Source organism: Corvus cornix, chromosome 6 (genome assembly GCF_000738735.6).
Source record: "Corvus cornix cornix isolate S_Up_H32 chromosome 6, ASM73873v5, whole genome shotgun sequence".
Lineage (NCBI taxonomy): Eukaryota > Metazoa > Chordata > Aves > Passeriformes > Corvidae > Corvus > Corvus cornix.
This window is the reverse complement of record NC_046336.1, coordinates 27,009,255-27,118,991: the sequence shown is the minus strand read 5'-3', so window position 1 is coordinate 27,118,991 and position 109,737 is coordinate 27,009,255. Positions and strand designations below refer to the sequence as shown.

At 39.6% G+C, this 109,737-nt stretch overlaps 4 protein-coding genes across 12 annotated transcripts; 2 read left to right on the top strand and 2 right to left on the bottom strand.

The window, feature by feature from the left end:
* Positions 1 to 693: 693 nt before the first annotated feature.
* On the bottom strand, positions 694 to 30,043 carry GLUD1 (glutamate dehydrogenase 1). Its single transcript, XM_039553917.1, is given in 14 exon segments — positions 694 to 2,055; positions 2,681 to 2,743; positions 4,664 to 4,755; positions 5,885 to 6,008; positions 6,780 to 6,860; positions 6,986 to 7,123; positions 8,187 to 8,324; positions 9,804 to 9,983; positions 14,134 to 14,228; positions 15,861 to 15,924; positions 16,776 to 16,831; positions 17,671 to 17,751; positions 29,526 to 29,834; positions 29,837 to 30,043. Coding segments are annotated over 14 exon segments (1,662 nt in total). The 5' UTR covers positions 29,958 to 30,043; the 3' UTR covers positions 694 to 1,935.
* Positions 30,044 to 30,288: 245 nt separating this feature from the next.
* SHLD2 (shieldin complex subunit 2) lies at positions 30,289 to 60,099 on the top strand. 7 transcript variants are annotated; one of them, XM_010400855.4, is made up of 10 exons: positions 30,289 to 30,631; positions 45,307 to 45,372; positions 49,676 to 52,146; positions 52,676 to 52,783; positions 53,553 to 53,747; positions 54,604 to 54,738; positions 56,086 to 56,292; positions 57,145 to 57,379; positions 58,951 to 59,066; positions 59,648 to 60,099. In XM_010400855.4, the coding sequence occupies exons 3-10, from the start codon at positions 50,637 to 50,639 to the stop codon at positions 59,818 to 59,820; spliced, it is 2,679 nt and encodes an 892-aa protein (XP_010399157.2). In that variant the 5' UTR covers positions 30,289 to 30,631; positions 45,307 to 45,372; positions 49,676 to 50,636; the 3' UTR covers positions 59,821 to 60,099. The 7 variants fall into 7 exon arrangements, with proteins under 7 accessions (XP_010399157.2, XP_039410367.1, XP_019142171.2 ...); XM_039554433.1 differs by lacking the exon at positions 45,307 to 45,372 and having other exon boundaries at positions 51,384 to 52,146; XM_019286626.3 differs by lacking the exon at positions 45,307 to 45,372.
* Positions 60,100 to 61,324: 1,225 nt separating this feature from the next.
* On the top strand, positions 61,325 to 104,521 carry GPRIN2 (G protein regulated inducer of neurite outgrowth 2). 3 transcript variants are annotated; one of them, XM_019286628.3, is made up of 3 exons: positions 61,325 to 61,905; positions 67,460 to 67,584; positions 98,278 to 104,521. In XM_019286628.3, exon 3 carries the CDS (start codon positions 98,294 to 98,296, stop codon positions 100,082 to 100,084), a length of 1,791 nt encoding a protein of 596 aa, XP_019142173.3. In that variant the 5' UTR covers positions 61,325 to 61,905; positions 67,460 to 67,584; positions 98,278 to 98,293; the 3' UTR covers positions 100,085 to 104,521. The 3 variants fall into 3 exon arrangements, with proteins under 3 accessions (XP_019142173.3, XP_010399161.3, XP_010399162.3); XM_010400859.4 differs by lacking the exons at positions 61,325 to 61,905; positions 67,460 to 67,584 and adding an exon at positions 83,568 to 83,953; XM_010400860.4 differs by lacking the exons at positions 61,325 to 61,905; positions 67,460 to 67,584 and adding an exon at positions 83,976 to 84,234.
* Positions 62,224 to 71,794, bottom strand: LOC104690194 (synaptotagmin-15). Its single transcript, XM_039554434.1, has 8 exons — positions 71,531 to 71,794; positions 68,184 to 68,382; positions 67,375 to 67,517; positions 66,550 to 66,845; positions 65,563 to 65,733; positions 64,928 to 65,048; positions 63,703 to 63,882; positions 62,224 to 62,609 (listed from the first exon to the last, which is right to left on the bottom strand). The coding sequence occupies exons 1-8, from the start codon at positions 71,763 to 71,765 to the stop codon at positions 62,473 to 62,475; spliced, it is 1,482 nt and encodes a 493-aa protein (XP_039410368.1). The 5' UTR covers positions 71,766 to 71,794; the 3' UTR covers positions 62,224 to 62,472.
* Positions 104,522 to 109,737: the final 5,216 nt, after the last annotated feature.

Sequence of the window (109,737 nt, the reverse complement as noted above, 5' to 3'; positions counted from 1 at the left end):
AATTTTGCTTTAAATGAATTTGCTTCCAGATAATGCAACACTGCTTTTAAGATTATTTCTATTTTTTTATAATCCAACTGTTTATTTGTGAGCTTTTAGCCTACAAGTTTTGGTTAAAATTTGTTAGAGCTGAATTGTTAAAATCATAATTTTGTTTTACTATATAATGGTTTATGTAAAAACTGCACTGAAAAATATGATCCAGGATACAGAACTTGTGTTTAGAGATCCACACCTTGATCACAATAGTTCTCTCAAGCTCAAAGGGTTCACATTTTAAAAAATATGTGTGTATGTGTATATATATATATATATGTTGCACTTAGGTGATCTGTAGTACTTTTACAACCCTAGATGCCAGCATATACGATAGAGTAAGCCACTAATTAAATGTATCACACAGGTTTATTGCTCCATACTAACTACTAAATAGTTCTTCACGAAAATTTTAGAGGACAAGCTAAAAAGACCTGAAATTATTTACTAAATATATGCAACTTCAAAATCTTGCTGATAGGCAAGATTTTTCAAGAGATGAAGATCTGTATGAGTGAGCCCCTGAAGATAATTCAGGGGGAGTTATCTTAGTAGTGGTCACGTAATGAATAGACAAGGGTGCTGTGAAGATTTGCAGATTGACTCTAGCTACAGAAAGCTATCGCATGAAATAGAAAACAGTAATACACCAGCATAGTAGGTTTGGAAAGGTCAACTTTTTTTTAATAACTGCTCTCTCTCTCCAGGTTATGTCATGCAGTTACAAAGTAGTTAGGAAAAAGCATGAGTTTCTGGGAGGGACTAATTGTCTTTTTAAAAAAAACATTCATATTCATTACATAAATAACATCTGGCACTTCAAGGGGACTCCAAGGGACAAAAGCCTTACACTTCAAAAACTGTGCTTGATCCAATATTTTGTTGAGGTCCAATTTGTTGTACTTTATGTTCAAAACTTTCAAGACCTCCTGATGACAAAAAAAAAAAAAGGCTGTGTGTATTAAGACAGTGGATTAAGTTTATAGCAGCATTCTAGCTCCTCTGTGGTCTGGCCAATGATTTCTGGGTTCAGTTTCACTTTAGTTGTTCACTGAGGCAGTATCTAATTCTCAGAAAGCCTCTGAAAGGAAAAGACTGAAAAAGAATTCCAAAAAATCTAAGTATGATTGCTTACCAAATTCAGAATATCCCTTTCTTAAAAAAAAGGAAACAACCTATAGTCAGAATAGTTATGTAGATACTTGATTAAAAACATAACTAGAGTTGCTCAATAGTTTCAGCTTATAAAAATATTAGTCTGTCAGCGCTACAAACATCATGATGATAGTCAAACTAGCTTGAACAAGCAAGAAAAGGCAGTACTGTAACAGTAGCACAGTTAAAGAAAAAATATTGCCTTAAGAGAATCAGGCCTGAAGCTTTACTACAAATAAAAACTAGACTCCTATCAAAATTAATCCCTGCTGGAGGCCCATTCTTCCTTTGACAATGCCACAGCATTGATCATACAAGGCCTTACTGAAAGTGCTGAAGCCAAAATTATGTCATTAAACAAAAGTGCATGAAGTAATAATGAGCTAGGTGCTCATATAGTACAGTATCTGATCTGAAGTCTGAGAAGTGGCTCAGGTGGCAAGACCACTCTTTCATACATAAAATGTACCATTTTGTTTTGTAGGCGAAACACCCAGAATGGCCCCCACAAGTGCAGATGAACTGTTATCTTCAGGTACATACTTGTATACAATTTCCTAATCCACGGATTTTTATTGTAAAAAAGACTAGTTTGGAACTGAAACTAATTGAGAATAGAATCCACTATAATGTCAGAAGAAAAGAAAAGTTTGTGGTTACATGTAAACTTGTGATAAGCTTTCTCAAGAAGAGGGTACATTAACAGCAAGGGGTGGGATACAATAAGGAACCGTAATGGCCTGCTTATGTAAAGGTCAAACCAGCCTCATTGTACACTTTGAAGACTTTCTCAATTGCATTGACATAGGCAGCTGTTCTCAGGTCCAGACCCAGGTTGTATGTCATGGCAGTACGCATGATTTGCTGAAACAGAAAAGGTTACATGTGATTTCTGCAAGTTTCTCCACAGGACCTCAACAATTCTGCTTGGAGGATCCAAGTTAGGAGTAAAAGGAGCTGCTAGATTGGTATCAGAGCGGATCCTTTGTGGATCAATTCTGACATTTCTTGATTCCCCTTACAACTGAGAACTGAAAGGGAAGAACATCTTTCCCAGGTCACTATATTATCCCTTTTCAAGTCTTACAGTGATAGGGAGAGACCAGATGTTTAAAGTAGCCTTTGGCTCGCTAATTAAACATACAGCAGAGAGGAATTCATCTAAAACTGTTAATGGTCAAGTAAAGCACTCTCATGCTTTAAAGCACTTTACATGTCCCAGATTAGCCAGGTACAAGAAGACAATTAAAAAGCTTCTACTTACTACAGCTTCTACTAGAATAATCTCTAATGTTTATTATACCCAGTTAAAAGTTGGCCATGATGGCAGGGAGCAGAGATTCTTCATACTCTAAGTGACTTCCATTAATCATGTACTGTTTACCTACTCCTTTAATTGCAAAGAAATTCTGTACAACATATTCAAAAACTGTCCCAAAGTCACGTGAGTTTCCTTTCATGTAAGTATATACAGCAGTGCAATATTTACCCGGGCAGAACGTTCCATTGTATAAGCCAATCCAGAGTGTACAATGTCTTTCTCAGATGCACCCTGTAACAGGGAATAAAATCAGAGTTTAATCCAAGAAACAAACAGGTTCTCATTGTGTGCTGAGGACAATGACGTGTTCGATTCCCATAATTACTGAAGCTTGTTCACTCATTCTCTTCTAATGATTCGTGAAGAATCTAAATAGCCTTTACTGTGTTACTTGAAGAGCTAGTTACGGTCAATTCAATTCTAAAACCTCAGATATGAGCACTGAAGTCTTTTATAGGCCTAGCTTCCAGATGCATGATGCTACTATTATCTACTGCTATAGTAATGACTGTTTTCAGCCTTCAGACCACACAGTAAATATTAAACAAAAAAGCTCCCAAGAGTCAACAACCTATAGAGGCCTCTTGCAATTGTTTTGAAGACAGACAGGTTTTAGGAAGGTCATAGATCCCAAATTCATATATTCCACATTGTATTAGCCCTTAGCAACTCCATAACTTTATTCCCATTAAAATTTAAATACACAGAACAATAAGCAGTTGAAGAAATTACAGGTTCAATGTTCCATCATCCTGATTGCTGTAATTTATTAATAATTGGACATTGGGCTCCACAAAATACTTGCCTTCCCTGAAATATCAATTTGGGCTGGAAGTAGAAAGTACTAGGCCAGATTCTATGGCTTGTGTTTAAGTGATCCAGCATTTGCTTTAAGCCACAGAATCCATCACACATGCTACTCATATAGCCTAACATGCATGAACATGCACCCCCTCTGGATCAGGCTAAAGTCTATTGATATCATCCAACTTAGTCCAAGTTTATATGCATTTCCCCTGATTTCTTCTTGAGGAAGCATGGTATAATATTTTTCACAACTTGCTGGACATTTTTCCCCTCCTCATTTGTCCCATCTCCTCCTGAATTTGGGTTTAAGAACAATTGATGCTTTTAGTTTCCATGTATCCCTTGGCAGAGTATTGCACATCTGAACTATCTGCTGTGCTAGGAACCATACCCTTATTCTTCTTTCTGCACCTCACTGTGCTGGTTTTGTTTGAACCTATCTCACTCTCTTCTATCATTCCCTGCAGTAAACAATCTATCCTTACCCACCCCTTTTTATATGCCTCATTCTACAGATCACTGTCTCCACCCCAGGCCTTGTTCAGGCTAGTGGGACCTAGGTTAGTTCATTGTTCCATGTCAGAGAAGCTCCTGTACTTTTATCTATCCTTATGATCTTGCTCTGAACTTTTTCCACACCTCCAGTGTTTGAAGATGCAGAGACCTAACCTGCACACAGTATTCAGAAGGCAGCATACTCTGAATTCATATGGTGCCATCATTAGTAAGTCTTATCCCTTCAGAACAATTTCTTATGCTGGATTTGCTTATTGACTCTTACAGATTTCTAGGCTTCCAAAACTTCCTTTTAAATGCAAATGGATCAGCTTGCAACCCATCACTTCGTGTGGGAACTTCCCTACCATGTATTGCTGCATATTAGATAGCAATGAATTTTACCTGGCATTTCTTTGCCCACTGATTCACTCTTTGAGGAACAAGCTAAAATTTTTCATCCAGCTCTTATTCTGGAGTTACAGAAACATCAAACTGTCTGTGGTGTGGGATCTTGCTTAAAGTTTTTTGGAAAACCAGGCAAACTATATCAACAAGAGCTCCAAAATACAAAAAGCAACTCCATTAAAACCATAGCTTTTTTACAATATTGGAGGTATTTTGCATGGGCTGAAGTAAAAGAAAGAAAAAATAGCTTATTTCCAATATTCCGAAGCAGTTCAGATCATTTGCTTGCTTTATTTGTTTGGCCATCAGGCTAATTATGTACTAATGCTTTGCTTGGGGAAAAGTGCTCTGTGACAGCTACAATGGTAAAATTGAGATTGCAGTTATAATATCAGAGTACAGCTCCCCTGACAGTAAAAAAAACCAGCAGCAAGCACTTACCGATATCCTATCTTGAAATTCTGCTGTAGGCACAACTGGAATAGTTCCCCCATGTTTCCCAAATTTTCTTTCCAAGCTTTCCTGGACAGACACTAGAAAGAAAGAAAGAAAGAAGGTAGATGCAAGGTAACTGACAAAGAAAGGAATGCTTCCCTAACAAAGGAGGGGATCCCAGGACTTCCAGCATTCAATGGCATGAAATGGGGCTGTGGGTAAAGGGAGTCATCTTATTTTTGTTTTCTAAGAAAAGGGGAAGATACTGATGTTTCTTTATTTATAGGTGAATGATTCCAGTATCAGTAGTAATACTGCTATAGTACAGTCACAGGACAAGTGTGACTATCCTTATAAAACTGGTAAGAGTAATCTGGATTAATTTTCCTAACTTGATAGATAGTATTAGACAAAATATTTCTGCAAGTTAAAGCCATCAATTATCTCTTATTATACTTGTAATACACAGTAATCGCTAAGAAAAAATGGGAAATTTTAGGATTTTTTTTCCTTAGGACATGAGCAGTGCTTTGGTATTTTCACTGATAATTGCCATAACTCTCAACTACTTTAGAAACACCTTGCAGTGCATGATTTATGAGAAAATGTTATATTAAAAACTATGCAGGTGTATGTTTTGTCAAGTCCAGTGTCTCAGGATTCTCATGTTTTCTACAGAATATTGTTTAAAATGAAACATCCTCCAGTTCTTCTCCACTGAGCTTCTTCTCTTCATGTAATTGTTACTGTTTCCCAGAAAGTAGGCAGCACAGAATGACTGTAAGTGGAGCTGTGAGCCATAAGCAGGTTTTTCTAGTGCCTGTCTCTATTATATTATTGGCCTTTATAGAAATCCTCTATTGTTGTATGGGCAGAACAATGGTACCCACTTGAACTTTGAATGTTTCTTAAATATCAAGTGTACAGCTGAAAGATGTTTATTAAGAAGTAATAAATATTTCACTTAAGTGGCTTGACTTCAGGGTTTTATAAAACTGAGGAAAGAATGAAAAGATAACGGAAAAAGTATGCATTTAACTTAAGTCATTAGAGTTGCAGGTCAGTTAACCTACAAAACCTTTGCTTTAGTATGCAGCAATTACAGACTTCTGGGGAAATTGTGGTGAATTTAGAAGAGTTCTGTATTAATTTCTCCCACCCACACTTGGTGCTTGCTAGTCCAATCTACCAATTAAACAGTGTGCAGAAGCAGAACTGAGCACTTACTGAGCAAGTGGTAGTTTGAATCTCTCTCATATTTGAAAGTCAAACGGCCATAACTGACGTGGTTCAAGTTTTTCAGCCATTCAAAGTAGGATACTGTTACACCACCAGCATTCAGGTAGAGATCCTGCACAGAAATAGTAAATATTTTGAATTGTGACCATGTGACAAAGACAGCTCTATCATATTCTGCAAAAGCAAGCAGAAATATTATGTGCAAGGCACTACTTTAAACTGCAGTATGCAAGACAACCCAGTTCTTATTCTTACAGGACAACACCCTCTTCAGTTCAGGGATTACTTCTACTGATTTAAAATAGGACTTGACTTTAGAACACATGAAGCTTAGATGTGCTTGACTGACTATTTCTATTTTAGCACAAGTGTTTAAGGAAAGTAGGGCATTCTTAGGCCATCTCAGTGAGTAAAGGCTGAAGATAAGCCACTCTATCTGGCAAGATCACTTGATCAGGACACCCTTTCTCTGTGAAAAAATTGTCATTATAGCTGGATAGGTCTTATTCTTTCAAATTATCATTACACATACTCTATATAATCTAAAGCACGCAGTTCAGTCAGAGCATCACCCAAAAACGCTGTATCTACACACTGGCCAGAATATTTATTCTTCCTTCTTCCTTTGTTTAGTGCACTTTTTAATTGAGCAAATGTCAGCTAATAATTGTTATCTTTGGTCACTTACAGTTGTAGTGAGGTTTTTAACAAATATTATCAATCTTCAGCAACACTGGCACCCATTTCCTAGACATCAGTTACTAAAAGGCACTCTTAGAGAATGAATGGCTAGTAATAAAAGCCTTCAATAACTAGAGTCTTGGTTCTCTTCACAAAAATGTTCCTTTTGTAATGAAAATCAAAGGTCATGATAGAACCTTACAGGGATAACCATGATATTCCGCTCCAAGAAGATTTTGTCAGCTTCAGGAGTTGTAGGCCCATTGGCACCTTCAGCAATAATCTGAAAGAAATCACAGCAGAGTAACTCAGAGGTATAGATTTGGGTTTCTCCATGCTGATTATAGAATGTTAGTGCTTAAACAGACCTTCTCTACTTTTCATTTACATTTGAATTCTTTGACTTACTTTTGCTTTAACCTTGTGTGCATTGGACTTGGTCAACTGCTTCTCGCTGGCAGCAGGGATGAGAATGTCACAGTCTGTTTCCAGAATACTGCCCTCAAGTGGCTTTGCTTTCGGGAAGCCCATGATTGTCCCGTGTTGCTGTGTGAAGAAAACAAACCACTGTGGTTTTAGTGTGTTGTGCACTCATTTGAATTTCTTCCCTTTTTCTGACTTTCAAAGAGAAAAAAGGGAGCAGCAACAGTACTAGAGAGACAGCACATAACATAATTCCTATCCTTACTTACATGTAAAAAGCAAGCTACAAAGCTTCAATAACAGTCAAAGTTCCCAAGACTGAAGCATAACTGCTCTCTGCATAGACACTGATAACCATTTGGGCTCTGGAATATGTAAAAAACCCCCTCCCTCTCAGCTCTTAAAATAGTTTTTAAACAACTGAAATGACTCACTAGTCTGCTACACCCAGGATAAATTGCATCACATAAGATTCAAAAGGTTTTTAAGATTCAGTACTACAATGATGGACTTTGTTTAGTGATAGAATCTTCATTCCTTTGAGAAAGAGGGTGATAAAGAAATTCAAGTACTCCCTATATAAAAAAAGACACATCAAATAAGCCCCTAAGAAACTTAAGTAGAAGATTGTATTTTAGTGCCTGTGAACTGTCCCCTCAAGTCTGCTTCACTTGGAAATTGAAATAAAAAGACCACATCCAGTTTTTATTATGAACTACACATTCAAGTCACACTGCCAGGCAGGCTTTCATTCTTTCAAAAACATCCAATAGGTAAGTAACAGCAAAAGTACACTTTGTACATCTTCAATGACCATGTGCTTGTGATTCTCAGTCAGGAATCCTTAAGGAACCTCCTTGCCCTGGTTCCTTAAGACATCCTTCCTAGTTTAGGCATAAGAAAGCCAAAACAAGAAGAATTCCAATTCTGAAAACAAAGTAATTAGCCTGCACACATACAGACATTTTTTTGAGAGTCAGGTCAAAGGGTAAAAATGGTACCACCTGCATTTGCGTTCTTGTTGGGGATAAGGAGAATCAGAATAATCAACATTTCTAAGCCACTTTGTAAGGACTATTTGCAGCATCATTTAAATATCACAACACCAGTTTACAGTCATCAGTCTTTCTATGTATTTGCAAAGCTGACAAAAACGAAACTCTTTCTGCTTAGCTGAGCTTCATACCAATTTGAAATCTTCTAGTTCCTTTGGGTCAATCCCATCAGGATTCCAGATAGAACCATTAAACTCTCCGACAGCAACGCATTTTGCACCAAACCGATGCAAGTATCTCATAGAATGCAAGCCCACGTTACCAAATCCCTGAAAGTGGAAAGAGAAAGGAAAAAGCAGTTAACCCTCCAGCTAAAATGATGATTACTGCTAAGGCTTACACAGTTTTAAATAGTCCTTCATCTATTGGCACATCTTGGCATTAGATGATGTGTATAGGCAAGATGGAAGAAATCTATATGCATTGTATTCTTATCTGAATACCATTGCTGAAATTATGTACAGTTGTGGGAAGACTTTATACTGGAAATATAGAAAGGAAGAGTTAATGCTACTACAAAAGTGTCAAAATTATGATGTTTATCAACATAGGAACATTCTGTGTATCTACTTCATGACTGGCACCGTCTTAGAGATCAGTGAATTTTTGTGTGACAAGGCCATTAAGTTCCTTTACTTCCAGAATGCTGACATTCTGGAAGTGAAAGAACACACATAGCAAACCAAAAAGTCACGCGACTGATGTTGAAAGTTTGTAGTACGATTCTGTGCTGAAAAAAAGGCTGAATAATAAATTCCTGTATAACCTAGCTTCAATTATACTTAGGATTTTTGCTTATGCATTAGAAGCAAACTTTGATAGAAGAGTCTGTCATGCCTCAGGTCTCTTTGAAACGCTCTATGCTCATTTTCCTACAAGAATTTTTCGCTTTTCTTATGGCCGTGTTTTCAGTCTAAGTTTTGCTTAAGTGCCTGTTGGTGAGTCCTCTGCCAGGCATGAAAATGCCAAAGTGCAGGGAGATGAGTGTGCTGCTGGGTCTGTGTAAGGCAGAGATATTTGTTCCAGGCCACAGGTTAACTAGAGGACAATTTGGAGGTTACAGTTACTCTGCTATTTCTAACAAGCACGTTTTGAAAACAACAAAACAAATCAGTTCCTCAAATCCTCCATTTAACACACTGTTTAAAGTTGAACAAGTTTCATTTCTTTGAAATTTCAGGAACAATAATGCATACTACTGACTATCAAACCCTTTCAAAATTCAACTACATAAATCCTTAAGTCTTAGGAACACCAAAAATGTACATTCAACCTTACAAATTTAGGATAAGGTCTTGGTTTCTATTTTTCCAACTGCTCATTTTATAATGGAACAAGATCATAACACTCAATTCCTTCTCTCCTTGAATTTTTTATTATAAAACATTGCAACAAATTTTGTGTAGGGAAAACCAGTGTCACAGCTCACTGAAAAGTGTGCCATGCTGTAGTTTAAAGAACTCCTGTAACAGTGTTTCATTTTGGTGTTTGCAGCTTACAAGATCATAAAGACTGGAGATTTGGCTTTGTGCCTGTAGAGTGCAATTGAAAGTTCGGTTTATAAAAACCAGTCCAGAATAAAGGACACCTGTGTTGCCTGAAAAACATTTCTGAAGTTTAAGAGTAAAGGTTAACTTGGAACTTTTAAAGCCCTCTCAGGTTATAAGGGCTACAGCCTATTTTAAAAACAGCTCAACTGAAAATCTGTGCACTATTTCTTTTCCTACAGTCCAAGGAAAAAAAGTTACCTGAACAGCAAATGTTTTATCTCCAAATCCTGGAGTCATTCCTAATAAGCTCATATATGATGCTTCATTAACAAAATTTTCAATTCCATGGAAGACACCACGACCAGTTGCAGATATACGTCCATGGATCCCACCCTGGCTGATGGGTTTACCAGTTACACATGCATGTGCATTAATGTCCTGTAAAAAAACAAAGGACTCATGAGACATGGAATTAATCAAAAAACAGCTGGAACAGAAGTTTTGTACACTTTAGACATAAGGGAAAACAGAATTTGTAAGAGTCAGAACAAGATATAACTTAAATGCATTTAGTTTGTAAAGATGATTTCCTTCCTCACTTTGTGTGAACACCTTGGAACACTCTGTCAGGAAAGGTGTGTAATGCCATAGTGGATATAGTCTGTGATTTTTTGTTGTCTCCTAAGTGTGTATGTTAACTTCACTTTGTGTATCATGGTGACATCCACAAACAGACAAATCAAGCTTTGAGGAATATTTCTCAGAGCCAGCTCCTATTTACACCCACAATTTCTTTACATCATTACTTCTGACGTCTTAATTTTTTTAAGGGCTCAGACATATCCTTGAACTGGCTTTTAATAATCTTTAAACAGTGTTAAGTGTTCCCTTATAACAAATTCAGTTATTTTGCAATTACAAAACAATGTATTAGGTCTGTAGTCAGAATATGGGGATGCTCTATCTCAGCAGAAAACCTGCACTTTGAAGGCCGTATAGGAAAAGTTGGGTATTTACTACTTTTATGCAGAAAAGCAGCACTTACAATCAAGCCTCTATTCTTAACTTGGTGGCAATAAAATTAAGTTTCCCAGACAGTTAGCCAAGATAAAATAGCTATTTAAAACCATAGCTGATTTTTCCAATTGGAATTTTATAACTTGAAAGAAATTCTTCCACTGGACCTCCCTCTTCTGTCACCAGTGGTTCCCATGCTCCCACACCCTGGGAGCACAGTCACATGGTGGCTTGGCTTCCAACACAAATTGAGAGAGTAGGGATGAAAGAGAATCCACTGAAATGAGTCTGCCAGCAGCCGGATGGGTTTCCATTCCACCAGCCACACATTCACTGGGAGGCTCCCTCTGCTCCATCCCTTGTGCCAAAGGCATTTGCATGCCTGTGGTGTGAGTGCAGGATGCTTGGTGAGAGGAAGGAAAGGAGCAGACAAAAGTAATTGGAGGCAGAATGGCTGTGGAGGAGACTAGAGCCATAATGAAGACTAAAACTATTTACTGTTTGAAAACCATAGTGAGTTAACATACAACCTTCTTAAAGAACGGTAGAAGAGATGCTGGGCTTGCCACAGAATTCCTAATTCAGCGTCCCAAAATACAGCTCGCTGCTCTCCATAAGCTGTATGCTCCCCCTGGTGGCGTATCAACTGTAAGCAAGACTGGCAGGGGTGTTTTCTTGGAATGACTTGGCCTGGTATTTCGATGGACTTTCAGGTTTTTACTCTGTTATATAGTGTTAAACTATGCTTTGTGCTTCGTGCATTCACAAAAGAGGAAACGTGTTTTATAAATACTTGAAGAAATACAGCCTCCCACTGTACCTAAGAATGTATTTATCAAAGTCCCTTCCTGTGTACCTGAAGTCAGTTGATTGTGTCAGGAAGTACAGTAGAGCGGAAAGGATTAATTTAATAAAAAACTTTAGCCATATATAATTCAGTGATCCAGAAACTTCAGATGGATTTTCTGGAACAGTTAACATGGTAGTTATTAACAACTTGCATGGTTTGTCAGGAAAACAGGACATGAGGTGAGGACAGATCCAGGTCTTCTTAAAGTCACATATAAAAACCACAGCTGATGTCAAAGTCCTAAAATATTTGGTTTCAAGTCAATAAACAAAAATTTTTAACACATCATGAGCCAAAGAGCATGGCTTTTAATGAGAACCTTGGAAAATAGCTTAGAGCTAGCATGAAAGATTCCTATACCAGCATTGGTAGCTTATGAACTTAGCGTCTGAACATGACTAAATTTTGCTCCTTTCTTAACCCCTTTTCCTCTGCAATAACATTCTCCCTGTCTCTCCAGCTTCCTGGCTCTGTATGTTAGATTTTGAGCAAACTTCCCTTATCTGTTTATATCTGTTATTTGATTTATCCTTTCCACTTGAAACTCCCTGAACACAGCTGTGTGCAGTGTGCAAGCACAGACCCATCAGGTCTGTAGATTTCTCAGACAGATCCCTCTCACCAGAGTCATCTTTCCACTCCACTGAATGTAGTCCCCTCCATGTTTGCAATCACAGCTTGTTTCACTTTTGTTCCTTGTTCATTTTCTGCTCTTAGTTCCCTTCTTCCCCCATGGTCACTTTAATCTTTTCAGTATTCCTTAACCACCTTTATTTTTGCTCTTGGTGCCCCAATCAGATAGCTATCTGAAACATCTTCCTCTAAAAACTGGTTTTGATGGCTTATTGCCCTTTTTATAGCCTTGTCAGAATTCTCACTTTCCTTCTCCATACCTGGTCATTCTCTACAATAGCTCTGGAGTTCCACTGTGGCTACCACTCTCTCTTGGGCATACAAACACGCAACCCAACAAAATTAAGTAAACTAACTTCCCTTCCCCGCCCCCCTCAATTTCCATTTTTTAATTAACTTTTCAGAAAAATGTTCCTGAATCCTCTCAGGTTTTTTTCTTTTTCAATAAGATACTGCCATACAGAGAGAGTCTAAAAGAAGTTGTTGTAGCATAATTCAAATTTTAATCCTCAGTAGTTATTTTGTTTTCTTTTGTCATGGAATCATGAGAATGTGTAGGACTATACAATAAGGTGAGATGACAAAGTGGAAAGAATTTTAGCCATTTGAAAACTTCTTATCAGTGCTTAGTTTAATTTTTAAAAAACTGGAGCTTTTGTATAAGACTGTATGAGAGCTCCTCAGTACAACAAATCTCAAAGCAGGTCACTTGCTGTGATCCTTATTGTCAGTCTTAATAATACAGTGCTGTTGTATCACAGTGAAATACACATTTTAGTGCAATGAGTTAAAACTTACAATGCTTTGAGGCAGTAGTTTTGTTATAAGCTAAAATTTCAAGTTCTGACTGAGGGAACTAGTTGCCACTCTGCATGTTGAAGTCCTTCTGAAGTCATAATTTTGGCTTTTTATCAGATTTCAAGTTGTTATTAAAATATTTACCTATGTGAATAGCAAAAACCAAGTAATGTTTTACAGTGACACCCCTCAGGGAGAGCTCTGTGTAAATGTGATTTACCTCAACTAATCAGCATGCCACAGCTGATTCCTCAAGCATTCCTTTTTTCCTTCCATAAAATACCTTAGACTGTATTTCAGACTTAGAATAACCTGTGCCATTCCACCTCCTATTGTTCAAAGCCTCAGACAAGTCTTGTGCCAAGAGACTGTGGGAGGACAGCCAGGCAGGTCTTGAGCAGATGTGCCAGAGAGAGGCACGTGGTGGGTGGCACTAATGCCCTTCTACTGGAGGCATACACCCTGCTGTATTTCAGGAGAGCTGCTGGAAGGGACTGCACAAAGTACAAGGAAAGAGTCTTTTTGTTTCCAAAGGAGCTGGGATAGGCTAACATGCAATAGATTAGCACATTAACACACTAATACACAGCTACTAACAAATAAGTTATCTACAATATATTTTTCTTTTAACTGACCTGTCAAAAGTATACAGCAAAAGTGTTTGGTTTACAGTCAGGTACAAATAACCCCACTGACATAAGGACAAAGGCCAAACTAAGGGCTAGCATTAAAAAGTAATTTTTAAAAACTTTGAATTTTTTTTTTAATTGCCTCCTGGGCTAGAAATTATGTCAGTGCTCTTTTGGTTTACATTTTGGAGAATTTGCTGAAGTCCACAATGAATACCTGTTACTTCTAGGAGACTGCAGAGAACCTTACAACTTTTACAAGTTATACCAATAGTGTGAACTTAATTTTCATGGTCTCTTGAATGTACAAAAACATGAGCATTTCTTTAATAAAACTTGTAAATTCAGTTATCAGTTAACAACTTTAAATTATAATTATAGTACCAATGAAAAACAGAGGAAACTGATAGACATAGAAACCAATTTTAGACTATATACCTTTAAAAACAGTGTCAGCTGCAATCAGTATTGTATCAGACAAGATTCTTTTAAGGCTAGTGTAAGAATATTATCCTTAAAGCTATTTTTCCTTTACTGTACCCTAAAATCCTCACACCACTGAAGCTGTCACAGTTTGCAAGAATATTTTTAGATCCAATAAGTAAACAAATTGATATGATTAGGCAGGTTTTCTGCTTGAAAGCCTCTGCTCAAGACTTACATAGTGTCCTATGGTACTGGCATAGGTGTCAGCAATCCAGGACATCTCCCTCTCCCCCGTGCTCATATCAGGAGCAGGCACATCCACACCAGGTCCTGTTGGCAACAGTGAAAACAGCTCTTAAGGATCAAACACAAATTGTTATTTTCAATCATTATTCCCTTGGGAACTGTGCAGGCCTTGGCAGAGAAGAATTGTTTTCCTATTTAATCCTCAGTTTATTATGCAAGCAACCCATTCTTCTGGCTTCAGTGCAGTTTTAGATGCTGTATCATACCTTTCTACACTATTGTCAAAACCCCCAACCTTTACATAAGCCATTTGATAAGAGGTGAAGGCTAATTTGTCAATAAAAAGTCGGAGCAGGACAGTGCACCAAAAGTGGTTTGGGTTTTTTTTGACAATCATTGCTGTAACAGGGAGGGTGCTATCTAGGTATGATTTCTATATACTGTGACATTGATTGGATTCTTCTGCATAAGAATTTCCTTTCTGTTCCTGGGTGAGTTCAAAAATTGCAGGCAGGTTGTTCCTAGTCATTGCACCATAGCACATGCATTTGATTTTACTGCTTCCTTCAAGAAAGGTTTCATTTCTCTTTATTGATGAAATAAAACTTTAAAAGAAGTTTTACACATCTGTTGAAATAAAAAAAAAAAATCTGTTTTTTGTAGATAGCTAAAAATAGTATTTCCCCAGACTATTTAAGATTATAGAGACTTGCTAATCAGGATTTTAAATGCAACTCTGCCCCTAACAATTTTTCCTAAGTAATTTAGAAAGGTTTGTAAAAGTTGTGTAGCACCAACTAGAGAGCCAAAAAGGAAGACAAGTTTACCAAACCATTTTAATTGTCACTGAACTATCACTATAGCTGGCATTGTGTATAGTAAAGCCCTAGTCACACGTAACATCAGTAAGTGTGTTTATAAAGGAGCTTAATTTAGATGATAAATACTCTGGCTGAAGAGCAAGAAAATGCAGATAAAAGGACAGACATTCCCAAGGCAGTTAGATATCAGGAATACATGACAGACCTTTAACCAGTTACACACCTCGTTATTTATTCGCATAAGAACCTTCTCTGGGTAAAGCTGTTCCCTTTAATTAAAAATTGAGCTGGTAATATCCAGCTTTCTGCAGAGGAGATGTCCAGACAGCAAAGCTACCAGAACAACTCAGGGCTGAGTCTGAATGAAGCCCCTGCTAACATTACTGAGCTGAGGTTCTGTTACAACAGGCTCCTGTGCTTCTTGCCTACGCTTCCCTTGCAGCCTCTGGTTGCCATGGGTGAAGCCATCAACTTTTGCTGGGGTGGATCTTCTATTTCCTTCCTCTCTTTCCTCAGATATCTGCCAAAAGCCTCAACTGAGACTACAGGAAACAGTAACAGTGAGGAGTTTGCTATTAGAGATTAAAACTGCAACAAATATGGTCACAATTTTATGATCTAACTCTGAGATAAATATGATTCATTTTGGATACTGTGACCTCAGCTTTTGTGGCTTCTCATAGCAGAACAGCCATCACAAAAAGTTAAGATATTTCCCTAAAAAATGCATGAAGATGCAATGACTCAATTCTTTGTGGCTCTTTGCTGAAAGTTCTCTATTTAAATTGTTTACAGTTCTCAAAAATACTGTTATTTAAGGATATTAACTAATAGGAACTGCCAGTGCACAATAAATCAAGCTTCTAAATTTGAGTAGTAAAGCTGCCCGACATACCAATAAAGCCCTTTTTTGCCAGCTCCATGGTAAACCTTCTCGTGATCTTTTCCAATTCATTGTCCTATAGAGAAAACGCAATAAACATCAGAAGAAATCATTAGTGTTTAGGAGTATTTGCTCAAACTTAGCCCAAGCATAAGGAAACGCCCTATTCTTTTAGAAGAAAGGATGATTCATAATTTATGTAATTTATATGCCACTCCCCAGCAGACCGTTGGTATTCAGGCAGCACAAGAAACACTGGGCTTTCTTTCCATACATTCTGATCCATGCCAGGAAGAACCACCTGTGCCCTTTGCAGAGATTTCCAGCAAACAAATCTGATATCCTGCGTGAGCCAGCAAGAGCTGGCCCTGCCAGGTGTGTAATCAACACAGCCAAACGACTTCGCACAAATCCTTACAGGAGCTTTGAACTTAGAATATCTGTTATGTATTCTAGTATTCCTCTCTGGACAAGTTGTTTTAATTAGGGCAAGAAGGCAAGCCTGCAGTAAACCTTTTATAATCCAAGTTAGTTATTATTCACACTGGAACACTGCACAGAATGGTTTAATGGAGCATAAAACTATTCGTCAAAATAAACAAAAACATTACCTTTTTTTTCTAAGAGTAACTTAATTTAAGATTTTATTAACAGTATCAACTTAAAAAAAATTCAGGTTCCAAATTATTTGTAGTATCCTGATTTTCAGAAAAAAAAAAGTTAAGTAATTGAAGTATTCCACCTCTGAAACACAGACCTTTCAAAAATTCTTTTCCTACCTATTGCATGCACAGGCTACATTCAGCCTTTACATAGGCAGAAGTGGCAGGAGATTTTAAGTGGTCAATAATGCCCTTAGAAGAGCTTTTTTAACTGGCTGGCTTCAGTATTGCAGATAACTGAATTTTTATCTATGATTAGGCTTACTGTGTAGTTCTTGGGATTGATCTTGACACCAGCCTTTGCCCCACCAAATGGCACATCTACAAGAATGCAAAGGAAAATCATTTTACTTTTTCAACAATAAAGGCAGAAGACATGAGAAATAAGTGTAATTATATCTTTGATTTTAGCAGTGATTTTGGTTTTGCTGCGTTTATGGTTTCTCAAGTGTAAGCTATGATCTGATCTAGGTACTCTTATAAAAATGGGAGATCTTTCAAGGCACTTCGAAAATGGTCTTTGAAACTCAAAAGTTCATTATTTAAATTTTCTATGCTTAAATATCTCTTGTCCTTGACACTTTAGAAATATTAAGTTTTATCATTTAAATTTTACTGGTTTAGCTCAAAACTTTTACTTTGCAAGTCTGAAGTGTGTCTATATACATCAGGAAAGTAATTTCTTTTCTTACACATAATGTGCAGATTCTGTCTAAACGCCTCTACAATTTAGTAGCTGTGTACAAATTATACTTCTTCATAACCCATAAAGGAATTTAATCCTTCTCTCTCCGCAGCTCCCCTGCCTGAATCCTTTACAGCCTCCATCTGTTCCCCCTAAAATTAGTCCCCTACTAATCCAAGTTTGTTGTACTTGAATTTGAGTTCAAGGTGCAGTACTTTTTATGGGAGAGGGTAATTAGCAGAATTTGGACTTTTCAAATGAAAATGCAACCGTATTTAAGTATCTTCAGTAACAGCAGAGGGAATATGTATTATTATTTTGGTCACTATAGATTTTTCCCATCTTGCTACAGATTTAAGTTAGAGATTACTGTCTGAAATTCATTTTAATCCTTCATGTGTTCTTTTTTTATGTAATTACATCAGTAGTGATTGAAATTCAAGATTGAAATCTTGCTTGAACAATTAACACTTACCAACCACAGCACATTTGTATGTCATGAGAGAAGCTAAGGCTTTCACTTCATCCACGCTAACATCCATACTATAGCGAATACCTGCAAAAGACACACAAGAAAAAAATAGGAATTCACTAAACTTCATAAGTATTTATAAATTGGGAAAGTTAATTCTACACCAACAACCTTTAACACGTAAGTATCTCATTTATCAACTTACTTTAAGAGGTGAAGAACAAGACCCTGTTCCCCTACTTAAATATCTATCTTTTATGTAGCAGAAATTCAAGACTTCAGTAACTTTCTATGAAGTAGTTTAATGGCAACACTCAGTCTTGGGGGAAAAAGGGGACTATTCCTTGTGAGAAAGATGAATCAAGATGACAGGTAACTAAGAGCAGAGTTTTCAAAAGGCTGATAAAGCCCTTCAGCATTCCACAAGATCTTTAGCTTTGGACTTCATTCACCGTATATACAAGATTAACTTTGTTCCCGAACATAACTTAACGTACAGGTTACAATCAAGGTCTTTTTGACAGAGTAATACAAGTTCCTGTTAAGTTCTAAGTCTTGGCTTCAAGGCCCTGGCTGCTAGGGCACAGCCACAACACAAAAAGCAACAGAGCACTCTGCTAGTTCTAATTTTTTCATAACATTTTGAGCGAATAGCTCTACACCAGCAAGCTTGTGGGACCAGGCCACCTACCCACACCCACATGGAAGCCAATGCATACCTGCATTCCCTGCACCAAGTCATTCAGCAGGGCTGCAAGTGTGTGCTGACAAATGCAAATTCAATTTGTTGAGTGCTGATAGCAGTTCAGATGCAAAATGGGTGAGCCCAGCATTCCAGGCAGTTCAAAACCGAGTAAAAAATGGTTACACAAAGGTAAGGAGATCTTTCACCTGCCTGACTCTTACCAGTCTTCTGAAAAATGGAAAAATCCAATAAATTGATTGAACTCAAGATTCGTGTATTCTGAAGGTAGTTGCAGAGTAGGAAATATTTAACCAAACTGACAGGGCAGATATAGAGAACTAGAGAAGCCTAAACATGATGCTTAAGACCAACATATGCCCACAGTCACATGGCCAAAGCCAAAAAGGTCCTCCAGCTGTATGTTTGTTTCTATCCAATTTTCTCCTACCTAAGCATACAACAGAGCCATGAATAACTTGTTATTCCCATCTCTACTCCCCAAATCTTTGGCTGGAGGTTGTGAAAGTTGCACGGTGGTTTGTAGCAGGCACAGAGTGTCCTTTAGATGCCAGAACATGGCACCACAAATTTCCTATTATGTAAAGAGAAGTTCTCAGGAGTGAAAAAAGGCCAGCATACATTATCCAAACTAAAGCACTGTGCTGCTATGAAAGCGATTCCTGAATGCTCTGGAAACAATCCCAGTTTCAAAGGAACTAAGTGCTGCTCAACTAAAGCTGAGAGCCAAGTGCTGCTTTCTTATGTGAGTTCAATCAGTAAAAGAAAGCACCATGCCTCTGCAGAACAGAATTATTGTGTATATGGGGGAAGGGTGGTCTACAAAAGCAAACCAAGTAGTTTCTGACTTAGGTAGCTGCAAGGAGTTAATGTCTGAGCTTTCAATATCCTTCCCATAGGAATATTCAAAATTTAAGTGGAACCTATCAGAACCCAAAAGACCAGTCAAAGTTAGAACATAAATGTGTTTTGGGTTTTTTTTAATGTCTTACTCTGATCCTTCAGAGGAGCAGTTATCCTTCTGTCAAGCTCTGAGCAAGAGCAAACACTACCTATGGCACTGGCTGTCCTGTCTGGGGAAATCATACCTCTTGGTTGAACAGGTACTCTGGGGAAAGGTCTCATTTGAGTATTGCTCAAGCCAGTCAAGTTTGAAGTCACAGTCTGTGTTGGCCAGAAGTGAACTCTGCCCCTCCACCCCCAGCTGAACTGTATCACTGTGTATTTATTCAACCCATATACTTATTTAAACTTTGAAGTTGTGTATACAAAGCAGTTTTGCTATAAATGTACTCCTGCAGGCACAAAAAATGTTGTTTATTGATATATGAAAAGGAGCAAGGAGACTAAATACTTAGGGATAGTGATCTTGTACAGTTTAAAGAGAGAAGCAAAATACAAAAAGAGAGGGAAGCCTCTCCTGCAAATCATATGGAAGATAGGCTCTGAAGAGGTAAACAAGCAGCACTTCAACTAGAAGTGCTAGTGCATGTACTCCAGTGCATGTAAAACAGTTAGATCTCTGGTTCCTTGTATTACAGTCAAGGATTACTACAAACTTTGATGCAATAAATATTACATTTTCATATCAAGGTAAATAGGGAAAAAGCCCCAAGACTAAAAAAGTACTGACAGGTTTTCAACTGAGCTGCCTATTTGTCAGCCATGTACCTATACCAGAACACAAAAAACCTTTGGACTTGAGGCTAAAACTGTTCTTTTCTGGACAACTTTGTATTTCTGAATAAGGTTTAACTTTTTTCCCAGGCTTTTAAACAGTTGTAATTGAAATGGCTTGACTGCTGGCTTTATCTTCGTAAGTGGAAGATTAGTCAATTCTGAGAGCTGTGCTGACTTTACTAGTCATTCTTCTCTAGTTTATGTGGTAAAATCTCCCATTAGGCGGAGTTCAGGGTGTGATCCCAGGTTCCCTGACAGGTGTGATGAATTTTTCCCTTTCCTGGCAGGAGCACATAACATTTAAGATGCGGTAACATTTCATTCCTTTTCACAGTTCAGCCAGTTACTGTTTTCCAGGAATTGTAATTACTCTACAAGAGGATCACCTCTTGACAGGGAAGTTATTTGTGCTAAGCTGTTAAGACTGATGAGAAGCAGGCATCTGAGAATGCTGTACATTCCATCTGCAAGCGGATGCACAAAGATAAAAGACATACTTAATTTCTATTCTATTTGGACATCATTGAAATTTAGTTTGACAGCTTCCTAATTTGGCAGGAGTATTGCCACGCATTTGGTATGACTGCTTTGGCAGTGTTACGATGCATTCAATAGCCTGAGTCTAAAAATGGACCATATGCACAGATAAAATACTGGGTTTGGTTTTTTGGCTTTTTTTTTTTTTTTTAAGGTTCCCACTACATAAAAGCAAACAGAAGTTACTGTTAGGTAGCAAGATTGTAATTTTTTTAAGCCCTGGCAAGTCCCACGCAGAAAGTCTCTGGAAACTTGTGCCTTTTACAGCAAACTAGCTACAAAAAATAGCCTGAAGAAAGCCTCAAGTTACAGTATGACTCACTGCCATGGAAAATACTTTTCATTGGAAAACATATGAATTCTTGTTCTAGTTGAGAATTCTCTTTCCTTACCACGCCCCAAGAAGTTAAACAGTATGCTAAGAGAGACTTTGTTTTTCTATGCACAACAGCTTCAGGATGAGGAAACGTTTTAATTTAAATTTTTTTTAGTATTGGTCAGTATAAAGAGAAGGCTTTATCATCACATGGCTGTGTTTATGGTTTTAAAACTTCTTTTTTATGACCTGTATTATACTTCACTCTAGTTACCGCTTGCACTAAGCCCAGTAATTGTTTGCTCATGATTTAAGCTTAGCTTCTTAAATAGATGCTATGGACTAATTTTCACTTTTCCAAATGAAGGTAGAAAGCGCTATAAACACAGTGTTTTTTGAATACACATCAAAGTAGTCATCATCAGCAAGGCTACTTTGGATTGTATAGTAACAGCAGTCAGTTATCATTTTAATCATTTTATCACTTTGTAGCAAGGAGTGTACTAACATGCACATAACAAAGACCTTGATTTCCAAGAAAACTGGTTATACATCCTACTAGATTTTACGTTGTAGAGATTTCAGTATGTTCTGTGATGTTCAGTGTGTTTATGATGCTTCCTTAGAAAACGTGGTGTACAGAACCACCAGCTTTTCTAGGATGACTACTGCCTTTCTCATACGCCTACAAAGCTATTTAGGGAAGGTAGTGTCACTATTTTCCGAGCTTCCAGTGCAGTGATCCTAAATGGTAGTACCTACGTATGCCCCCACCACTAACGAGCACGAGGTATTCAAACTCTCAAAAACTAAACAGTTGCCATAGCAACAGTTCAGTGCAAAACACTTGGTAAACTACTCCTCCCGCACTAAATATCTTTCAAATCTTAGTAAGTCTCTCAAGTTCCCCAGAACCTGGAACACATTTGCATCTCAGTCTAAATTATTAATATCTAACTGAGAGTTTTATCCTGCTTTGACTTTGGTGTTTTCTTCTGGTTGTGATGATCTTGTGGACTTTGGAACTAATTTGGGTCCTTTACAGATGACAATTCCTGTTAATATGGTGCATTTGTTCTGCTCACCTCTATTTGCAAAGTGCTTGCTCATCAAAGGAAGCCTTCCAGAGCAGCAGCTATCCTACACTACCCACACAGCACTCAGCAACACAGATGTCATGATCTCCTTTGGAAGTTTCTAGGACTGACCACAAGCATGTTAACCTTCCAATTAGCAACACTGGATTCTGCAGTAGCTCTGTGGGTTAGCAGCTTGCCTGACCCTGTGCAAAAGCTTGAGTGTAAGTCCACGGTCTGAAGGAGCTTCAGTATAGATGTTCACCTATGGATTCCGCAAAATCCATAAACCAGCACTTACTGCAGTGCCTTAGTTCCTCAATGTTTTAACTGTGGATTATGTATAATATTTTCATGTTTGGTAAGTAAGCAAGTGCAATTATGACTGTACTACTATCAAAGTAATCACTGACACCTAACTCAGTAGGGACAGATCATCCAAGCAATTCTTAGATTCTTTCAGAACACATACATTTTTCCAGATTCAGAAAAACAATCCAGCCTTCCCTAGAAGGAGAATGCTGAGCCTTATTTAACCATTGGGAAAGTGTGGTAAACAGCACAGTGACCAATTTGTAACTACTGAAGACAAGGAAATTCCAGATAAACCTAATAAAGCAAGATGAGTAATTCAGTACTGGAAAACAAGAACACCATACACCAATCAGCAACAAGAACTACTAATTCCTAAATTCAATTCACTAACTGCCAAGGGAGGAGATAAAAATATTTATCTCTTCCTATACAGCACTAGCCAGCTATAAAGCTGGGGCAGGACAGACATTCCCCTATAGAGACATCCTACCATGCTGCTTTAAGTACCAGTATGTATAAAATGACCACAAGGTACTCAGCCAGACAGAGTACTTCAGGATACCACTTATTGTATGTTTTTAATAAGCTGCACTTGAAACATGCAGAAACATATATGTTTATTTCAATCCATGCTGAGAAAAGCCAAGAATATTCTCTATTCAAAAATTATCTCTGGTGCATTCATAAGACTTAGTGTTTTAAGTATGAATACAGCAAATTTAGTACACTACCAGGCAAGCAAATCGTACATGAATTTACGCAGTTAGAACATGGCTATGAAATAAAGTCTCTCACCTATAGAACTACCTCAGCCCCACCTAAAGGATTAGGTCGCTCATTAAAGTGCACTCAAGACTGTAGCAACAAGGACAGAAACAGGGACATACAGTAAACTGCTTCCACACAGATATTATTACTATGTGCAGAGGGGGGTGTGTGCAGAGGGTGGAAATAACACACAAGTTGGCCCTGGCTGGTCCAAATGCCATAGGAGCTACAAAACAATAAGCCACCACAGTGCTGACATGAGGCAGGCAAATTCCATGCTCTTCTTAAGAGTCTAATTCCTGACAAGATGGAGCTGTTGCAATTCATGCAACAAAAAAGTGCTTGCTAGGATCACCCAGAGAACAGGAGGGAGACTATCACAGAGGAGATTCCTCTCCTCACCGCCCCCCAACACGTGTTTATGCAGAAAGCCCAATGCTGAGAGAAGTATGATCTCTCTATAAATAGACAAGGAGCCAACAGTGGCAAAACAACTATTTAAGATCAAGGACAAAGCTGGCTACTGCACCAATGGTATGAGCTGATTATATGAAAAAGCTTAGACTAAAAAGATTCACAGCCAAAAGAGCAAGGCATAGCCTCCTACAAGAGTACCAGAGGTAAAAACAAAAACCTGACACGGCTCACATCGCAATTAGCTTATCAAAAGACAGTAAAAGACAGGACACCCATTCCTTTATTTTTTTTAAATTTGCAATTTAAATGTATATCCACTGTTGCACTAATTGTAAAGTTAGATAAGCTACAATAAGAGAACAGAAACCTACAAAACTTGGTCAGAGGTTGGACTCAATCTTAGAGGTCTTTTCCAGTCTTAATGATTCTACGAAAATAAGGCAGTCGTATAAGCTTTAGCTATAACACTGCAAGTGTTATCACAATTAGGCTAATTACCTTTGTTTTGCCCCCATAAACCTCTCACACTCCTTTGGAGTTAGATCAGTTTCCAAGGTTTATTTCAGGTTACAGATGGCCCGTGTTATAGTTCCATCTGTTGCATGGTCCATAGAGTAAGACATTTCCATGTCTTACTCTGACAGACTCTTGGGTCAAAGACACAACCTCTTAACTTTCACCCATACATGGCTTTTAAAAAGCAAAGCCACTAATTCAACCCAAGATAAACAGCTCTGCTGAATTGAAGATACCTTATAGCACTACTCGTACTTACCATCTTAGAAAATGCATAAATAATGTTGAGACAGCACATGGGGTTGTACTGATCCAACTCCTGCCATGTACAGGTTTTATTTTGCAAGTAAGGTTTCTATCATCATGTATGTACACTATTTTAAACAAGATAATGTCTGCTACAGAGGGTGTTTTATGACTGGGCACTGAGATCAGTGACAACCTTAGACCTCTGCAATGGGAAAACTGCAGCAAGTGTGGCATGAATAAAAGTCACCTTATGCAGTAAGAAACTCATTAATATGAACTCTTGAGCCAAGTGAGAAGGATAAATCCTGACAGGCAGAATAAAAGCAGCTAAGACCAGACAACAGGAAAGCTGTGTAGTGCAGAACAGCTCCTTCCACTAACCAGCCAAGGCAGCACCACACAGGAAATCAGATTCATTCACCTCCAAGACAACTGAACAAATAAAGTAAGACTCATCTGTCTTTACATAAAAGAGTGAACTTTGAAGTAATGTTTGACAAAGCTTTTCAAAATTCCTCTGTAAGCAAAAGTTATACTAAATCTAGTCCAGAACTAAAGACTGTTTTAAAGCCTTTCTGAACTGAGGAAGCAGCCGAGACTTGGTTACAACAATCTGGGTAAGTACAAACACAAGTTAGGCTGTTTCCAGCTCTGATTCACTTGGTTTCATTTATAACAGACCTGTTCAACAGCTGGTTAACACGGAAAGGCTTGAAAAAGTTTTAAAACCATTTAACAGCACTATTCCCATAGTAAATGCCGCCTAACAAACATGGAATCACTTCCATACTACTAAGCAGGTAAGAATTCAGTAAGTTTATTTTGTTTTCTGAAAGTGACCAATTAACGATAAATAGCCATCAGCAACCACATAAAAAGCAGCTTAACCAGTTATACACCTTTCACAGAACCTGATGAAATTATCTAGAAAGGTTTATTATGTTAAGTAAGAACTGCCAGAGTACTTTCCAACAAAGTCATCTGTATTCAGACATCTCATTTCCTGTATCGTATTTGGTTTGTTTTACTTCTTTAGGCAGCTGTCAGTGCAGTGAACAAGAACAGCTGTGGTTTCCTGTTAGTGCTGACCACTGGCATGCAAGTCACCACATCAGCAAAGGAAAGAGTGATGTGACCCACAGCATTACTTAAGCTACCAGGCAGCATCAGTCCAGTTGCATAAATACTACGTTTGGAGAGCAAGCAACCTGAGCTCCAACACACAAGAAAACTGCTTATTCCACATTCTCAATGGGATGAGGAGGCATCTAAATGATTTTTCCTTTTTAGCAAACACTTACATTGTAGAAAATGGAGTCCTTAAAACCTCGATTTGCATGCTGGACATACTGCAAGACCTACCACGTAAATGGGGATATTCATGACTGTTCTGTAAAGATTCCTAAAGTACAGCAGAGAAGCACCACTAAGAAAAAGAATCACCACCTTCTCAATTTGCAAAGGTTTGCAACTCCCTAAGCAGAATTAAGGATTAACTTCTACAACAATTAGGTAAGCACTACAAGATCCTACAAGAAGTGTTATTTCTGGGTTCTCTCAATAAGGTGGAAAATCCCCAAAAGTTGTAAACTGAAAAGAAAGCATGTTTCAGTACCTCATGCTTCTTTTCCAGAAAAGCACTTTTCTTCACCCAATGAAGAATCACCTGCACTACCATGTAGTGACAGCTATGTCCAACACAACCAAGCTGACTTGTGTTCTTACATGTGCTTTGGGGGGAGAGAGGAAAGTAGGACAAGCCTTTAAATAACCTCCTATTTTTATTAACAATGCTTTTGATTGTTAGAACTAGGGTATTAAGAGCATTGTACTTCTTGAATAGAAATATCACAGTCGAGTTTCCCACCAAGATGTAGAAGTTTGCCTATATACAAAAAATGTAAGACTGATCCTGGATTTGCCCTCATGCAGCTGCATCAGGCCACAGCCATCCATCCACTCAAGACCTGTATTTTCAAAGCAGTCCTCTCACCGCATTCACCCTGCTGAGGTATTTTTACTCTGCAGGCAAAAGAGAAGGCAGCACAGAAGAGGTACAGAAGTACTAGTCAAGGAACTGCTGGTTTGTACCAGCAGGTATCATTTGCATGCACGTGTGAGATTTATAAAGGTAAACCTTGCATTTAGAGTCTCACAGTTTCCAGATTTGGGCTGGACCACTAAACAGGGATTGAGGATTCTCCAGAAGAGAATGAGCAAGCAAAGAATTTGAAGATATCTCTGACAGAAGGAACATCATCTAAATGTTATACTGTTAACTACAAACATTTAGTAGAAATAAGAAGGTGCCACTAAAGTGTAAATAATTAAAATGTTTATTTAGACTCTCTTTCAGTAATTCAGCTGCCTCCACGTTTAGGGCATTTCAATCAAGATTTTAAAATTTGATTTACAGTACAAATTCTTCATTAGTTCATGGTTAAATCTGTAAATGCCCTTATAAACAGAAAGGCATACAGAAGTAACACACAATTGCTAATGTACTATTATGGTATGAATGTACTGAAAAGAATTAGAAACAGTTGAAGGAGGACAGCCTTTAAAAGACCTAAAAACTTTTATACTCCTACATTTCATACTTGAATCTTAAAGTGTACTTTGACCATTTGTCTAATCTGCATACAGAACAGTATTTAATATTCTCTAAACAGCATCTCTTATCCTTCAGTTTATGTAAACCTCAAGAAATGTAAGAGATGAGCTTTTAAAGCACAATGCTCCTTGAAAGAATGACAGACATGACAAAGCATCCCTACTTGCTAGCAATCACCTAGCAGTAACTAAACACCATTTCTTTCTTAGTACCAAATATACACACACACTCCCAAAAAAAAAAAATGCAGAATGGGTAACCCTGTTTTACTAAATTTTACTTTTCAGGAAGTGCAAAGTTAAAGGTCACAGTTCTGCATGTGAAAAGATTTGGAAGCTGTGTTCTTCCTAATGTCTTTGCAAGCCTTCCACTTGTCAACTCACCCCTTCTTCTAAAAGGTGGGCTTATGTCCCTTGCTGCTTCTAGAAGGTGTGAATTACTTGCATTGGACTCTGGGGTCCACAGTGTGTGGGACACTCACTTCAGCAAGTTTCCCTATTTCATACTGTTACATGGAATTCAGAGTTGTATTTCATTGGACTTTGTGCTTTTATCCCTGTGGGATTGTACTAAGATTCTAGTTTTAAAATCTCTTTTACACAAAAGCTCAAGTTGTTGGTGCATTTTGGGTGGATCAAATGTACTATAAATGCAGAAATATCTTTACCACTCCTTTGCCATTAAAGTAGAAATGTTCTACTTCCTCACACCTTTTTCATAGCAGGTTTCAAGCAATTAATCTACTCTTACCATGCATCCCATTTAAATTTACTGCAAATCCAGATCTGTCATCTGATAGCGAGCAAATTCTTAGAGAGCATTAGAAGGTGAAATGCATTAATGATCTCTGTGCTGAAGAATGGAAAGGAAATATCATTTGCAATTTCTTCCCTAAATCCAGAGGGGGTGAGGAGCAGCACATGAAGAAAGGGACAAACTACTGAGACCTCCTACTTTCTTCAGCTGTCATTTTCAATTGTCTTAGAATCTGCAGTTGTAGCTTTCTATAAGTGCTCCAGTGTTTGCTTCAGTGTGAGTGCAGACAGGCATAACAAATGCCACCAAAAATCAAGAAATTCTGGTGAGGATTTAGAAATATAAGTATCCGAACAGAAGGTGTCCAATCACCCAGTTGGTGGGTTTTGTTCATGTACAGTGCATCTTATAATTATTTGTTGTGTAAACATTAGTTCCTTCACTTGTGAGAAATACTAATGTGAAATATTAGAAGCTATCATATTTAATGCTATTTTATTACTTCATTTGTCACTGGACTGCATTTTGTTATGCAAGGAGGATCTTAAGAGTAACACAGGCTGTACAGCAAACAGTAAGCAGCAGCAAAGAGTAACTTAACTGGAGCACTGATACAACAGCGGTGTGATAGTCACCAGTATTTTAAAAGAAATTACAGCAATGGCATAGAATAGTAGCTTTACTCAGAGTAAACTTCAGCCACACCCAACTTCAGCTACAGCTAAGTCTGATGCTAACTCTTGCTTCAAGTAAACAACCAAAAGCTGAGTTAGCCTCTTTTGGGTAAGAATTTAGCATGTCACAGGACACTCAATACATATTTGATTTTGGAATGTCAGGAATCACATTAACAGGACAGACTATTTGTGCTGCAGAGAGAAATCCTTATGTCATATATATACAACAGCTGAACTGATTGTTACAAATACATTTACCTAAGAACACCCTTCCTAATCTAGTCTTGAAGTCAGAGGACCTCATTTATAAGAAATCGCTTGCTTTCTGTAACCATCATTATTTACCATAAAGCTGGTTTACTCTGAAAAAAATGTGTTTACAGACTACAGAAGCTCTGGTTTGAGTCACACACCTGAAATGGTTTCCAATATTTAAATGTCCATAAAGATCAGAGCTCTTGAGTAAGTTATGCTGAAAGACATCTGTATTTGTTTTTCAAGGAAATGCCATCTATCCCAGACTAAAAAGGGGTCTGATTCCTCTGAGATCACGGCCAATCCCACGAGAGCCCAGCTCTGCTCAGCTCCAGTGGGAATCACCCTCTCGGTGCCTTGGCACGTCGTTGGGCTCACCTATGCTGAGCTAGCTACTTCTAGAAAAATCACTTTTGTCTTCCTATGTATCCAGCCGGTAACAGTTAACTTGTTATTAACACTTGTTATTTTTCTGTACGGATATTTTCTGTGTGAGCATTAGGGTTTCGCGAACACAGCAGGCTGAGTGTAAAGGGACAGTGGCTCCTCCAGCTCTCGACTGGAGCACGCACTTCTAGCATGGTGCTCCCACGTTTCCCTACAAACACTATCTGGTCTGAGTCACACCGAGTTAAAATTAGGCGGGGGCTCGCCTCGCCGTTCCTAGGGCCAGACTGGCGGTGGGTGCGGCGAAGGCCCGACCGGCAGCCGTGACAGCCGGCACCGGGGCTGGCCCGGGGATCACCCGCGGGGCCGGGACAGCGGAGCGCTGAAGGGCTGCGGAGGAACCGCCCTGCGCCTGCCTTGCCCTCGGGTATCGGATACCGCGGGTGGCAGAGGGAAGCAGCCGCCTACCCTCGCTGGCCGGGCGGGCAGCGGGCGCGGCGGGACAGGGCCGGCAGGGCAGGGGCGGCTGGCCGGAGCACGGCGGGGCGGGGCGGCCCTCCGCGGGCCCGGGGAGCTCCGCGGCGGGTCTCACCTCCCTTGCAGGGCGTGCGGTGCTGGCTGTGCTGCGCCCGGTAGCCCTCGATCACTTCCCACTCGCCGTTGTCGCGCTTGATGGGGAAGGAGACGCTGAGCACATGGTTGCAGGGCTTGATGATGCGGAGGATGCCGCGGACGCGGTGGCGCCGCTCCTCCATGCTCTCGCGGGTGCGCAGCCCCTCCACTAGCTTGTCCTCCACGATGCTGGCGCCGCGATCGAAGAACCCCTCCACCATCTTGAAGAAGTTGGGGTCGTCCTCCTTCTTCGCCGCCTCGCAGTAGTGCCGCCGCGGGCACCGGCCCCGCCCCATGCCGCCGCCGCCACCACTGCCCCCCCGGCCGCTGCCGGCCCGCCCGGCTCCGCGCCCGCCAGCACGGAGCCGGCAGCCAGGCGGGACGCCAGCAGCTCCCCCAAATAGCGGTACATGGCGGCGGCCGCCAGAAGCGAGGATCGGAGCGGCGCTGCCGCTGTCACAGAAGGCGCCGGGCGCCGCCGCCGCCGCCTTTAAACCCGGGCTGCAGGAGGGGCGGCGCGGGCCCGCGGGGCGCGGGGGGCGGGAGCTCTCCGCGCCTCCTGAGCGCGCCTGCGCCCCGCGCCCCACACCACCCCCGGCGGGATTCGCGGACGGGGAGGGGGCGCGGCGGACGGGGCGGGGTCGGGCTGGGCCGAGCCTGCGCAGTGCGGGCCCGCCGCACCGCCCCTTCCCTTTCCCATTCTCCTTCCCGTTCCCCTTCCCCTTCCCGTTCGTGAGGCCGGGCCCGCTGCCCGCCCCGCCGTGAGTGCGGCCTGTGCCACAGGGCCGGGCCCGGCCGCGCGGCCCCGCGCTGGCTGGGTGCGCTGCGGCCCGTGAAGAACCCGGGGCAAGTAGCCTTCATATGCCGCCCTTCAGCCGCGTGATAAACGAGGCGTCTCTTAGCGCAAGTACAGTGCAGTGAGGGCGTGCTCACACACGCAGTGTTTAGCACTCACAGGGAAAGGAGCCTGTTGGGAGAGCTCAGCTTTTCCATGTGTGTTGAAGTGACTGCCCTGCCGAGAGGGGACAGAGGCTTCGAGTAAAGTTGTTAACATAGCTGCTTTCATAGAACCGTGGAATCACTGAGGTTGGAAAAGACCTTGACATTTATCTGCCCTGTCTACTCTGCTGTTTTTCCTCTTGCTGGGTCTTGGTCCACTCAACTCCATGTTTTTTATGCAGCTCAGGCATCTGACTACATCTCTAAGAATATTGCTTTAAACTGTGTAAGATCTGCTTTCAGAGCATGGGAGAGATTGTCTTGTACTATTGGACCAGGTTCATTTCAGAATAATTAAGTGGCTTGTTCATCTTCTGTCAGTTTGGGCTGCTAATTGAAAAATATAGTGGGTTTTTTTTGTTATAGGCTTGTGGGAGACCAATGCCCTTAAGCCAGAAATATCCAGGAAGTTGCTTTATCGCTATGGAAATCTTTCTAACCACTATGGGCATCCAAGAGCTGTGCTACAAGACTTGTGGGAAAGTAATTTAACTTCTCTGTGTATTTGTCAGTAGGGAGATTAGTCACAGATTCTTTAACTCCCATAAACTCTTCAGGCAACTGATTCTCAGTTTTTATTTTGATTTAATGTTGCTTTCTGTCCTAAGATTCTGAAGACATTCTCTTAAGGACCACTAATAAGGCTGGTTTTTATCTGTAATGAGGATGGCTTATAACTGTAGTCTGAGAACAAAGATCCTTGATAGTGATATGGAAAAAAAAAAAGCAAGAAAGGAGCTGGTTCTTAGGCCAGTCTGTTCTTTGGATGTTGACACAGAGCTTCAGAAACAAGCTTACTGATTTGGTTTTCTGTCCATACTCTAGGTGGTTTATGGAAAATTTCTATTTTGGTGTTAATTGTCAGTTCACAGAACTGTAGTGTTCTCAGTGGTTGAATTAGCCTTGAGCTACTACTTGATTTGTCATCTGCAGGTTCTCATTAGCTAGAGCTCAATTTCTGTACAAGTTCTTAAATTTTGTAAATGCGTAGGAAAGAAGGTGGTGAGAGGTATTGTGGCAATTAGTCCTTATCAGGTAATTATTTCCACCTTTTTCTGTAGGTTAGAGTACTGTTTCACAAACACAAAGGCTAAATAAGGAATGTCATTAGCCAGTTAGCTCAGTCATGTAGACTCAGATTTAAGGTTAATGTGCTTAGCTCCTGTCCTGCTTTCAGCTGTGTTCTCTCTGATTTATGAGCACACTTAATTATCAGCTGCTTGCAGTGTCAGGCTATGTTTGTAGCACATGTTTGTGGATGTCTTTGAGACTGAGCCTGGGACATGACAATGTGAGAACCACGTGGATCTCTCCAGGGGCTCAGTCACACAGTTGTATTCGAAGTAATGGCAGTACCATACCTACCCTCCCTTCTAAACAAGACTGGATTTCAACAAAATATTCAACAAGCTGCATGTTGAATGCTGAGAAAAACTAAATCAGTGTGTTAAATTTCTTAGTCTTTAAATATTGTAACAGAGAAGATAACTAGGGAGTTTTATTTTGCATGTGTACAGTTTACAGGCAGTTTATCAAACTCAGCAGGTCTGTACCATATTTCTATTTGATTCAAGTCCCTTCTGGAGGCAAGAATAATGACCCTATCTGTGTCCCCCATTCCAGTATTCTTATATGCTAAGCAGTGAGCAGTTGAATCAAAATCAGTTTGCCAGAGGAAATTAAAAATGTCATGCTTTAGAATGAGTTCTAGCAGGCATGAAAGTGGAAATTGCAATAATAAAAGAGGAACTGTTTCTTCTTTACTCTCATGTAGCATGTGGGCTGCCATCAGAAGATTCACATTTGAGTAGGGTCAGTGAAAAAAAGTCATTTGGGTGGATTAAAAGATAACTTTTTGTCTTCACAACCAGAAGTTTCACTAACTTCATTAATTTCATGCCAAGTGTTGGTCTTAGGGCTGCATCTGAAGAGAGAGCTGTATAGAGAGAACTCAATACCTGTGTGGTAGGGGCTGTATGATTCATGGTCTTTGCAGCAAGGTCATTTTCAACTGTGTGTACATGATAGGTATCAGTTTCTATTTAAAATCTGTGAAGTATAACTGAGAGAGACAAACAACTTGATTTAATTTCCTAAGTTGCTTCTAAAACATATATAAATTTTAACAGATCATTTTTATTATAGACAAGAGCTCTAATAAACACTGTATTGTGCCTTCCTAAAGCAATCTACTGTTTTAAGGTATATATTATCAATTTCATAGCAATTGGAATGATTTTCTATGTATCAGATTTTAAAGTTTTATTGAAAAAAGGGATCTAAGACAATCAAATACTTCTTGCTTTAATCCATTATATTTTTTGAAGTACTAGCTATTTGGGAATATGTAGATGATTAGGGTAATCTTTTTCCTATGTCTTAACATCGTTAATAGTGGTATCATAAATGGAAGACATGCTTGTATTGAAATTAAGGGATAGTTTAGGTCCAGCTTAGTGTTACCTCTCAAAGTTTGTCAATTTGGCTAAAACATTCCCAAGGTGTTCTGATGCTGAATCCCCTCAGAAACTAGGATAGCCATTCCCAGCTTGCATCCTGGTCTTGTAACCAGCTCACCAAAGCAGATGAGAACGAGCAGAGAAGCTGCAAATCAGGGATCCTCCCAGGGCTCTGGATAACTCTGCCCTTGTCTGACTGAGCCCTTCAAATCCGGGGTAACCCTGGGGTTGCCTCCAGTGCAGAGTCTGAGCATCCATTAGACAGCACACTCAGGAGGAAAGCTGATGTGTACAGAGCACCAGTTCCTTTCTGTGGTGAGCTGTCTTCTGGGAAGACAATTGCTTTTGAATTAATCCGCAAATGGAATTACAGTTGTTTCAGCAAATTTCATTTTAAGCTGTGAGCCACACCACGTGAAGCACTTGACAGTTCTTACTTACCCTTTGCATAAAGAATGATGGAGATAAATTCCAAATAAAAATTGAAGCAAGTTGTTTGCCTTTGAATTGCCTATATGGGCATCTATGTTTCCCTTCCTCATTTCACCAGAAATTGCAAAAAAATGCTCATTTTTCTTGGACTTAAGTATTATGCTGTACTGCTTTATGTAGACCTTGGTAGTGTAACTAAATAAGTGAGAGCTGGGGTTATTTTCTTACCCCAAACTGCTGCAGAAACTGTTCAGCCTCTGAGTCAACAGATCTCTGGACAGTTGGATAATAGTTTCTGGGTGACTAGGAGGATATGAATCTGACAGGAATGTTAAGTGTAATACTGTTCACACACCTCTTGGCTGCAATCCTGTGTGTTTGTGTTAAATGGAGACTGCACGTGAGCAGCAAGTGTGCAGGACTTCTGAGAAATCCTCCTGTATGGGAGCTGCCTGCATATTGTGGGATACTGTACCAAAATAGTACCAAATAGCAATCTAATTATTTTCCATATGTTTAGCTTGAGATATTATTGAGTTTTATAGGGTTTATTTTCTGCCTTCCCAATGGTTTGAAGTAAAATCTTCATGTATAATTGGTTTTGGCATGGGATGTGGAAATAGAGATGGCAGTTTCTTTATCTGCAGGAAAATGTACCAGCATTCAGTCTTCGGAGTAATGGGAGGTAATGTTGATACAGCATTTGCTCTTTTAAAGATGTATTTTTTAATAAAACAAAGACACTACAGACTAAAGAATCTAAGGAATAATTAATGTAATCTGAACTTAATTTTAATTCCAAATTTGTGAATAAATTTTGGTACTCTAAGGGCCATATTTCTTGATTATATTCTTCCCTTTTTATACCAAGCCTGTAGATGATGTAACAGGAATGAACCAGGATGTGTGGAACAGTTGTCTGCCTTCAGTGTTGCTGGAGGGCTGTCCCTGTTACGATGCTGTCACAGGCAGGACACGAATGAGGTGCATCCCAGAAGATTCCCTTACTTTGTGGCTGTCTATATGAGCACTTTTACCAAATGAACACTTGACTAGAAATCTTCATTTCAGTCATCTGTTTACAACCAGTTAGAGACCAAAGCTTATTAAAAACCTTTCTACTGATAGCATAAGATATCAATACTGAGATCTATTGGTTTAGAGACCTTTCTCTATAAATAACTTTGGCTGTGTTGAGCCATAGCAGATCTAGAGAGCTGACTTGCAAGTTTTCTTCATTTACTCCTTTTGCCTTGATAAAAAAGAACATGAATTTGCTGTTTTTCCAGGCAGGCTGCAGAAGTTAATTTGCACATACTGCAAATTTCAGGTGTGCTTTCTGCAATATTGCAAAATTGAAGAAGAGGTATTCAGATTATGAGATAAAGACTTTAAACCTTTCAATACTTTGTCTTGTTAATGAGATGCTTAGGTACCTGTGGTCTGATTATTTAATGGTTTTATGTATTACTTTGCATTAAATTGAGATTTTTCCTGCTTGCTAAGTTCAAGGAATAAGCTGCTATTGTTTTTTTCATCTGTAAATAGTAATGGTTTTGCTTGTCTATAGCACTATAAAAGTAGGGAGTGAAATTCATAATTGTGCAAGTGGGAAGTTCTAGGTTTAGCCTAGTAGGGACTAGGCTGAGGTGAGTCTTGTTTTTTTTACTTGGGGCATTGCTACAAAAATAATTTTTTTTTTTTTTTTTACTTTTCCAGGGCTTCTGCAACAAGATCTCATTCTTATTTCAAAATTCTAGCAATTGAACTATTAGCCCATTGTTTAGAATGTGAATTTGACAGGGATTCCTAATTCTTAAGTGAAAAGTATTTGGAAAAACCCTCAATAAGTGGTTCAGAGCAGTTTTCTGAGCTTTTAACTTGTTAATAACTCTGCTGCAGAAATCAAAATATTGAATAAATTCTGGTAGCTACCTCATGAGTAAATATACTTAATTGCCATGAAAAGTGGTGGTGCTTACGTTTATTAGCTTTAAAGACCTTCTGTCTCCATCTGTTTGTATAGTTGCTGTGCATGATGACTGATGTTGCCAGCTGGTTGCTTCAGCTCTGTGACAGAGCAGATATAAAAAGCTCTTCATGTATACAGGAGCTGATGCCCCCATCTCTTGGTCAGGCAGTCTATAGATAGATAGTCTATAGAATTCTCAGTGCCATGTTTCAGTACTGTTACTATCAATATATTGCTAATGAGTATTGCCAGATAATCTAACTGATAAATATTAAATATGCTTTTTAATAACACTTATAGGAAGAAGTGTCATGCCACTTCTGGTTATCAGATGGGTAGGACAAAAAGTAACTCCCTCTGGAGCCTGCAGGTCTGACCCAAAGCTTTCTGAAGTCAGTAACAAATTAATCTGCTGTGACCTTTCCCTCAACGTGGCCCTTCATGATATAGGCTTTTGTGGGTCAGTGTGAAGGCTTTTCCTTTCTCAGTTCCTGTATCAGTGAGAATTTGTGTAAGTAGCTGGTTTGTGTAATAATCTTTAGCTTTTGATTGGTATTTCCTAATTTCTAATTTAAAAGACAAAAGAGGGCCTGATATAGTTACCCAATCCTGAAATATTTGGGATTCTCATCTCTCTGTTAAATGTGTTTGAAATTAGCTGATGAAAAAGCTAGTTGGGAAAGCTGACAGATATACAGGCATAAAAACTTCCCCAGATGCCCTGTGAGCATGCCACCTTTGTTCTCTTAAATAAGGTTAGGAAGGAAAGAAAGTACTTCTGTCAGTTTATTTCCTGGAAATTATGTTTAGAAAATTGCTGTCTACTTCAGTGAGCATAGCAAATAACAGATAGTAGAAAGTGGTTTGCCAGGAGTGAAATAAGAATTGTTTGAAAGTAACATTTACAATTGAAATGGATGGTTTTTGCAACTCCTGGTGTCCTTGGCTGTCTGGCTGAAAATTATACCCAAGAACTTTCCAGCCTGGAATCACAGCATCAGAGGCTGCAAACCGGTTTTTTCTTGGTTTAATACTCAATTGACAATCAGAAGTTGTTGACATAAACGTAGTGTGTATTGTTTAAATAACAAACATTGAAGCTCTTATGAACTAGAGAATACTAGTCTCCTGTAGTGCTTTTGTTTGCCCTCTATTAGCAAAACCAACTTTAACCTTTTTTACTTTGGAAGACTGCTTATGGAAATCAAAATTGTTAAAATATGTTTGAATGTTTAAATCTTCTGTGAAATATGTTGGTGGGTGAAGCCCCGATACAAAGCATTAAGAATTGCCATTCAAGTTTGTTGGTACAATTGAAATTGGTGTTGTTTATCAGAAAAGTCCAGGGATACATTGGCTGGTATTTTTCAACACATTATGGATTTCCTGGGGGGAAAAAAAAATCGCTGGTTATGCTGGATGTAAAGATGTATATGTGATATCTTTTCTTGGTCATCTTTCACAGACCTCAAGATTGTTCATGGTGCCCTCTGGATGTAGAGATCCAGCACAAAATCACTGTTGTATAGCTCATCCCAGAGGAATCTCAGAATGTGACAATAGGTCAGAAAAAGAAATGTTTTCTGTTTTAATTAAATTGTCCCTTCTTGAACACACTTGAACAATTTTTGAAAACACTGGGTCAAGTTCTTCGTGATTATTATTTATTGTCTAATCTTGTCAATGTTGGCAAGATAATGTCTAACTTACCTGTTCTACTTCACCTCTTCTGTTTTTTTCACTTGAAAGCCAGTATGTTGAAGGTTAGCTTATTTTGAAGTACTGGTAAGGTAGGGTCTCTGCATATCATTAGTGAGAGATTTTCTGGTTTCAGAAGGACAGCTATATTGTGGCCTTCTGCCTAAATGAGTTAAAATCACCATGGAATTTGTAAAAGCTTCTCCTGGTTTCTTTTGTCTTACTAGTTTTCAGATAAGCCTGGTGTTTTTCTTTGGTTTAGTAAAGGAACACTAAATGGCAGTCTACATAATGTATGCTCTTAGATTGCTCTGTTATCATTAGAGATCAGCTTTCTTGATCAGAGGATGCTATGTGTTCACCTGAGGATTTAGGGCTACATTATCATTGTGGCATTTACATCAATGTAACATTGGGCTACATCAACAGAAATTGAGCTTCTTCCCCGTGTGACCAAAAACCTCATGAAAGTAATAGATGAATAGGTGAAGGATGAAATTAGAAGCCACTCTCCTTCACTGTTCTGTTCTCCCTATTTACTTTACTCCTCACCTACACTGAACCCATGCTTGTAGTGCAAGTCCATTAATGTATTCAGTTTTAGGTGTAATTTATTCTTGTTTATTAGATGACTAATTCAGTGAAGGTTATTTAAGTTAAAGAAATTAATGGGCCTGTTAACTAAAAGAAAAAAAAAGTCTGTTATTTGACGGAACACTCATCTTTTGTCTCCCTGAGTGAATTGTAAAGTCACAACAGAATATAGGGTACTGTCTCAGGACTTAAAGTAATTCTTAACGTTTTGAAACTAAGGCTTGATTGTGTGGCTGTATTCTGCACAGTGTAAGGTAAGAGAGAACCTCCCTCAAACAGTGTATGAGGTTCAGGAACTAAACAAACAAAAAAAAATAGTCACATCAGATGCCCTGTGTTAATCCTGACTTTGAATCATTTGATTATTTTGTGCTTGTAAACCAGCACCTGAGACCTCAAGTAAGGAATAAAAGCAGAGGAGGACAATAAATCTTACGTTGCAGGAAGAAAGAACTGTAGATAAAGAAATGATATAACCAGGGATGATGACTGTTAAAATCTCAGTAGGTAGGGTGAAAAGCTGAGGTGAAAAGGGTAGTTTTGTATCCTATCAAAAAGCTGAAGGATTATGCACCAGGAAATGGCAATGAAATGTTTAAGGTATGAGTATGTAAGATTCACTCAGTGAATTCTGCACTTGGTTCAATTTACTGTGCAAGCAAAAGTAAGTTACTTAATCTTTCATTGCCTCAGTTCCCGTGAAAAAAACAGATGATAATTTATTCCCAGCTTCTTAAAAATATGAGGAGGACAAATACAATAAGTATTGTTTGGAACTGAGCTGGTTATACAAACTTGTAAGGTCCTCACATCTGAATGAATATAGGCCAGAAATTACAGAGCATGGGCAGTATTTATTCTTAAGGAGAAACTCCTGGAATCTGCTTTTCTAATAAACTGATACAGTTTTTCTTTCCTATCAGACTTGATTTTCTTCAAGAAATATAGGAAAGTCTTAGATTATTTTCCAAAGTGATCAGTAAAATACTTCTTGTCTTGAATGTTTACCCTTTATCAGAGCATATTCAATTTACTCATTCCTAGGAACAGAAACAGCAAGGTCTAATGGAGCTGCAGTTCATTAATTTTGTGTTGAAGATGATGAAAAATTGAAGTTACATAGGCTTTTGCAGGTTCTGTTGGATTAAAAGAATCCATAGAAATCAGTGATAGAGGAATTGAGCAGAAGTTCTCTTGGAATAACAAATACTATCCGTAGCTTCATGCGTAAGCTACTTTAACGGGTCAGATCAGATAAAAGGAATGGTTGTCAAATACATTACAGACATGTTTTGCCAGCAGATTTTATTTCAGTTATTTTCATGCTGTATACTTAATATGTCTGAAGTCAGTCTTTCAGCAAGTCTTCATCCAACAAATTGGATGATGGCAGATGAAGAGTAGGTAATATAATTTGACCTGTGGCTATATTTGGTTATAAAAATTTCTGAAATGCCAAGTAAGGTGGAATTACTCAACAAACAAAGAAAATAAATACTGGGGTTGGCATGAGTTCTTTGGGAATATGCCAGTGTAGATATGATTGTGCTTTCTTGCTGAGAATGTCAGATCAACTTGTTTAAAGCAGTGAAGTTCCTTGAACTTAGTCTTGTTTGGTTTTTTCTGTTTTCCCACTCTGGATCATAAAAGAGCATAGAATTGAGATGAGATGGAGGAAGGTGGCTTTATTAGCTCTGTAACTGCATGGATTGCTAATTCTAATGGGCCTGTTGAGAATACAGACTTTGCAGCTGAGCTGTTCCCCGGCCTTCCTGTGTCCAGCAGTGGAACCCCAGCAGGCAGAGCTCTTCTCTGGCATGAGGCCTTCATTCCTACAGTAAGCTCAGTCCAGATCAAACCCCTCATTGCATCAATGCTTGTAAAACAGCCCTAATCCTAAAGATTGGTGGCAAGCCTTCTGCCAGTAGTTCTGCTCTTGACATCTAATTCTCGAGCTGAGAAGTCAGTATTTAATTTTTTGAACAATGGCATAGGACTCAAAGTACTCTAAGTACCATGAGTACTCTTAGTGTGAAGCATGGTGGCAAATTTCTGTTGTGGAGACTGGAACTAGACTGGAAATCCAATGTAATGTGGAAAAGCCTAGATAACTTTTACATTGGAACAGCTTCAGTCCCCACTAAACTGTATTTTGATTTATATAAGATGAGCTATTGAGAATTTGGAAGAATAGGGCTTGACCTATTTGGGGAAAGTTTCCCCACATCGTTCTAAGATACTGATGTTGGCTGCAAGAGTGAAATTTTCTTTTTTGAAAGGTAAATGTGATTCAAGACATTTTTAAGGGGCTTTCTTTTTTTTTTTTTTAATATTTATAGTCTTAAGAAGCTGGGCTCTGTTTGGAAGGGAAGAACTTTGCATAACACCACCATTCTATCCAGCAGTACAGTGTAGGTGGCCTTGCAGTGCTCAGCAGTGGAGACTATCCTGATGGACAGCTTCCTTCTCCATGTTTACATGCTCCAAGGAAAGCTGAGGTGCCCGATAAACAGCATGTCGCTTCAGGGCTACCTGGAGAAGGGAACTGCATAGAATAGCTTCCAGGATCAGAACTTTATGCTTTAAACTTACCTGGATATAAAATGTAAGTGCTTGTTTTTTAAACACTGTTTCCCAAGTTAAAGGGATAAGCGTAGGTAGAGGGACTTGACAACTGGTTCCCATTTGGGATTAGAATCTTAACTTGCTTGAGAGCTGGTAAAGTAAAACTTACTTGTTTGCCATATTGAGAAAGAAGCATCAAGTAACATCATAATGTATGAAGGAATTAAAAACTACACAGTATGACTGCACAGTTCTTAATTCTTATGATGTTACATCTTCCCTCTTCTATATTTGCGTTTTTTAATGAGGAATGCAATTTAGGTGGACACTGTTTTGGATGTTTTTCTTTTCACCTTCATCAAATCGAATTCTTGCACTTGCTCATTTTGTGAAACTTTCCATCCATGCCCATCATTTACTAATTTTTCCTCACTGTGATCAGACTGTTCAGTTTTCTGCTTAGTTTTTCTGTTGGCAGCTGAAGTTCATAATATATTGTTTAATATATCGTAATGTCGTACAGATTTCTGTTGAGAAAAGCACATTAATATTTTGATTCTCACTTGTTTCTGAATACCTTACTATCTATATTTTGGAAAAGATGCCTTCAATTATTTTTAAGTTTAATTTCCATTATATAAACTAAATCTCCATTTGTTGCCATTTAGATTTGTGCTGACAAATACGATGTCTTAGCAGTTTAGTTTTAAATCTTTTATTTATCTCAAGCTTTTCTTCTGCTCCAGTGTTTCATAATGGTTAGCATGAAATGTTGCCATACCTCACTTGAGGTTTGTTACGAGCGCATGGCTCCTAAACTGCCATTCATTCAGATGGTATGTTAGTTTTATCTGCAAGATCAAGTTTTTATATATATATGTAATGTTAACATAGGTATAGTTCCTGCAAAGCAATGTCAGGTAACTCAGAACATGAGCCTAGACAGAACAAACTGTACTGCTTTTTGAATTCCTTTCTCTCTGGTCTGTTGTAAAGGTTACTAATCTCTGGAGAAAGATAATGGATCACATGTTTGGTGAATAGATTTTTGGGTTTTCTGCTTTATCTGCTAATTTTAAAATCTTCTAAAGTAAGCTCATATAAGCAGATTTTAATGTGAAATTTATGGGAAGGGCAAAACCAATATGTATTTACTCATTTCCTGTCATATGCTTAATACTGCAGTAGCTGATTATTTATATTCCATGTGCTTCCTTGCACAAGCAAGTTAAATCTGGAGTTACTCAAATCATTAGCTGGATACATAGAGTACTTTGATATGGAATGGACAGCAAGTTCCCTGTGTTTCTTCACCTCTAATTTTCCTCTTCCGTGTTTTTACAAAATGCAGAATTCAGGTGCATGTGCACCTGAAGTACCACGAGTCACACAGAGCAGTAATTGTCTTTCTGTAAAGGATGTCACCTGACATGGAATAAGGGCAGGTTACAAAAACACTCTTCAGAGCTACTTTAATTTGTGTGTTGGGGCATCATTAAAAAGGTAGCGTTCTAACATTGGCACTGCCACTTCTGTTCTGTGTGAAAACTTCCTGCGAGTGTTTTCTAAAATATTTTTGAAGGCTATTGTGATTTTAGCTTTGTACAGCAGCTCAGATGGTTTTCAGGATAAAAAATACGCTAATATGTTAGTAGCCAATGTTTGCCTTGTGTACAGCAGTCCTGTTGTTTCTATTCTAGTGAAAATCAAGTATAGAACTTGCAACATTTGGTAGACAGAGAAAAAATTGCATTTGCAAACAGGATTACAGTTCCAGTACACAAGGTGTTAAACTATGAGGTGACCATTTCTTTAATCTCTACTCTTTCTGCATTATATTGCAGAAAGAAGCAATTTATAGTTTTACTTCCAATTGGAGCAGCTTCTGCATGAAGACAAATTAATAAATAGATAAATCTCTTTAGTTTCCATCCTTAATTCTTCATACTTCAGGAGCTTTGAAAGTTACATGGGCAGGACTATGTAGTATTGCAAGTAATAAAAACATGTGTAAAAGTTACTGAATTAAAGGCAGCTGAATGGAGGTACACAGCAATCATAGCACAGTACAGATAATAACTGAGGTATTGCCTCTAACAAAAACCATGAAGCAAATGATGTGCTTTGACTGAGAACAAAGGTGCAAGAAGGTTTTTATCAATGGTTATGCTGCTGTGCCCTGCTGCTACACACTACGACTTGGAACAGTAGAGGGAGACCCAGGATGACTTATTACATCATACCTTGAGTTTTTTGATTTTGCTTGAGGTGTTTTCAGGCAGCTGAATTACCATGGAAAAGGGTATAGGCCAAGTCAGTGTTTCTGGCATTTAGTTAGTAAACTTCATTCACACTTTGTTCAATTGTAATGATTTCCTTTAACTTTTTGGGGCATAGTGGGATAGAAATTGTGATCTACAATTTTTTGAAGTGTAATCAGTCTATTTATTTTTAATAAATAGTCAAAGTGCATTTCTGCCCTAAAGTCTGAGAGAAGAGCTACCTCTTTGAAATAAGGAAATTTGCATCTAAAAGGCACCTTTGGCTCGGTCAGCTGTGCTGATAGTTACTCAGTATCACCTGTTCCCTGTTAAAGCTTAACCGGTTTGCTAAACTAACATCCATCTAAACCATTGAAATGTAAAGGATTATGTATTAAAAAGCTAATGCTACTTTTCTTTATGTATCATATCTTAATTTTTTCCTAGGTAAATGCCAAAAGACTTGAAAACTTCAGTTCTGTTTCCGTGAGATTCACTGTAGTTCTGACTCATTTAAAATCATCTGAATTTTTTGTCTTGGTTTCCTGCAGTGCCCTAGTAAATTAACAACTTTACTGCTTAGCTGGAATAGCTGTGAAAGAGTGTTTGCTTGGCTGATGTTCATGCAGCTCTGCTAAGAAGTTGGTAGGTGTGTTCCTTCTGTGGCCACAACAAGGAGCAAGTGTGGGCAGTGACCCATCTGTGATCTTTGTAATGCTGTTGACCAGTGTACAGGGGCAGTTTGGCCCAAGTCTGAAGGTTATGTTTCCTTAAGGGAGCTTTAGCTCTTAAAAAATCTTAAAGCTCTCGACTTCTAGATAGAAGAGCTTATCCTTTTCACTTACAGCTGAAGTGTATTCTTGGGGTGTGTGCAAAAGGGAAATATTAAAATAATCTTGAAAATCCTTTGCCTTCTCAAGAACTGAAATTTTAGATTTGGATATAAAAATCAGTGCTGTCAGGTGGTTAACATCTCTCAAGAATTTTGTTTGAATTAAAATGCTCATATCCAAAGCAGGTGTTCGAACTTTTCTTCTGAGACACTAGATCTATAGAAATGTGTAAAGGCAGCTTTCATTTTCCTGAGGTATGAAAATACTGAGGAGATCAGCTGTTGATTGTATCTGATTGGCAGCTCCTTTGAACCTAACAGAAATACACTGATGATACCACGTAAAGGATGTAGCTGCACACTGCGGGAACAGATAAAATGTGCACAATGTGGCTTGGGGTGGGGAGGGAGTAGGTAGGACTGGCGCCATAGGTTCAGTCCTGGCAAAAAGTACTTGCTGCCGTTTATGTTTGCAGGAAGGTTAAATGTTTGCTCTTCTGGAGGGATCCTGTATAAACAGGGATGAAGTAAATGCAGTCAGAATTGAGCTGTTGGTCTAAAGGTGTCTTGTGGGGTTGTGTGCCACCTGGCTTCTTCTGGAGCCTTGTGTAGCTTGTAGTTTTGAGCAGCCTTGGAACTTTTCGATCTAGTGATGACTTGTGTGCTCCAGTATGACTTCTTGGAGTGAGTGACTGGTTTTTTTTGGTTAACAGACAGTGAACCTGAATTGTTAATGATGCTGACAAATGAGAAATATCCCACTTGTCTTAAAGGCAAGAGGAAGTGCAGCTTCTGTTAAAGTCTATTGCTAATATAACCACTTGTGGTGGAGAGTGAAAGACATTTTCCTGGCACTAGCAGATTATTTACATGCTAATAAAATAAAGTAGATTACTTTACACAGGAAACTTAAGAATTACACCTTTTCAACACCCTGTCTCCCACAGTACGAAAACACACAGTCAGTCTGGCTGTTGTCCAAAACAGTGACAATATCCCGTTTTTGTCTATGAACGTGCAGTCAGCCTCCAGGTTTTTGTTGTAAAACTTCATCTTTTTTGAGTAAGGCTTTTGTAAAGATGAGAAAATAATACTGGTGGCTTTGTATTTTAAATATTTCTTACATGTGTATTTTAATCATCTGGTCCTAGTAAATCAAATCTACCAGCAGTTAATCTGATGGAAATCAGGCTATTAAGATATTTCTTTGACCAGTTACCTTGCTTTCATCTTAGGTCCTGTATGGTTTTATCCACTTCTGTTTATCTGATGGTCTCAGTCCCAACATAGATTTTCATTGGTAATGATACCTGTGGAAAATTTTCTGCAAACTAAATAGTTTTTGTAAAAAAAGCCACAATGATGCCGTTTTAATATTGTGAGGTATTTTAATAGGCTGAAATATGTGGAACAATATCTTTCTTGACAGGAGGTATAATTCAGGCAGTTTAGTTGTTTAAATAGTCCTCAAAAATAAGGGTTTGGGGAATGAGTATTCTTCAACAAAACATGCATGGCACGTTTGTGTATATTTGACCTTTTACCTTTATCTTTCTTTTCTACTCAAAAGGTCAGTGTTCTCTAGAACTTTTAACTTCTTTTGTTTGTAGCAGCCACTGGATGCTCATATCTCCTTAATTTTATGTTTTTATGTATTGCAAAACAAAAATCAACAAATAGCATTTACTTAAGGGGCCACCTCGAAAGGCACAAAGGCAGTGAGGAAAGAATTATCAAGCTAATCACAAAAGCCTACGACCTTTACTCCGATTTTCAAACACAATGAAGACTATCTCAGTGGCTTAATTGAAAATGTATTATCAGTGTTCAGATTGTTGCATCATTTGGTTCCAAAAAATAATGTAAAATAAAATGGCTGATGCAACTGCTCAGTAGACGCTTTTATATGATGCAAGCTTATATTTACAGAAGAAATGTCTTCATTTCAGGTCCAGGGAGATATTTTCCTTCTAGTGCACAACTTTAGAAACCACAGGCCCTGATCCTGCAGGCAAGTAGGTGCACATTAAATGTTAGCAATGCCATTTGATTGTTTGCCTTCTTTTTCTATATTATCAGTTCAGTAATAGTTATGAGGAACAACTTGCCTCTTCTTACTCAGTATTTTGATTTAAGTTTTTTTACAGTGTCAGACTGTGGAACTTCTAAGAACACTGATTTCTGGTTTAAATTATTCCCCTGCTGCTGCGGGAGTATTTAGGAAGGTTTCTATTGTGGTACCTAAACCACAGGTGTTCTGCATTCTAAAAATCATATTGTTTCTGAAAGGGCACCAAATAAGGAAGAAAAAATGGGTACCTCATGTTTTATGGCTACATATTGCTGAATACAGGTTTTATGTACTTGTAAACCAGCTGTACTTATCTTGAGGCCAGATGGTACTGTACTCCTCTGGTAATAGCCAGTGAAAAGAACTAAGTACTGAGTGGATTAGTATTGCTGCTATTTGACTTAAATAGTAAGTACTAATAGAAATTATTTTATGGTCAATAATAACCTAAGTACCTCATTTAGAAGTAACTTTATACTAATTACAGATACTGCTGTAGGCAAATGAATGCTTGTGATTTTCATCAATTTTGATATCGATTAGCAGGGTTCCTGCTATACCACCAGATGTGGTTGACAGCAGCCTCTGTGCACAGTATTCCGTGTGCTGACATGGTGTTATTATGTGAGCCAAATAACCATCTTGGTGTAAGATTGCAGTTAGTTACACAGGTCAGTTATGGACAGGACTACAGTCTTTGCTTGAAACCCTGTATTTAAATTCAGATTAAAGGTATTTGGTGATTGTAACAATCACCAAACAACAGATGACAGAAATAAGACCTATCCTATTAATTTCCTCAGCTGCCCATGTGTACGTGTATGTTCTCTCACATCTGTGTTCCCTTGACTTCTTGTTAGGTCGCACTAGCCTTGGCTAATGCAATCCACTTAAATCTCTTTGAGCTGCCATTCACTTACACGTATAATCTTCTCTTAAGCCCACATGATATGTCCCTCACTGTTACATACAGTAAGTTCACTTCAGCTACAAGTTGCTTAGCTTGATTTCTTCTGTCAGTTTTTATTTTCCATTGTGTTCCTCTTAACATGTATTTGGACCAAGCTTATTGATTTAGTAGATAGCTGCTGTCGCTGGTGTATTGATTCACTTGCAGTGCTAGCAGGAGTTGTTGGCAGGAAGATCATGCTTCTTTTTCTTGCACAAGTTGCAAGCAAACATGTGATATGTTCATCACTTCATCCCAGAGTTGTTTCCATTTCAGTGTTTGAAACTGTTACTACACTGCTTACTGTTTCTTCAGTTCTTCAAAGTTACTGTACATCTGCAGCACCTGGCTTTTAAAAAGACCACATTGAATTTTGGAGGGAGATTTGAGCAGCATGGTGGAAGTGCCAGGAGAGTTTCCTGTGATGTAATCAGAATTCTGCATCAGGAAGTTTTTCTGGTTTTCCTTTGGTTGGCAAGTGTCTTAGTAGATTTTCTACTCTACAATCACACGGGTTGAGCTGTCGAAAAAAGAAAAGCCCAACCAAACAACCCTACAGCTTGAATTGAACTGAAACTAAATACTCTGAAGATGGCTATGAATAATTCAGTTTCCTCTGTTGTAACATAGATGAATCTGTTCTTTAATTTTTTATACTACATGTAGGAGGAGTATAAAATCAACTATGTGAATAAGGGAGGGGAAAGTTCACAGTAGAAGTTAAAATTTAGAATTGAAAGAATATCCCACTTTATGTATTTATTGCTTACTGGGCCAGCTTTTCAGCAGGTAAAGGACAACATAATGTCTTTTTGCATATTTTAGGGATCGAGTCATTAACTACTTACATTTAGGATGTTCAGCATCAAGCTGCAGCAAATCAAAGTAGGAAGTTAAAAGAATGTACTGTCTATCTCCTAAAACTTCAGTGTTTCTGGATGGGAAAGTAGGTTACACTTCTGCATTATATTGCTATAGTCCTTTGTCTTCTGATGCATGGCTGTCTTTTATTTCTGTAGTCTTATTTGTTGCTTGAAGCTGTAGTGTGTAACAGACATAAAGAAGCTCTTAACGAGAGGTTGAATTAGTGTGGTTTACGCCTAATGTACAGGGCTTAAGTAAAGACTTGATGAAACTATTTGGATGTAACTTCTCAAAACAGAGATTTAGGCACCTGGCTACCGTGAATATTCAGGAATGATAGGAAGCTGAAGCTGTGTCACCCTCTTAAATTATCTTGGCATAATGCTTAATGATTATCGTGGCGAGTGAATGCTATTAATGACTAGTAAAATATGGAATAGCAGTAATGAGTATTTCTAGGGTATTTTAGGGGTACTTTAAGGTCATATATGTAGCATCAGAACATTTCTAGAGTAACTATGGGAAGAGGATTTCTAGAGCTATTTTAAATTTTGTGTGTAGCAAATCACTAGAGATTAACAATCTGTTAATGACAGTTCGTTTTAAAAACCTTTAAATTTAGAATTCCTGTCTTACTGTTTAGATTGGAGGAAATAGACTATGTAGCATAATATATTTCTTGTAATAGGTATATTAAACTTCAGTTGCAGTGTCTTGCAAATGTACAACTTGCTGATGTAGTTACTGTTTTTTAATAGATCATTGACCCGTCAATCAGACTCTGACCATTTCAGAGATAAAAAGCTTGGCTTTCATTGGCTATTAGGAATAGAGCACCTTTCCACAAATTAGGAAATGGTGTAATAATTAACAGGTATAATGGATATGTGCATTCAGGTTTCAGGTGTATCTCTATGAGTTTTAGCTCCCGTTATCTTTGGTGTAGTTAACCCACTGTCTGCCCACAGATAAATTAAATACAGTAAAAAAATGGATTTTTTTTGTGGCAGTGGCATTTTGCTAAAATGATTGATAGATTTTTGCTCATCTTTTTAAAATCTGTAATGAATTGTTCTTTCAGACTTTTATTTAAAACAAGGTTCAGAACTTCACTGACAAACTCATTAAGTGAGTAATAATTCCGTTCTAAAGCAGCAAAGCAAAGGTTCATTAAACAGTTTTGCATACAGAGAATTTAGGTAAACTTCAGGGTTTTTTTTCTTTCTGATTTACAGACCTAAATGATTTTAGGTACTGATGATTCCTAGTACAGGAAGGACTTTGACATCTTTGACCAAAAAGTCACTTGGAAGTTGCCAAAGCAGGTCGTTTGCTAGTGGACTTACTACATGAATCAGAAAGTTGGCAAACGTCACCATTGCTAAGCTAATTTAGGTTTTGAAAATATAAACTGTATTTTAATTGCAAACATTCATTAAATAACACCAAGGTTCAATTCCTTTGGTGTGATCATAGAATCATAGAACAGCTTGGGTTGGAAAGGTTCTTAACAAAAATCATCAAGTTCCAAGCCCCCTGCCATGGACATGTTTCACTAGACCAGGTTGCTCAGGGCCCCATTTACCCTGGCTTTAAGTGTACTGGCACTGCAAAATATGAATCAGGAAAACAAATCCTAAATTTAGAGAAGTTACAGAACTGGAAAGTTAAGGAAAACTTCCTGAATTTTTGTGTAACTTACAACTCTTTAAACATGACAGAAAACAAAAGAGAAGTGATACTTAAAATGAGGGGCTGATAAATTACTATATAACTGGACATTTACCAAGTTCATTTAAACTAATAGTAACATTTTCTACTTGACATAGATCTGTTACTTAACTTTTTCCATCATGTATTAGGTAGCCTTTTATCCACAAAACTTATTAACATCACTTCTTTAGGGATTCAACCTCACTTTGCTTTGTCTTTCCCTTACCTGATCTACTACTTTAGTGTTGAACTGTAAATTCTGTCCTTCTGGTTATTTGTATATTATCATTCTTTATGTAACTCAAAGCTTTCATAGGTTTGGGTATTGTCCTTTAAGAGTTATGTTCTTATAAGACTAAATTTAAATGTATAACTGTAGAAGTTTGGACATCCCAATGTTTTAAGCAGTACTTGTTTTGTTATGAGCATAAAAGTGAGCAGTACCAGTCACTGGGTTTTGTAGCTTCTTTGTATTTTGCCCAGTCTAATTTTAGTGGTTGTATATTGCTTTTCCAGTGACAACAATGATATAGCAGAGATCAGCATTCCGGGATGTTTATGGTTTTTCCATGTTACAACGAGCCTTATGAATGTGCAGATTTACCGACCCCTAGTGGGGTTGTTAGGAAAATGGTTGCTAATTTAATTAGTGCTAAATGAAAAATTTGCATCTTTTTCAAATGCTGTATTTGTTTTAATGGTCTTTTCCTTCTATTTACAGCTGGATTATCTCAAAATTTTTCTGGTGTTCTCTACATCTACGGAATTGCCTATTGCAGCAACTTCTATTAGCAAGAGTACTCCCAAAACAAATAGCTATAATCAGCATTTTAATGAACAGTTATAGCTGTTTCTGCTTATTTTAAAATTATAATTATACAGCAGAAATTTAAAAAAAAAAATCTTTGTGTGCTGTGTAAGTGGGCTAATTTTAATTAGCTAGAAAAGCTAGTAATTTCTTGAGTAGTTTGATACTCCATGAATGAATTAAAGCAAATCCTAAATTGCCTGCTCAAGCTTTACTGACCTCTTAGTGGTTATTAAATAATTACAATTTATCAGTAATAGCTTGAAACAGTCATTTCATGCCAAAACAGCATGTAAAATATTGCATTCCTAGCAAACTTTCTAAATAGCTCTAGTATTTTAATCATTTAGTTGAAACTGTAATTTCCTGGAAGATTAAATGATCTCTTAACCATGCTGTGAAGATTTCTTAAAGGCATTTATTTCACAGGAGTTAAAATCAAGCACCGAATAGTGAATTCACATTTGACTGTTTAATTAGCAATAATAAATGAAGACAAATAGGTCAATAATAAAACTTAATTTTAACTTCACTATAATGTGTTTCCAAGGGTCAGAATCAGAAACTAGGTGTTGTTTTATTTTTATAAATTCATTTTTCTGTGCAAGTTTGACACAAAGAAATATTAAATATTTCTAAAGTAACTTCCATACTTTAGATTTTGTATATCTATTTTTATAGGCTTTAGGTAGTCGAGTAGTGCTTTTTCCAGGTAAACTATGAAATACTCCTATGAATTTTAGGTATTTTTTTAATTTTTAAGAAAAAGTAAAATATTTTTTTTTTTTTGCATTTGCTAATATTTATTATTGTGCTTATTTATTATTGTGCATAAACCACATTATTTAAAGTCAAACTTACACAGCAGTCAAAAATGTCAAAAAGACCACAAATTCATATTTTTGTGGGAGCACCCAGTATTCCAAGCCCACTGGAGATGTTAGAGCAAAGTAATTCAGCACCTACTGCTGAGAAATGGAGAGAACTCCACTGTTTGTGTGATACACATGGGTTTGTTTCTGGAAAAGTCCAGGGTGCTGCTGCCCCCTCAGTGCTCCAGGCAGAAAGCTCCACAGCCTCAGGACTCCCTACAAAAGGGGACAGCACTCAGGCTCAGCAGGGCAGGTTCATGGCAAAAGAAGATTTGACATCTCCTGCCCCTGTGGCAGTGACTTGTACCAACTTTCCTAAAAAGACAAGTTTAACTTGCTCTGGTTGTCAGATATGCAAAGATAGATACACATCTGCAGATGTAAATCAGGCTGCAGATCAACACCTGCCCCAGACCTGTGCAGAATCAGCTGGACAGGATAAACCATCACATGGCTGCTGTCCAGACCTCACTGAGAGAAATGCCAGTCATTCAGGAGTTAACAGCTCTGACATTTCTGATTTGGTTGCCAGTACTAAGCAGGTCAGCATCCATCTGCAGTCTGTGGGATTTCAGTCAGGTCATAGAAGTGAACATCATGAACATCTAAGTCAATATCTGGATATGTTTTTCAAAAAAAGTCAAGAGTCCAAATCAAAAGAACCAAATCACTGTGCAGACTTTGTGGTGTCAGCAGACACTGAATTTCAGAGTGTAGTGACTTCGAGTCTGGTGGCTGTTTTTGCACAGGATCAGAATGAGATGCAGGAAAGAATTGGAAAACTATCAGAAACAGAAGCAGGCAAAAAAGCTGAAGAAAGGCAGTGTGATCGCTTCCAATGTGATTCTGGTGTTGGAACATGTACTACTAATGTGACTGAAAACGAATATAAGGAAGAGGATGCAAGTTCTCTTGAACTTTTCAGTTCTGAGGATGATGGGGAAAATGTTTGGATTGAAGCTACAAAACAAGAAGGAAGTGCTAAGGAACATACAGAAAAGTTTCAAGAGCTTAGTGTTCCTGCTAAGCAATTTGTAAATGAAATCCATATTGAGTCATTGAGCTCTGGAATACTGTGCTCTCAAGGAAACTGTTCTCACAAGAACTCTTCTAAAAGACCCCGCAAGTATGAAGATTCTTTTCATTTTTTTCACTCAGCATTTCAAAGACAGCTGAAATCCAAGAGAGCTAAACTGAATTCTTCTCCACCTGGTTCTGGGGTGAGAGTGGATCCGGAGAGGATGACAGAGTTCAAGAAACTCCAAAAGAAACTATCACTACTTAAGAACTGCTGCAGCAAAAATCAAAAGTACAGTATTTTGGTCACAGTTGTACATCCTTGTCATATCAAAGAAATACAGGTGAAGACTAAAACAAAATCTTCGTGTAAAGTTCCTGTCGCAACAATTGTTGTTGTCGACCAGTCAGAAGTTGAGAGAAAGGTGGTGCTGTGGCGTGCTGCTGCATTTTGGTCCCTCACTGTGTTTCCTGGGGATATTGTACTGCTTACAGGTGAGAGTTCTGTTATTTGCCTTTTTAAAATACAGATCTTTAAAATGCCTGTTTAAAGTAGAATATGTAACAAGTGATTTGGGACTATGGCTAAACATTTGTAAGTAGCTTTCTTACATCACTCACATCATTTGAGTTTTCAGTCATCCTGCCAGTGGAACATTGACTATCCCATGGAAGTTTGCCCTCAGACACAGCCATGGAGAGTCAGGGGTATTCTGTAAGGTGTCAGTGTTTTAGAACAGTTGTTCTTGAAAATTACAAGTCCTGTTACAAACCAGACCTAAGCAGTGTTTGCTAGGAGGTTAGTGAATTTAAAACTTATATCAAACTAATGAGAAAATTCTATTAACTCATTGTAAATGGCATTTAAAAAATAGATTAAAAAATAACACTCTGTTTCCAAGTGATCTCTTTCAAACCCTGTGCCTTACACATCTGTATGTAAGATGGTTTTATAGTCAAGAAAAGTATTCTACACTTCAGTATTGTTGATACATGAGTTGATAAGGTTGCTTTTTTCTTGCAGATGTAGTAATGTATGAGAATCTTTGGTGTGGAGAAGTCATGCTTCAGTCTACATTTACCAGTCAGTTACTAAATCTGGGGAACTGCTCAGCTCTCAATCCAGAAGAATGTAAGATTGTAGTGCATAAGTTTCCATGAAAACTACAGTAAAACAGCTTTTTCAAGTACTCCATTTTGTTGGCAATGCCTCACACATGGGATAAAATGGAAACGTGTGCAATTGAGAGGTACAAAACATGACAAGAATATGACAGGAACACCTGTGCGCAAGATGTGGACATGACAGCATCAGATAGCATGTGAGAACCATGGTAAAGTTTGGTGGTTACCACTGAACTCTAACGAAACTGAGTTCTTTGAGTTTAGTTTAAGAACGAGCAGTTATGTCAGGACATGGCCATGTGATGTCTGAGTTTTCATCAGGATTAAATTTTTTGCAAAATGGAGTAAGTAGATCCTTTCAGGGAGAGTAATTCACTGCAGGCCATGGAGGGTTGGAGACTGAGGGGAAAATACAGTGGAAGTATCACAGTGACTGCATTGTTCTTACTGTCTTTGTGGTGTCCACTATTGCCAGCTGTTTAAGGCAGATTCTGAGGTCAATGATCAAGCACAGCTTTCTTCTTACCAAGCTATGATACAAGATTTTTGGTGTATTTTAAAGTATTGCACTTAGCTTAACTTGACCTGCTTCCTCTTGATAATATCCTAAAGTACAGTTTAATTTCAGATCAAGTGTTATATATCTCAGGAATTTCTTACCTTAAAATTATTCTTGAACAGTTTTGATTTCATCAGTGTAAATATGTTCCAAGCCATAAGTTTTATACTTCTAAGTATAAAAAATAGTATGTGATTTTGCCTTTATTTCATGTAAGTTTATCCTATAGTGGATGGTGGTGTTCTCCATGGCTTGTTGGCATACATATCATCAGAATTTCCACACTTCAGAGACATTCCACAAAGACAAGTTCAGAGACTGGATGATGTTCAGTATGTGCAGCTAGATCAGCTCCAGCCAAATACTTTGGTGCACTCAATCCTGAAAATTATCAATATTTCTGTATTAATAGGTAAGTTCATGCACTGGACGTCAACTTCTGAAGTAGGTGAAACTTAAATAGTAATTTTGCAAGGCAAAATGTTTCTCACTGCTTGACCTCAAGCTTTGCACAAAAATTTGATCATATTGCACTCTCATCCTATATTAGTAAGCTACAAACTTCTACCCACATTGTCAATATCATGTTTATTAGTTTTAAATGCAGAATTTTGAAGATAGAAATCTTCATAATTTGCTCTAGTATGTAAATCTTGGAACTGTTAGATGTTTAATGCAAGTGTTCTTGTTCAAAAATTATTTGTGAAAATATTGTAGTTTTAGTGTGGAACTGAAGCATGCAGTGTCCTGGATAAGAGTGGTGTAGAGATCTTAATTGTTTCAGTTTGTAGGGACTGTTACTAATACTTTTAGTGTGCCTTGTACATGACTATGGTTTTCTTCTATGTGAAAACTTCTAGAGAAATGTTTCTTTCAGTGTATTCTACAGAAGTTACAGGAACAACTTCCAATTATGGCAGTTACAGAGAAATTGAGTACAATTTCTTTCTACTCTACAAGTCAGGATGAATGGGAGCTGAAAGATGCTCAGATATCTCCTGTTTTAAAGGGAGTTGCCGAGTTGCTGAGTACTTAGATGGATAAAAGTAAATTAATATACTTTATGCACTCCTTTAAACTAGATTCATGTTGCTGAAGAAATCAGATTATTTTCTGTCCTGAAGAAATTGTAGGTGTATTCTTGTTTGCTTTTAATTGTACCATAAAATGTGATAACACCGTGATTTCACCTTAATACTGAGGCACATGGGGTTTGTGTGCTTATAAGCTTTTTACTGTAGAAGTAATGTAATTTTGATTCTTTTCAGAATCTGTGTACAGCTACAGAGGTGGCAACCAAAGAAAAATTATTCTAACAGTAGAACAGAACAGAGATCAACACTATAGGATGGTTCTGTGGGGAGCAGGGGCTGCCTGGTGCCCTCAGCTTCAGAGGAAAAAAGGTAAGGTCCTTGTATCTACTGGTAAGTGTAAAAGGATTTTTGTGATGCTGTTAGTGCCTTTTAAGTGTTTAGCTGGTAACATTTATCCATTTAATCTTTAAATACTCCCCTTGGAGAAGTAACATATTTTATGCTAGTTCTAACATGTCTCCTCTGTTTAGAAGCAGTGTCATCAGCAGCAGAATTTGAATGCACTTTAGAAGACTGAGAAGGCATAAATATTTAAAATCTTGGATCTATATACAAGATGCACTCTTTTGCATAGTGCCTGGTTATGTAACTGTGAAAACCCATGAGTGTTAACTGTGTTACCAGTTTTGCTGGGTCTTCCTTATCATTGTCTGGTTTAGCATGAATTGCTGAGGTTTTTCTACTCCTTACTTTTATTTTCTGCTTTCCACCTTACTAGTGTCAGGCTTTATATCTTAGTGGTCTTGAGATCAAGTCCAGCTGTAACTAACTAGAAGCATCTCTTGCAAGAATTACATAGCCTGTGTTTCAGCAGTGTCTACTACCAAATTTTGATTTATTCCTTGTCTTGTTCTTTGAAAATAAGTTAAACTAGGTTTATGTTAAATTGATAATTGTGGAGATAGAAGATCAGAAACAGGGATGTATTAAAAAATGGAAGTTGATGAATAACATGATTTTTTTCTTTGAGACGTTGCCATCATTAGAGCTGACAACAAATTTCAGAGCTGGTTTCTTTTTCAAAAGGCTGAGTTGTCTTGACAGCTGAGTTTGGTAGAGGTGCAATGAAATTTCCGTTATGGGACAACTCATGCCAAGTTTATAGGGAAAGGGAAGGAAAAACCTTACATATCAGACTTGAAATGAAGTTACCAGAGCTGACCATATGAGCATGTGTTTGTCACTGTTATCCCCAGGGAGACGAGAAGAATCATGCCATAAGGCAGGTCAGATGATATGGCCGAAGCAGAGCTAAGGCCACGTTTAATGGGAAGCTCATCTTTTATAGTGTGGTTTGCAATAAAGAAATTACATGATTGGCCTATTCACCCACCACCTCTCAAGGTGATAGGTTGAGCCCTATAACGCCCATCTGTAAATATTATTTTTCCATGTACCCAAAACAATATGCAGTTCTCGTAACAACTATGCAGCTGCCAAGAGTTTACTTTTCTCTAACTGCTTTTTCATGAGAGACTGCGTGAGAATGAAAGCTTCTCACAGTTTTCCTGTGAAGCTGTGAGAAGCTCTCTACCAGCTTTTTAGCACCCACAGGTGATCTCATGTTTTTCTCAATCATGGAAGTAACCTTGGCTTGCTGGAAATGAACCACAGTATAGAAAGTAAACTCTTCTGTTTGCTTTTTTTGTTCTTTAGATCACATATGGGACTTCAAATACCTTCTTGTCCAACATAGTTCTGTCTCAGGTGACTTGGAACTGCATACAACTCCCTGGTCATCCTGTGAGTGCTTGTTTGATGATGACAAAAGGGCAGTTGAATTTAAAGAAAAGTTTCAGAAAAGTCAAACATCCCTCGTGGAGTTGACAAGGCTCTCAGCACATTTGGAGGAAAAATGCTCAGGTAAATGTTATCCATAGCTCTGTAATGTCTGTTGTGCCATGCATAAGTAGGCTAAATAGATGCTATGTTGATGAAGTAAGACAGTTGGTCTTTAAGGTAGCCCAGATCTGGGATTCTGAATTTATTCTGGAGGCTGCTCCTCTGTACTTGGCCAAACTGAATGTTCCATACTTGGCCATACAGTGAACCCAGTGGAGAGATAGGTGTGGTGTGTGGTGCCATGCAAAGACAGCTTTGGAGCACAGGGAGAAATGCTGACTTGTGTTGTCCACACCAACCAGTCTAGTAATGGTGTGACTAATTACTGAAAGTTTGTCAGTCTTTCTCCAAAACTGGTACTCTCTAAAGCAAAGTAGCTGCTCCTATTGAAAACTTCTTAAAAACAAACAAGACATTTTACACAGTCATCCCCTCCCAGATAAACCTAGAAGATTGCTATGGTTGGCATTAAATTCTAGGAAGTGATTAAAGTTGTTGTTGCAGCATTTAATTTAAATATAAAAGTGAAAAGCTAAGTTGTTAAAGCTGTGCTTTTCAGTACCTCTGAAAGAGTGGGAAGAAAATCACTTGGAAATTCTTTGCACAATTTTTGTCTCTTATTCAGGCACCTTCTATAGTGGCATCTACTAAAATAGTACCTGAAAATGTAGTACTTTTATACATCTAAAAATAATATTTAGCCACAAGGATTTTTCACTGCATAAAATCTCTCTAAAAGTTTGAACATGTGTTAACAAAGGGGAAAAAGTTGAAGAAGTTTTTGATAGCAATTTTGGTTTTAAATCAGCTGTAGCCCATGCTTTTGCTTTCAGTTTAAGTGAAACTTAATTTGTATTTGAATTGTTTTTGTAGGAGTGATTCAAGTGAAAGCCCATATCTTAGAACTGAAGTTTACCATTTCCACTGGTCAGTACAAGCAACTCATCTTCTCTGCTGACACTTCACTGGAGTGTGTTTTGGCTTCTCTGCCTATGATCACATATTCAGGTTGTGCCAAATGTGGTCTGGAACTACAGGCAGATGAGAACATGATCTACAAGCAATGTATTAGATGTTTGCCATACAACAAAGTCAAAACATTCTACAGGTAAATAAAGAAAAAACAAAATAATGTGTATTATTAGGGAGGTAAATTTTCTCCATTTTAGCTTGCCCCATATATCAAATTCTTCATTTAAGGTGTGGTTAACAATCCCTGTCTTTCTAATGAATTTTCAAGTTGTTGTTCGTGAATTGCTGTATTATATTGTCATTATTTATGCATGACATTCTTAGTTTAAACCTAACTTCTTAATTTCTTTGAATACTATGTCATACAGGAATGATGGTTACCCAATACTGTGTCAGATAAAGCTAAGATGGAGTAGAAGCTTGAGGACCAAAGGAAAACTCCTCGAGAATCTTGTTCCAGCCTAAATCTGAAATCATGTGAATGCACAACCATATTTTTAAACTGATTAGTCAGTTTCAGCTGTGCAGAAATAATATTGACAAATGTTTTCAATAAACATTCTTGGAGAGCAGAGATAGTGATTTATCACCAGATGGCACTGTGAGACACACATATTCACACTTAGAGAAAATAAACTAAGGGGATCCAGTTGATGTAGGTACATCTTTATTAACTAATTGTTCAATTCTCACATTTATCTTGGGCTTTTGAAATGTAATTATCAGAGTGACTAGAAAGACATGTAGCTAGAGAATGTTAATTGAGACAACCATGGAAATAATAGAATTCTAGAATATGTAGATTTTCCATCTCAAATTTTTCTCAAGTTCTATCTAAACTCTTTCATAGTGAGTTTAATGAATCACTGACTTAAATACTAGTATCCTGTTTATCTAACCAAGTAGTGACTTAGTATTTTCCTCTAAGCAAAACAGTCTTGCATCTTTAAGTTTATGTGCTCTTTGTTTTCCTGTGAGGGAGGATTAAGTGCAAAGAGTTTCTTTTCTTAGCTGAGAAGGTTCCCCCAGTCTTTCATAAGACTATAACATCTCAATGGGCATAAAGGACCTCAATTTGCTCCTGCACAAGACGTGGTAGAAAAATGATAAGGATTTCCAATATTTGTATTCTCAGCATGTGAACACATCTAGATGTAGAACTTACATGCCCAGCTTTTTCAGAGAAAAGTATTTCATTTTTGCACTGAAATTTTCCTCTGATTAGTTTGGAGTATTTCCAAGGAGGGATTTTTATTTGTTCAGTGGTTTGTGGAAACATTTGGTATTTGTTATAGTACAAGAGATATACCTTGGTATTATGTGGCTATAAAGTGATTTGTTAGGCTAGATAATATTGAGTGATGCTGATACAGATGGTACAATTCCAAGTGATGCACCTAAGCTTATCTCCCTACTTTGCATTCCCACCACCTCCCTGGTAGTGGGATCCCTGACCATCCTAACAATTAAACAATGAAAAATTTCCTTCTAATGTCTAATCTGAGTCTCCTGTCTCAGTTTAAGGCCATTTCCTTACGTATTCCTCAAACTGATTCCAATGCTATAGATTTGACAGATGAGTCATTTTTCTATTTCTTGGTATTATGTTGCAGAGTAAGATTAATCTATAGTGCTTTCAAAAATTTTGCTTCAATAGGAAACAAAACATAGCAGGTAACTTTCATGAAACTTTGTTTTCTCATCTAGACCTGCTTTGATGACAGTAGAAGATGAAGGATATGAAATTTATGTTCATGTGGTGTCTGAGTTGATGGAAAAAATCTTCCTCAATATTCCTGCAGACTGGCTGAAGAGATTAGTAGGTACTGTTTCATGAATTACTTGTCCTAGAAACAGGCAGCGAAGTTCACAATGGAAGCAAAATTTTTAATCATTGACAATTTAAAAAAACCCTAAACAACCAACATCAAAGAATATTTCAGTGGCTGTCTGACAAACTCAGAGTTTCAGAGGAGAGGTTGCAACAACAGGAGGTGAGATGGTGTGAATGCCTATTACATAACTAAATTGTTGTAGTTATATACCTAAATATTCGATAACTAAATGGATTCCTTATGTGCAAAATAGAATCTCTCAGGAGCTTTTGGAACTGGCATGTTTTTGTGCTGTGAAATACTGGGCTGTGTTTCAGACAAGCTTCACTTGATACATCCTGTTTGACTTGAGAGGTGTTTTATGTGATTCACAGGTGTTAACAGTTTCATGAGAAACAGGCTCAGCTCGTTGGTTTTTTTTAAAAGTAATTAAAAATAAAAGCTAATTTTCTATTCAGATGTTGAACTACACTTCCAGTAATTCAGTGGAGCTTGTGTGGAGGTAGAACTTGAATGTTAGGTGCTCTTGTGAACATCAAGTGTAAATTGAATTGTTCTGTGTTTTGCAGTGCCCTCTTCAGATATAACCTACAGCACAATAGTAGCAGATCTGTGTCATTCACTGCTGGCAGATACAGAAGCATCCTATTTGCTGGAAATCAGAAGCCACTTCGTGCTAGATGAGAACAGCTATCCTTTGCAAAAGGATTTCCATCTGCTAAATTTTCATCCTGATCTGTGAGCTCTGCACTAACTGAGTAACAAAGACCATAAGGACACACAGATGGGAAGCAGAAGAAAAATGACTTAGCTGAAGGAAGCAAATCTCTTAAAAAAACGAAAATAAAGGATTTTGGTTTTAACTTACAAAAAAGCAAAACCATCAAAAGGACTGGTATGGAATATCTGCTGGTAGTGTATACTGCTGGAGTAATACTGATGAATTTTCATAAAGTATATTTTTATACATGTATTTTTATGTTAATAATTATGTTAATAAACTCCAACAATTTCTTCAGTATCTGTTTTCCTTTTTCTCCTCAGAAAAATTCACTACTATTGAGAGACTTAATTTTCCTCAGACCTGGCAGATTAGAGGAAGACAGACAGAATTCAGTAATACTTTAGTTACATGATTTTTGTTTGATTTATCCCATATGCTATCTGTAGCTTGGTCTTTTTGTTTTGCTGTTGTGGTTGCTTTCCTTCTTTTAACAGCAGAATTTTTGCCATTTACCCTCAGCAATTTTGCTGCTGTTCTTTTCTCCTGTAAAACAGAACTGTCTTGTAATCATTCCTCCTCCTTCAGCTCAAGGCAAGTCTCAAGCACAAGATCAGATGGATGTTATATAAAAGGTGATAGGTAAAAACATTTGCTCCATTATATGATAGTTAAAACCACTGTATTAGAACTCCTTATTTGATGATGTTTCTCACTTTGAAATAGCTCTTGTTCAGGAAGAGTCAAAAAGGGCCTTTGTCATATGCTTCACTTGGGTGACCATGAGTACAAATACGTTGGTAAGTGCACTAGAATATGTTTCTTCACAAGTTAGCTGAAATTATTGAACACACAAGGTGGAAGTATTGCTAGTTGAATGTATAAGAAGAAAAGAGGACCATACTGTACATAAGTCAGACAGGTGACTTCCCACTTCAGAGGTATTTGTTAACAGACACTGTTCATTACGTGCATCTTCCTGCACAACCTCATAAACCAACTGTCTGAAACACTTCTAACAGCTTACTTTTAAGATCTTTATTGTATGATATAAGTCATAAAGAACAAAATTTATTTGGTAAAATTATTTTATTCTAGTAATATGTAAACTGTATAATAACTGTGTAGTTTTTTTTCCCAGAGCAAACATGATAACTCTGCTTATCACATTGGTTTGCAGTAGTTTTGTGGTACTGAAATTTGAATACAGCTCTTGGGGGTTTAGGGTGCTGGTATTACTCCTTTAGCAAAGATATAATGAGGGTTGAATACTTTGTAAAATTCAGTTCAATGTAATGAGTTTAGGTTCATCTTGTATCCGGTGGTGCAATTAGCAAGACAGACTGAGGGCACCATGTAACATATCAGATGGTGGATCAGGGAAGTCTGTTACCTCACAATTCCTGTGGTATCATTCGTAACATTTCCTTTAGGTAATAACAATATTGTAAAAATGGAAAGTGGTTTCATCTCCCCAGAGAAGCCTAATATTTTTAAGATATTGAGTTAATTAATACTGTGTCCTGTTTGAAAGGAAGTTGGTTTGATTTCAGCTGTAGAGGTTATGGTCCTCTTGAAACGTCGTGCAAAATGTTTTGCTGCAGTAGTCTGTGTGTCTGGTTTATGACTGTACAGTGTGAAGGGTACAGAGCTCAGGTCCCCAGTGAACAATCAAGAAGAGAAGAATGTCCTATTTTGTTTTGATTAAGAATAACTGCTCTGAACTATTTTATAGAGCAGTAATTTACTTAATGAAGAAGATTCTACTACTGAAGCAGACACATGCCCAGGGGGCTTAAGCTAATCGGATTTTCAGTGTAAGAATGGTCATACTAGGTCATACCCAAGGCTCTTGTAATCAATGCTCTGTCTCCAGCAGAGATGTGGTTAGAGAGAAATATATAAGGACAGAACCTCCTCTTACTGTCTCAGAGTATTCCAGTACTCCAGTACTGGAATAGCCTCCAGTCACTTGTGACTCCATGACTTCTCTGCTTGTTCCTTAGTGTCAACACAAAGTGCTGTTGTTGGGGTCAGCTGAAAACACTGAACTGAGTTACTGCAGGAAATAACACCGTGCTGAGGGATGTGAACAGCTGCTTCTAGGTATGTGGCCAGTAAACAGTTCCTTCACCCTTCCTGTTCAAAAGAGGCTTTAAATATAATGCTGCTATTTTAAATAAGTTCTACATGTGTCAGTCAGTATCTTTTGGGCTTTGTCTGTTTTGGCATGCTCACTGGGCTTCTCTCAGCTTTGATGAAGCCGTTGTGGTGATGCGGTGCAGTGGACAGATAGGCCTGCTGTCATCACTGGCAATTCTTTGGTCATTTTGGGCTCTATCTACATGACACGTGATCATTTGTGCCCAGAACTCATGACTAGGAAGCGGAATTTACTAGTCAAAATAACCAATACTATGAGAGCATGGTTGGCTTGCTGTTTTATTTACTGTGCTGTGTGTTAATTTAATTGAACATATATTTCGAATAGAGGAAAGAGAGAGTTCCAGCCTACCAGGGGCCAAATCTTTTATTTGTGTTTGGTCTAGGAAATAATGTATTTTATCCTTTTCTACTTAGGGTACAAACTCTTAGCAAATATTTTTGTACCCTTTAGGTGAGAAAGATAGTAAGAGCTTTTCCATGTGAAGGTTGGTGGTTTCTCAGTGCTGTTCATGTGCTGTGGCAGAGAGCATGCCATCGTTTAACCAGCTCCTTGGGCTTGCTGATCATCTCATTCCAGTGTTCCAGTTCCTTGCCACGGGTGTACATGAAAGGCCCAACTACTACTCGTCCCAGCAGAAGTGTTTCTGGGAAAAAAGAAAGCAGTTAGTGATGAACACCTGTGATGCTTCTCTGAAATCCTCGCCTAAATTAGAATATCAACCTATATTTCTCCAAGTAATGTCTGTTCTGAAAGTTATTTTTAAACCAAAATATTCATCAAGGAAATGACTCTGGATTTCAGGTTCTGTAGCTTCTACCTGCTAAGGTTCAGCATTGAAAGGTACTGCAGTAAGTGGGTATTTACTCAATGCAGGCCTGTCGTTTTGCCTGCAGTTAAACAAAAATATGTTCAAGGCACAAATATCTGTATGTGCCCTGCCCCTTTACCTCAGGTTTACTGTGGAAGTGTGCCCTAATTTTGGGTTGCATCAGCAACCTCAGTAGGATTCATATGATGCTGTGACTTGGGAAAAAATGAACGCAGTTACTGAGACAGCTGGGAGCTGTAATGTGGGTTGCCACTGACCCCCCTCTGCCAAGGAGCAGATTGTTTCTTCATGTCTGGACTTTTCAGCTATGAATGGGGAAAATTACTGAGATCATATTTGTACTGCAGGGAAGATGTTTTTCTTCTGACCACTGTAAATATTGAATTCTGATTTGCTTCTCTAAGCAGAATTCCTTAATGGATTCTCTAACAATTAGTAAGAGGCCTCAAGCATGAGGTTTTCTGCCAGGGAATGGGGATGTTTGCTAATCTCTCTTTCTTCTTTGTCACTGCTTGAACTGCTGAGAGAATTAAAATCCCTATTCCTCTTTTAAATTTGCTTAGAAAGAGTGAGTGGCCACAAAATTTTGGAGGTTGTGTTCATATAAGCTTGTCTTAATAGGATACTGGAATGAAACAAAAGCACAGCACCTTATACTGACATTGATTAGTCTACAGGGATTTTTATTCACGTCTTCCATGAAATTTATCTTTAGCCTCTAAAAGAGAGACATATGCTTAACTCAAGTAAGTTGTTCTGCTTTTAAAGAGACAGCTTTTGTAATACCCCAGCACTATTATATGTTTTATGATTATTGCTGAAAAGGAATTAGTTCCTCTCAGGTTTAAACATATCTCAGATATGTAAGAGATTTGACACCTTGACTGTAATAATTTATGTAACTTACTTTCTCCTTTGTTACTCTGGAGCACAGATAGACTCAGGCTTGCTGTATCCAGCTCTGTCTGATCTGCCTTGAAACTGAAGGTTTCATTGTACACAGGATTGGGAGTTCCCAGAAGAACTGCTGTCTTTTTGCTTTTGATGAATTTATTATGGTTCATTAGTGAGACTTTGACATACACACCTTGGAGAAAAAGAAATTCAAGAAGAAAAGACCTCTTTAAGAGGCAGTTGGGAGACAGCTTAAGGAATTTCTTCCTTTCAGGAGTCAGTATCAAGTATAAAATCAGATTGTGAGAGATCCATGGAACACACATGCCAGCATAACATGAAGCAGGGAGTACGCAAAGTACTGAGGGTGCAGTTTTGCAATGCGCTTTCCAATTTAAGTGCTGTTAAAATAAGCAGCCTTATTCTTACCCTGCATCCTTGATCTTACATTTCTGTGCTTTCCCTTCATCTGATGGAGGCTTTTTTGAAGGCTTAATTTATTCCATCAAAAAGACTTCATAGTTGATGAGCGTATATAGAGGACTAAATCTCTTTTCTTTTTAAATGGTAGGTGTATTTTGCATTTATATTGTTTAGCTTCAAAGCCCTGCAAGAAATCACTACAGACTGAAATACAAGTTGATTCTTCCATCTGTTTTTGCTTTGAGTGTTTAGATTTTAAACAGCATTTTGAGGTAAACTCTGAGTCCAAGGACACATGAGTATGATATACCAGAAAAAGCCCTCTGCACTAAGGGAGAAAATTGTGACTCCATGCCATGGTCCTTTGAACAATAGCCAGGCTGTCCTAAAATAGGATTTTTTTTTTCCCAACTCAGTTTTTCCCAGGACAGCTGTTCAGCATAAGTGGTTGTCCTGCAGCTGTTACCTCTGGGAATTGGACTTGAGGCAACTGTTAATGTCAATATCCCCTGAAATGCTGCCTTCTCTGGACTGTGTGCAGCAAAAGGATGTTACTCACTGTACTATAACAGGAGATAAATGTTGCCACTGATTGCCACAGGACAAACCATTTATTATGAAACAAACCCCAAACATAGCAGAACTAAGCTATCAAAATCTAATTGCCCCAGGGCAAAATCTGGCTTGTTTCCACTCAAATCACCAGGATGTTAATATGTTCCTGTCAGAGTCTCACAGCACAAGCCTGGGTGGACAGATGAGGAAGGAGCAAATAGGAATTGTGGAGCTGATAGCAGGGAGGAAATCCCACTTACCAACAGCAGGGCTTTCCTCCTGGAGCTTTAATCCCCTTGCCCTCAGAACCACCACAGTGAGACGGCCCAGGTAGTCATTGTAGCTCAGGGAGAACTGGATATCACCATACTCTGAAGGAGGCTTTGGAAGTAGAACACCACATGTCAGATATATCTGAGAAACTCTCTTGTCACATGGACAAATGGGGAGAAAAATCGTTTTTCATATTAATGGTTTCTGTCACACTAAGGCATGTGGGTGAATTGTAATGGCTTTAGTTATGCTGTTGTAACATTTGATGGAACTGATTAATCAGCCTTCCTAAGCCTCAGAATTACTCTTTCCCAGGTGGTATCTATTTCCTTGCCTCTTCAGCCTTTTTCTGCTCTTAGTAATTCAAAAGAGAAGCAAATAACAAAACTTCTTATGTAACTACCTCCTAATTCGTGTGACTTTTTCCAAGCAGCTGGGTAATCCCTTTACAACAGCTATGGATCTGCAGGTTGGTAAGATGGGAATTTTGGTTCCAAATGTTTATAAAGTACTTTTGCATTTTAAGTACTTGGTAGAACATACTTGTACTTCAGCTATATCCTTCCAATGCTTGTAAAGATGACAGAAGTTCCACAGTGCCAAGCAGCCTGGGGTCACATACCTCCAAGTTTTCTTTCTCCAGATCTCTCCATATGACTAGTTTGTTGTCCTCAGTTAATGCTTCATTTTTTAGTGGGAATATAACTTGGCCTAGGAGATGATGCTTCTTCTGTTTATCAACATGATAAACCAAAAACTTAAGTGTCCTTTGTAGCAACATTTTACTGGAAACCTGTACAGGAAAAGGAAGAATATAATAATAATTTTAAAACATCTGACACTTTTCTGCTCTAGCATGACTTCAAAGGAAATATTTTTCAAAGTGTTTTAAGTGTAGGTGGAGATTTCCTTTAATTATTTGAAGTCTACTTTTTAAATTTGCCTTAAGTTTTAGCTATGCAGAAGTCAAGATCCAAGCTAAAATACTATGAGTTCATTTGAAAGCTGTGAAGTTCATTGGTGGTTTTTCAGCTCACATGGATCTAGTGCTATGTGATGTGTTCACTTTCACACACAAACGTTTAGAATCTGTAAACATTTTTTCAGTTGTCTGAAATACAACCTTTTTTTTTGTTTTAAAGCTTTTGTCTTGTGATGTGTGCTAAAAGCCTCTTAGCATGGGAAGCCAAGCTTTACAGTACTATACAAATAGCAGCCCAGACATACCTCCCAAGTTCTGCTGTCTAGCCTGCTTGCACAGCAAAGATACTGAAAGCTGTGAAAGCATTAGATCAGTATTGGCTCCATCCGGACTTCAAGAACTGCTGGGCAGAACTGTTCAGCTGTAGTTCAAACTGGAGCTTTCGTTATTCCCAGGGCAAGTTTTGGAATCCTTAACTTTGGTTCAAACCAGAGTAAGATCAGTTCTGGAGCCATACATTTCTGTAGCCCTGGATCTCCAGAAGCCCCAGAAAAAATCCTGTCTCTGATGGAAACAACTTCTATCTTGGTAAAAGCATTGTGAACACTAATTTTCTACAAACAGGTACTGTAGTTTGACAAGTTAATATTTGCAAATAAAAATCTGCCTCATCAAAAGGGAAAGTACCTGGAAAACAAAGTTTTCATCAAACTGCGGGTTAAGAGTTTTACGTTTTGTTTTGGACTGCAGGTAGCTTCTTTCATCAGGTAGCAGGTAGATTTTCACAAATGGACTACAGGAATCAGCAGGAGGCTGCAGCTTCCTGACTTTGATCAAGGAGACGAGGAGCCTTTCTGACTCTTGCTCGTATTCTATGGAGAACCAGAGGCGGCCAATGTTGCCATCAGGAAAATCTGTTTCACTTTTGTCTTCAGGAAATTTGTACAGGTCTGGGTTAATGGTCCCTACAACATAAGCTCCAGCTTCAAGAAAAGACAAAACAAGCACCCTCAGATTAGTCTCAAGAAGCATTGCTGGCATTTTTATAACCACTCCTGTATTAGGGCAAATCAGATTAATCTCTTTATTAACAATCAATTTTTTGTAAGAATTTCATGTTTTATTTCTTTTTCCCTCAACTTTGGGGGAGTAATTGTAGGCTGCACCACTTTTCTTTCTCTCATTTCTGTGATTGTACCTTGTTAGTTCTAGCTATTTGTTGTTGCAGTCTGCAACTGGTGATTCTGCTGTTTCTGGGGTCAGCAGACACTTCCTGGCCTTTACAAAACATGGGAGTAGAGATTGCTTTGTCTGCCAAGGTACAGCACTGGGACCAAAATGACTATATTCTCGTCCAATTCTTATATATAAAAAACAAAAATGCAGAGAGCATTTAGGGCTTGTGCTGTGGAATGCTATGTCTGGTGTGCCCCCAAGAAATATGTTCATAATAATAAAGCCACCCTTTAAAGGAATACCCTTAAAGATAGTCCCATTTTTGCAATGCCATACCCAAAGAATGAAATGATGACCGTGCCCCAGGCTGAGGGGTCATGTAGGGGTCACTGTCTTCCTGAACCTGTTCTTCATTTTTCAGGTGAATCCAATCTCGCCCATGCAGTGTTGGTGGAATGATAAATGGAACACTTCTGGATCTGCTCAAGACAACAGCACCTATTGACTCTTCTGGTTTAAATGTGGAAACCAAACTTGGTAACAGTAGTAAGTTTACTGTTCTTATGTCACAATGTAAAAATTCTACAGACATGCAAAGGTAAAAATGTTAAATATCCATTGTTTTGCAATTGATTTTATTTGTTTAATGCATAAAAATCCAGTGAGGTACATTAGATCTTAATTCTTCTGACAGATTCTTCTCTTTCCCCCTTTCCTTCCCTTTAGAATTTATCCTTCAGAGGAAATGAGGGATTAACTGCAGCTGCTTGTTTTAGAGCCCAGACCCCCTGCAATGACTAATTCTCTAAGAGTCTCCTTCCTGAAGTCCTATTGTTTTTGTTATTAGACTAGAAATTACTCTGGAACATAGTCTGGGTTTGTCTAAATAACAGGTAAAGCTATCCATGCACCAATCACACTTGAATATATTCTCTCTTTTAAATAAATCGGAATTAATCATCACTTTCCTAGTTAGATTCTCAGTTTCCTAAAGGAACAAAACAGAACATGACTAATGTTTTCATATAATGTAGGGATCTTTATTTCTGTACATGCATATGTTTAGATCACCCCCTCATCTGGGATTTGACAAGTTGAAATAAGTTACATAGTGTATGCTTTAAAAACAAAATGAAAATAAGTACCTTGTGCTTTTTGGTTGAATTTCAGAATTTGCCTGACCCTGAAAAATGGCATCTGCATTTGTTGTTTTGACAGGATTGATGAGCTTTTTGTAAGAAAAGAGGCGGCAAAATTTTTTCCAGAGCAGATATGCAGTTATTCCAAGGAGAACAAATAAAAGGATCCCTCCTATTACACCTCCAGCCACAGCAACTGCTTGTTCTGTTCAAACATAAAAGCACATAAAACATCATAGGAAGATCAAAGTTAAGTATGCATTGGGTGTAGACAGGAATATTAAAGCTAACAAATGCATTCCAAAATGGTTTTTAAAAGAAGCATTCAGCTCATGTGCACATCTTTGTTTAGTTATAGCATGGTGCAACACCTAAGGACGTGTGACAATGGCAGTAACAGATCACAGTGTTCAGATGCGCTGGCAGTTATTGCAGTGTAAGAGACTACAGACATGAAAAAACCCCAAACTCCAAAGAATTGTTCAGGCTCTTTTTTTTGCATTAGCATTTACTGTAGCATGGCATAAGTGCTAGAGCTTGCATAACAGAAGAAAAAGAGAACCCAGGAGCACCTAATATGAAAGGTACCATTATTTTGGTTTGGTTTGCTCTTCCAACTATTCATCTATGTTGAATTGAATCTAGACCCTGGCACAAGGAACAAAGTAAAGCTATGGGTTGTTTTCTTTCTGAGGATGCATGTGTTTCCTGATCTGTGAAGTCAAAGTATCCATTAAACAGTTTCCTGGATCGTGAGTACTTAATGTACAACCAAATCTTGTATAATTACTGTGAACAAGCCAAAACCCAAATAAAACTTAATAAATGTGTTTAATATGAATATGAGAAATTCTGTTGTGAGAATTTCTCATTAGACCAAGGGTAGACAACTGATAAGGGGCTCAGTTCATTGCTTTCACATGTTTGCTGAGAATGCTGGAGTGCAAGGCTGCAAAGATTATTTTGCTCTGTACCTTATACCCAGCCTGCCTTGTCCTACCACTAAGCTAGTACTGGTGCATTGAGTTGTGACTACCAGAATATCCTCTGTCTGAAAATGAGCCTAAACTCCAGAATTATCTTCCACTCTGTAGCCATGGGAGGCAGCTCAGGATCAGCTGAGTACTGGGTGCTGACTGTTCTCAAGGTCTCCTGAAACTGAAGTAGCTAAGTGACCTGGGATTTTCTCACAACTGGTATTGACTTTTTTCCTCTTCTCTGCTTTTAGATAGAGTTAACTGTGATTATGCTTTATTCCTTTTTCTTTTTATCTGTCTGTGCTTAGTAGGTACCTTGCAGTTAGCCATCTCTAGGCAATGGTACAAGTAAATAAAGACAATACAAGCACAAAATAATCAGTCAACACTAGTGATAGTTTTGAATAATTCAAAACTAATTTCATGTGATTTAATTTATTGATTAGAGCTATAAAGAGTGTGGGAGGTGAGTTGAAAATACATGTATTGCCGATCTTTTTCAGTGTTGCACTATTACAGTGCCATGAAATGTCCTTCAGCTACAGAACACTTAAGTAATTACCTTGTGCTGTAAAATTAACCTGGCCATAGTGCCTCAAAGGCCTTAATCTGATCCTGACTCATTTTCCTGCTTTTGGTAGAGTCAGCAGAGCCAAGCTGGTTTTGCGGCTCGCCTCCAGGTGTGTTGCCCTAGCCCTCTGCAGGAATTGGCTGGCTGCTTCCCTGAGTCACATAATCACTCCTGTTGCCCGGCACTAGCACGGAGCAGCCACCCTGCTCACGGCTGTACCACAGCAACAGCACTCTGCTGTCCTTGCAACTGGTAGGTCCCAGCATTTAGCCAGACTATTAGTACAATCCTTATTCCGAGGAACAGGAAACAAGCACCTATTTGGTATGGGTTAGTATCAATACAGAGACAAGTCTGATTGTGCCATGTGGGTAAATTGGTTTTCCTTGATTAGAATGCACGGTATGAGGAAATGCATATGAGCATGGGAATTTTTTGTGTTTGTTCCTTTTAGTTTTGTAGGCCATGCTCAAATACATCTTCAGTCAGACTGACATTTTATTGCATCTCAGAAGGCCAGATGCATAAAAAATGCTTTAGTTTAATGCCCATAGTAGAAACTAATGGTTTCCTTCATGTAGGTGCACTATAAAAAGCACAAACGTCTATACAGCTGGTAGTTTTACTGTCTGACATAAGTATCTGAAAGGTTATTTCGAGCAAGCTCAACAGGTCTTTGTTTAACTTGTCCTCTTCATTCACAAGTCTTTGATGCTCTCACCAGCAGTCCTGTATTCCCCTATAGCCAGTTTGTCACCATTTATCGTTAAGGACAGTAAGATGAGGAGTGATTTGATTTTGGAGTAAGAGAATGAGTTTCCAGTCTCTTTGTTAATGAGCTTATATGTACTGAATTTGTTCACTGCAGAATGATGTTAAGTATTTATGACACACCCCATAGCCATTGACTCAAATTCTGGGGTTTTTATAACTTTACATCGTTGTAGATATGAGGTAAAGTTTTACTCATTTCAGTAAAGTTACCTGTAATTTAATGACAGTAAGGAGAATTTGGCTCGCCTTTAGACCATCTTATCTGATTAGATCAGGAACAGAACCAGTGGCTTAGGGCACGATGCAGCACTAGTCACAAAATAGACCACTGAGGTAAGTTGAATCCATTGTGTGCAGGGAGAAAATATGTATCTTTATAAATAACTACCTGTCGTCATGAGGAATTGATGTATTGTATCCTGCCGTGGTACAGGATCACGGCAGCAGGAGATGAAGTTGGATCACTTCATCCCCCCCCACCTGAGCCGGGGGACTGTCTCCTGTTGATAGGTACCAGGTTTATCCTAGCACAGAAGAGGTGTTGACAGGCATCCTCTGTCTCCTCTGGGATTACATCCCTTTTTGCTTACTGTCTGATTAATATGCTTTAAATAAGCTTTACTTAAATTTTGCAGTAAGCCTTTTGGAGTTACGAGCAGCCCGTTCTCCCCCAAGAGTTTTAATCCCTATACAAAGCCACAGTCTAAGCACATGTACAGTGTAAACTAAATAATCGGGGGGAGGGAGGCGGCTAGACTCCTCATCTGGAGCCTGTCTCCAGAGCCGAGCTCTCCTCTGCCAGGCGCTCCGGGCGCTGCCTGCCAGCCCTGCAGTTCCCGGCCGCCTCTTCCCTCGCCGGCTCCGGAGGGAGGCCGGGCAGGTGCCCAGGGACAGGTTTGAGCTGATGCTTTGCGGAGCCTTCCCCAGCGCCAGCGGGGCGGCTGCAGGTGCCCGGCCGGGCGCTGCGGGACGAGCCGGGCACCCCTTCCCTCGCTCGCTCGCTCCCTCCCTGCGCGCCCCCCGGCACTTACCGGGCATGGGTGCCGCTGCTCCTGGGGCCCGGGGCGAGTGCTCGCCGCCGCCGTGTCCGAGCGCGGCAGCCCCTCCCCGGCCCGCCCCCGCCGCCCCGCGGGTCGCACGAGGCTGCGAGCAGGCGTTCAGAGAGAGGCATCTCTGGCGCCTGTCGGGAGAAAAGCAAAGGGACCCGTTCGGGAAAGATTCCGCGAGCCCCGGGCCCCCCGAGCCCGGCCGGCGAGGGACAGACATTGCCGAACTTCTGCGGAGGGAGGGCTGGAATCGGGCGGGGAGGTGGCCGTTTTGCTGCATAAATCTTCTGTCAGCCCTAAAAAAACACCTGTGCGACACTGACTGTGGGAGAGAACTCCAAAAACTACAGTTATGCTCAAAAAAGACTTCGGTATTAGTACCTTAATTCTGATTATTCGTGTGGGCAAGAAAGTAGCATACATTTCTTTTATACCTTTAACAAAATATGTCAGCACAAAGGATCACATATCTCCTTAGACATTGCAATTATAGCCTTTCCTATTTGTATTTATGAACGTAATGATCTTTAATCTCTGAAGTGTATAATAAATACAACCAAACAGATCTTACTCATGCATAGTCCGGAGACAAAGTATTTGCCATCACTTCTTGTCCGCTAATGCTTCTTTCACAGCCAGTATGACAAGAACCTATACCTTAAATTTAACAGCTGTTTGTATTAAATGTTCTCTTCACAACTGTTGCGTGTGTAGTGCTTAGTGTTGTTTACTCTAAAGGCCAAAGATGTGCATAGGAATTAAAACCAGTAGGACCCTAATGAAATATTCTCTGTTCCTGTGGAATCTTAGAATTATTTTCATTGCATTTAAAATGTTCTGCCGTAAATGTAGCATGGTTACACTTTTTCTATTAATTTTTGAGTCCTCTGGAAGAAGAAGTATTTAGATCATTTTTACTCTAAAAAGAAAAAGCTCCATATATTTTAGTTTAATGCTTGTAAGATAGTTAATTATTAAATAAATGTTCCACAGTCAGGGCTTTTACTGCTCTTATTTCTCCATTGAATTAGTGCAAACACTGAAGTAGAGGTTTTTTGCTCAGCAGTTTTGCACTTGTCAGGATAATGTCTATAAGCAAGTCTGAGGCAACCAATAGTTTTGAGTTGTGTGGCAAGACAACAACTATCTGCTTTTTCTTGCAGTGTTCTCACTTGAGCTCACTTTTATGGCTGTGTGAGGAATGCTGCAGTTGCTTTAAATGTGTGATTGCTTTCCAGAACACTGTTGAACAGTAAAGTGATCCGTGCTAGATGCACAGTCTCCCATAGAGGCTGTGCTGCTTGTGTGGAGGTGTGGGAAGTTGGACATCTGGGAAGCAGTACCCAGTAACCATCTGCTGATTCAGCTCCTGTTTCGGTGAGCCAGTGGATGGGACAGCATGACCTGGAGGGGCAGATCTCGCTCTCTCCAAGTTCCTGTGGAAGGGTTAATGGCAAACCTGTCGAGCAGGGAGCTTTAATTTTGCTTCTCTGCTCTACTATGAAGTTCCTGCTTCCAGTCCTTCTGTGCTGAGTTCTTGCAACAGCTGGAAATCAGAATAAATACAGGACACAAAACACAGCTATACCCTCCTTTATCTCTGGTTACTAGCCTCCTTCCTAGCCTAAATCCCTGGAACATTTGAGGGTTTAATGTTTTGTGGACCTAGATATTGTACTATAAATGTTCTATGTTTCTGGTGCATATTTTGTAACATTTTTCAGTGTCCCTATCCAGGGATATCTTACAGTAAAACCTTGAGCTTTAAAAGACCACTTAAAAATTCTGTCACAAAACAATTTTCTAAAGTGTGTTATCTTAAAAACAGTGATGTCACATTGCTCATTTGACACCTATCTAAGTAACAGCAAATAATTTATCATATATTCATGTAATTTCCACTAGACTGGGTAAAATTCAATGTATGTCTTTTTAAAATTGGATATCTTTAAAAAAATCTGTGAAATATTTGCTTGAAATATAAATCCTTTTTTACAATTCTGGTTTACAATTAATTTGATTGCATGTAATTACTTAATGCTCTTTGTAGGAACATCCCTTGATAAAGGATAGAAAAGTACTTAAAGAAGATATAGCTGTAGGATCACAAGCATCAATACGTCTTTAGAAAGATAAGTAATTATAGCATCATTTTACTCTGAGGTCTAACCCCTACTGTAATATATTAATAATCTTAAAGTTTTAACAGATTCCTTTCAATAAAAAGGTTTTCTTTTTTTTTTTAAATCACATTTTGCAGCCCTAGAATGATCTTTAAATCCAGCCATTTCAAGTTGTTCTGCCTTCACACCCCCCTCTCGTGTTTGGGAATTTTGACTTTGATGTTGGTGGTACTTTCATCTGTAATGGCATTGAGAAAGGGGTAAACTTCTTTTTTCCAATTCAATGTGAACTAATGTTATTGAGAGTGGTGAATTATTCAGGAACAATAGATTAGGGTCTGCAGGGAGCATTGATGGGCACCCTGACTACAACAAATAGATTACATTGAAAAGTGTAATTGCAAATGGCAGAAATAATGAGTACTTAGAATTTCTATAGTGCTTTTCATTTCCAGGCAATCATTTCCTGATTTCTATACCAGCATTAATTACTGGTAGTTAACCATCACAAAACCTTTTTGAAATAATAGTTATTGTTATCCTTATTTTATAGATTGTTTAATAACTGGAGGCCCTCCAGATCCACACTTGTGTAACTGAGATAAGAATTTCTCCCACAGTCTACTGTTGGCCTTGGTCTGACACCCAGTTTTTGGCTTTAGCAGGCTATGGATAATTGACTGTTTCAGAAAAGAATGTGAGAAAGAAAGATCTACTCTGTTACGAAATACCCTTTGGATCCATTCTAGGAGTTATTTGTTAGTTTCCTTTCCAAAGAAAAGATGAGAATGGGAGAGGAAGTGCATCCAGAAGAGAACGAGTTCCACAACTGTTTTCTCTCAGCTTGGCTGTTGATGGTTCTACACCTTCAAGCAGACTGCAATCAGGAACAGCTCTCCCAGTTATTTAACAGGTGTGAAATTGGGATAGAGACAGGGCAACATGGATAACAGGAAAAAAATCTTCAAAAGATGCCATGTTTGGTGCTTCTAGATGGGCATGGGGAGAAAGACAGCAAAAGAAGAAAGGGGAGGGGGGGAAATAGCATTAACCTAGTCATGGGGTTTGGATTCCTACTTTGGCATTTCATCTTAGCCCAGTAAAACTCCTGACACAGCAGCTAACCTTGACATTCTTCAGGGGGGGGCAGACAGAATGCTCTCTCTGGACCTGCAAAAATCTTCCACTGTTCCATCAGTTTCCTCATGGCACAGAACTGGTCAAGAGAGCCTCGGCCACATGTAAAACTCTTACGGCTTGCACAGAGCTGTGCAAGACAGATTTTTTTCCGGTGTTTTGATAGTTATCTTTTGCTAGGTATTTGAAATCCCTGACAGACACGAACATTTTCATGCCTTCTTAACAATTTTTTAGCACTCTTACAGAATATCTACTGATAGGAAAGCATCTGTAGGTAAAGTCTGCATGCCAGCACTTCTACAGGATTCAGAATGTGTGTCTCTTTTTACCTTTTCCTTTTGTGTTTAGTAAGCTTTAGCTGTTGGTGTTGCCTAATAACAGAATTTACACAGGCTGTAGCACCACCTCCTGTCCAAAGCTGGGCTTTGGTGCAAATAATAGAGCAAAGCAAAAAGGTCTCTTAAAGGTGACCTCTTTTTAATATATGAGGCAAAATGGGAAAACGTGAGCTTTTATTCCTTTCAAATGACTTTTCCTTCCTGTTTTATAATAGGAATTTCAAGTTTGCTTTTACTGGGACATGTTCTTATGGTTGCCGGGGTTTTTTTGCTAATGTAAATTGCGTTAAGAAACTTAGTAGCTGGCTATTGCTGTTTTAAGAAAATGAATAAAAAATGCTCCTTTTAAAATGACTTTATTAATAAACTCCAAGTTCAACGATAATATGCACAAGTCCTGCAGAGACTTTTGCAGAGAAAACTACTTGTGAAGCTCTGGCTTGCATGGCTTTAAAGCTTTTTGGAGCAGTATGTGGTGTTTTGTTCCAGTTTTGTACACCACCTGGCCCTGATAAGAGTAATCTAAACTCTGTAACTTTGGCAGGGCCTTGCAAGATTGTGTGTGTACACATGAAAAATGAACTGTTCACACAGCTGTAGTGAACAACAGAAGTTGCTCTAAGGCAAGACTAGTGTTTATTTTAGACAGCATTTCCTAAGCCTCACCCTCTCTGGGTGAGGGATAATGAATTTAGGCCAGACGTAATGTGAATAAGACAAATGGGGAGGGATTGTTGAGCAGGCAGGTGAATCCATAGACAGCAATCCATCTTTAGATTTGCAGGAAAGCACAAAATCATACATATGGCATGGCAATTACACCATGTGTAATACCGCCCTACTTGATACAGCCTTACGGATGCAAACTTTTAACTGAGAGCAAAAGGTGATGTTTCTTTTTGGAACCATGTACATCTGGAATCAGATACTGAAAGCTGAAGATCTGTTTGCTCTAACTCAAAGATGTTTCCACAGGCACGTGCACCTAATGCTGTTCTCAGTATAGCAACAACAGATTTATAGGTGTCATCCCATACAGTTTTGTGTTTAAAAAGAAATAAAAGTTGCTCAAAAGCCTGGGAAAGACTGACCTTAAGGAAGGCCTTAAGGGTCAAAGCTGTAAGAAAAAAAGAATTTAAAATGCTGAGTACAGGAAAAAAGGAGTAAACCTTTCATATAATTAAGTCGTTATTTCATGTGTGTAAGTGATGCCTTTGCCAAGTGGCCAGGAGGTGGCCAGCGGGCGCCATCCTGGGGCTGTCCCTGCTGGATTTCCTTGGCAAGGGGCCCCACAGGGCGGTGCTGGAATGTGACCGACCTCACTCGGACACAGCTTCTGGCTCTGCCAGAGTAAACAGTTCAGTATGACCAAGAATCCTCTGGGGCACCATCCCAGCTGTAAAGGAACTTAATAGAAAAAAGGCACTCTGCCCATTCTCACACTGCTTCTGCAAAAAGGAATAAGGAATGCCTGATCTGTTTACAGAATATTTATCTAGTACTGATAGTGTCCAGCATGCATCAGAAATACGTAATGATCTCTCCTTAATACACCCAATACGATGGGGTTTGGCTCCAAACACTTTTAGTTCCAGTTGGTATCAATCAGGTTTGGCCTGTGTATGAATCCTCAATACAAAGGGTTAGAAATTAAATCAAGTATAGGGTACTTGACAAGTGTCACATGGGCAACACTGGAACAGCTATGTGAACTATTTCAGTGGCAGCAAAAAACCCAAAAAACCAAAACCAACCAAACAAAAAAACAACCAAAAAAATCCCCAACCAACCAACCAACCAAAAAAAAAACTTCCACAACACAAAAAACTCAAAAAGGGTTGATCCTAACTTGAATCCTTTCAAAAATCTAGGTTAGAGCCTAGCCAGGAAGGGATGAAATAAGCTGATGTGGGCATGTTTTGTGTGGTAATCACTAGAGTTGTGACTGCTGCAGAAAGAATGCTGCACACTGTTCCTGTGGTTAGCTCTCCACTTAAAATAGATGTGAAAATGTTCTAGGGAATACAAGAAATATGAGAAGGATGAAAGTAAATCTTTCAAGCTAGGAAGAATCAGTGTCACTGACACAGATATTGTTGCCTTGCTTTACTCAGAAAAAAAAAAAAGTCTAAATGCTAGAAAGTGGTATTTTTTCTCTGTAGGAGTTAAGCAAACAATTTCTCTGCCTTTCCCAGCCTGGGGCTCAAATCATGCATTCTGTGATTGGAAATGCTAACCTGAAGGACACCTGAGCTTATTATATAACTTTATTTGTATGTATGGAGAATTACAGTGGCTTTGAGAAATTTAAGTGATACCTTTTTTCCCATTGCCAACATGATTTTTCCTTAAAGAGAATGAAAAAGATCTCTGACAACCTGTTTATTGGACAACAGGTTGGGAGAGAGTTAAAGGAGATTTTCTTTAGATTCCTGAGACCTATGAGTCAGTATGTCCATGAGCAAAGGTTACATAAACTAATAGATTAGAACAAGATTTAGTTGCATAAACACTGTTACTGCATTTCAATCTGTCACAGAGTCAAGCCTGCAGATTATTGCAGGCAGAGCTAGCCTGGGGCTTACAGTCCATCTTGCTGGACTGCCTCTGACACTGGATACATTTGAAATAGCATTGTTCTCTTGCTGTGGGGCTCCTCTGGAATCTAGGTCTTAGTGCTACAAGCCTTATTTGATATACAGTGCTCTTGCTCTCAGCTCCTGTCTGATTTGGGATGTCACTCTGGTGCACTGGTTGCACAATAATTTAGTCTGTTTCATTTAACTAAGGATCATCGTGCCTCTTATGAGACTGGTCCACTATTGGCAGCCACAGGGACTAGGCCCAGATCCCCTTCAAATTCCCCCCAACTTTCCTGAAGCCTCTGTCCTCTCTTTTCTTTCTATCATGTTCTCTCCCCTGCATATCCTGGGTGAAGTCAGGGAGAGCAGTATAAGCAGCTCCTGCTGCATGGGGCAGAAATGGGCACAGATATGTTGCCCAGGCCTGTTGTCCAGGAAAACGGAGCCTGGATTAGGAATTTTGAATGGAGCTGACCCACAGGCCATGAGACCGATAGCTACAGTATGATGGCTGTGGTCTGAGTTGTTTGGGAATATTGCCAGTTACATGGGAGAGCAAAGCCTCTCTTTGGAGCTGCAGAGCTGTGTTTTTCCAAGGTGCATGAGGGCAAATCATGCTCCCAGGTTGCAGTACGTTCCTCTTGAGTAGTGTTTTCCTTTGAGCTTTCCCCAGCTTCTCACTGATCCCATTTCATCATTTTACATGTGGGAATTGAGGCATCAAAGTTCAAGTCTTTATTTAGATGCTTAACTCCCATTAAGTAAAGCAAACTGTCTCTCCAGCTTTGTTCATAGCCCTCAGCCCTGGGCACCAGTTAACATCTAGAACAGACTCTGATACTTTGTTGTCCAAAGACCAAGTAATTTTTTTTTAATGACACCAATTGCAAAAGTAGACCAAGGAGATTTCGTATATACATGAATGTGGTTTTGAAAAAAAGTCAGATCCAAATTTGCAAGAGTGTCTTGGCAGGCAAGTCACATAAGGAAAGAATTAGTGGTGACTTCTCAAAGTCTGGTGTTTTGTAGTGGGTTTTTTTTTCTGGAAACAGGCCCTGGGAGCTCTTCCTGCTTATGTGGTCCTGGCTTGCCTCCTTTCCAGTTGAGAGTACAGAACAGCTGGAAGACTAGCAATCAAATGCAGGGCGAAGCTAAACGTGATTAAATTATCAAAAAGGCCAAAGCCTTTATTGTGTGAAAGGCAGCTTAAAGCTACCCCAAAACTGGCCTGAAGGGTTGGGTTTTTTTGGTGCAATAATTTATTGCTTTTTGCTAATGGATATTAAGGAAGTGTAGGGAAGACATTCTGGTGGTTGTGCATGGGAGGAAATGACCTCTGGGAGAAGTTGAGCCGAGTGTCCATGTGATAGTCCCTTGATTTAAGAGATGTAAGGGTTTGTGCAATATCATCTTTGGCTTATTACAAAACATGCTTAAAAAAGGGCACTTGTTTTCATTCTCCATAAACAACTGTTCTATTTGTTTGATAACCAAACTAAAAATAGTGCTGTGTAGAGATTTGCTAAGTCTTTGCAATATATGAGATTGTTTGTATCAGTGGGCTGCCTTGCTAACTGCCAAGGTAAAATAAAGGCAAAAGAACCGGTCTGCTGTGTTGAGAAAGCTGCTCTTATATCCAAGATGAAAAAGAAAGGAGATGACAGAGCTCAAAACCACCAGTTTTCACAGGTCTAAAAATTCCGACAAAAGCTTTCAAAAAGATTAATTCTGCAAAGAAGAGCACTGCATCTATGTTGCTCCTTGAAAAAAGCCATGTCAGTGGTGTTACAGCATTACTCCCAATGAAGCTAAATGTAGGTGACCTGGCAGATTTCATGGAGACTTTATGAGATAAACCCACACAAATCATTGTCCTTTTCCCAGAAAAATAAAATTGCAAAATAGAGGCTTGTTCAGAGACCATGCCTGCTATAATTGGGATGTCTAACCAGCAGTAATCTTCTCCCAGGCACAAGAAGCAGAACTTGTCTCTATGCTTGTTGGATAGAAACACTCTATATAGTGTTTATGTTTATACCCAAAGTTCTATTATATAGAGTGTTTATAGACAAATTAGGTTGACAGATGTGTCAGACATGGCACATAGCCTAATGGAATGATATTTGTGTGTATCTGTCAAAAGACAGAAAAGGTGGTGGTGATTAACTGGACAGTTTGAAGTTAATGTGATATCACTTATCTGACAGAAGTGCTTTCTTTACAGAACTGTTAGAAATAACAGTGCTGTTTATGTCAAATGGAAGGGGATGGTCAGTTTCATGTTTTTAAACAGTCTCAGGTGCATTTCAGTTGCCTCAAGTGTGTGCATGAACACTTGCTCTGCTAGCTCTTACACCAGACTTACTGGAATTATTTTGGGTGCCTGAGGATAAGCAAAAACTGAAAATTGGCATTGCATACAGAATGCCAATTTCAATAAGGGACAAGGAGTATCTGGAGTGGAGAGCTTCTGACTGGTTATAAGCATAGAAAAAGTTAAATTTGCCCATGCTGCATTAGTTATTGTCTTGAAGGCTCTCTCAGACTGTGCTAAGGCGCTGTTATTCTTCAGAAACACTCGAAAATACTTTACAATGGAGTTATCCAAAACCTGATCCAAATTGGCTGTGGCAGATGACATTCAGGCAAATGAGCAGTGTTACCCTCAAGACAGCATATTGTTCCTGGAGGGCTGCCTTATTGTGGAAGACTAGAACATATCCCAGAAATGCATTAAGATAAAATCTGTCTGGTTGAAGGTGCAATTTCACTGGCTTAAGTGGCTTTGCATCAACAGACAACAAGTATCAGCCTTCCAGGGTTTGCATGCAGAGCCCCCAGCCACAGATGTAAACAAATTGCAAGCAGTGTTTGTGGGCACTCAAACCTGCCTGCCCAAAGAGCAGCAGAGCTCGGCAGGTTCAGGCCTGATGGAGAAGGCACAGTCTGGGCAGGGCCAGGTCGCCCACCTGGCAGGAAAAAGTTGCTCTAAATGACAGCAGACGAGGCAGTGCAAGAAAAGACTGTGGGGTTATAAATGGGAAGGGGTGAGAGAAGAGCTTCAGTACAAGGTTTTAGGTCTCATGTGGAGGCACCAAGCAACCAGGATGGTTTTCCTACCCCATTTCCTCTTCTGAAGAGGAGTAGATGGCCAAAGTGTGCCAGTGAATTTTAGGTTAAATAAAGGGCTTTTGGGTTAGGACTGGACTTCTTCTGTCTTGAACGTGGAAGCCCTGGTCCCCTGGATGGAGACTGACAAAAGCTGGCCTGCAGGTCTGACAGCTCTGCCTGGTGGTGCCCTTCTTCAGCAGGCAAGAAGAGCTGACTGCCTTTCCTCACACGAGGTGACTCAAAGTCAAGGGGCTGGTGGCTTGCTTTCATATGACCCTCAAGCACCCAAATCAGCAAACAGTAATTTTGAAAGCTTTCTTCCATGGCTGGGTGTAGGACTTTAATTTCATGAAATTAAACACATTGTCATATGTCTAAGCCCTGGGTGGAGTTCTCAGGAAAACACGAATGCTAGTCAGGCTGAGACACAATGGCAGAACTGTTCTGAAATCATCCTCTTGAAAAATCATGCTTTCCTTCTTATCAAAAGAAATTTATCAGCATTGTCTGGATTTGGCCTAATGGATCTGTAGGCTACTGATTTCTCAGCTTCCTTTAACTATCAGCTTCCTAAAGGAAGATACAACAATAAATTCTCCAAATCTGAATTTGAGGCAGTTTTACACGTGTTCTAATCAAATGTAGAATGAGAAAGCTGTATGCCAATTGCATCATTACTGATGCCCAGATTTGTGACCTGTTGATGTAAAAGTTGGTCACCAGTATCTTCCAGTAAGCACATTTTGATGCTTTTCATGAAAATAGTCAACCTTGCTGGACATAGAAAATCTGGTACAAGAGAGCCCCGCAAGTTCCCTCTGTAAAGAGTTTAGGGGAAAAGCTAAGTGCAGTATTGTCCTCTCATTGTATCTTTTATATGATCTTCTGATGTCATTTGAGCAACTTGGGACTCATTTGGGAGATGCATTGGAGTGGAAGGGTCATACTGAGTTGTTCCATGGCTGGCCACTGGCACTGGAACAATGTTGGAGTAGCTGCAAATGCCAGGAGTGTGTTTCACCCTGTCAGCCAAAGATCTTTTGCTGGAATAAGGAAGGAAGCTGTAGAGTTGCTCTCTCCCTGCAGCACCACTGCAGTCCTATACCATGGGATGGGAAGAGTCACCTGGGCAAGATCCTGGGCCAGCAGGAATGCTGATAAGGATGTGCTGAAAGGGACAGGTTCAAGGAACTTCTGTTTCTGGCCTGGCAGGAAGGATGTCAAGGTCAGTGCAAAGAGCTGACTGCAAGTGCCTACTCTGCTTCACTGCTGTAATACATGGCGGGTAAAATAACGCAGCCAGAAAGCTGCTGCTGGCCCGTGTGTGGCTCTTAACCCCTGAAATGCTTCCTAACCTGCAGCCTGAGGGTGTGATTGCTCAGTGAGTCTGTGGGGGTGTGCATCTTAGGAACAAAGCCTGGAAGCACATAGGAGATTACTGTCTTTGCAGCCCATTCTGAAGACTCGGGGAGCAATTGTACGTTCCTAAAAGTGTTGGGGAGGGGTCTTGATCCCCCTCTCTCAGCTGATCGAGGCCTGATGGGAGGGTATTGGTGAAAGCTTAGGAACAGAGAACTGCTCTAAGTGGTTTACAAAAATTATTAACTGCTCCCTGGACAGAAAGAAAGAGGACTTGAAAGGTTTCTTTTCTGATGTTTTGGTATCCTTCTCTTTGCCCCATTAGAGATCCAATGGGGATCTCTGCCTTGTGTGAAGTTCTAAATGGAAGGAATAGGCCAGAAAGAAATAAAAGCAGCTCAAAATGCAGAAACTTGGAGTGGTCCTTGGGAAAGGACTGAGTGTAGCCCCTCGTAAAGACGAGTGGAAGGGGAGATTCTGTACAAAAATGGGCCACTGTGGATGGGGACAAGGCTCCTCTGGTCACATCTGTCCTTGATGTTCCCTGATGCACCACAGGTCACACCTGGCAGCTTGGAGGACCTGTGTGCTTGTCTCCTCAAGGCAGGATATTCCTGCTGGGCAAGGATGGGGTGGGGGATGCTCAACAGCAGCACCCTGGGGACCCTGCCCATGCCTGGGTGAGCCCCTGTGTCAGGCTGAGTGCAAGGACATGGTGCTGCCTCTATGTTTGTGTGCAGGGAGGGCAGCTGGCCACAGCCTCCAGCAGGCTGGGATCCCCTGAGGGTTGCAGTACCACAGGGGTGAGGATGGCCACAGTCAGTGGGCAACTATGAGCCCAGAAATAGCTGTGCCAGGTGTGGGAGAGAGGGATAGCACAAATGGGAGCCGTGTGGGAGGGCAGCCTCAGCTGCGAGCACCCAGATATGTGTGCTGACACAAACTCTTTGGAAGTCACTTTGTTCAACTAATATGTCTTTTGCACTAGAAAATGTATTCTAAATTATGTCCTGTTTGGTACAAGCTAGATAATTATCTCTAGCATTTTTCCACTTCTCCCTGCTCAGCACGAGGGACTCACTCTTCACAGTCCATGGATACATGCTTGTTCCCAGTCTGTGCCTACAGGACTGGTGCAATCTGGCCTTGGGGTTTGATTTGTTTTCTTTCTGGTTGCTCCACATTACCAGCAGCAATGGGTGTTTCCTACTGGTGATTTCACCTTTATATGAGGGTTGATATTGAACACATACAGGATGCCCTGGCCCAGGAGTCAGTTCCTTTGTATACCTTTCATCATTTTCCTTTAACCTTTACAATTTTATTCCTCCCCCTCTGCTCCTCCTCTTCCTGCCCCTGTTTGCCTCCCCTCCCCGTGCTTCCCTGGTGGCATTGCCAGCTCTGCACAGGCCCCGTTTCTCTAATCAGATGAAGCTGCAGGATTATCTCTCTCCCTCCCTCCTAGGCTCCATTTTATTTCCTCTCCAGCCAAGGGGGAAGCCAGGAAGGGGTGCCTCGTCGAGGCAGAGGGAACCCCATCTCCCAGTCTCTTGCCTTTGATGCTCCCTAACAATCCCACCTCCTTCCTGTTATCATATGCTCACCTTAGTGTCAACAGCATCAGACGGATCAAGGAGAGGAAATCTGAACTCTTTGGGCTTTTGTTCTCCTCAGACTTCTGAGCACCTATTTTTAAATACCCTCCAAGTAACTTGTGCAGGGAAGCTGGATGTGCAATCTCTGAGTAGGGGGAAGGTAAGGACCACGGAAGTCATGTACTGCCCGTTCTCTCGTCTCCTGTAAGGACACCGAGTCCGTCCTCTCTGTTTTGCCAGGAGAGTAACAAAGCAGATGAGGGGAAGGGAAGGGAGAGGAGCTGCACAGAGACAGACTCAGGCTTCTGCAAGTGCTGTGTTGGCAGCAGGGGTTTGATAGCTGGACTGAAAATCCCAGGAAATGGTAGCTTTTCTCTTTTTCTAAAATGATGGGAACTATGACTCTGCACTTTAATTGAATTTAATGTAGTTCTGTAGAAGGTGGGTTTTTGTGCTGATGTCTTTCACTTACATGTGCATGTTTGTGTTTTAGTAAGTGTTCCCAGAATATACATGTCACTGTTTTTTTGGGGGAGAAAAACCCCCATAAGCTTGTTCATCTTATTCCTCTGCACATCTGTGAGTTTATGAAGATGCTTTTTTGATTATCTCTTTTGTATATGTTAGGGTCTGGATTCTAAAAATAAGAGAAAATAGTAAATTGTATTGCTTTAAATTTCTACCTTTTAGTACTAATATGCCAGAGAATGGTTTACCTTGCTGCTTTCCACCATGTGTACCATGTGTTTTTTAAATTCTTAAGAATATCCTACACTAGAAAAATCTGAGGAATATTTCAGTGCTTTCTGTATATCAGCTGTTTTATACTTTTCCTTCCTAGATAAATGATTGATTGCTATTTAGAATGGCAAATAAAATTTTTCTCTTAAACCAAAACATGTCTTTTCCAAAGTCACAGATTTGGTTTGGCTTTTTATTGTCACTAGATTAAGTATTTTATATCAGAATCCTTAGTAGAATACTATTTTGTGTGTATGTTGTGATTAAAAGCAAGAGTCTATGATGATGCACTCCTGGATTTTAGGGGAGGAGGTTTAAAAGGGAAGGGCAGCAAGCAATTATTTCCATTTAGAGAACTCTAAGCATGAAAGGTGATGGGAAAGGTAGCCATGAGATAAATATATTTTGCAAGATGTTGATCTTGTACATAAATAAGATGGAGCATAGGTAGATGAAAATTGACCTCTCTTCCATTGACTCATGCTTCAAAGTAATCATCTGGTACAAAAATATAAAAACATCAGTGGTTTTCTTGCACCAAGGCATTGATGAAAGCTTGCAGACAGTTGTTTGCATGTTTTAGTGTATGTCTGACTAGACTGTAGTACGACATAGATTGTAGTAAGATCTGTTTGGAGGCCTCTGCATGGAGTCTTTGTGTAAAACAATTAGGTTTTGTGAAGTTTTCATTTAGGAGGGTGGATTAGATGAGAGCTTTATGTTTTCATGTTGTGTCTTGGTTACTCTGTAAACTTCTCCACTTACCGGTTTTGTTGATTTTTATTGTCCAGACATTTTATCTTAACTGTATTCCAGAGAAAGCTGCAATTGCAATTTAGTTTATCTGACAGCTATTCAGGGCTGCATAAACAAGAGCAGTAAACTGTCTATGGCCTTGTGGTGTCAGAGCTCGTTTATAGTACCCAATGTGATAAATTTCCATCAGATAACAGTGCCAAATCCACATTTTTCCTTCCATAGTAAACTATGCATATTCAAACTGCACTTGAAAAATAAAAGTGTATGAGAGAGGATAGAACAGAGGAAAATTGTTATTGATAATCATTAGACTTCTGAAGTTTGATTTTCTTTCTTGCCTGTTAAGGGCAATGACAAAGGGTAAACTGGAGGTAGCTTTTACCCACTGCAGATGAGCAGAGGTATTTGCTGTACCAGTGAGATAATGTTACACCTGACTGCAGGCAGGTAAATTCTGAGCAGAACACCAACAAAATCCTGTTTCTTCTCCAGTGGACTCTTCTGGAGGTTAGAGAGACTGAATTGTTCATTCCTTTGCCCTGGAGTTAATGTTTTTAAATGAGGATGGAATGTACTTCACTGGTGCCTTGTATTTGGATATTGCAAGCTGTTACACAGTTTCCAGGAGAATGCAACCTAGGGATGATGCTTTCCAAGGCTAGGGACTTGACAGAGACCTGTTAATGGTATTTGTTCTGCAAGTATTTTTTCCAATTAATCAGAAAAAAATCTTATTTTAGTTATCATACCAGTATTTTTGTTGCTGCAAGTATCTTTGGCAAGTGTGTGATATTTCATTGCTTGTAGTCGGAAACCATCCTGGCCCAAGAGCAACAGTACAGAGCAACAAGAGCAGGAATCATAGGCTGCAAATGATGTTGCACTTTACTTTCCTTGTCAGCCTTGAACTCGTGTCTTTTTCTCAATCTCCACAAATCTCTTTTTTTTTTTTTTCTTCAAGTCATTTCTCATGGCCATGAGCACACCATAGGGACTGCAGGCACTGGCCTTTTAGTTAATTCTTGCAGTTTATTGTACAGAAATAAGAGGTTTTTAACTGGTGCAAACAGTAAAGCTGTATGCATTCACAGTATCTCTCTGGGATATTAAGATTCTGGAAGATGTGAGTTATCCAAACTCTGAACAGCCTTTTTTTTTTTTTTTTCAGAGAGGCCTGGGGGCAGTGTTTCAGTGGTGGGAGAGAGATCTTTTCTGTAAAAGCAAAATGAGGGAGAGACGGAAAATGTTGGAGTGGTCAGGAATATCTGCATGAGGGATACAGTGAGAAGGCAGTGAACCAAAAACTACTACTGAGCTTTTCTCTGGTTTAGACCATTTGATGCAATATTTCCTACAGATGCCTTAACAATTGAATTAATCTCTAGCTATGCAGCTGGTAGTTCATATGGATGTTAAGAACTGTCCTTTAGGAGTATTCTCTGATTGCTTAGGGGATTGTTGGGAAGAAGATGGTCTCTTCCATTTAGAAAAGCTGTTAGAGTTCTTTAGAATAAAGTTCCACTCTGAGAAATTATCTTTAGCAACAGGAACCACAAAACAAAAAAAAATCACTTTGGGGCTGCTTAGGTAGATGTGCTCAGAGCAAGGTGGATGTGCTCAGAGCATGGGAATTGGGTCAAGCCAACTAAATGAAGCTGACATCAGCCAGGTCTTTCCTAGTTTGGTGTGTGAGCATTAAGCATGTGAGATATATCAAAGCATCATTCTGCACCAAAAATAGCTTAATAAGAAAGATCACCTTTAAACTGGTCTGTGCCTGTGTGGGGGAGTTCTTGCAAAATGATGGCTTAACTTGTGAACAGTGTGGATTTAATACAAAGCAGAGAAAGGAGCAGGAGTATTTCTCCATCTGCAGAATATTTCCTAATTAAGCTTTAGCAAGGGCACACCTGAGTGTGCAAATGAAGGTTAATGGGATTGAGCAGTTGTAAGACCTTCATTTGACTTGCAGAGCTTTACTCCAGTCAACAGTGCAGAAGAACGACAGAACCCAGATCATCTGAGCTGAAGCGAAAGATCCAATTCCTTTTCAGCTCAAACTAAGCAAACCTGACATGCAAATTGGAGAGATGATGAATGCACAAAGCCACCCTAGCTCTCATAAACTGGATGGTTTTTTTTAGACTTTTAAAATTTTTGCCTTCTGCAAATAATCTGCTGGGCAAGTTCAGTGTTTATGACTGAACAGAGTAGATCAGTACTTCTTGAAACATCAAGGGAAAACATCCATCTTGTTATAGCAGTTTTATTTGGTTCTCAATTGCCTCTAAACTGTGAAAGGGGTGGAGTGATTTTGTTGATTTAGTAACAAGAGAGGTGCTAATAGATTGAAAAGAAACTTTTGGAGTCACTGCCTTCTTCCAATATGTCACCTTTTGTGTAGAATACGGGGATCACCTTTGTGCTTCCTTTCCAAAGTCATTCCTGTCTCGTTTCAGTGAAAGGTATAGGTTCCACTAATCAATTAAAAGTGGTTCAGTATTGCAAAATGGCTGCACATTTCAGCTTCTCAGGTTGAGAAGGTACATTCATTGGCAATGACATTCATTGGCACTGACAGATAAAAGCACATATTTGTGAAAAGAATAAAAAAACTCATTGGATCATCCATTTTTGAAGGGACCTTGTCAATTCATCTATTCCAGTCTCCTGCTCAGAGCAGAGACAACTATGAGGTCAGATCAGATTTCTTAGGGTTTTGTGAGTCTTGAATATGGTCAAACCAGTGTTTGAAAAGTGAAGAATTCCTGTAGCAGAGACTTTATTCTTTATAATCAGTATCTTGCTGGTAGCAGTTAACAGCACATGCCTGAAGAGTTATTCTCTAGTTGTCCATGTCACACAGGTGGGATCTTCCTCTATCCAAATGATGACAGGAACTGAATTATCTTGCGGCTCTTGAGTTGTTCCAAATTTATACCTCAAAACTTTGGGATTCTGACATTATTAAATGTTAATAAGGAAGTAGAGACTTCTGCAGCTCAGTTTATGATTGAGATTAACCAAGAGGAGGGGAAATTTGCTTGTTTACATAGAGAAGGGTGTAAACATTAGTTCTAGAGGAAGTTCTTCACATACTTGGATTTGACAAAGTATTTGCAAACTTCAGTCTGCTGCTTTGAACTGTTACTGTACTCTGTCTTGGGTTTTCTCTCCTTAAGGTCTCTGGTTTCAAACAAGCTTTGGGAGGCAGGGGCTCTCCTCTAGCCAAGCTCTAATGTTTTTCTCTCAGTCCTGGGAGAGTAGGGAAATGCTCCCTTTCATCCCTTGCAGATGTTTTCTGAAAACTGTAATAGTTTTCTAACTACAAAACTATAAAACTGTAATAGTTAATATAAAGAGAATAGTTTCCCACATAAGTCTTATTCGACCACAGATGAATTGAGACAGTTGCTTTTCTGAGACAGACATTGCACTTTGACATAATGTATTTTAATGACAAAACACCAAGTTGGAAATGAAAACTTATTCTTCCCATATTCCTTGTTTAAATAGTTTCAAAGCTACCTCATACCACAATGGCACCTTTTAACAATGCTATGAAACATGATTAGCTAGTCCTCTTTTTAGTTCTTTTCAATCCTCAGCCCTTTGGATACAGGTTGCCAGCTCTTTTCCAGGATGTATAAAAGACAGCCTGCAGTGTGAACTGAAGGCTTAAATTAGTCACAGAATCTCTTTTTCATGAGAAGTTCATCATAGTAAATAAAAGCCTACAAGTGCATGTGGCACTGCAGGACAACGTGGTCTGCAGTTGTGACAACTCTGCTTAGAAATGTTTAATGAAACTGCTTATAATAATTAATCATTGCTACTTAATATGCCATGCATATACAATATACTTGTTAGCATGCACATTGTAGAGAGATTATATATATACAACACCTAATTTGAGAAACTCTGCTGAGCCTGAGTATTTGAAATCCTTGAGATTCCTTACCCTCACTTGATGCTAGAAAGTTGCAGGGGGTGCTTTAAGCATGCTTCTGCGGACCAGGTAGTGTCTGAACTTTACTGGTAAGGTGAGTTTTCTGCAAGTGCAACAAGAATTTCCTGTAGAGATGCTCTATTTATTTCTTTCAATCCAAATATTACAAAAGAAGGGCTGGAATGCATTATCTTCAGCGTCTTATATTTAATATCTTTTATTCTGGGATTTGAGCATGCTCTACAATCATGAATTAAGCCTTTAAATACCTACATCAGGGGCTTCTGCATCTAATCTCTGAGTCACAGATGAGTAAACTGAGTCACAAAGGGAATGACTTGCTCAAGGTTATACACTGTGACAGTGAGCACAGACAGAATTAGAAAGCAATTGTTTCCTCTTTCTAATTACTGAGCAATTGTTTCTTTAAATTCTGGAAGCCAGTTTTCTGTCAGCCTACAATGCAGAAGTCAGTCTTTTCTTACCACCACTGAGAGCAGCTTCTGGAGGTAGATGGATTGTGGTTTTGAATTCTTCTTTTCTGCAAGGTTTTGTGTACAGTTCATAAATGCTGTTATTTAAATAACGAATTGAAGGGCATTTTGTGGCCCTGGTGTAGTGTTCAATCACAGGGAAAAACAAGGCAGCAAGAAATGAAGGTAAATTTCTAGGTCTTGCTAGATAAGTTGGCAGGTTTTTCTAGGTAGGAAAGAGATTCAACTATTACGTGTTGAAGAATAATGAGCCATCTTTAATTGTTTTGGTGAGGCATCCTTCAATCTTAAATATTGTCTTTATCCTAATGGAGATGTTTGGAGACCTTCAGATTGCTATTACTGTTGTTTATATCACCATTATTCCTGTTTGATGCTGCTGTGGGAACTGCCATCCTTCAATTAAGGATGATATGTGAACATGAAAAGCTGCCATCTTGCGGCTATATCTGTCCAGTATTTTTAAGGCAGATTTGAGCTTACTTTGCCACTGCAGCTGGTTACAAAGCTTTTATCTCTGTTGGCACAACACTGAAGCAAGGGAGTGAGTTTCTCGGGGAGGTTGGGAATGCTAGACAGGCTCAGCTCTGTGCTTTTGGCCACCTCCTTCCAGCCAGAACAGAGCACACACATGGACTGTCCATCCACTGGAACAGGCTGTGACACAGCTTTAGCTGTCAGAGGGGCACTTGCCTGGCAGGAGGGGTATCCCACTGCCCTCACACTCAAAAGTGCATGGGATGTCCATAGGGCAGGGAGGCTGAGTTCATACCTTCCCTCTAATTGTTGCTGTTAAGCTTTCAAGCAAACAGCAGAAATGATTCTTTGAATATTTTCTACTAAAACACATGAATTTGCAAGTAGATATTCTAATCACTTAGCCAGTTTGGGTGGAGTCTGTTGGATATGCAAACTGCTGGACTCTTGTGCAGGTTGCATTGATATCCAGCTGCATTCCCTCGCTCAGAGATTGAAGGAGGCTGTAAGCAAGCTTCTGGTTTTCTGTATGGTTTTTAAGTTCATGCTGCTGCCCAGGCAGCTGTGATTCACACAGTTGGCAGGCGTGGGCCTCTGATGGGCAGAGGCTTGCTGAGCAAGCTATGGCCATATGCTTTTGTGGAGTTCCAGATCAACGGGGTTGCTTTGGAGCTGGTCTGCTCAGGGCTGAAGGGTGGGCACAAAAATGGACCTCTGAGGAGCATGAGTTGTTCAATACCAGACCAATGCTCCTCCAGTTGGAACATGTGATGGAATAGGATTTGATCCCCTGCTGTGAAGAGGAAAAGGCTCACTAGTGTCTCTCTTTGAAATAAATCCAAATGTAGGTAGGCCATTGTGTATTTTCTGCGTTAAAGATGAATTCCTAAAGAGACTATCAAACATTTTTTTCGCAGGACTTCTGCACTGCCAGGGGATATCAGTAGCCATCAATTCTTAAGAGCATAATCCTGGCATCTGAATTAACAGTTTCATTTTGCTTAATTCTGTTCTGCTTAAGCCAGAAAGACAATTATATTAATACACCACATCTTTAGGTATGCACTATTCACTGTAAGTATGATTCTAGGTCAATGTTGTCTGCTGTCATTATATTTGATTTGTTTTGTTAAAGCCCCAGCTGGTGAGAACAGCTGATTACATGACCACGTCATCATGTTTAATTTGTACTTGAAAGTTTTAAGTGTTCTAACTGAAAATACGAGCTTTAAAGAAGTGAGCTGTCAAACAGTAAAATTGAGCATCAAATATAACCGCACAATATCTCATTTTTTAGCTCTGTCAGGTATATTGTAGGGTAGTTTGTATGCTGAGGCAGATCTCCACATGGAGATATAGTGGGAGTAATGTTTTGCTTATAAAATTCTTCTAAAAAAAGATCAAAATCCGAGAGGTTTTTGAAGTTGTTTCTGGGAGAGATGGTTAAATAAAAAAGGTGGCAAAGAAGATGCATGTTGCAGTAGCAAATCATGTGGTGGTGTCAGGACGATGTGCCAAAACATGCCTCCCTTGTGACAGAGTGCACCTCTCTCTGGTTTCCCAATAATTTATTTATGGCCATGTGAATTGTCCTTCCTGGGGATTCAGCTGAAGATGTCACTGAAATGGTCTCCTTTGGTTCATCTGTATCAGGTTCCTCTCTCATGGCACTTTCATTTTAGCCTTTTTCATTTTTAGGATTCAGAGTTGTCAGCTCTGCTTTGCTAGCTCAGACTGTGCCAGGGTTGTGGGCTGTCCCTGGTCCTTAAAAGAGAATGCTGACCTTCCTGCATGGCTCTTCTAAGCTGTTGGGATAACTGTGGGCACAGTGGCCCTGTCTTTCTGCACCAAGGTGAATGTATTGGCAAACGTCGGAATCTATCACTTTTCTGATGAGGCAACTCATTTGTTGTCCCCTGCTGAGGCCACTGGTAAGCAGGGCACCCATGGCACCCTCAGCATTTGGGGAAGAGGTCTCTGCTGTGGTCCTCAGTAAGGAGAGAGCCACGGTTCAGTAACAGGGTAAGGGGGACTCTTCACTCTCAATCTTGTTACCAGTCTCTGCAGAGAGATACCTGCCCAGCATGCTCAGCACAGGATGGGGGAAAGACAAAAGTCTTTTAGGAAAGCCTGACAAAATGGTAATTAGCAGAAATGAACGAGGCTGTGAGCAGTGGGTTTGTAAGGGCGTCAGACACACGGCCTCTGCTTTGGCAGTGCTGAGCACTGAGGGTCACAGCTCTCCTGCTCTCGTGTTTTCTAGCCTGTCAAATGTACTCCTCCTCCTTGTAAATTATGGTGCCAGTGCCACGCCCCACTGTCACCAGTGCTTCTCGCAGTGCAGAACTGGAAAACAACCCCATTCCTCTGCATACACAGCGTGCACTTGTCTGTTGTGTACATCTGTTGGTACCTCTAGATGCCCAGACCAATCTGTCCTGTAGATCTGTCTGATACTTGGAAATACTTAGGATGATCGAAAATATTTACAAAAGGGCATTAGCAGATTAAACTGAACAAGGCATCGTTTGTTTATTATGCTATTCCAAAATGGAAAGCCTACAGGAAGATGATGGATTAAAGGTTAAGTGATTGGAGTCTCAACCTGAGTCTTTATTAATCTAGTTGACAGAATTTAGAGAAATTATTTTTTGTATTGACAGAATTTAGAGAATTTTTTTTAATGTTCCCTGACAAGTGATGCCTTTTCCCCTACTGTAACTTCTCTTTCTTCCTTTCACTTATACCTCACCAAAATAAAATAACAATTAAAGACAGCAACAACAAAACTCCTAATGCCAGACACTTGAATCTCTAAGCTTTTTACCATGGCTAATCCTGTTTTGCCAATGCCTTTCAAGTGGTTTGACTCCCCCCGCCCAATGTAAATGTTAGTGATTACTGCTAATGAACTTTTTCCTTCAGTAGTAGTAGTAGTTAGGGAGAGGCCATCAGACTCATAATGCTATCGTGCCAATCTTTGTCTAAAGCAAAACAGATCTTTCTTATCTCGTGCAAGTAGTTCTCAATGCGGGCAAGCAAGGACAATTTTTAGACATAAGCACACTCTTATTTTTTTAAGTTTTGATGGTATAAGATTCTTTTACATTAGTACAGCTCTAAAAGAAATGAATGTCATATTAGATAATGTTCCTTTTTATGTCATTTTACCACAGTAAACATGAATCTTAGGAGTTTAGTCATGGATGGCAGTAAGGAAGCCACATTGCTTATAATACAGCAGGCCTGAAGAGAACCCAGTGTGAATATACTGAATTGCTTCTGGTACCTGAGGGAACTTGGCTGTTTAGGCAGAAATGCAGGTTTTCCTGTATCTGCTGTCTTGTGCCCCAGGCAGGGGTCAGCAGTGTTTATGGCTAAGGGACAGCTGCGCCTTAGGATGTAATTAGAGTTCTGTCATTTTAACTATAAACATCTCTTGACTTTGAAATTTATAACCATGGTGTTTGTAGTAAGATTAAACTAAAGTTAAGAACCTCTATCTAGCAGCTTTTTATTCAAGTAAATTTCTTAATTAATTTCTTTAATTAAAATGACACTATTCTTCTTGTATAAAATATACTTGTGTTTGTCTTGGAGTTTGGTGCTGCTGCAGAAATTCTGTGTTTGCCTTGTGAAGCTGATTATTGCTCTGCAGGGCCAGAATGATGCAAATGAAGCAGCAAATTCAGGACAAAGACCTTGCAACTCTCTAACACTTCTCAGAAAGTGCTAATGCTGCCATGGAGGGTCCTGGTCAGCATCCAAAAATGTTGGTATGGATCAAATTGCTTAGCTTTTCCAAATTCCACATTTGCATATTAGTGTTCTCACCTCTGAAACTGGCTCTGATTTTATAACTTTTTTGGAGTCAGATTCTGGTTTTGGAAGCATAAAACCAAATATTATGAAGAAAAAAAGAGGTTTTTTTGTTTGTATGATCAGTCAAGTGAAGATGGGTGAAACATCTTGCAGTCATTATTACAAATCTTGTTGACATGTGGGTTGACCATCAGAGTTATATAAAGCAAAAATAACTGTGGAAGATTTAGAGAAGTAAGTCTCTGGCATTGCATGCATGTTTCTAGTAAATAGTATTAAATTTCTCTGACTCTTCCCAAATTCTGCAACTAACTTGTGTTGTTTAATGTGTCAGGTGATTCTCACTGCCTCACTGTCTGTTAACTTACTATAGTAAGAGAGTACCAAATGGGGGATTTTAAAAAAGAGGGAAAAGGACTTTCTACATGGGCAGATAGTGATAGGACAAGGGGAAGCAATTTAAAACTAAAAGATGAGAGAGTTTAATTAAAAGTATGTGTGTGTAATACAAAAATACCAAAGAATTTTAGAATCATAGTTAATTTACAGTGAATATCTTTCAATTAAAAACATACATTAGATTTAATATTTTGAGACTAAATTTACTGGTGCATTAAATAGGTCAAAACTTTAATCATAAGTCATAGCAAAATACACATTTGTTGCTTTAAAGTAGTTCAGTGGAATTAGTGAAAGCAGCCTATATCCCCTCATAAGCTATCTGAAGCTAAGCCAAAAATAGTGAATGTTAATTCCATTTCTATCCTAATCCTTTCTCTGCTTGTTTAACAATTTTCTATATACTCATAGCAGAGTATCTGCCTCAAAAGTTTATTCTTTCTTGTTTGTCTATTCAGGTGTGGATTTCCTTTGAAATTTCAATTTGAAATCTTTCCGACAAACTCAGAACCTAAAGTAGATATTTCTGAGTAAAATTCCTTTCCTATAAATTACATTTTTACATTTTAAAAATGAAAATTAAGCCAAGCAGTCTGCTCTGCCCAGCACATACAAAGAAAGTTGGTTTGGGTGCCTATGTACCCACAAAATCAGTGTGTTTCTATCCATGTTTCATGTGGGTAATCCCTTCCTGATTAGCCAATTCACAAAATACAAAGGTGTTGCATGGCTGTGACATTGGAGAGGTTCCATGTCTGGGGTTGGATTTTTAAAAAGTTTGGCACCTCATTCTCGGTACCTGACCCAGCCCCTTGCTGGTAGAGGTGTTGGAAGGACCATCCAGACCCTTCTGCTTGCCGGCCTTTCCCAGAAGCCGTGGGCTGGACACCGGGCTCACGTGGGAGGTCCGACACTTTGAGGGGTGTGCATGCGGCGCTGGGCCCCTTCTTGAGGGATCTTTGTGCACCCTGAGCAATCAGTGGCAGCAGTGCTTGTGTGAAATGCAGAATTTGGGAAGGCCCAAAGCCACAGGAGAATTGTTACAATTGTGTTAGCATGGAACACTGGTCGGTCTGAGCAATGAAGTTCAAATACTATTGGGAGTAGCTGGTTAGAATATTCTACATGTACATGTGTAATATATGTCTCATTGGCCCATGTTTGGTCTTGATGTCACCTGCAGTGGGGCAAAAATAAATTTCTTCAGAGTTCTCTTTGGAGGTTTCATTGCCAGCATCACCCTGGACATTGTTTTCAGTGGACTGTTTCATCCATCTGAATGTGTTTTGTGTGACATGATGGATCAGTTTCAAATGTGTCACTTCTTTCAGTTACAGAGGCTTCTGCAGCCATGCCCATTGCTACATAAAGAAAGCAAAGAGGGGCCTTGGTTTCTGTGTACATGTACGTATTTGAACCTCGTAAACTTTGTAAGAGAGCCCTTCAAACTTCCCACAGCCTCATATCATTTGTAACAGGGTGTGTTTGAAGCTTCCTTTCACCTGAGTCTCAATATTTGTGTCTGAGGATTTCCATTAGTGTTTCATCCAGGTGTGTGTGAGAGCCTTTGCAGATGTTATCTTTTAAAGAGATTAAATGTAAGGTTTTCACCTTGTAGGCAGCTATTGCTCTGGTGTTTAAGCCTCTTGACTCCTTTGAACCCTGTGTAGCAGACTATACTCATGTGTGGAACTGGCTGCAGGAGAAGTAACACGTATGTAGGATGGGAAATGACCTTTTTTCTGCATACAGTCCAAATTGGAGCAAACCCTATGCTAGAGGACATTGCTGCTGGTCACAAGTCCCAGCCACACAGTCCACAATGAGAAGTTTCCTAAGAATGTGATTGCAGATATTATTATTTTTTAATGTTGTCCTGCTCGATTTAATTTCTTTATGGAAAACAGCCAACACAAGTGGATTTCAAGTGATGGGAAAATCCAACCTGTTAGCCTGCCAAAGTTAACAATGGAAATGGAATTACAAGCACTGATAGGTGCCTGGATCAGCTGTACATCTCTTGGTTGGCAGAGGGAGCAAAAGGCATGTTCTTATCAGTTACGTTGGTACATGACTCTTGGGGCCTGTAAATATCACATTAAAAGGATCACGTATGAGAAGCTTCTCACTGAGAGGGTTGAATGTGAACCCTTGCAGCCACCATGTGTTATGAGCAAACTTCCTTGTTACATTTGCAGAGCGCTTTTGTTCACCATGTATATGTACCTTTCCTGTTCCACACATTCATTTTTATTCTAGTGATATAGTGCACAAGAAATTGTGCAGGTTTCTGTAGGAGATCTGCTAAGGAGGCAGAGTGCATGGAGCGTATCTGAGGGAAAGTTGTCTAAAATGAGAAATTCTGGCTTTCACTCTCTACATCTGTACAAAATATCCAGTAGTACTTGGCCTGGACAATGCACAAATACTCTGGATCTTTCTGCTCAACACAATGAGTTCTTGTAGAAAAGACATATATGTATATGTGTGGATAGATACAGATATACAAGCATATTAAAATCACTTTAGTTGTACAAATGTTGCAACACCTCTGTGACATCAAGGGAATATGTGTAGTCCATTGGTAGAGGATCTGATTCAATCAGAAAAAATGGATCGCTAAATCTGGTGAGATTCAAAATCTTCAATCACAACTTCTCTCAGATGTGAAACTGCTAACATAAATGTTAATAATGTATAGGACACTGTACCAACTGGTAGAAACAAGGGTTTTCTAAAAATGGAAGTGACTGAGTGCACTAAAAAAAAAAACAGAAAAACTGCAAGACTTTGGTTAAAGAGGTTCTTGTTTTGTTTTTACCCTGCCTCTGGTGCCATGAATGTGCACCTTCCACAGCCAGCATGAACTTGTGGATTTGCAAAGCTGAGTGGCCCAAGAGCACAGAGCCAAGAGCCCCTTAACAGAGGCAGTGCTGAAGTGCAAACTCTCCTTACAGAGAGAGGGGAATTTCACCTCCAGCCTTTCAGTGGATCCCTCTTTGCACCACCTCCTGTTGTGCCAGTGGTGAGCACAACCTGGAGTGCTGCCCAGCATTATTTGTTTGGGAACACTGTCAGCGACCTCACACTGGCCTGGCAGAGGTAATTTCCTTGGGTTTCATGTCATCTCTGCCACAGGGGGTCAAAACAGCTTTGTTCATACCTACTGTACACTTGTGTGGGCTCTGAGAAAACAGTGGACTAAACTGGTGATCTTCTTGTAACATGAAATATCAAGAAGCTTGTTAGGAACGGTATGGGGAAAAGGGAGAACTTGTTCAGTTGTTGAGGTTTTAAGGTTGAAAAGCTCCAGCAGCAACTGGATAACTTCTGAAATAACAATGTCTAAATGAAATGGCTAAAAACTAAAAATTGTTTTTGTTTTGACAATACAGTTAATATCATTGGCTTAATGACCACTGTGGTGAAAAGCTATCTAGTATGAAAATACCTGTGTCTTTGCTTAAGTTACATAACATCTCTGGATGTCCCAAAAATGGCTCCAGTGAATTTGGGGAGATGATATTTGTTAATGTTGAGACAGTTATTGTCAAAAGGTAGGAACCAAGGAGGATTTTTTCCTTTTGTGTTTTGTGAATTGGAAAAAAACCCCAGAACTACAATAAATCCTGTCTCTAATTTAAGGAAAAACTCTTTGGGGAAAGTGAAAATGCAAACTGACTGGTCTGAGTACACCTAGACTAGAGTACTGTGCTTTTTAAAAAGTACTTGTGAACTGTGAAAAGCAAGAAGCCCAAGCAGAAGGTCAGTAGAGATTATAGTTTCTAGTACATTTATTTCCTACTTAAATTGCTTCTTTTTCTTTTCTACCATTTCCTGCAGATCTCTCTTTTTTGCCATGTCAGCTGACAGCTACCAGCTCCACACCCATTCCTACCAGGACCCTCTAAGTTCTACTTGTCACAGTCTCTTGAATGTCAACAGTCACCCCCTATCCAAGAGCTCCTCAAATCTGGCCTGTATTGGGCACTCAAGGAGTTTAGAGGAAAGGCAAAACAAACAGGAGCTGAAGAAAAGCCATAGTAGCACCATCTGCCATATCCTGGAAAACAGGAGTGATGCAAGGAGTGTGCAGAGTCCTGGATGGTCCTTCTCACAGCCTGGGATGATGGGACTTGGATCAGAGGTCCAAACCGTAAATGACCAGTCAGCCAATGACCATTCAGAGAGCAGAACTAAGAATACAAACCATGTTCTTGTCACTGAACAGTCCTCAGCATCCCGAGGAGTGGGGGACACTAAGATGTGTGTAAAAAGCAGCACTGTTCAGAATGTTTCTTCAGCCTGCTTTGTTCACCAGCAGAGCATGTGTAAAATGGAAGAATCAGGAACTGCCCTTCAGAGAAGCCACTCAGACCTAACCTGCAGCTGCAAAGAGCAGACTTACGTCACTCACATAGAAACCAGTGCTACTCACTCCAGCCTAAGCTCTTCTGGTTGCAGGCATGGTCCACCAGTGGCTAGGATGTCTTTCCAAACACAGAGATATGGATCAGAAACAAATGAAAATACATCTCACTACCAAAACCTTGTGACTCATCTTCCAGTTCTTCCTAGAGACCAACAAGTACCCACAAATACCTTTGACAGTGGCAGTATTCCACGTAACACTACTGTTTACACAGATCCTGGAACATTTCACGCTGCTGTTCTAGGACCCCACATGCCTGGAAATGGTTTCCCAAACAGGACAATGTTCAGTCAAGCCCCTGGGATTATTCATGGTGGTCTGACTTATGGTAATATTCCAAACTCTGCATACTCTCCCATGGTGATGACAGTTCACAACAACTCTGTGGGGCCCTGCAGTCTCAGGCAGGACACCCTGAAGGCAGATGCCACCATCCCGGCCTACTGCCACTCCTTGCCCATCCCATCCATACAGCTCGTCCCACGGTTGGTGTGCTCCATTAGTGAGACAGGAAAAGAGCAGGCAGAACCTGGCTACTTTCATTCCTTTTCTGCTTCAGACATTCTGACATATCCTAAGCTGGTGTCTTCAGTAAGTGAATCAGGCCTGGATGCCAAGAAAATCCTGAAGTGCTGTAATGTTCCTGGAGAACAACTGCAACATGCTCAGCAGGAGAGAGCTCCTTCAGAAGCCAAGGCTGCCTGTGTTGCCCTGAGCAGCCAGCAAGGTGCAGACATGGTAGTGACAACTAAGGATATGTGGACTATGACTTCCATGAATGACATAACCAAAGGCCTGAAACCAGCTCTTGAGCGTAGAGATGCCGAGGTACAAACTCTTCCAACCATGGAATGCAAATCAGTGGCAACAAGCCCAGTGGCTGCAGCAGAAGGTCACTCACATGTGTTCCCAGAGGTGAACCTGGAGCAAGACTTGGAGGCCCCCAAATCTCCAGTTCGTGAAGTGAGATGGGATGATGAAGGAATGACGTGGGAAGTGTATGGGGCATCTGTGGATCCAGAAGTCCTCGGGGTAGCCATTCAAAAACATCTCGAGTTTCAAATAGAACAATTCCAGACAGACCCTGCTGCGGCAGCTGAGAAAAGTAATGCGAAGCCACGCCCTGAAAAACCTGGGAAAAAAAGGCCTTTCAGAACAATGATGCATTCCCTGAGATATCCAAGCTGTTGTGCTCGCTCCAGTACTTCAGTGGAATGAGCACAGCTGTAGGGTGTAGGATAGTTGTGCTGCTTTTAAATTGTACATTAATGCTGACTCTTAAGTGTTAACGCAGTATATGTGGACAGCCCGTACCAGAATGAATGGAAAAAGTTCAGTGATCATCAAGTATACACTAAAGCAAGGAAAAATCCATGGCTGGACCATATAACAGAGAACATAAGATTATACTTAAATAATGCTAACCAAATGCTCTTGACTGTATTTAATGTAGCACTGTTTTCCTCTATGTTAGTTTTAAACTGTATTGTAAGGAATGAAACTTCTTTTTAATGATGCATCTTTTTGAAGTAATGATGACTTTTTTCTGTATTTTAATAATTTAAGGTTAGAAAACAAAGTTGGAAAAGTATGCTTTAATCAAAGTTCCTAGCTTTCAATCATATTCCCTTAAATTGTTTTGGCAGCTGTTTTTCTGTTAATTTATAATAATCCTGACTATAAACCCACTTTAACTGTAGACAAAAAAACCAAACTAGTGTAATGTTCTATGACAAAGAATTGTAACTTTTTTCTACATAACTGTGAAGTAATTTCAGTGTTGCTAGTCTGAACTCTTCCCTTAGCAAGCTCATGTACAGTTGGAGGATGCTTCATCAACTTTCCAGTTAGTTTGTAGTTATGATGAATTACACTCTAAATATCCAGAACTTACGTTTACCAAGTGATTGACACAAGTGTACAGTGTTACCAAAGATGACTAATGTAATGTGAATTACTTACTGAATGCTTGTTTAGAGATCTGAAACAGAAGCTGTTCAGAGTAGTCTGTGGCACCACCATATCCCACAGCTCAAGAGCAGTTTTGGTTTGCTTGTATTAAAAGTAATTTCCAGTGAGTTCTTTCTATGTGCATCTATCCTAAACAGTATTATTTGGCTGTTGCATAAGCCACAGGGGACAGTTTGCACGTAACCTTTGCCTGTCTTGTGTTCCCTCTCTGGTGTGACGTCAAGCATCTGCTGAAAATGAGACCTTGTGTCTTCCCCAAAGTACAGTCCTAAGGTTATTCTGAGTGCCTTGGTAATTTGGGCAGCTTAAAGATTTATTTTCTTCTAAAAACAACTTTGCAAACAAGTGTTCAGTGAGAAACCTGTTATGATAGTGTAATGCAGCCATAGTGCAGGGCCTGTTTGAAGTGAAAGGTTTGTCAAGGAAGCTGAGAATACTATTTCCAGTGTCATATGTGCCTTGGTCAATGTCTAAGATTCTTTAGGAAACGAGATGTGCAATGTTATTTTTCATGAGGAGAGAAGAGAAACATTCATTTGTGTCTCAAAGGAAAATTTGCAGTGTCTGAGAACTTACTGCTGTGGAATTACCCACTCGTACTTCAAATGTGTGTGTTGTGGTTTGTTGGTTTGGTTTGGTTTTTGTTCCAGTTAGTTAGCAGGCTGTCTACAAAATGTTCACCCAACGTTTGTGTATGCACCAGAGGCCCTGGTGATCAGGACAGCTTTAAAATTTCATCTAGAAAATCCTTAAATGTAGGACCTGCTAGCTGGAATGTCCTGTGATGCATTAATTTAATAATGTAGAATGGTTCAAGATCAAATTTTCACTCCTGGGCAAAGTGGGATTTAACAGAACTGGCTCCTGTGAAACTCACCTTGAGTTCAGGAGGCTTCCTTCAGACCCTGGGACTTTGGCCACAATGAAGTCTGAGCTCAAAATGAGTTTTATACATACCAAGTGTGAAACCACTGGGATATAATGCCTTTCTCTGGATGCCTCTACAGCTGTGAGCATCTAAGTTCTGATAATGATTCTGGATGTTAAAATACCTTTTACTGAAGCTTTAATAGGAGAAAGGAAGTAATGAGTAACTAAATAAAATTACTCTGCTCTTATTTAGAGTTTAGCTAAGCAGTTCCTATATTGGCTTTTTTAATGGTCCAGAATATTGTACATTGATTTTTTTCCTTTCTTCAAACATTACACTTTGAGAATTTTAAGCACTATAGGGGTCTAAAGCCTTGTGTTGTCAGTTAGCTTGTCCTTGAGTGTGCAGGAGAATTAAAGATTTGAAGAGTCAAACTAAAGCTTTAAAACAGTGGCGTACCTTCCTCCCATGACCATTGTAATCCATATTTTTAAACTATTTGACATGTGGAATAATCTGTATTCTCCTTCCCACCCCTGCCATTCCAAGCACTTCTCCAAAGTAAAGCCCCCAGCTCTAGGAAGGTGATATCATGGGACCAGTATCAAACTGGTCAGAAAGAGAGTTTGCAAAAGGGACTGGAATAATACAGCAAAGTCCCTAGAATGCTTTGGCTATAAAACCTGGAACAACTCTTGTATTTCATACAGTTCTGGTGTAAATTACTTATGGTTTATGCATTGGTATGACTTGCTACTACACTAGTCCTAAACATTGATTATCATTCCTGGATGAGAAAAATAAATTACAAGTAAAGGGAAAGGATACCAATGATTTGCGAGTCCAGAAAAACAGATGCTCACTCATTATGTGCATTCTGAATCTTCTGGTTATTAATCAGGGTTGCTGTTATTTACAAAAAATTGTGTTTATGTTTGAGGACTTCCTAAACTTTTGGAAAGGTTTAAAGTACAAGAATATAATGGAAATCCGAGAAAAAAACCCAACAGCAAACACTCATCTTAATATTAGCTACAGAGATAAAACAAGTTGTTCCATTTGTACGATCGGAGCCTTAAAAACAGGGTTATTTGGATTCACTTTGCATTTGGGTTCAATTTAAGAAAACATTTAAATGCAGCCATTTTGTACATTAAGTATTCTCTGTTCAAGTGTTACTCTTGTAAATGTGAGTACTCTGACTCTGTTTTGTAATATTTTCTAACTTAGGAAAATCCAAGTCCATTATAGTCTACTCTTAAGTATAAATAAAGTAGCAGGAAAACTCACACTAGATTTATAACTGAACACAGATGTTTGCCAAGCTAGGGTGAAATCAGGGTGTATTATTTTCTCAAGCCCATTTGAAAACCAGTTTGCATTGCATCATGCTGCCTCTGCTCTCCACCCTGAATGCTCAGGTACCAGTTCCAGGTGAGCAGATTGGGGCTGCCTTTCCCAGGAATCCTCAGGGAGGGATGCACTGACACACTGGGTACTTAACTCTTTTGCCTCAGTGTGCCTTCTTTGCCTTGGAGAACAGCCCCGGTTAATGCAGTATTTTGGATATGTTATGTTGTCCCTAGACACTAACTAATGTCTCTAGAAGGAACTCATTGTACATTGTACATTGATACTTAATGGCTGAGAATGATAATGGGCTGAGATGCTTAGCTCAGTGGCTCAGCACAGATTGAAGGCAATTGATACTAATATCAGTATTCTGTTGAAATAGTCCTGAAAAGGTGTTAGAATAATTCATTTCATTCTGAATTAGTATTTACTGTTACCATTCCTAAAGGAGAGGCCAAAACCTGTCAGACATTTGACACTGACTATTATCATTGAAGTTTCAATTTGAGATAATCTTTGCCTGCGGGGTTAAATACTGAAATAGAGGGTATTATCTCAATGCTTTAAATAAAAACCTTCCGTAGATAAATCAGTTCTTTAAAAAGAGCCAAAACAACAGTTGCTTAGTCATTGTCATATCAGTTACTTTTAAAATAATTTCATTTATTTGTTTGGTCCTCACCTGAACATATTTTGCTTTAGGAAACCCTGCTCCAGAGAAAGCCTATCTTCCTTCCAGATGTAGTTTAAGAAAGTTTGTGTTGTACAGCTGAGCCAAAAGGCCCCACAGACAACACTTTTGCACAGTCCTTTGAGACAGGGGCGAGTGAGAAGAGGAAAAGGTAGTCAGCTGTTCTGTACCAAAATGTAACCAAGATGTTCCAGGGAAAAAGAGCATCTCCTCTGTACAGACAGAGCAATGTGTTTCTTCCTGATCACTTCTCTGCTTATAGCCAGTAAGAATAATGACAGACTGGACTAATTGCATTATTGGATAGACATTTAGTCTTTTAAATCCAAAGCAGTAACGACCTGTCTGGAGATGTGCTGAGGTAAGAGGCCTTCTAGAAGGATGTTACTCACTATTAAAGATTGAATAAGGAAAACAGTGTAGCTTTGCTCTAGGAAAAGTAATGTGTAGTGAGGTTGGGTTAAAGCAGAAGCTCAGAGTGGAGGTGAGATCGAGGGACCCTAGCTCCACAGAGGAAACAGGGCTAGATGTCCTCCAGACACTGCTACTGTCCCCTATCTCAGGAGCTTTTCCAACTGTGAAATTGGAATGTTAATACTTCATTGCCATCTGTTCCTTTCAGACATGTTGAGGTGATTAATTTGTCTTCTTAAGCCCCTTGAAAATGAAAGCAGTTTATTAGTGCTAAGTAATACTGTTAACTGGCAAGAGAGAAAGAGGCAGTATGTGGGTTTATGAGTTGGAAATAAATAATTCTAATCAACTCTCACTGTACTAGTTAAATAACTTAGTGGAACTTGCTGCATCAGTCACTTGTGTCTTTCCCTTTCAGGGGACTTTAGGGGTCTAGGATTAATTTCTAAATTTTATTTCTTTTCCCTCCATTCAGAACTATGGATCTGAAATGAAGAATATAATGTGCCTATTCAGCTTCCTTCCAAAGCCTTGTTATTTACACAGGCCACAAGATCCAGCTGCCCTTGGCAGAACAGAGGAATCTAATGCCTGTGAGCCTGTGTGCAGACCCCTGGGCTGCTTGTGTCTGCAGGTACTGCCTGTCCACAAGTACTGTGTGTCTTGCAAGCCCTTCATGCCTGCTGAGGGAGGGAGCTGTGGTACTTTCTGATGATGCTATAGTCTGGGTCATCCCACTCCCCTGCCCCTCTCCAGGGCAATTCTACAGAGCCATGTGGTTTTCAAGGGAAAGAGAGCGGTAAGCTTTGTGGGCGACATGTGGATTAGTGAGAATTTTGTTCCTTTTCTTGCTCAGAAGACAACTTGCAGACAGAAGTTACACCCAGTTTAAAAATGGTTGTGCTCCCTTTTCACCTCTGCCAGCTCCAATGAGCATGTCCATTTTCTGTGGGGTAGCACCCCTGCCACTGGAAAAACCAGCGTCGTGCAATTGTTTCTTTCCCCTGGAGCTCTTTCACCAGACTTGGCACACAGTTACTTGCAGCTTTTACTGCATCAGTGAAGGGAATGGTGCATATCTTTTGCCATGGTTGCTTGGCTTCCATCTTTCTCGAGCTGTAGAAGTGCTGAGCCTTGAGCTGACAGCCATCACATGTACCAGGGCCAATGTGTTCAGATAGCAGAGTACTAAGCTGTAGCTTGTAAGTCTTTGGAAGCATTAATCCTTTCTAATGTGTGACCTAAACAGATGTCATCTCTCTTATTATCAGGCTTTCAGTGCTGTGCCACTCAGATGGCATGTGAAGGAAGCTTAGAAAACAAAGGGGAGAGACACAAGCAAGGAAACGATTCTGCAGACTTCCATCCCCTTCCAGCCACCTCCCGCTCGCCCACAGGGACTACAGACAACTCCAGTAACAATGGTGTCACGGGTGTGATGAAGGGGAGATTTTGTCTCCCGAGGTGTTAAAGGTAGTGGCACATAAGGAATGTGGGTCAGGCGCTCCGGTGCACTCCTGCTGGCCAGGATTATATCTCTGAGCTCCACCTGGCGCTCATCGCCGGCGGACGGCTCCGCAGGACAGACCCGCTCTTCCTCTCTGCCTTCTTCTGGTCCCTGCTCACCTCCTACAGTTTTTACTGTAAAGCAGAGATGGGGTCACAGCTTGGGGTGCAGTGACCCCTGCCCGAACACCCTTCTGTTTGTGTTTTCCAGCACACATCTGCTGACGGGCAGCTTTTTGTGGTGCAGGAAACACACAGAACTATGCAGGCCTGGGTGCCAGCACCTGACCTGTGCTGTACTGCCCTTAAAGCGACAGCATTTCTGGTCCTTCGCTTGACACAGACACAACACCCTCAGTGATGACACATGCATAAAAAGTAAGCCTTTTGCCTCCTCTGATGGCTTTTTGCAAGCTTGTAGGTAATTTGTTTACACTGCCTCTGATGCTGGTTGTAGTGCAAACTGGTGCACTCCAGATTGGGACTGGGTAGAAATTCCTGTGTGCAGGTAATTTGAATGCTGTCTTGTGTTCACATTGTCTGGAAAATCCCACAAATGCCATTGCCTCAGAGAATCCAATTTTAGAAAAGCTTCTACATCGATTTAAATTCATGGTGTGATGTTATAATTTGTTACGTTGTAATTTCTTCCTTGTCCACGTAGTGATCTGTGTTTTCTACATTTCATGCTTTTTTTCAGCATCAACCTCACTCTAACAGCAGAATGAAGGGTTAATTTAATGTTGTGCTGCCGTAGGTGCTTTCTTAAAAAGGATCTTGGGAAAAGATGAGACACACGTTTCTGAGAAAGCAGAAGAGATCTGTTTCGATTGTGTGATGCCTGTTGTTCAACAACCTGCTTCCCCACTCAAATGACAGCAAACCCTAGAGCTGTAACGCAGCCCTTCTGTTCCAAGTCTGCACTATGAGTCCTTTCCTGTTCCAATTTTGACTGGAATATGTGTGTGTATATATACTGGGGGGAGCTGCAAAATGTCTAGTGACCAAAATCACACTGCTGTTTTACTATAGGCTCAATCTATGTTTGTGATAGAACAATTTTTCTGAAGCAGGTTGAAGCTTCATGAAAACAATTTTAGTCTAGTTAAAATTGTTTCTACACTGTTTACATGCCTCCCTCCCTCTAGTGTGAGTCCTTTGGTGCTGTGCCTGTTATTTCTTGCATTGATAGGTTTGGGCCATAACAAGTAAGAGATTTGTTCACATCTGTGGTGGGACCCTAATTCACAAATGCAACCCATTGGTTCCAGAAGTTCTGCCTTTGGTTAGGCTGGCTGGAGAAGCTACAGAAGACCTTCCTGAGAACCTCTTTAAATGAAAGATGAGTGTGGAGGTAGGTGTAGTCTGTACTTTTGTTCGATGTGAAGTAGGATAGATGAATAGACAGCAATTTAAAAGTTTGCAGAAATTAGAAACCTCTAAACTAGAGAAAGGAAAAAGGCTGTGTGTGGTGTGCAGGAAAAGGCTATTAAAACATCTGTTTACAGTCTATATATGAAACTGTTTGTGTGGGAGCTCAAGAACATTTCGTTTCTCTCTGGCACCGAGGTAGCTCGACACAGAAAGCAAAGATTCAAGGGGAGTAAACACAGCGCAGAGAGCTTTGAAAGTGCCTGCAGGGCACTGAAGCCTTTGGACTTCAGCACAAGCGGCGGCTGCTCCGCTCGGTTCCTTGGGCGGGCTGGGGGCTGAGGTCGCCCTGGGGCCACAGGCGGGACGGGCCTGCGGGAAGGCTGGGGATGGATCTGGTGCACAGCTGTGGGACCGAGTGCCAGGTCACGGCCTGCCTGGAAGGGGACCAAGGACAGACGTCAGAGAGGATACGTGGAAGGGAGGGTCATGCACCCCGGTTGGCAGGGACAAAGGGAAAACAGTCCTTTTCCAGCGGCAGACCTTGAGGAAACTGGAGATTCCCGCGGGAGCTGCGTGAGGTTCCCTGACGCCTACAATGACCACTCCTCTAGAGTTTCATACTCCGCCTTGGGACTGCTGCTGTTTGTGACAGGAGCAGCCGGCAGCTTGTTGGTCTGCCTCGGCTGTGCCGGGCTTGCTGCCCCCCTTATTCTCCCTTTACGCGGCAGGGATGGACTGCTTAATAACTGCGTGGTAGCATTGCAGAACAGGGAAATCACATTCTGGGGCATTTAACAGGGAAGTTAACACCGCTGATGCTCTTCAACTACATTATTACAGTTGTTGAAAGAGGAACGGTCTGAACAGAAAACAGAAGCATTCTTTAAACCCCATAAAATTTGCTCTAAAATAATTGCATCAGAGAATATTTGTCAAGTTCTTTGTGGTTTGAGTGTGCACAGTAGTAGAGTTTTGCAGGCCCATACCTAAGAAATGCAGAAAAAGCCTCCAGTTCTCCACCGAAGCTCATGTTTCCAAGGGATGGGAAGGGACGAATCTCTCTCTGGTCTTCATTTTCACACTGCAGATGAGCAAGGAAGAATGTCTTTGAGTGTGACCAGGGAGTCATTATGCACTTTTGCCAAATCAAGGAAGGATTAGTTTATGCTGCAGAGCTATATGTGGGATTCCCATTCAGCAAGAAATAGCACTGAATCATGGGTATAGGCGTGCATTACATGGTGTCACACTTCTTAAGGGAAAAGCTGCAGGCTTTTATCCTCATTAACTATTTCTGATGTGTATGTAGATCCCTTTTATGTATCCAAAATGCTTTTCTTCATACTCTTATTGGAGGCTTACTGTGAACACTGATACACAGTTTTATCTAGTGCTGAGGAACTGCCCACTATATGTCTCCATCTTTGCTGCTGTTTTAACACGAGCAGATGATCTTGTTTATTTTCCCATGAAACTGCATCTCTACCCAACCTTTTGCCTCTATTTTAGTAGACCACCAATTTGCCTTTTGCTTAAGCCGATGTAATTTTAAATTTCTTTTTCTGATCTGCTATGTAGGTTTGTGTAAAAAGGCACATCTGGCATGGCAAAGGGTATGGCTGAGGGAGGAGCAGTGTGTACTGCCATGAGGGATGGGAGGAAAGAGACCATTAAAATATGTATGTGGTTCCTTACCCTTGATATTCCTTTAGGGATAAGATGGAAGATGTATCCAAAGAGCAAATCCTCTTGGAAAGGCATGACCTTAACCACAATGAATCCACACAGAAAGTGTACTGTGCAGAGCAATTCTACCAACAAAAAACCACTCAAACCATCTGGATTATGACAGTGCCTTGGTCAAGCCCTAGGAAGACATGACAGAAACCTGCCATTGTCCACTCTGCCTGCTTGCCCAGAAGAGGCAGCTTTCTTTTCTTGGGAGAGTCCTGCTGGGCAACTGCATGGGCGGACACAACAACACTGCTGGGTTTCCAAGGTCAGGCAGGGTTGGTATTATTTTTCCTTTTAAATCCAAATATGCAGAGAAGGATTATATAATACACCCTGTGTCTCCTACATATTTATACAAGGAAGCCAAATACCTGAAATGCTGGTTCCTAGGGTAACAGCACATCTGGGATTAGGTGGCTGACTTCTACTTTCTCTTATGTCAGCACTTAATAGCAAGGTCCTGTTCAAAAGAACGGCTCCTTGGTCTGTGCCCAGAGGAGGAAATGTGTAGGAAATTGTGACTCAACTACCGCATGTACTCAGCTACTTATATTTCCATTTGAAGTCCTTTCTGCTTGAAGCCCCAATACATTCTCTGCTAATCTTTAAGTGCTGTGCACACACCTACAAAAGGCAGCATTTCACACATATGCTGGCCGGGTGGTCATGGAAAGGCCGAATCTCACTGAATCACAGAATGTCCTGTATTGGAGAGGACTCACAAGAATCATCGAGTCCCGCTCCTGAACAGCCACCCCAGGATCGAACCCACAACCCCGGCGCCATCGGCTCCGCGCTCTGACCAGCTGAGCTGATCTCTTCGCCCCTCACCAGCTGAGCTGATCTCCTCGCCCCTCACCAGCTAACGCGCGTGGGCAGCGAGGAGTAACTGGATTCTTTTCCCAGCTGGAAAGCGGGATGGCAGTACTGGGAGGTGTTCTGCCGGGCTTCACACTT

Bases quoted from the DNA above. Each gene is read 5' to 3' on its own strand.
- LOC104690194 (XM_039554434.1), bottom strand. From the start codon at position 71,765: ATGTCTGTCCCTCGCCGGCCGGGCTCGGGGGGCCCGGGGCTCGCGGAA. The intron at 65,049-65,562 runs GTATGTGACCCC...CTACTTCCAAAG, and splicing joins TGGAGAAAGAAAACTTGGAG to CCTCCTTCAGAGTATGGTGA. The intron at 63,883-64,927 runs GTAAGTGGGATT...TTTTTCTCCAAG, and splicing joins GGAGGAAAGCCCTGCTGTTG to GTGTGTATGTCAAAGTCTCA.
- GPRIN2 (XM_019286628.3), top strand. From the start codon at position 98,294: ATGTCAGCTGACAGCTACCAGCTCCACACCCATTCCTACCAGGACCCT.
- SHLD2 (XM_019286626.3), top strand. From the start codon at position 50,637: ATGTCAAAAAGACCACAAATTCATATTTTTGTGGGAGCACCCAGTATT. The intron at 52,147-52,675 runs GTGAGAGTTCTG...TTTTTCTTGCAG, and splicing joins GGATATTGTACTGCTTACAG to ATGTAGTAATGTATGAGAAT. The intron at 53,748-54,603 runs GTAAGTTCATGC...GATTCTTTTCAG, and splicing joins CAATATTTCTGTATTAATAG to AATCTGTGTACAGCTACAGA.